The sequence below is a fragment of the Lissotriton helveticus genome, chromosome 7, assembly GCF_964261635.1.
Source record: "Lissotriton helveticus chromosome 7, aLisHel1.1, whole genome shotgun sequence".
Classification (NCBI taxonomy): Eukaryota; Metazoa; Chordata; class Amphibia; order Caudata; family Salamandridae; genus Lissotriton; species Lissotriton helveticus.
The window spans coordinates 1,941,939,270-1,942,083,448 of record NC_136068.1 but is presented as its reverse complement, the minus strand read 5'-3'; the positions used below and the strand labels follow the sequence as shown (position 1 = coordinate 1,942,083,448).

Below are 144,179 nucleotides of genomic sequence, written 5' to 3'. Positions count from 1 at the left end.
AGCTTCAAATCCTACAGGGCTTAAAAAGTACTAAAATTAGAATAAAACTACATAATTGTGACTCTTTGTGTGTTTATTATGCTTACTTCCTGACTACTAAGAGCAACAGGTTTTCCAATCAAATTCTATTATTAAACAATTAATGACATTCACGATACTTTTGGTGTGGTGTTACTTGGAGTGGAAGTACTGGCACAACAATTCAAAACTGGTTTTACAAACCTGTGATTGTAAGAAGTGTGAAAACTCAAATTATACTGTACATACAACTCTTTAGGTATGTTTTTATACAAAATACCAAAATAGGTTTTCTTATAAAAGTTGAAGTTTCACAGTACTCATTGTAGGAGAGTAGGGTCTGTTTCCTATGGTTACCCCCACTTTTTGCTGTGATTCTCTGGTTTTTCGACTTTAGTCTGGCTATGGCCCTGCTAATCAGGACCACAGCCTAGCTGTTCTCTCTCTAAATTGTAACAAGGTACCTTAGGTACATTACCAGGTTGGGTATTGGGTCACCTCTGTAAGTCCCTGTATAGTGTACCATAGGTACCCAGGGCATAGGTGCATCAAAGGCCTACCAGGGGCTGCATCATATATTATGCCACCCTTGGCTGGCCCTCAAACTGACACCACAAGTCTGTTCACACAGCCTGGGTAAGGTGGTGTAATCATTACTAGATATAGTATCCCTATATCTATATCTATATATATATATATAGACACATATACACCTATGAGTCACTCCTATGATAGGCCTCGACAATCCTGGAGGCAGAGTGCTTGGTTTTATGTGAGAGGTTGCCCTAGCATGAGCTGGACCCCTCTGCAGCTTTCAGAACCATGTCCTTATAGCTGTTCTATGATATAGCAATACGATATAATCTTAAATGCATTATAATCCTCGCGGTTAATGCTAACTTTGGTTTGGCTTCATCAAAACATGTTGTGTAAGGTGTCAAACACTTTGAAATACTACCCCCCCCCCCCGCCCCCACCCCGCCAGTCCTGGCAGCGGGGGTAGCATTCCACCATTCTAGAGGGAGAAGACATGTAGTTACTGTTAAACCCGGTTAAAGTTAAACAGAGCGCCAGCATCACAAAATGGATGCTGCTGCCACAGACACAAGTCTGAACTCCTGCTGGGCAAAACTCCGGCAGGGGAGGCTTGGACAATAGGTTTCCTGTTCAGGGAGGTGCTGGCACCTCCCCAGACTGGCTTTAGTGCATTGGGGCAGGGAGGGCTGCATTCAGTGAATGCTTTCCAGACACTGCCTGGGGCACACAAGGTGCTCCATGCATAGCCCAGTTCAAACCAGTTGCTGGGGCCCTCAGCCCCAGCTCTGGCGCGAAACTGGACAAAGGGCAGGGGGTGTAACCACCCCCTGCCCAGGTCCACCCATAGGAGGGACCTTACAGGTAGTCCAGCCCACAAACTTAGTATAAGTGTAGGAGCTGTGTCCCTAGGATTTAAGATTACCCTGGACGAATCTTTGAAAGACAGATCCTGGACCTTCGACATTCCATTTCGATTGGAAGATGGAAGACATCTCCCTTGTGGTCAAGGAGTGACCACTCTGTTAAAACAGGCACCAACAGCAACTTTGCCAGTCTGCATTTTCGAGGCTCCTGCCAGATTCCGAAGAATCTGAGACACAGGACACGGACTTCCAGACATCTCTGACCTGACCTTCGTCCACAGCAAAGCTGAGACACGTGGCGGACACGAGAGACGTGGGACCGGAACTCCTGAACATCCTGCATTTTGCTAGCTGCACTCCCTTCCCGAGGTATCTCGAGGTTGTGCATTGGGGTACTTGAAGCCCCAGCCCCGAGCTGAAGCACAGGCCCCCACACTCCATGAGTGTCCCGTGGGCCCCGCTTTTGCATTTCAGCTCGATGCGTCTTCCCGGTTCCTTGCCCGTTGGCTAGTGAGCCCCCCGAAGACTTTCTTTTACAACAAACTTGCCTTCCTGGTTGCTCCAGGCTTGCTCCAGCTTCCCTTCAAAGGAGAAGCGCCACAGACCTTGCTGGTCTGCAACAGAACCAATCTCGACATCCTGCGTGGGTTGCGGTTGCAAAGGCTTGTTGGGTCCAATCCATATACCGACACCGCAGTCAACTAGATCCTTCATGGGACAGCTCGAATCCAGCGCCTGGTCATCTTCGATGCCTCCTGGACCTCGTGGCTGAAGAGACAAGCTCCACCTATACACCTGAAATCACCCGACATCACCTGGTTCCTTCCTGGTTCCATCCTGGTCACTGGCAAGTGACCCAGACTCTGTCCCCTCTGCTTTCAGGTTCTTCAGATCTTCGATCCACCCTTGGAGCCACCCGGACACTTTTCCTCTGGTCGCCTGCAGCACTTCTTTGCAGCTCTCCTGCAGCACTTCTTTGCAGCTCTCCATTGAAAACGACGACAAAACCCGACACGAAGGGGGCGTGGCTAGTGCGCCAATGGTGGAGGTCGCCTGAGCGTTCGGCTCCGCGATCGAGCCACCATTAATCCTGTTTCCCGGGAGTCAGGGGCTCCCCCAACCCTCGGATAATTGAGCGGAGGGGGCGCTGAGCCGGAGGGCGACGCTGGAGAGCTGCAGCGGGACACGGTCGAGGTGAACTCGGACCGATAAAGTGCCCGCGGACCGAGCGGCGCCGAGCTTAAAATGGCGCCTGCTCCGTCTTGCCGATCCTGAGGCGAACCGGAGACCTGGGTGACCGGAGATCGCGGCGAGACCTTCTTCCCCCCCCCCCCTCGCTGGAGGTACGACGCAGATGCCGGCTGCCTGAGTACCCGACGGCACCTGTGAACTTTCGACGCGGTGCCCGTCGAGACCGCCGCTTGGCTGGGCCCCTGCGTCACTGCGGGGCGAAGAGGGGAGGCGGGGGCTGCTCCAAACCCCGGCAGACTCGGGACGACTCCGGCCCCCGCCACCTCGGACCCAGAGAACGCTGGCACGCGTGCCCACTGGGACCACACTACGGGAGAACCGAACCCAGCGCGGGGGGCTGGAGGCCGAGAACAGAACGTGGATGGACACTGATCGGCCTGCTCGCCGGGCCTTTGTGGATCATTGGCGACGGAGGCAGAGGCCTGCAGGCTGGTACAGAGGTGAGGGAGGCTCGGGAAGATCACGGCCCCTGCCGGCGCACTACGATCTAGGGGTGACTCTTCTCCCCCCCCCCTTTTTGCTCCGAGGGAGTGGGCTGCCGTCCCCCGTTGGGCCCCCCGATCCTGCGCCCTGACAAACGGACAACTAGAGGGTGCCCACGCCACGTGGTGTCTACGGCGGATGCCACTGTTGCCTGCTCCGAACATTCGCGCTGGTTGAACCCCCATCTTCACTGCGAGCAGAAGGACCTGAGTAGGGAAGCTCCTGGTTCTGTGCCCTAGACCGCGGGTGCTTGTGACTCACTCCGCCGCCGTACCGAGGGCTGCCCGGCGGGCCGCGCCGCTGCGAGAGCTGAGACAGGGGGCGTCTGGCTCTCTGATTGCCTCCCCTCATCTAGGCGACCGCTGGATCCACGGCCGGAGTCCACGGTCGCCATGGGGAAGCCAAAGGGAGCTAAGGGTGGTACGCAGGCCACTTCGGATGTGGAAACGTCGGACAGGGGAGACCAGCTGGACCCAGAGACGTCGGGGGACCCACACCTACAGCACCAACTAGATAAGATTCTAGAGGCGATAACTGACACGAGATCGGCACTCCAACAAGACATTGCCCAGGTAGCGTCGAGCCTGGGCTTACTCAGAGCTGATCATGGCAAGCTCTCGGACAGAGTCAAGGAGGTGGAGAGCTCGGTTGGAACCCTGGAGCCGGCGCAAAAAACATTAGCCGCTGCCATGAAGGATGTTTTGACTCGAGTAGACGTGCTGGAGAGGAGGGCGGAGGACGCGGAGGGGCGTAATAGAAGGAACAACATCCGCGTGGTGGGCCTGCCGGAAAAAATCGAAGGTGGAGACATGGTGGCCTACCTTGAGGACTGGCTCAGGACGGCAGTAGCAACTGAGGGACTCTCCTCCTTCTACACCCTGGAACGGGCGCACAGGGTTCCGTCCAGACCACCGCAACAAGGCCGACCCCCGCGCCCGGTGGTGGGGCGGTTGCTGCACTTCCGAGAAAGAGATCTGCTCCTCAATAATGCCAGACTGAACGGACCCTACCAGGTGGACAACAGTAAGGTGAATATCTTTCCAGACTACACCTATGAGACCCAGCGCAAGCGGGCCTCCTTCTTGGCGATCAAACGTGAACTGAGGAGTGAAAGTATCCAGTACTCATTGTTGTTTCCAGCGCGGCTCCGCATCATCCTAGATGGCAAGGCTACATTCTTTGATACCCCGGACGAGGCGTGTGACTGGCTGGAACTCTATAGGGCTGGCAAGGATGGATCTGGGGCTTCTTTCTCGACTTCCTTGGAGGTGGATCTGCGGCGGAGGTCTAAGAGGATCCGGAGTCGCCAAGGTAGACTAGGCCGACCCTCGACTGTAGAGACTACAGCGGAACTGCGAGGTGTGTTGGAGATGGTGTCCAGTATGTCGGGCTCTCAGGGTGGCCCCATAACCGAGGAGTCGGAACCTGGCGGCGGCGAGGACCGCACGGACACGGAGGGCTCCGAGACTGATAGTGTGCCCCTCCCTGTGATCACCCCAGAAACGGCAGAGAGACTACTTGATGGCCAAGAATGACTTCGGGTGAGCCGGTTCCAGCGGGGATGGGTGGGGAGTGAGCCCTCGGGGAACTGTTGGATAATTGGATGTTGGATGGGTTGGGGTCGAGTCCTGGGTTTGCCCTTGGTACTTATGGCTCAATCGCCATTAGGTAGCTTAGACGTGGGGAGGCCCCCCTATCGGTGCTCGACCCCCATCTTGCCCTTAAGTCACGCCTACGGTAGCTACCGTTAGGATAGTTTTTGTTTTTTTGGGTACAGTTTGGATGGGAACTAGATGGCATTCTTTGGGTCCTGTTCTAGGGGGGTGGAGGGGGGGGGGGTACAAGGTTTGGGGTTAAATTGTTGTTGTCAGAGGGTGGGTACGCCATCGGTGCAGGGCACTCACTGTGCATGACCTTACTTGAACACGACTGGGAGAGACATGGCGGGAGGCAATGGGACTATGGCTGAACTGTCCACTTTGAAATGCATTACCTGGAACGTGCGCGGACTGCATTCTATGTCCAGGCGCCACAAGATACATGCTTACTTAGTGCGTAGGGTGGTACAGATTGCGCTTTTACAGGAAACGCACCTCACGAAAGCAGAGGGACTAGCCTTGTAGCGCAGGTGGAGGGGACAGGTATACAACACCACATACTCGGCTTATGCTAGAGGCGCGCTGATTTGGGTCCGGGCTGGGGTCCCCCTGCAGGTGACGAAACATACTGTGGACCCGGAGGGGAGGTTCGTGGCCATAGCGGGTAAATTGGGGGGGAAAGATTTAAATATTTGCAGCATTTATGCACCCAACGTGGACCAGCTGACCTTTTTCGCGGCGCTGTCGGGCTCCCTGGCCCACTATCTTCAACTCGGTGGTGGACGTAGATCTTGATAGATCTCATCCTCCCCTGGCGGACTCGCCAACGTGCCGAGTTGCCAGGGGCAGGCTGGACTGGCAGATTAAATGGGGACTGACGGATATCTGGCGAGCCCAACACCCGTGTACCCGGGACTACTCTCACTTCTCCGGCATGCATGTACTACACGTGCGGCTGGATGGTTTCTCAGGCTCGGCGGAATTAGTGTCCTCGGCTGCGAGATCTGAGTATTTAGCGAGGACTATTTCCGACCACAACCCTCTTCTGACAGACTTCAGATGGTTCCCGGGTACCCCCTGTGTCCCGACTTGGAGGTTGCGCCCTGAGATGCTGGAAGATCTGGTGTTCCGCAGTGAGTTGGCGGATAGGATCACCACCTACTTTGCGGAGAATGAGTGCACGACTGGGGCACGGGCCACGGAGTGGGACGCCTTTAAGGTGGTAGTGAGAGGGTATTGTATTACCAAGAAAGTATGGGTGCGACGTGTTCTGTTAGAGGACCTTGACAAGGCGGATCGAAAGCTTCACGAACTGGAGCTCTTGCGGCCCGGTCGTCCGGAGCTTCACCAACAGACCGCGGCGGCGAGGGAAGCCGTAGCTGGTGAAGTTGAAAGGCTACGCAGTTTTGATTATAAAACTTATTTGACTAGATCACTGGCGGAGGGTGACAAATCGGGGGCGCTCCTGGCTTGGTTAGCCAACCCCACGAGGCGCACCTCTCCCACGGTTGCTATGCGAGACACTGAGGGAGTGGAGGTCTATACCCAGCCCGAAATCCTTGGTTGTTTTATGAACTACTACGAGGATCTATACCGGAGTAGGGTGGCAACGGCCACGGCCCCCATTGATAATTTCTTACGGGACTTGCCCATCCCTACTCTGAAGCCCGAACAGGCGAAAGATTTAGGGAAAGACGTGGAGATTGGGGAGATCCACAGTGCCATAAAACGTATGGCGCTCAACAAAACTCCGGGTCTAGACGGGCTTCCCGTAGAGTTCTATTCCGCCTATGTTGACCTCCTAGCCCCGCGGCTATTGACAATCTACAAGGAGGCGAAACACCTGGGGCGCCTCCCGGGCTCAATGCGTGAGGCCCTTGTGGTCCCTCTACTTAAGTCCGACAGAGAGGGTACCGACCCGGCGTCTTATAGGCCGCTTTCGATGCTCGCGGTGGATTATAAAATATTAAGCAGCATTCTGGCGTCGAGATTACTGGGGCATATGGGCTCCCTAGTGCACAAGGACCAGGCGGGGTTCATCCCCCAGTGAAACACTACAATGAACATCCGTCGCCTGCTCCGCCTATTGGAAGAGGGCCACGACGAGGCTCCCCAACCCATGATCCTCTCGATTGACTTGGAGAAGGCTTTCGATAGCCTAGAGTGGGAATACCTCCGTAGAGTGCTTAGTTGTTTGGGGTGGCGAGAGTACGGTCAGGCCCGCTGATCTCCCAACAATACCCGGTGGAGCGGGGTACGAGGCAGGGCTGCTCGCTATCCCATTATCTTTTGTGCTGGCGGTGGAACCCTTGGCGTTGTCAGTTCGCACCGGGGCCCACTATGAAGGACTGCGGACCCTATCGGGGTAGCAGTTTATTTCCCTGTATGCCGACGATCTGTTGCTTTTCCTGGAAGATGCTGAGGGGGCCTTAGCTGGCGCCGACGCTGTCCTCACTTCTTTCGGCGAAATTTCGGGCCTTAGGGTGAACTGGTCGAAAACTTGCTTGTTTCCGGTTCGCAGGGGGGAACCCCAGCCCGTCACGCCTAGAGCGATCAGATGGGCACCCAGCTGCTTCAAATATTTGGGGGTTTATATTTACCACTGCCCTGCTGCTGTTCTGGAGGGCAACATATACCGTTGCGTCCGGGCACTGAAGGGTAGCATGTCCTTTTGGGCTACCCTGCCACTGTCGGTGGCAGGACGCATAGCGCTACTGAAGATGGTGGCGCTTCCCCGGCTACTCTATTATTTCCGGACGCTTCCGATTTGGATCCCGCCAGCCGTATTCCGGAACCTGAGATCGCTGATCGTGGCATTCCTTTGGGGTCTGGGCTGCCGCAGCGTGGCTCTTAAGACCTTGATGAGGCCTAAGGCTGAGGGTGGGTTGGCGGTCCCCGATTTTGAAATTTACTACTTAGCTGCCAAATTGCAGACCTACACTCAGGAGGTAGCACGAGAGTTTCGGGGTCCGGAAGAGGAACGGGGGTTGGGCATTCCCAGACACGTTCTTTCTTATATCGCACTGCAGCAGAGGCTGGTAGTGAGGGACATTACGCAGGAGGAACGCACTATTAGATCGTGCTGGAATCGCGCACAGCGCAAGTCGGGAATGAACCACCCCTACGCCCCCGAAATCCCATTGGGAATGCTCACGGCGCTACCACATGGTGGAGATTGGTCGCCAATACAAGCTTGGGAGGAAGCGGGCGTACAAGTTGTCGGCGACCTGTATGAGGACGGAGTGCTCTTGCCCTTCCAGGCACTGCTTGACCGTTTTGATATCCCCCGGGGCGATTTCTTACTACACGCGGCGATCACGAGGGCTCTCCAGGCGCATTGGCGAAATGGTTTTGAAGAACCACAGACGTCCATGGCGTGCCAGTATGTTATGATGGCAGCGGGAACGGTTAAAGCTATAACGTGTTTATACTCTAGGATGGTTAATGAGAGGTTGCCTCCATTGGACACGCTAAAGACCAAATGGGAGGCAGACATAGGGAGGGACATCGCGGAGACCGCGTGGGCCCAGCTGATGCTTCAAGCTTGGAAGAGCACGCGCAACGCTTGGTTCCAATTGGTTCACTTTTATATATTACACCGCGCTTACCTGACCCCGGAGAAGATACGAAAGTACTTTCGCCTCTGACACTGCAGCCTGCCCTAGGTGCCGGTCGAATGGAGCAGACCTAGCCCATATGTTATGGTCCTGCCCCGCTTTGTCTTCCTACTGGACGGAGATAGGGGACACCCTCAATGGGGTTACGGGGCGGACCCTGCATTTCGATACCGCAGTGGGGATTTTACATTGATTCCCACATACCCCCAAAACTAAAATTACCAGCAAATTCATTGACATGGGATTGCTTTTGGCGAAACGGGAAATAACACGACACTGGAAGGCACGAGCTGGTCCAACGAGTGCTAAATGGTGCAACGAGTTTCTCAAATGGGCTGTGGGTGAGAGCACCCTGAGATATCAACTAGCGAGGCGACAGCAGGATGAGAGGGCGTTGGAATCAGCGCAGGCATGGGAAGCGTTGGTGCAGGCCTTACGGGATCATAGCACACCTAGCGACACGGATAGTGATGCCGCCGGGCAGCCTGCGTCCCCATAATGTGACAGATTTACTGCATTTGCTCCAGCCTACGCGAAGTTTCCTGCCATATGATCTCTGATAATCTAACTAAGTACCGATGGCGTGGGGGGTAGGGGGGGTGGATAGAGGGAGGAGGGCGCATCTCCAGCTTCCTACTATATTATGGTTCTTTCGAGATTGTTGCTTAGCCACTGGACCTCTGGGTAAGTTTTGTTGGGTTGGGAGGGGGGGAGTTTTCGTTCTTTTAGAAAAGCAGATGTGGAATTTTGAATTAGAACTAGTCGTATTTAGATGACCACAGGACCCACGCTCACAGTTCACTCACAAATTGCCGCCCGACCCCCGGGTTGTGGGCTGAATGGCCGTGTAACAGTATTACTTTACCGTCGATGTAATCATCACTGATTGCCTCATCATTGACTGTGGTACAACTGCTTGTTATATCTGCAATAAAAATATATTTTTAAAAAAAAAAACCCGACACGAAAAGGCACCTATGCACACGGCTTCCCTGGGTGAGGTAACACAAGTTCTCCGGTGCTCCCGTGGGTCTTGACTCTCGAAGTGTCCTAGTTTAACCCCTTCGGGGCTGATGACGAGCTGGGCTCGTCATGGCGTAGCCTCCTCGCACGCTCATGACGAGCCCAGCTCGTCATGAGCCCCACCCTCGGGGGAAGCGCCAGCGCTCCCTCCGAGTCTGCCTGATTTTTTTTGTTTTTGCGGGGATGGCAGGGGAAGACCTTCCCCTGCCTCCCCCCGCCCTCCCCGCCCACGTCATCAATGACGTCAGCGCGCGAGGCGCGCTGACGTCACCGGAGGCTTCCTTTGTTTACAGACGCGCAGGGAAGCCATTTGCTTCCTGCGCGTCGTTGCACAAAGAGGTTCGTTTTGCGGCTGGGGCGGGGGGGATTGTGATGCAACTTGCATCGAGGGAAAGGAAAGGCTTTTCCTTTCCCTCGGTGGCATTTTAGAGGTTTCCTGCTGCACGATCGTGCGATCGTGCAGCAGGAATGTTAGGGATTTTTTTGTTTTTTTGTTTTGTGATCAGTTTCTTAGTTCGGGGAGCGGCCCCTTGGGGAAGGGTCGCTCCCCTTGTTGGGGGAACATTATCTATGAAGTCTTCTCTTGGCTGCAATGTTGTGGAAAGGCCGTTTTTTGTACAAAAATGCTGATGGGGGTCATTTATAAAGTAAAATGATAGTGCTCATTGTAATGAAGGATGCAAGTGCCTCTGTCCTTCATTACTTATACTGATGTGTGTTTCTGAAGTGGCTAAAAAACACACCTGTGCTGCCTAGGCAAAGCTCACTAGTGTTTTTGGCCTGATGAATGTTTTTTTTGTGTGCTGCTTTTCAAACACATGCTTTGTCTCCAGTGACCATGTGTGTGTTACTATGCCATGTGCGAAGGGGTCCCTTGAGTGAGCTGTCCATCATAGTGGGAAGCTCACAAATGTTTTTGGGCTGTTGATTGTTACCTGAATTTGTGCTGCAACTCTAGCGCCATCTTTGTCTCCATTGACCATGTGTGCGTTACTATGCAACTGCACAAATGTGCGCAGGGGTCCCTTGAGTGAGCTGTCCATCATAGTGGGAAGCTCACAAATGTTTTTGTGTTGATGATTGTTTTCCTGAGTTTGTGCCGCAACTCGAGCGCCATCTCCAGTGTCCATGTGTGCGTTACTATGCAATTGCACAGATGTGCGCAGGGGTCCCTTGTGTGAGCTGTCCATCATAGTGCTTGGTGTATGCACGAAACATGTCGACGATAGGAGTTGATAGGTACATCTGGACACATTACGTTTAGGGCAGCCTATCTTTCCACCCCGTTTATTACCACCTAGAGGCAAGAATAAAGTTTATTGTAAACCTACTGGGCAGGTATTTCACACATCACATAGTCCACTCCTCAAATACACATGCACCACACATAGTCTAATAAAGTGCTCCTACGTAACTTTCGCAAGTCGCAGCACGCCCCAGCCCGTAGAGGACTGGGATGGCCCCAATGATGAAGCATGTCACCGTGGGGCAACCCTGGTGAGTGAGGGGACACCTAAAAGAGGAGCATTTCTCCCCTTTTTTGTACACAATACCATATTTTCACAATCGACCCCAGTGTGTGTTGGTTGTTATCTGAATAAACTAGCAAGGCTCTTAGGTATCTGGAAACAGAGACCATTTGTTCATCATAGTGGGAAGTTCACAAATGTTTTTGGGCTGATGATTGCTTTCCTGAGTTTGTGCTGCAACTCGAGCCCCATCTTTGTCTCCAGTGTCCATGTGTGCGTTACTATGCAATTGCACAGATGTGCGCAGGGGTCCCTTGTGTGAGCTGTGAATCATAGTGGGAAGGTCACAAATGTTTTTGGGCTGATGAATGTTTTCCTGAATTTGTGCTGCAACTCGAGCGCTTGCTTTGTCTCCAGTGTCCGTGTGTGTTACTATGCCATCGCACCAATGTGTGCACAGGTCCCTTGAGTGAGCTGTCCATCATAGTGGGTAAATTTAGGAAAGATGGTGCACTCCGCTAGTTGGTGGGCGTTGCCAATAGGGGATCTTCTGTGTGAGTTCACATGCCTCTTATGTGTATAAATGGTCAGAGACTGTTGAGAGCAGCAGATGGGGAGAAAGAAGCTCCTGGTCATAGGAACTGTTTTAGGATTGCGCTTGTGAAAATCAAGGATGCAAGTGCCTCTGTCCAGCATCGCAGTTAACCACAGTAATTCTGTTGTCCCCCTCCCCATGAGAATCCCTGATGATGTCAGCGCGCACAGCACGCGCCAACATCTTCAGGGATTCCCAGGCGGTCGGGAAGCCATTTGCTTCCTGCGCCTGGAGGTGTTAGGTTGGTTTTGAGATATTTGGGGGGGTTTGCAAAGAGGCATCAGGGGAGAGGTAAGTGATTTTCCTCTCTTCTGATGTCTCTTTGCAGGGCATTTCTGGCTCACGGTCGCGCACAGCATTGCGATTGTGCGGTGGAAATGCCCCCACTAGCACCAGGGATTTTATTTTAGATTGTAGGAAGTGACCCATTGTGCAAGGGTCGCTTTCAGGTGGGTCGGATTTTAAATTTAGATTTTCTGGCCTCCCCCCCCCCGGTGGGCAAATCAACCCGTACTTTTGTCCGTTTTGCCCTTTTTGATGGCCCATCTGTGTGGATGTGATTTTGGGGGTAAATTTGTGTATTGTTTATTCATTTGTTATGTTGTTTGTGAAATGTAGTATTAAATTATTTTTTTTCTTCTTTGTTTTTGATCCAGGCTTTTGCTGTTTGTATTGGTGTAGGTTGTGGTTCGGTTAATGCTGGTTTTGCAGCTTGTGTAGTTGCATGTGTTTGGTAAGTAAATGTTTTTTGTACTATTTTTCCTAGATAAATGTGTTGTTATGAAAAGTGAAGTTATTGCTGTTTGTGTGGCTTTGTGTTTCTTGATTGTTAACTTTTTTTTGTATTGCTGCTTGATGTGTACTTTGTCTAATCTATACTTGTTTTTTTTTCTTTCCAGTGGGATTTCCTTTCTTTTTGCTGTGTTTCAGCAGAGTAGGTGCTGGTGAGTCTTCTTATATTTGGTTAGATTTGAATTGTTTTTGAGTGTATTGATTTTTGTGTGAAGACTCTACCTTGTTTACTTCTTCCTTTGCACAGTGTAGGTTGTTGTTCACTTGTGTGTGTAGTCTTCTTGATTTGTAAGGATAATGGCTGCTCGCAGGATTACTGCTAAGCAGGTTGTTAGTTTGCTTTTTGAGTCTTCCTCTGACCATGGTCCAGACACTGACTCCGATTCGGAGCTTGAGTTAGGTGCAGAAGATTCAGGCAGTGAGTTTTCTCTTCGCATGGTATCATCGGATGATGATTCTTCTTCTAGTGCTGATGAAGTGCCTGTGGTAGAGAGGGACATTGATGTGCCGGTAGAGAGGGAAGAGCCATGTGAGCGGCAGCCTAGGTCCTCAAGGTTTCCCTTTTTTTCTCGTCAGGAACAGGCAAGTGTGGTAAAGGCTGCGCCCAAAAGGTTACACATTGCTGTGGTGCGCCAAAGGTTATCTGGTGCTGCTAGTCTTCCTGTTGTTGAGCAGCATGAGGCATCTGGTGCTGCTAGTCTTTCTGTTGTTGTTGAGCAGCAAGTGGCATCTGGGGATGCGAGTTCTTCTGTTGATGTTGAGATGCAAGAGGCAGCTGGGGATGTGAGTTCTTCTGTTGGTGAAGAGATGCAAAATGTATCTGGGGATGCTAGTATTCCTGTTGGTGTAGTGAGGCAAGAGGCATCTGGGGATGCTAGTGTTCCCGTTGATGTAGTGCAGCAAGAGGCATCTGGCCTGCAGGCTAGGGTGGCTTCTTCTCCTCATGTTAGTGATGACGTCTGGGTTGCCCCTGGCATGGTGCAGCCGGAATTGCCAGACTTCACTGGTGTTCCAGGGTGTAGAGTGGATACTGACAATTTTTTGCCAATTCAATATTTTCAATTGTTTTTTGACGATGAGTTTTTGCAGGAGATTGTGGAGCAAACTAATTTGTATGCAGAGCAGTATTTGAGGGACCACAGTGCCAGCCTTAAGCCCCATTCCAGAGCTACCCATTGGTCTCCCACATATGTTGAAGAGATGAAGAAGTTTTTGGGATTAACTTTTTTGATGGGCTTGCTAAGGAAGCCATCAATGTATTCTTATTGGTCCACTAGTCCCTTGATGGCAACATCTATATTTCCAGCAGTTATGACTCGTGATCGATATATGCTTCTTCTTCGCATGATGCATTTTGTTGATAATGATTTAGCGTTGCCACGCGATCACCCTGATTGTGACCGTCTTTTTAAGATTCGGCCTGTCCTTGATCACTTTGTTGATCGTTTTCCTGAGATGTTTGCACCTGGAAGAGAAATAGCTGTGGACGAGTCTTTGGTGTTGTTCAAGGGCCGCTTGGTTTTTAGGCAATACATTCCTAGTAAGAGGGCACGCTATGGCATCAAACTGCATATGCTGTGTGACAGTGAGACTGGATATGTTTATAATTTCAGGGTGTACACCGGTAAGGATTCCAGCATTAACACTTCTGCTTGTCCGTCCACTTTTGGAGTGACTGAGAAAATTGTGTGGGAACTAGGTAGACGATTATTTAACAAAGGCCACCATTTATATGTAGATAACTTCTACACTAGTGTGCGTTTGTTCAAGGAGTTGGCCAAAGTGGGCACTGTTGCATGTGGCACGATGCGCAGTAACCGGAAAGGTTTTCCAATAGAACTTGTTTGCAAAAGGCTTGTGCGGGGACAGTCTACTGCATTGCGATGTGGGAAGCTTCTAGCTGTGAAGTTTTCAGACAGGAGAGATGTTTACATGCTGACTACTATCCATGACGAAAGCACTGAAGCTCTGCCAGTTCGGGGTGAGACTGCTGAAGTGCGTAAACCTGTGTGCATTTTAGACTATAATAGGCACATGGGTGGTGTTGACAGAGTAGATCAGAGGTTGGAACCTTATGCTGCTCTTCGAAAGGCTTACGTTTGGTACAAGAAGTTGGCTATCCATCTTTTCCACTTGGCATCCTTTAATGCTTTTGTTGTTTTCCAGAAATCTTGTCCTGAGTCAAAGATGCCTTTTGTTAAGTTTCAGGAGACTATAATAGGCAGCCTTGTACTAGTGGAACAGGCAAGTGTGCCAAGATTTGGAGTGGTGGAGGAAGTGGCTAGACTGAAAGATCGCCACTTTCCAGAATACATTCCTCCCACAACTGCAAAAGACAATCCCACTAAAAGATGTAGAGTCTGTTGGCGAAGAGAAGTGCGGAGGGAGTCTCGTATGCACTGTCCTGACTGTCCTTCAAATCCTGGATTGTGTGTGCCAGCTTGTTTTAAATCGTACCACACACAAAAGAAGTTTTGGGAGTTTCATTGAGCTTGTAAGTGTACTGTCTGGTTTGTTTTCTGTAATATTTTTTTGTTTGCTTTTAGGTTTGCATTAGTGCAAAGCATTTAGGTTTTGAATTTGTGTTAGCAGATTTGTAGGTTTCTACATTTGATTTGTGGTATTTCTTTAAAAAATTCTAATTTCGATGGTGGTGTGTGCAGGATTGTGCTTGGATTGTTGGTGTGCGTGGACAGGCGCTTGGCTGGTGGTGTGCGTGGTCTGGTGCTTGGCTGGCATAGTGCATGGATTGGAGTTGTGCTGGGGGGGTGCGTGGATTTTTGCTTGGCTGGCGGAGTGTATGGTTAGGTGCTTGGCTGGCGGTGTGAGTGGAGTGGTGCTTGGCTGGCGGTGTGTGTGGAGTGGTGCTTGGCTGGCATAGTGCATGGATTGGAGTTGTGCTGGGGGGGGTGAGTGGATTTTTGCTTGGCTGGCGGAGTGCATGGTTAGGTGCTTGGCTGGTGGTGTGAGTGGATGGCGCTTGGCTGGTGGTGTGCGTGGTCTGGTGCTTGGCTGGCATAGTGCATGGATTGGAGTTGTGCTGGGGGGGTGCGTGGATTTTTGCTTGGCTGGCGGAGTGTATGGTTAGGTGCTTGGCTGGCGGTGTGAGTGGAGTGGTGCTTGGCTGGCGGTGTGTGTGGAGTGGTGCTTGGCTGGCGGCGTGTGTGGAGTGGTGCTTGGATGGTGTTGTGTTTGTGGAGTGGCGCTTGGCTGGTGGTGTGCGTGGAGTGATGCTTGGCTGGTGGTGTGTGTGGAGTGGTAGTTGGCTGTCGGTGTGCGCTGAGTGGTGTTTGGCTGGCAGTGTGCATGGTCTGGTGCTTGGATGGTGGTGTGGGTGGACTGGCGCTCGGCAGGCGGTGTGTGAGTAGTTACTTTCTGTTGGTCACTACACACACTGCTAGTTGAGTGACACTCCACACAGTCCATCATTTTGTGTAGTTGCAGTGTCAGAAATGTGGGCGTGTGAAAGTGATGGGCCCTTGAATGGCGCTGTTTGCTGGTGTGAGTGTTGAAATGTGATGGGTCCGCGGCTGGCGGTGTGAATGTTTTGTATGTGTCACGCGTACGAAAGGTGTATGAATGGCCTGTAAAGAGGTTGGTGCCTTGACGTGGCTTTACAGCTCACGAGCTGCGAGTCAGCGGTTCAGTTTATCATACTTTCAATTATACGCAGTGTATTTCATTTTTGATGAAATTACTTGCGTATCCAATTGTATGTACTGAATCATCACTCACCCTCGTGCCAAATCCAACCAGTATGTGTGTGTGCTTGCGGATTAGATGGGTGTGCAGTAATAATTGTTTTTTTTCTATTTCTGCAGTAGGGTGTACCTTGCCCCTTATTGTGATTGTTGTTATGTGTTGCTTTTCCATTCGGATGGTGTCAATGGTCTGGTTTGTATCAGGTATGAAAGGTGCGTGAATGGCCTGTAAAACGGTTGGTGCCTTGTCGTGGCTTTACAGCTCACGAGTTGCGAGTCACTGGTTCAGTTTGTATGCATTTATTTATTGACAGAGCATTTCATTTTTTTGAAATATCTTGTTAATAAAATTTTATGTACTGAACCATCACTCGCCCTCGTGCCAAATCCAACCTGTATGTGTGTGTCTTTGAGGAATAGATAGCCGTGCTTGAATGTTTGACTTTTGAGTAACTCTGTTAAGGTGTGGTATCCTTTTACTTGGGAGAACAAGGGGAGCGCAGGGTGGTAGGACTTTTTTGCCGGCACGGCGATCCCACGCCAAAATGTTTGGAAAAGTGCTATTTTTACCTATTTTTAAGGTTTGCAAGGAGTTCTGGGTAGGAAAACATTGGTGGACCCACACATGCCATACCTCCCTGGACTCTCCCGGGTGTCTAGTTTTCAGAACTGTTTGGGTTTGCTACTTTCCAAAGAATACCACCCACCCCGGGCCAAAAACTCAGGTGCCTCCCCCCCAAAAAATCAAAGTTATATTGCTTCAGGGTATTTTATATTCACCACTGTTAGATTTGGACCTTTTCCTGTTGCAGCCACTATGGCTACCCACGCAAGTGAGGTACCGTTTTTATCGGGAGACCTGGGGGAATGCTGGGTGGGAGGTAATTTGTGTGAGCCCAGTGATGCCACGCTTTCCCAGACTACAACGTGTGAAAAAATTGATTTTTTTCTGCTAAAATTGAGGTTTGCAAGGGATTCTGGGTAAAGGAACGTTGGCGGATCCACGCAAGCCATACCTCCTTGGAAGCGCCCGGGTGTCTAATTTTCAGAAATGTGTGGGTTTGGTAGGTTTCCATAGATGGCTGTCTCGCACGGGGCCAGAAACCCAGGTAACCCCTAAGTCCACCAGCTTTTGCAAGAGGGGTTACCTGGGTTTTTGGCCCCGTGCGAGACAGCCATCTAGGGAAACCTACCAATCCCACACATTTCTGAAAAGTAGACAACCGGGGGCTTCCAAGGAGGTATGGCTTGCGTGGATCCTCCAACGTTCCTTTACCCAGAATCCCTTGCAAACCTCATTTTTTGCATGGTAAAAAATCAGTTTTTTCACACGTTTTAGTGTGGGAAAGCGTGGCATCACTGGGCACACACAAATTACCTCCCACCCAGCGTTCCCCAAGATCTCCCGATAAAAATGGTACCTCACTTGCGTGGGTAGGCATAGCGGCTGCTTTAGGAAAAGGCCCAATTCATACTGTGGAGACGAAAACATTACCTTTAGCCAAATAATCTTATTTTTTGAGGGGGTCACCTGAGCTTTTGGCCCGGGGCTTGGCAGGCATCTTTGGAAACTACCAAACCCAAACAGTTCTGAGAACTAGACACCCGGGGGAGTCCAGGGTGGTATGGCATGCGTGGGTCCCCCAATGTTTTCCTACCCAGAAACCCCTGCAAACCTGAAATTTTGGTCAAAAAACCCACTTTTCCATACTTTTTTGGGTGGGATCTCGCTGCCGGAACAAATGTCCTACCACCCAGTGTTTCCCTTGTTCTCCCGAGTAAAATGATACCTCACTTGTGTGGGTGGGCCAAAGGCATGTGACTTAGGCTGGGGTGCTTAATTTGTAAAACGTAAATATGAGTAAAAACTACTTTTTTCAAAATTCATTTTTGGCGTATTCTGCTTTGGGGCACCCACACAAGTGAGGTATCCTTTTACTCGGGAGAACAAGGGGAACGCAGGGTGGTATGACTTTTTTGCCGACCCGGCGATCCCACGCCAAAAAGTTTGGAAAAGTGCAATTTTTACCTAATTTTAAGGTTTGCAGAGAGTTCTGGGTAGGAAAACATTGGGGGACCCATGCATGCCATACCTCCCTGGAGTCCCCCGGGTGTCTAGTTTTCAGAACTGTTTGGGTTTGCTACTTTGCAAAGAATACCACCGAGCCCCGGGCCACAAACTCAGATGCCCCCCCCCAAAATCAAGGTAGTTTTGCAATAAGGTAATGTAAATTCACCACCGTACAATTTGAACCGTTTCCTGTTGCAGCCACTATGTTTACCCACGCAAGTGAGGTACCGTTTTTTTCGGGAGACCTGGGGGCACGCTGTGTGGGTGGAAATTTGTTGATCCACGCAGATTCCAGAACTTTCCACCACAGAAATGTGAGGAAAATGTGTTTTTTTGGTCACATTTTTATGTTTGCAAGGGATTCTGGGTAACAAAACCTGGGGGTAGGCAGGCGAGTCACCCCATCCTGAATTTCCCTGGGTGTCTAGTTTTCAAAAATGTATAGGTTTGCTAGGTTTCCCTAGGTGCTGGCAGAGCTACGGCGCAAAAAGAAAAGGTAGTCTTTTTGTCCGAATCGTGCTAAATTTCACTGGGAAATTGAGGTGCGACCATGCTGCGTTTTGCGCTGTTTCATGTCGCAGCCACTATGCCTACCCACGCAAGTGAGGTACCGTTTTTTTCGGGAGACCTGGGGGCACGCTGGGTGGGTGGAAATTTGTTGATCCACGCAGATTCCAGAACTTTCCACCACAGAAATGTGAGGAAAATGTGTTTTTTTGGTCAAATTTTTATGTTTGCAAGGGATTCTGGGTAACAAAACCTGGGGGTAGGCAGGCGAGTCACCCCATCCTGAATTCCCCTGGGTGTCTAGTTTTCAAAAATGTATAGGTTTGCTAGGTTTCCCTAGGTGCTGGCAGAGCAACGGCGCAAAAACAAAAGGTAGTCTTTTTGTCCGAATCGTGCTACATTTCACTGGGAAATTGAGGTGCGACCATGCTGCGTTTTGCGCTGTTTCATGTCGCAGCCACTATGCCTACCCACGCAAGTGAGGTACCGTTTTTTTCCAGAGACCTGGGGGCACGCTGGGTGGGTGGAAATTTGTTGATCCACGCAGATTCCAGAACTTTCCACCACAGAAATGTGAGGAAAATGTGTTTTTTTGGTCAAATTTTTATGTTTGCAAGGGATTCTGGGTAACAAAACCTGGGGGTAGGCAGGCGAGTCACCCCATCCTGAATTCCCCTGGGTGTCTAGTTTTCAAAAATGTATAGGTTTGCTAGGTTTCCCTAGGTGCTGGCAGAGCTACGGCGCAAAAACAAAAGGTAGTCTTTTTGTCCGAATCGTGCTAAATTTCACTGGGAAATTGAGGTGCGACCATGCTGCGTTTTGCGCTGTTTCATGTCGCAGCCACTATGCCTACCCACGCAAGTGAGGTACCGTTTTTTTCGGGAGACCTGGGGGCACGCTGGGTGGGTGGAAATTTGTTGATCCACGCAGATTCCAGAACTTTCCACCACAGAAATGTGAGGAAAATGTGTTTTTTTGGTCAAATTTTTATGTTTGCAAGGGATTCTGGGTAACAAAACCTGGGGGTAGGCAGGCGAGTCACCCCATCCTGAATTTCCCTGGGTGTCTAGTTTTCAAAAATGTATAGGTTTGCTAGGTTTCCCTAGGTGCTGGCAGAGCTACGGCGCAAAAACAAAAGGTAGTCTTTTTGTCCGAATCGTGCTACATTTCACTGGGAAATTGAGGTGCGACCATGCTGCGTTTTGCGCTGTTTCATGTCGCAGCCACTATGCCTACCCACGCAAGTGAGGTACCGTTTTTTTCGGGAGACCTGGGGGCACGCTGGGTGGGTGGAAATTTGTTGATCCACGCAGATTCCAGAACTTTCCACCACAGAAATGTGAGGAAAATGTGTTTTTTTGGTCAAATATTTATGTTTGCAAGGGATTCTGGGTAACAAAACCTGGGGGTAGGCAGGCGAGTCACCCCATCCTGAATTCCCCTGGGTGTCTAGTTTTCAAAAATGTATAGGTTTGCTAGGTTTCCCTAGGTGCTGGCAGAGCTACGGCGCAAAAACAAAAGGTAGTCTTTTTGTCCGAATCGTGCTAAATTTCACTGGGAAATTGAGGTGCGACCATGCTGCGTTTTGCGCTGTTTCATGTCGCAGCCACTATGCCAACCCACGCAAGTGAGGTACCATTTTTTTCGGGAGACCTGGGGGCACGCTGGGTGGGTGGAAATTTGTTGATCCACGCAGATTCCAGAACTTTCCACCACAGAAATGTGAGGAAAATGTGTTTTTTTGGTCAAATTTTTATGTTTGCAAGGGATTGTGGGTAACAAAACCTGGGGGTGGGCAGGCGAGTCACCCCATCCTGAATTCCCCTGGGTGTCTAGTTTTCAAAAATGTATAGGTTTGCTAGGTTTCCCTAGGTGCTGGCAGAGCTACGGCGCAAAAACAAAAGGTAGTCTTTTTGTCCGAATCGTGCTAAATTTCACTGGGAAATTGAGGTGCGACCATGCTGCGTTTTGCGCTGTTTCATGTCGCAGCCACTATGCCTACCCACGCAAGTGAGGTACCATTTTTTTCGGGAGACCTGGGGGCACGCTGGGTGGGTGGAAATTTGTTGATCCACGCAGATTCCAGAACTTTCCACCACAGAAATGTGAGGAAAATGTGTTTTTTTGGTCAAATTTTTATGTTTTCAAGGGATTCTGGGTAACAAAACCTGGGGGTAGGCAGGCGAGTCACCCCATCCTGAATTGCCCTGGGTGTCTAGTTTTCAAAAATGTATAGGTTTGCTAGGTTTCCCTAGGTGCTGGCAGAGTTACGGCGCAAAAACAAAAGGTAGTCTTTTTGTCCGAATCGTGCTAAATTTCACTGGGAAATTGAGGTGCGACCATGCTGCGTTTTGCGCTGTTTCATGTCGCAGCCACTATGCCTACCCACGCAAGTGAGGTACCATTTTTTTCGGGAGACCTGGGGGCACGCTGGGTGGGTGGAAATTTGTTGATCCACGCAGATTCCAGAACTTTCCACCACAGAAATGTGAGGAAAATGTGTTTTTTTGGTCAAATTTTTATGTTTTCAAGGGATTCTGGGTAACAAAACCTGGGGGTAGGCAGGCGAGTCACCCCATCCTGAATTGCCCTGGGTGTCTAGTTTTCAAAAATGTATAGGTTTGCTAGGTTTCCCTAGGTGCTGGCAGAGTTACGGCGCAAAAACAAAAGGTAGTCTTTTTGTCCGAATCGTGCTAAATTTCACTGGGAAATTGAGGTGCGACCATGCTGCGTTTTGCGCTGTTTCATGTCGCAGCCACTATGCCTACCCACGCAAGTGAGGTACCATTTTTTTCGGGAGACCTGGGGGCACGCTGGGTGGGTGGAAATTTGTTGATCCACGCAGATTCCAGAACTTTCCACCACAGAAATGTGAGGAAAATGTGTTTATTTTGTGAAAAACTTAGCTTTGCAAGGGATTCTGGGTAACAAAACCTGGTGGTAGGCAGTCGAGTCACCCCATCCTGAATTCCCCTGGGTGTCTACTTTTCAAAAATGTATAGGTTTGCAAGGTTTCCCTAGGTGCCGGCAGAGCTAGGGTGCAAAAACTACAGGTAGGCACTTTGCCAAAAAAGGGTCAATTTGTAACTGCTAAATTTAGGTGTGACCACGTTGCATTTTCCGCCGTTTCCTGTCGCAGGCACAAGGCCGACCCACACAAGTGAGGTACCGTTTTTATCGGGACACTTGGGGTAATTCAGATTTGTAAATCAACTGTTATTACCAATTGAGCTTTCATGCATTTCTCCCTTTGAATGAAAGACATTGAGTAAAAAAAAAATCTTTATGAAAAATGACCAATAATTCTCATGCTAGTATGAGTATTCCCAACTTTGAAAATGTGCAATTATATACTGTTTCTGAAGTCTATAATTTGTACCCAATTCAGAAATACATAGGTGTCTTTCATACAGATTATTCCATGTATACATTTTCCAAGACAAAGTGCACTATACCCAGTAAATGAAAAAATACCATTGCAAGTTGCTGCTCAGTTTTTGGATCTGGGTTCGTCGGGTTCTTGGTGAAACTACAAGTCCTATATATCCCCACAACCAGGAAGGTCTAACGGATGTAACGGTATATTGCTTTCCAAGAGCTGTCAAAATTAGAAAAAGTTATAGGTGAAAACGTTGAGACAAAAGGCTGTTTTTTTCAACAAAATTTCAAATATTCCAATATCTAACTGTTAGTTTCTATAACGAAACCTTCATGGATTTAGACAAATGACCCCTTTCTGAATTCAGAATTTTGTCTACTTTTCGAAAATGTAAAGCTTTCCAGGATCCATTATTGCTTTCAAACTCATTTCTACCATTAACTGGAAGGAGGTGGAAAGCTCTAAAAATAGCAAAAATAGGCTATGTCCCAGAAAAATGCCAAAACTGAGTGAAAAATTTCGGTTCTCTGACAAAAGTCTGTCATTCCCTGAAAGCTGAGAAAATGGAGATTTCAGCCCCACAAACCTTTTTGTGATACCATTTTCAGGGAAACACCCAGAGGCTTTCATTTGCAGCCCGTTTTTCCCATTTTTCTGAAAAAAAACAAAAAAATCACTATATTTTGCTAAATTTCTGGGCCCCCTCCAAGGGAATCCACAAACCCAGGGCGCCTTTAGAATCCACATGATGTTGGAAGAAAAGGACGCAAATTTGGCGTGGATACCTTATGTGGTCAAAAAGTTACAAGGGCCTAAGCGCGCACTACTCCAAAACGCCAAAAAAAGCCTCAGCACAGGAGGGGAAAAGGCCTAGCAGCGAAGGGGTTAAAAGGGTTCCATCCTAGTCTATCCGGAAGTGTCCTTAAATTGTCCTTTTGTAACTTCTTCGTTTCCCATAGAAAGTCAATGGTAACCTGCGGCTGTGTTCAGACACTGCACACGTCTCCCGTGGGCCTCCTACTTCCTAACCTTTGGTTATTTAGAGTAGCCCCAGCAATTCCACAGGCCCCAGGCCTGCTTTCTATTCCAGACGTGGTTTTTATACCACTATTTTAGTATATGGTTTGTGAGGCCCCTAGGGCATACTGTATATTTGTGCAACTTGTCGTATGCTAATTGAGATTCTTGTAATGTACTTTGACCTCTGACCTCATAAAGAGTGCAGAGGGGTTGTGTTTAGATTAAATAGATATATATTTGATATGTACCTTGTGTGGTGTCCTTTCATTTAGTACTCAAGGGATTATAATTGGTAAAACAACTTCCTTAATACGCTCTCTGAAGTCTTAGCCTGATGACTGCTGGTCCGTGCTACCCCTAGGATAGCTTTCTATAAGGTTGACTTTACAACCACCATCAATAAGGGTTGATTAGACTGGTGCAAGGTGCCCACTAGAAATAATGGACATCATATGCCAGGCTAACTTTTCACACTCATTCCAGATACCGGTATACTCAGAATAAACATCACGCATTGTGACATCTGCATGAACTAAAAACCCTTTGTTAAGTCTTAGGCACAAAATAAAAAAGAGTAGACATATGATTGGTTTTAAACAATAAACCTTCCACCCCATAAAAAGTTCCAGATCTGTACAAACTAGGTTTGTAGCCTTGAATTTTCACCATCTTCAAATGCATTGTCCAAAGAACATACCAGAGGTGGAGACTTATTTGTACCTGCATACAGACACCATGTTTCAAGGACAAAGCAGCCACAGTCAGGACTTCACAAGAAGCGGCTGAACAACAGGAAGCATCTAATGGGGAAGAAGTGGCAACCACTCAAAGGCTGATATGGCTCATGTGGCGCGTTTCTGGCATGATCATTCTTCACAGACCCTGCTACAGGTGACAAATAGGTCAATCCTTTAAGAGCACATATATCCTGTGTAACCTGCCTTTCAAAGCGGACACGCCACAATGTATTTCTTCGACCCTGCAGAGATTATTAAACATCTTCACGCGATACACCTCTCTGAATTCTTGCGCGCGGAGATCCAAATGAGAAAGCAGAAGAAGCAAGGGGAAGAAGTGGCACCTGTTTCACTACACGGACGACATTTGAACATGTCCAAACTTTATGTAATGAAAGCATCTTAAATATTAGATATACTTTGAACATTACTGACATTTTTATTTTTAGACAATGGACCCAATATTCTACAATGTCACACATTCATGTCCCAGGGCCTCCCAAACGACTGACCAACAGCCCTAAGTACTATACCAGCATTTGAGAAACAAACTATACATAGAAATATCTTTTATGCATTAAAAGGTTCCAAGGCAGCAGATGCTGGAAACATCTTTGGGTCTAATCACAGACCTTGGTCAGGCCACTATTTACAAGTGTTTACCGCCATAGAAACAAAATGCAAATGATGATTCAGTACAATGGAAAAACACTTCCAGTCACTGTGAAGATATACATAGACAACTGGCTCTGTTTCGCAAATTTCCAAAACATTATAAAAAATGATTTTAAACAGCACAAACGTGTATAAACCCATTCTATTTCCCACTAGTTAGAAATTTGAAATGCCCTCAATAAATGTATCATATAATATCCATACATCAAAAAAAAAATCTATTCCCTCCTACTGCCCCCATGGTAAAGAGATACACAGTATATTGCTTCATCGACATAACCATAATCATTAGTAAGGCAAGTTAAATATGAAGAAAGCTGTATAAACAGGAGTCCAAAAACAGACTTAATTCAGATAAATCAAGTAAGAACATATGCAAAATACTGTTACTTGTTTCTGTCCATTCGGCGACAGAGCTATCACGCTGGAATAAACAATAGCAACCTGACTGGGGCTTCTGCATGGCAGCATGGGTGATGTTGCTTATTGAATATACAGCATCACTTCCTTGTTTAAGTTAGAGGAGCATTGTGCTGGCACCGAATGGTCATCCCCTTGCTAGAATTCCAGCGCAGCTGATTCCTGTTTACCTTTGCGAAGGATGTGGCGCAGCTCTCTACCAAGATGGGCTCTCCAATCACACTTACACACAGGTAATGGGGAGTTAGACCATCCAACAGGGATTTGGCAGATACACACACCCGGAAAAACTAGGAAAGGGAGTTCTAGGTAGGAGTACAATATAGCACAATACTTAAAAGCACAATGGGTGAATTGTTTATCTTCTTCACCATTCTTGTAATGTTTTTTATATTCTGTTTTCTTCTATTGATTATAGCAGCACACGTCTTCTATACAAGAATCACAATGCTTCAATAAATATTGAAACGCCTTGCTGAGTATTTCTTGTATACCTCTTTGGGCATGCATGAGTAACCAAAGGAAAGGGTTCTAGATCCATTATCACAATTTCCTTGGGGAGTCAGGATTGTCATTTTCTGAGACTGCATAATCCATTTGACACCTTGTCAGGTTTAGTGGTACGGATGGTGCACTGTGAGCTAGCAGGACTATAGGCTAACCTGCACCATCCTGACATTTATGTGGTCCAACACAGGCACAGTTTACTTGGGAAAGTATAAGCCATACAACTGCATAGAAGGGAGTACATTTTCAATTCCTACAGCCAATGATTGATGCGCTATACAATGTACTGTGTTTCTTTTCAATTTTAAGATTGAAATGTCATATACCCAAAGAGAATAATAATTGTCTTTTTATAGTTCAGAACACCCCGTTTTTTCCCTTCGCTTATCTACTGGCATGTTGTGAGATAGCATTAACCCTGTATTAGACCCAAATTTATAATATTGATATATACTACTAACTAATGACCGTTACTTACTGGTCATATTCATTACTCCGAGTATCAGACCTCCCTGTCAAAGTCATAACCATATGCGCAATAGCTCCTCCCCAGAATATCCAAGCAAAAAACTCCCTAGCCCATCCCTACCCTCCAGGTCACTCCCACATCCTATGGCATATAACCCTTGACCCATGTAAGCACATCATGTACCCTCAAGCACAAGAAGCCGAACAGGGAGGGAGGGATGAGAACCCAGACTATGACGGGGATGTCTACGACTCGGAGTAATGAATATTACCGGTAAATAACTGGTCATTACCTCCTCGTCAGACCTCCCTCTCACAGTCATAACCATATGAGGAGATACCAAAGCAAGAATAGGGTTCAACAGAGTGGATTAAACAGACTTTAATAACAACAGCAAAAAGTCACACCACCTGAACAGAACACAGCATCCTCAAAGCCAGCCGACCCTGTCCCACCCACCACCAAACGATAAGGGGACATAAAGTTGTAAGGCGAACTCCAAGTAACTGCCCGGCAGATCTCAACCGTAGATGACCCCTGAAAACAAGCCCAGGAAGCAGATACACCACGAGTCGATCTCCCCTGCACCGACCCAGGCGCCAGTACGGCACAAGTATCATATGCTGCCCCCACAGCCCACCTCAGCCAACGACTGACAGTAGTCCCAGAAGGTTTCAGACCCTGACCAGTCAGTCCAAAGGTCACAAAAAGTTAATCCACCTTACAAAAAGGTTTAATACGCACCAAGTACACCTCAAGAGCCCACTTAACGTCCAAACAGTGCAGCCGCACCTCAACCTCTGTAAGAGGATCCCAACTAAACACGGGTAAAACCAGATCCTTCGAGAAGTCAAACGAGGAAGGTACCTTGAGCACAAAGGAAGGATCAGGCCATAGAACTACCTGATCCAGAAAAAATGCAAAAAGGGCTCTGAACAAAACAAGGAGCCCAACTCCCAACCCTCCGGGCTGAGGTAATAGCGACTAGTCAAATCCATCCTTCAGGAAATCCAGGATACGTACGGGTTCCACCTCCAAAGCAGACCAATGCAGAGCTGCACAACAGCCCTGAAACGACACCCAAAGCCTAGCATAGGGCCTGAGAGTCGAAAGGCGCCGGGACCACTGGATAAACTCAGCCACAGTAGGAGAAACCCCAAAGCCACCAGGTTCAGCCTCTCAACAGCCAACCTGCCAGATGCAAGTGGACACGACAATCCCAGGACAGAGGGGTTAATGACAGGGGACAAGGAACCACTGGCAGTTGCCAGCAAGGACCCACCGCCAACCTCATCAACATTGGGAACTAAGGCCTCCGGGACCAAGCAGGAGCCACGAGGACAACTGCGGCCCAATCCAACTTGACTTTCAGCAGAACCCTCGAAATCAGGGCAATTGGGGGAAAAGCATACATCAGTCCCCCCTCCCACTGGAAGGACAGCGCATCCTCCCTCCAAACAGAGTCCGACCGAACCAGAGAACAAAACTTCTCCTGCAAGGCGTTCCCGGGGCAGCAAACAGATCTACCAACGGGACCCCAAACCTCTCCATCAGGCCCCCAAACTCTTCCTGCGTCAGGCACATGACAGACAGGGAGGAAAATTACCTGTTCAGGCGATCCCCTTCGAATTAAAAACTCCCAGCAGATGAAATGCTCTCAGAACTCTGGCCACTGGAAAATCTGTTGCACTAACAAGTTGAGGGAAGCCACTTTCGCACTCCCCTGGCGGTTGACATAACACACCACCACCGTGTTGTCTGACCGCACCATCACATCCCGCTGTAGGACCCAAGGAAGAAAATGAATCAAGGACAACTGCACTGCCTTCAACTCTTTCCAATTCAAAGACATCTCCACATCCTGAACTGACCCAATTCCTTGCACAGATTCCTGAGCCAACACCGTCCCCCACCCAAGCTTGCTGGCATTGGTCGTTGTTAGACCCGGCCTCGTGGCGTGGTCCTCCCTGATCCATGCACCACACCAGGCCCCTGATTATCACGGCCTACCCGACCATTCCCTTCATGATCCACACCCACGACACTGGACTTCCCCGTCCTCCCCCCTCCATCTTCCCGGTACCGGACGCACCCAAACCCTATAGGCCTCAAAGGCCCCGGTGCCCATTCCCCTGCACCTAAGATGGCCAACCCCTGCCCCAGCACGACCTCTGCCCTAGACACGCCCTACCCGGCTGAGGGGTAGAGCACTCCCCGAGAGGGAGCAGTAGTTCGATCACACCTCCCACCTCCCCTCGAAAGATGGGTTTCGATCGCCCATCCGGCCTCCCTGAGTGCTGGCTCCAAGTCTGCTGCGTGTCTGGGATCCCTCCAGACCCAACTTGAAAGAATGAAAGAGGCCGTGTGGGAGGAACCCCCAACAAGCGGCCCCCAGGTGCCAAGACCTCTGCCTGCGAGGACTCTGGACATCAAAGAGGAGCAGTCATATATCAAGGGGTGCTCTGGGACGATCAAGTTAGTTGAATCCTGGAACTACAAGAGCCCTGCTGACATCGTCGCGGCTCCTACCCGGCAGAGAAGGACTTCTGCCTGAGGCCATCTGAGCCCTGCTGACATCGTCACTGCTCCTACCCGGCAGAGAAGGACTTCTGCCCGAAACCATCTGAGCCCTGCTGACATCGTCGCGGCTCCTACCCGGCAGAGAAGGACTTCTGCCTGAAACCATCTGAGCCCTGCTGACATCATCGCGGCTCCTACCTGGTAGAAAAGGACTTCTGCCCGAATCCATCTGAGCCCTGCAGACGGGGTCGCGGCTCCCTCGCAACCTTGAGAACACCTGAGCCCTGCTGATTTGATCGCGGCTCCCCTTAAGACCGTAAGAACTGCCACATCCTTGCTCGAGCCCTGCGGATGTGGTCCTGGCTCAGAGACTATCCCGGTCCGGCTGGACCCAAGATCTACTCGTATCCCCCAGCTCGAGGATTGAGAGCTGTGCGCCGGAGATGCACCTGCATCTATCTTGAACACTAAGACTGTCCCGCTACCCTAATCCCTACCGAGACTCTTGGAGCCCTTGCTCTACTTGTACATAAGAATCCTGTGGATCATAAAGATCCATTTACTTGAGATATAAAGAATACGTTCTCCTGAAAACCTACAGTGTGGTGTCCCTTTGTCAAGTGGTGCTAGCTCAGCGCGTGCGATCCTAGATTCGAGACTCTCCCCCTGAAGGGTCTCCCGCCAGTGCTCGGTAGTGTTCCTAGGAGAGGGGGGTCACAGGGTGGTCAGGTACATATTCTGGCCTCCCCTGGGATCGCCCTTCTAACATTGGTGGCAAGCGACGGGATACGAGCCCACAATCTAGAGATCGTACAGTGAGCGGCTGACACACTACCAAACAAAGATGGCAGAAGGAAACACCATGAGTCCCACTGAAACTGATGCGAGTACTACGTTCCGTGCAGAACATCTGGAAGAGTACACACACAAAGAATTGAAGGAATTTTGCAAAGAACGGAAGGCCTAAAAACAAAAGAAGATATGCAAAAAGCCCTACAAGCCTGGGTGGAGTCCGGAGCACCACTTCCCCAAACAGGAGGAGAAGCGGAGCAGCCGCCCGAAGCCGGACTCGTCCAAAAGGGAAGCAGCAGCACCCAGGTACGAAGCAACGCACCAGATGGGGGCCTCTCCCCGGAAGAGCTAGCGGTAGAAAAGCTACGAGTGCAAGGGGAGTTGGAGGAGAAGAAACACCAACGAGAACATGAAGGCAAGAGACTTCAGCTAGAGCATGAGTGCGGCTTGAAGGAGATCGAACTGAAGGTAAAAAGCGAAGAAGGCCGGCTCCCGGAGCCAAAAGTCCACATGCCCAAGGATGTGGTGAAAGAATACTATGAAAACGACAATATCCAGCAGTGGTTCAAGGCCTACGAAGTCGCCATGACCTCCCACCGAGTTCCACAGAAGGATTGGGGGCTGGGCTGTGGGGTCGATTCGTGAGCGAGGGGAGAGACACCCTGCTCGACCTGCCGTCCTCAGTGCAGACCTCCTACAGCCACATGAAAGAGGCCCTCCTAACGAGATACGGGCTCACCCCCGAAATGTATCGCCAGCGGTTCCGAGACTGCAAGAAGCTCCCTGGCACCACGTGGGTGGAGTACGTGAACTTTTACAGTCGAGCATTAGAAGGATGGATCAAGGGCAGCAAAGTTACCACCTTTGAAGAACTAACCGACCTCATTGCATGGGAACACTTGTCCTCGAACTGTTTTGTGGAACTACGCCAGCATCTGCTTGACAGCAAGCTTGCAGATCCAAAGAAGCTGGCCGTCGAAGCAGATCACTGGGTGAACACCCGGGTCCCCCGGTGCCCGGTGCCCCGTAGGAGACTACCCCCGAAACAGTCAGGGATCTCCCCGCCAGAGAGGGGGGAAACCAAGGAAGACAGAGGGAATTCCAGTCAGGTCCCCAGCGTAGTCCCCCCAGAAGCCAACCCCCGAACTTTCCAGCACCCCCGCCAGCCAGTTCCGGTCCCCCAGGTAGACACGGGCACCGAGTCACCATCACATGTTTCCGTTGCCAACAGCCCGGGCATTACACCAGTGACCCCCAGTGTCCCATGGCCCAGCGACCCACCACGACAGCTCCCCCAGCCCGACAGATGACCAACGTAGCCCTAGGGGAGGAGATGGAGGACACTGAAGAGTGGGAACCTGCTGCCATGACCCTAGTCTCCCTAGGAGACCGAGAAATGGTTCCCGGAGCCCCTCTCTCCGCTAACACCAAAAAGTACCGGCAGCTAGTGACGGTTAATGGCCAACGAGTGGAGGCCCTTCGTGACACCGGGGCGAGCATCACAGGTGTCCTTAGTCCCCTAATCCAAGAGGACCAAATCATCCCGAATGTCTTGTGCCCCATACTCTCCGCCGACAATACAGAGAGCTTGTGCAAAATGGCCTTGGTACCGTTCGAATGGGGGGGAGTGACAGGCAAGTTATGCTTAGCTGTCCGAACCTCACAACCTGTGGACTGTCTCCTGGGCAACGACCTAGAAAGTTCCCCGTGGGGACAAGTTGAGCTCAAAAAATACCTGAGCATGATGGGCCTACCCGAATGGGTGTGCGCCACCACGCGATCCATGTCTGCCCGACTGCTCCCCCTCGGGGAAGTCGAAGCCGAACCTCCCAGCCACACCCCCGTAGACGAAGACAGGGACGACCGAACCGAGCCCAACGGACTCCCCCCAGGAGGAGAAGCCGACGACGAAATCTTGCATCCCGATCCTGCACAGATCACTGAGCTAGGTGATCTTCCCGAGTTGGCACAATGGCGTCACGAGGGAGGCCCCTCCCGAGAGGAGTTCTGCCGGGAGCGAGCCATCTGCCCTTCCCTGGTCGGACCCCGGCAACAGGCCGAAGCCCAAGCTGCGGGCGACCAGTCCGGAACCCATTTAGTCTATTGGGAGAATGACCTCCTGTACAGCGAGCAGAAGTCTGCCGAGCTAGGGTCAGCCCGAGTGCTGGTGGTACCCCTATGCTTTCGAGACTTCCCCCTGGGCCTGGCCCACGACGTACCCCTGGCGGGATACTTGGGCCAGAACAAGACCTATCACCGCTTAGCTACGCACTTTTATTGGCCAAAGATGCGAGCGAACGTAGAGGCCCACTGCAAGTCCTGTCCCACGTGCGAGGCTAGTGGGAAAAGTGGAGGAACGCGCAAGGCTCCCCTCCAGCCCTTCCCCGTCGCAAGTACCCCCTTCGGGCGAGTCGGGATCGACATTGTGGGGCCCCTAGACCCTAGAACCTCTCAAGGTCACCGATTCATCTTAGTCCTGGTGGATCATGCAACACGATACCCCGAGGCCATTCCCCTCTGCACAGTAACGGCCCCCGTGGTGGGCCGGGCGTTGAAGGGGATCTTTTCACGGGTAGGTTTACCCCGAGAGGTCGTGAGCGACCGCGGCATGAATTTCATCTCCAAATATATGATGCCCTGTGGCAACAATGTGGAGTGTCTTACAACTTCACCACCCCGTACCATCCCCAAGGAAATGGCCTAGTAGAGCGGTTTAACCGGACCCTGAAGGGGATGATCATGGGTCTAGAAGAGCCCCCCCGGCGTAAGTGGGACGTCCTCCTTCCCTGCCTCCTGTTCGCCAACCGGGAAGTCCCCCAAAAATCCCTGGGGTTCAGCCCGTTTGAATTGCTCTACGGACATCCCGTCCGGGGGTCCTCAGCCTGGTCAAGGAAGGGTGGGAGACGGCACCCCTAGAACCACCCCCAGATGTGTTTAGATACATCCTAGCCCTCCGAAACCAGACTCGGAAGTTCCTAGCGCTGGCCAAGGCCAACCTCGAGGCGAGCCAGGAGGATATGAAGCGCTGGTATGACCAGAATGCCACTCTGGTCGAGTTTCAACCGGGCCAGCAGGTCTGGGTGATATCCCCGGTGAAACCCTGCGCCCTCCAAGATAAATGGACAGGGCCTTTCAAAGTCGTGGAGCGGAAGAGCCAGGTGACGTACTTGGTGGACATCCAGTCCCCTCGGAACCCCCTTTGGGTCCTCCACGTGAACCGCCTCAAGCCTCACTCCGTGCAGACGGAGTTGAGTTTGCTCCTGGCCACCGACAACGGGGAGGAAGAGGAAAACTGAGCCTCTCCCTGACCTCCTGTGTGCCAAGGAGAAAGATGGCTCCGTAGAGGGAGTGAGCCTCTCTCCCTCCCTCACTCCCCAGAAACGTGAAGACTGCCGCCAGCTCTTGTGGCAGTTCTCTGATTTATTCTCTCTGGTCCCCAAGGTCACCGACTGGTGTGTCCACAACGTGGACACCGGAGACAGCCCGCCGGTGCGACACAGAGCCTACCGCGTACCCGACCGAGTCCGGACCTGCATCCAGGCCGAAGTCTCAAAGATGCTCACCCTGGGGGTGGTCGAACCTTCCGACAGTCCCTGGGCCAGCCCGGTGGTACTGGTCCCAAAAGCCGCGGCCCCTGGTGTCGCCCCCGAACTAAGGTTCTGTGTGGACTACCGGGGGCTCAACGCAGTCACCCGAGCAGACGCCCACCCTATTCCCCGCGCAGATGAGCTCATTGACCACCTAGGATCTGCTCACTACCTAAGTACCTTCGACCTAACCTGCGGCTACTGGCAAATTGTGCTCACAGAGGGAGCCAAGGAGCGGTCCGCCTTCTCCACCCCGGACGGGCACTATCGCTTCCGAGTGATGCCGTTCGGGATGAAAAATGCCCCGGCCACCTCTGAAAGACTAGTAAATCGAGTCCTGGCCGGGCTGGAAGAGTTCAGCGCCGCATATCTGGACGATATCGCGGTGTCCAGTTCACAATGGAGCGAGCACCTCCGGAGGGTGGTGCTGGCCCTGCGCCAGGCAGGCTTGACAGTGAAGGCTAGCAAGTGCCAGATTGGGCAGGGGTCAGTGGTCTACCTAGGGCACCAGGTCGGAAGCGGGCAGGTCGCCCCTCTCCAGCCTAAGATCGATACCATCTTGGCCTGGGAACCACCCCCACACAAACCGAGGTCCGAGCCTTCGTGGGCCTCACCGGTTACTACCGGAGGTTCATAAAAAGTTATGGCAGCCTACTGGATCCCCTCACAAAATTAATCTCCAAGAAACAGCCCAAGAGAGTGCAGTGGACCCCCTCCTGCCAAGAGGCGTTCAACGCCTTAAAGACCGTCATGTGTACTGCCCCCGTGCTTCAAGGCTCCGACTACTCAAAGGAGTTTGTAGTCCAAACCGACGCTTCTGACCATGGCATTGGGGCCGTACTGTCCCAGCTCAATGAGAAAGGCATAGATCAGCCCATAGCTTTCATTAGCAGAAGGTTACTGCCCCGAGAACAGAGATGGAGCACCATCGAACGAGAGGCGTTCTGTTATCCTTCTAGTCCTCGGAATCAGCGTGATGTAAAATTAAGGCCACCTCCTGATCTATCCAAACCTCGAATGCTGTGAAAGCCAAGGGTTAAGGAAGGATCAGATGAGGGCAATGAAGCCCGCGGGGAAGGAAGGGAACTGTGGGGAGGGAGACCTGAAACGACAAACAATAAAGATTGTTGAACCAGTTCTTTCTCTGGAATATCCACAATATAACCATGTAACATAAACCACTGATCTACCCCCTCACTCACTCTACCTGGAAAGGAAACTAAAGACGCTGTACTGTAGAAGATAACGACTCTTCACCAACATCAAAGCCTGGAAGACTAAGGACAGCGCTACTTCCCACCTGCAACACAGAAAGGAATAACAACCCTTACCCACTGTCCTAGTATGAGCCTAACGAATCTGATATACATACATATATATGTGTATAAGGCTTATACCTACCACCCTTTGCTAAATCTATAGCTCAGTAGGGGAGATCAAGGAGTAGTCCGAAGTTAGTCTAAATATCTAAGAACTTAATCCAGAATGGGTTACTTCACCCAGTAAGTATGGAGAACTGTACAGTACCTTCTGTCAGAAAACACCGAGTCGCCTTAGACTATTCAAGGGACTGGAAGGTACGAGTATTGCTGTAGCGCCAGAAACGATGTTCCACTGCCAGGGCCGCAAGACGCCAACTCCGTACAGGAAGAACCAATTACCAAGCCTGGTAATGAACTTCCGAGGTTTGTAGCGTTTTCGTCCTCCGCATGAGCCTTAGCTTCAGACTCCCCAACGGAGGGCAAATGTAGCAAACAAAAGTCTTTTACAAAGAAATACAAAGGTCGTCCTCCGCATGAGCCGATCCTGGCTCGCCCAACGGAGGGCAATGCGGGATCAGATTAATTCCTTTGTACGCATAAACAACCGTCCTCCGCATGAGTCATTCAGGACTCACCAACGGAGGACCCAGTGGAAACAGAAAATCGGCAGGATAGCCGCTCGTAAGAACCACACGAATGTGAAAGACCAGAAGCTTACAATTCCAAGAACAAGAACCCAAAGTACAGAGTCTGACTAACTCCGCTGCCGGTTGAAAGCAATCTCGAATATCCGACACAGAGGACAGGAAATGACTCCCATATGAAACCTTCCATCGGCTCAATACCGCTAAGAATTCTGGGATCTGTAGTTTTCACGAATGCACCAACTTGATGTTCCCAACGTTATACAGCAGAGGAGGCGCTCTTCTGGGGAACATAACACGTTCGCCGTAGTCTGTGGTCTCAAGAAACTACGACCCTACCTATTCGGAACCCACTTCCGAGTGCAAACAGATCATCGACCCTTACGGTGGCTCATGCAGATGAGAGGAGAGAACCCCAAACTGCTGCGATGGTCAATCTCCCTCCAGGGGATGGACTTCACAGTAGAACATCGCCCTGGTACTGACCTCGCCAACGCTGACGGCCTCTCCAGATCCTTCCGCCTCAGCGAAGAGAACCCCCAAGAGGATGGGTAGTTGTCCCCGACTTTCAGCTGGGGGGACGCGTGTTAGACCCGGCCTCATGGCCTGGTCCTCCCTGACCCATGCACCACACAAGGCCCCTGATTATCACGGCCTACCCGACCATTCCCTGCATGATCCACACCCACGACACTGGACTTCCCCGTCCTCCCCCCTCCATCTTCCCGGGACCGGACGCACCCAAACCCTATAGGCCCCCGGTGCCCATTCCCCTGCACCTAAGATGGCCACCCCCGGCCCCAGCACGACCTCGGCCCTAGACGCGGCATACCCGGCTGGGGGGTAGAGCGCTCCCCGTGAGTGAGAGAGGTAGGAGTAGTTCGATCACACCTCCCCTCGAGAGATGGGTTTCGATCGCCCATCCGGCCTCCCTGAGGGCTGGCTCCAAGCCGGCTGCGTGTCTGTGATCCCTCCAGACCCAACTTGAAAGGATGAAAGAGGCCGCGTGGGAGGAACCCCCAACAAGCGGCCCCCAGGTGCTAAGACCTCTGCCTGCGATGACTCCAGACATCAAAGAGGAGCAGTCATATATCAAGGGGTGCTCTGGGATGATCAAGTTAGTTGAATCCTGGAACTACGAGAGCCCTGCTGACATCGTCACGGCTCCTACCCGGCAGAGAGGGACTTCTGCCCGAGACCATCTGAGTCCTGCTGACTCCGTCGCGGCTCGTACCCAGCAGAGAAGGACTTCTGCCCGAAACCATCTGAACCCTGCTGACATCGTCGCGGCTCCTATCCGGCAGAGAAGGACTTCTGCCCGAAACCATCTGAGCCCTGCTGACATCGTCGCGGCTCCTACCCGGCAGAGAAGGACTTCTGCCCGAATCCATCTGAGCCCTGCAGACATGGTCGCGGCTCCCTCGCAACCTTGAGAACACCTGAGCCCTGCTGATTCGATCGCGGCTCCCCTTAAGACCGTAAGAACTGCCACATCCTTGCTCGAGCCCTGCGGACGTGGTCCCGGCTCAGAGACTATCCCGGTCCGGCTGGACCCAAGATCTACTCGTATCCCCAAGCTCGAGGATTGAGAGCTGTGCGCCGGAGACGCACCTGCATCTATCTTGAACACTAAGACTGCCACGCCACCCTAATCCCTACCGAGACTCTTGGAGCCCTTGCTCTACTTATACATAAGAATCCTGCGGATCATAAAGATCCATTTTCTTGAGATATAAAGAATACGTTCTCCTGAAAACCTACAGTGTGGTGTCCCTTTGTCGAAGTGGTGCTAGCTCAGAGCGTGCGATCCTAGATTTGAGACTCTTCCCCTGAAGGGTCTCCCGCCAGTGCTCGGCAGTGTTCCTAGGAGAGGGGGGTCACAGGGTGGTCAGGTACATATTCTGGCCTCCCCTGGGATCGCCCTTCTAACAGTCGTCTGCACCAACCGCTCCTGGGACACAAAGGAAGAGCCCTGCAAGAGGTTCTGATACTTCAGCCACCAGGACAATTCCTTGGCAATTCCCACACACCCCGGAATCAACTGCTCATAATTCTGAGACCCTAGACTCCAATGCCCCAGAACATGATTCAGCAGGGGGCACAAGTGCAAACGGGCCCAAGGAACAATCATTAGGGTAGCAGAAATCAACCCCTAAACCCATAACCACTGTAGAGCCATGGACGACAGGGCTACCAACATCATCCTCAGCTCACGCACCAGAGTCAGTCTGCGGGGTTCCGACAGGAATACCTTCCCAATTTGGTGTTGAACAGCCCCCCAATAAACAGAAGTTCATGAGTGGGGCACAGAGGTGACTTTTCCAAGTTCAGTATCCACCCGAACTGCTGAAGGAGCCAGTAAACCTCCCGGGTATGTGCCTGAGCCTAAAGGAAAGAAGAGGAAGATATCAACCAGTCATCCAAGTATGGTAACACCTGGATCCCCTGGGCATGCAACAACCCCTCACGGGACATTACAAGCCAGAGAGAGATGGCGCATTACAGCATTTCCAATTAAAGAAGAGAGGTAACATCGTTGCTGTTACAAACAACTGTCTACCATTAATAATTGGAATGAGCATGCAACACCAAACTTTCTTCCAATTTCAAACTAAGATCCTTATTACGAGTAAATCTAGAGGGCTATTTACTATCATGTGATTTAAATAGTGATTACTGATAGTAACTTCAAACTTTTGAATTAATTTGTAAACATTCAGTACTCGATGGAAATAACAGTGAAGGCTTATGTATACATGTGTTTTTTCTAAACAGAGCGGTGCTCCTCATTTACCTGAGCTGCAGCCAGGTGAGGTGAGGCGCGAATCCCACACTAATTGGGTGAGTGTGAATATGTCATTAAATTAGTACTGACAAGTCACATCAATAACACTACGGCTGAGTGTATAGTTATATAATTGCTAATGTCATGTGTGTCTTTTCACTTTCCCTTCTGTTGATGTGATTTTATTTGTAGATTGTGGTGGAGCATCTGCACCTGGAAATCAGGTGATATATTTCCTTTTTATTTTACCTTTGTCACTATTATTACAGCAGTAGCACCAACTAGGTCCTGAAGAATGCATAGGTACTTCCATAGATGCAGAAACATGTTGACCACTCGCTGAGCAGATATTTTGTTAAATCTGCTTTTTACACTTTGGTTTTTAGAGTTAGGAAGCTGAGAGAAACTATTAAAATTCCTTTTTCTACTTAGTCTTATCTAATTTTATATTCTCACTGATCACTTCTTTGCACTGCTTTTTTCAGCTGTCTTATTACACTGGGTCCGCCTAATAGACAATAACTGCAGAGTCTCTCTATTCTCACAGTCCTCTACTACGTCTGTTATGTTATGTTATGTTATAGGTTTGTTGAGCGCGTCAGCTGCCCCAGCAACGGGGCGTCCCGGCGCTAAGAACCATAGCACAACCTGCTGGGGGGAGGGTAGGGAGAAAAGAGATTTACAGACGTGGGAAGAGGTGAGTTTTAATTGCTTTGCGGAAAGCGGCTAGGTTGTCGAGGCGGCGGATGTGGAGGGGCAGGGAGTTCCATAGTTTTGCTGCCAGAAGTCTGAAGGAGAGACCCCCGATGCGGCAGAGCTTTGTGCGGGGGACCACTACTAAATGTTGACCCATGGAGCGAAGATTGCGTTGGGGGGTGTAAGAAGTAAGCAGCGATCGGAGGAGTTCGGGGCCCTCCGTTTTAAGGATTTTGAAAGCAGTGGTGAGGGCCTTAAATTGAATGCGGGCTTCCACAGGGAGCCAGTGGAGTCTCTGTATGGTGGCTCTAACAGAGCACCTTCTGGGAAGGCCTACAATTGCCCTGGCCGCAGAATTCTGAATTCGCTGAAACCTGGTTGTCTCGGCTTTGTTAGCACCTAATAATAGGACACTCGCATAATCCAGTCGGGCCAGGATGGTGGATTGGACAATGAGCTGCCGTGTTTTGGGGTCAAAGAAGCCTAGAATGGGATTAAGGCTTCTCAGCAGCCCAATGCAAGTAGCTGCTACCTTTTTGGTGTGAGTTTGGTAGTTCAGCGCGGAATCTAGCCATACTCCTAAGTTTTTGACCAGAGATTTAGGAGGGGGGGTGGGACCCAGCAAGGGGGGCCACCAGTGGTCATTCCAGCAGCTGGGGTTCTTACCCAGGAGTAACACCTCGGTTTTCCCTGCATTCAGTTGTAGGCAATTTTCAGTCATCCAGTTGGCAACTGCGGCCAGCCCATCCCTAAATTTTTAGGGTTGTGTGACTGCGAGGGCACTAACTCCTGGGTAAGGAGTACCCAAATGATGTGCTAGTGGCGGTACAGTTAGACAACTGATGGGAAAATTTTCACCTAGAGCCTGTGCCTCACGTGCATGTGTTTTGATTGTTTCACGTGATGCGACTGATGAATGTAGTCTCCACCCTTCTCTCATTTTATCATGTCAATGGATGTTTGTGATTTGATTTCACTTTCTTAGACTCCTAGATACCTTTTTGTGTATACTCATGTTCTTGACAGGGGCATGTATCTAGTATGAGTCGGTAAATCAGCCCTTCGACCCCCTTCTAAGTAGTTTGTGAAATCATGCAACAACCCCACCAAGGGTGCCAACACCTTAGTAAACACCCTGGGAGAGGTAGACAGCCCAAATAGCAATACCTGAATTGGTAATGATCGATGCCCACACAGAACTGTATAAACCTCTGAGAAGCCATGTGAACCAGCACCTGAAAGTAGGCATCCCTGAGATCCAGAGAAGCCAGGAAATCCACCACTGGCATGGACGGCAGAATCAGCTGCAGTGACACCATTTTGAAGGACTGATGAGAGATGCACAAATTCACCGCCTTCCGTTCCTGGACAGGATGCAAGTCCCCATTTGGTTTTCGGATCAGAAACAGGATCAAGGAAACCCCCCGACTCTGTTGACTCACAGGCACCCTCACCACAGCCCCTTTGGAACCAGGTCCTGAACACCATCCAACAGACCCCGACACTTGACCTGAGACCTTGGAACAGGGGTAGCTCTGAACACATCTACAGGTGGAACGCCAAATTCGGTCTGATAGCCCAGCTTGAAAATGCGCAGGACCCATTGATCCCAACGAACTCCTCCCACACTGGAAAAAAAGTCTTGCGGCAACCCCCGACCAGCGTCGCTCTCGAACCCCACACATAGTCATGATTAGGATGGCCCTGAAGAAGAGGAGGCACCCTGCTAACCCAAGGACTTGTGGAAGAAAGGGACACCCCGGCCACGTCCCCTTCCACGAAGGGGCTGGGTGGCCATTTTAGAAATCAAAACGCCTGCTCAAAACCCGCTTATAACCAGCAAACTTCCCTTTCTTTGAAGAGCAGACCGGAGCCAACAACGTTTTGTCCTCTGCCGTCTTTTTAATCAAGGACTCCAACGGTTCCTAAACAGCCTAGAACCAATGGAAGGAAGTTTCATGATGTCAGCCTTCTACGCCACCTCTGCTTACCAAGGTTTAAGTTAAGCCATAACTGTCTACTAGCTATCACTGAGGCCCCAGGTGCAGCACTAAGGGAATCGAAGGACAAATCAGCCAGAAAGCATAATTGCTGCTCCAACATTGTCAAAGACTCAGAGGAGTCCTCATCCTGTAATAGTTACCCTGACAGTCCTTCAGAAGGGCCTCAACCAGGTAGCTAGTGTAAGCTGCAGAACAAACTGCAAGGTTAGAGGCTGCAAAGGACCTCTTCAAAGCCCCTTCACCCTCTTGTCTCCAGGATCAGAGGGAACCGCATCCTCAGAAACCACCAGGCTCTGAGATGCTAGTCCCGCCAGCAGGAAATCCATCTTCACCACAGGCGGAAACTCCTATGAGAACCCTTTCAGAAGATATATTTCAGCCAGGCACCTAGGAAAAGTATGATTGTCAATATCCTTCCATTTTCCCTCCAATACATTCCGCTCAGCTTTATGAATGGGAAGGCACTCAGGTTCCAGACGCTGATAATTGGCAAAAAAGTCCTCAGACTCATCACCTTCCGTGGGATCCGGGAACCCTAAGTTGTCCCGCACATGCTGCAGAATACTGTGAAGGTCAGCCCCTTGGACGAAACGACCCTTCACCTCCTTATCTGACTCCTCCTCAGGATCAGGGACAGCCGTGGCGGAGAGGAGTTGGCCTAACGGCTAGGGCGCTCGACCTCGGACCTGGAGGAACTGGGTTCGATCGAGTCTCGGTAACGACGCCAAAACCTCCTGTGATTCTGGGCAAATCACTTAATCTCCCCGTGCCTAAAATGAAAGTAACTGGAAAACGTAAAAATGTAACGTAACTGGAAAAATATGTAAAGCGCTCTGATACCTGATTCGATTCGGGTCTAGTTCGCGCTATATAAAACTCTGCAAAAAAAAATTCTGCCTCTTAGGCGCCTTGGATTCCCTATCCAGAAATGCAGCGCAGCTGCCACAGCAGCTTCAATCATCATCTGCACCTCTGACAAGGAAGGTGCTGTGGAAGGCTCAGCAACCACCATCTCTTGGTCCTGGAGCCCACTCAACTCAGACCGCCTCTCATCCATGATAAACAATGGCCAGAGGAGCACCACAGACTGATATACGCACAATCACCAATCAAATTATTACCCCGTCAGGGCCAATCCCAGGCAGTCCCCAGAGAAAACAGCCAATACCACCAGGCCTGGAGGCCCACCGCAAAAGACATCCAATCATGACCACCGCCATCCAAATAAAACCCTGGACCCGACTTGGCCCCCGGCTCTAATGGTCCAAAGCAGAGCACCATATGCAACCCCTATGCCAAGCAATTTCCGGGGAATCTCACCCCTGAATCAGTACATAACCCCTTTGGGAAGCATAACGATTGTACAGGAAAGTGCGTAAACAGTGTAGAATGCCATACAACCATATTGCAACCATCATTTGGAAAGCACATACCTGTAAGGCTCTGTCTTTCTACCCCTGAAAAAAAACAAAATCTCTGATCACTTAGAGACCATAATCACTGGGAACCTCAGGATACATTCCATGCAAAGGACCACCTGCAGCCAAAGTCAGGCAAAAATTGCCAAAATGCTTAAAGAAGTACTTCCCGTGAGTACTACTGCTTTCTGCGTACCGGCCCTGTGGGTAGGGAGTCATATCCCCCACTCCGGTGCTTTGTAGGTGTCAGCAGCCACCAAAACACACAAGAGAGGGGTCCCACTCTGCCAAAGGGACAGGACGCTGCTTGACACAATGTCTAAAAAAAGAATCCCTTTGAGAATTTTTAGCCCTTGACTCGGATGGGCTAGGGAGTTTTTTGTTTTGAAGTTCTGGAGAGGAGCTTTTGCTCATATGGTTATGACTGTGAAGGGGAGGTAAGACGAGGAGGTAATGTGCATATTGATGGACTTAATTGTCAAAACAGAGTCAGGTAAGTGTTAATCAGTCAGTCATTTGTTAAGAGCACTACATACCGCGAGGGTCTCAAGGCACTGGGGGGGAGGTGGGGGCCGCTACTGATCAAACATCCAGGTCTTTAGTATCCTCCAGAAGGTCAGCAGGTCTTGGGTCTGGGCCATACATTTGGCCCAAAGAGACAAGCAAATGTTTCCCATTTTATGGGTCGATGTCCACATGAGCTGAATACAAGAAAGTAATCAAACTGGATTTTATGCATGGGTTGCCTTGAGTAATATTTTGAATCCCCTCATGAATCAAGATGGGATAAGAAAACTATACGTTGCGATTGTGGTGTCTCAGCCATCTGGGCGCCTGAAACCCACAGTACCTGGTATGGCGCAACGCTTCCCGGCCTCATAAAACGCAACAAGAAATGAGTAGTTGAGGTTTTTGAGTCTCATTCATATTGGGCTGCCTTCCCTTATGCTACTACTGCAGGTCTACATTGGCAATCACCTGTTAAAGGGTTTGCAGCTGCCTTTAAAGTTACTCCACAACTAGTCTCGCCTCTTTTATCCTCGATTTCTGCCTGATTTTCCCAATGCATTATGTTTCCTGACATCTGGTGTATAATATAATTTCCTTTTCCTGTTCTTTGCCTATGTAAGGGCTTCAGTCTGCTTGGAGGGTGCACTGCAACAACGCTGTGTTCCTTTGCTTGGTTCTTCACTCCCTCCTCTTGCTGATACTAATTTTTTTGCTCCAGAAGAATTCCTCTAGTGGATTCTGATTTTCCTCAGTTCTTTGAAGTCTTCAGCAAAGAGGATTTTGCTTGTGCCCAGGGCGGACTGGGAACCAAACCCGGCCCTGCCAAAGTGCTTCGCCGGCCCCCCCAGGAGCTGGAGGTGCGGCCGAGCTGTTTGCCACAGCAGATTTTGTTTCAGCGGCTGATATTGCAGCAATGCTGCAAAAACGGCCCTGTAATAAAATTGGCCCCCAGGGGCCCAAAACCGGCTACCAACCCTGGTGGCCCACGGGGAAGTGCCCGGGGCCCGTTACGGCCAGTCCGGCCCTGCTAGTCCCTTTGGCGTTTTTCTCTTGAGAAGGTGACAGCTTCTCCAGGGCACTTGACTGACACATATTCCAGTTTGTGGTGACATGGTGGATTCCGGAGACAGTGGAAGACTCAGATTGCGGGTGAGCGTCCAGCCCTGGACAAACAGGCCTGCAGACGCGGTTCGTCCATTGGGGCGTGGGGGCGTAGCCCCCCCTGCTCGAAGCCGCCCGCAGCTCCCTCGGCGACAATCATGTCAATGAATCAACATGACGTCAGACCGCCCAGCCCCTTCAGAGTCTGAAGGGGTGGGCGGTCTGGCGTCATGTTGGTTGATTGACATGATTGTACAGGCGGCAACACAAGTGCGCATGCGTGAGGATGGAGGGTGAATTTTTACCCGTGCCCACGCATGTGCACTTGGGTTTTTGCGACGTTGCGGATGCCCATTAGGAGCCCTAATGGGCGTGCTGCGGGCGAGAAGGTACCTGTGCCCCTGGGGCCAGGATTGGGCAGGGGCGCTGTGAGCCTGTGACGTGTGGGGAGCAGAGCCCAGAGGTGGCGCGGACCGGGACCAGCAGCAAGGTAAGAGTGTGTGTTTTTCTTTTATTTGAAAGTGTTTGGTGCGAGCGTGCGTGCATGCATGAATGTTTGGTGGAGAGTGTTGCAAATGGATGTGTTTGTGTGTATGCGTGTGTGAATACATTTCTTTGAGTGTTGTGTATGTGGGTTGGGGGGGGGTGGTCGCCGTCGGCCTGAGTGGCCTGGGGCCCGCACTCGCAAATCAGTTTGCGCCCCCACCACAGTAAAATGTCACCAGCCGCCCCTGCAGGCCTGTTCACAGTCCCTAATCAGACCCCGCATGCTCTTTTACACTATGATGCACAATGAGAACAAGAACCAAGAAGCTCAATTATTTCAAGATGTTGGGTTTTTCCTGGTGGACAGACTTCTTTCTTCCCTGAACACATTTGATAACACACTGCGCCCTTAAATGTAGTATTTGCCCATTAGACCACTTTGGAAGAAATGTGTTTGATTAACTTTAAGACAATGCCCCAACCTTACATTCTGTTTGATGCAATGAGATTGAATGGTACAAAACACAAATCATGACCTTCTTCCCAGTGTCAGCCAGGTGTCTCAACCCCTGATGAGGATCCATTACACAGGTATGAAGACTTGGAACAATCTGCAAAGGTGGGTGTAATGGAGTGCGTTTTTTTGTAAATCCAAACAGAGGGAGAGTGTTGTCCATGGCACTTGTGCACAGCGTCTGCTGTGTCTGTTCCTGTGACAGCCACACTTGTAAACATTGCTCCAATGAAGGCCTGTGATTGGACGAAGGAGCGTCACTGGCAGCACGCAGCTTTAGAACGCGTGGGCGCGATGACATCATACCTGCAGTGTCGTCAATGTGTGCGTGGCCGGTCTCTGAGGTAAACACACACGCGGCTTGACTTCCACACACGCGGCTTGACTTCTTTAGGTGAGACCTGACTTCCGGTCCCACCTGTTGCCTCACTTCCGGTCCCACCTGTTGCCTGACTTCCGCATTATCTACCTTCCTACCCTATGAAGTGTGACTTTCGGTCCCACCTGTTGCTTATCTTCTGCGCCACGTGCTGCATGTCTTCCGTCCACCTGTTGCCTGACTTCCGTCCACCTGTTGCCTCACTTCCGGTGCCACCTGTTGCTTATCTTCTGCGCCACATGCTGCATGTCTTCCGTCCACCTGTTGCCTGACTTCCGTCCACCTGTTGCCTGACTTCCGGTGCCACCTGTTACCTGTCCAAAGTCCACTCTTCTCTTGTCCATGGAGTGTGCCGAGACCAGCGGGCGGTGAGTGCGGACACATATTATAAATATAACTTAAAATCCATAAACACGGAGGGGCCCCTGAAGTGCTGACTCCCAGATAGGGCCCTCTGTGACCCCCAGGATGGGGCCCTCTGTGACCCCCAGGATGGGGTCCACTGTGACCCCCAGGATGGGGCCCTCTGTGACCCCCAGGATGGGGCCCTCTGGGAGGATGTGACCCGACCCCCCCCCCCCCCCCCAGGATGGGGGCCCTCTGTGACCCCCAGGATGGGGCCCTCTGTGACCCCCAGGATGGGGCCCTCTGCTGAGGATGTGACCCCCAGGATGGGGCCCTCTGGGGAGGATGTGACCCCAGGATGGGGCCCTTTGGGGAGGATGTGACCCCCAGGATGGGGCCCTCTGGGGAGGATGTGACCCCCAGGATGGGGCCCTCTGGGAGGATGTGACCCCCAGGATGGGGCCCTCTGGGGAGGATGTGAGCCCCAGGATGGGGCCCTCTGGTGAGGATGTGAGCCCCAGGATGGGGCCCTCTGGTGAGGATGTGACCCCCCAGGATGGGGCCTCTGGTGAGGATGTGACCCCCAAGGATGGGGCCCTCTGGGGAGGATGTGACCCCAAGGATGGGGCCCTCTGCTGAGGATGTGACCCCCCCAGGATGGGGCCCTCTGGGGAGGATGTGACCCCAAGGATGGGGCCCTCTGCTGAGGATGTGACCCCCCCAGGATGGGGCCCTCTGCTGAGGATGTGACCCCCAGGATGGGGCCCTCTGCTGAGGATGTGACCCCCCAGGGATGGGGCCCTCTGCTGAGGATGTGACCCCCCAGGATGGGGCCTCTGCTGAGGATGTGACCCCCCCAGGATGGGGCCCTCTGCTGAGGATGTGACCCCCAGGATGGGGCCCTCTGGGGAGGATGTGACCCCCCAGGATGGGGCCCTCTGCTGAGGATGTGACCCCCCCAGGATGGGGCCCTCTGCTGAGGATGTGACCCCCAGGATGGGGCCCTCTGCTGAGGATGTGACCACCCCAGGATGGGGCCCTCTGCTGAGGATGTGACCCCCCAGGATGGGGCCCTCTGCTGAGGATGTGACCCCCCCAGGATGGGGCCCTCTGCTGAGGATGTGACCCCCCCAGGATGGGGCCCTCTGCTGAGGATGTGACCCCCAGGATGGGGCCCTCTGGTGAGGATGTCATGGGGAAGCAATTATATGTTTTTCGTTTTCAGACCCTTAAAAGCATTGTTTCTAATGCACTGTGCATCACCGCCTCGTGTTTTCTCTTCTCAGGTTTTATGACTTTAGCGCCTCGATTCCTTCTCTTGCATTAAGCAGCACCAGGCACCTCCTGCCTCTTCCTCTCACTCCTGCAGCTTCTTTTGCCATCCCTGCGTCCTGCCTTGTTCTCTTTTTTATATGTTTCTCTTCCTCTCTCTTGCTCTATAGCTGTTGAAGAAGAAGAAAGAAAAGTTCCGGGCTCAAATTAAGCACTAGAGGCATCCAGGGCTCTGCTGTCAGCTGTCAAGAGGGTTCTCCGGGCTCTGAATAAGGCAGGTGAGTAGATACCCATCTATACATCACCCACGTGCTTGTACTGCCTCAGTGCATAGGAGCAGGCTGCTCTGTGTTATGTTTACAATTCAGTGACAGTAGTAGGTATAGCTCGTGAGAAGGATGCTATAGCACCTACATTATATTACGTTTACAGTCACTGACAACAGTTGACATAGGTTGTGATAGGGATGCTATGATACATTTTATTATATTGCAGTAGTGCTGTTGGCGCACTTGGACACACTTGCACTCACCTGCACTTCTTCAACTTGAAAGGGGGAGGTCGGGGAGGAGGAAGAGGTGAGAAACCAAGATGACGGCATAATACAAGAGGGAGGCTTAGGAGGAGAGGACTGAGTGGGAGGGGAGACGAGGGGGAGGAGAGAGCGGAGGGGAGAGAGAAGGAGAGAGAGAGAGAGAGAGAGGGAGAGAGGAGGAGAGAGGAGGAGAGAGGGGAGGAGAGGGAGAGAGAGAGAGAGAGAGAGAGAGAGAGAGAGAGAGAGAGAGGGGGAGAGAGAGAGAGAGAGGGGAGAGAAGGGAGAGAGAGAGAGAGAGGGAGAGAGAGGAGAGAGAGGAGAGAGAGAGAGAGGAGGAGAGCGGAGGGGAGAGAGAAGGAAGGAGGAGAGGAGGGGGCGAGAGGGGAGAGTGAGGAGAGAGAGGGAGAGAGAGAGAGGAGGAGAGAGAGAGAGGGGGAGGAGGAGAGCAGGGAGAGAGGAGAGAGGAGAGAGGGGGGCGAGAGGGGAGAGTGAGGAGAGGGAGAGAGAGAGAGAGGAGGAGAGAGAGAGAGAGGGGGAGGAGGAGAGCGGAGGGAGAGAGAAAGGAGAGGAGAGAGAAGGAGAGGAGAGAGGGGGGCGAGAGGAGAGAGAGAGAGAGAGAGAGAGGGAGAGAGAGAGAGGAGGAGAGAGGAGGCGAGAGAGAGAGGGGGAGGAGGAGAGCGGAGGGGAGAGAGAAGGAGAGGAGAGAGAAGGAGAGGAGAGGGGGGCGAGAGGGGAGGGTGAGGAGAGAGAGAGAGAGGGAGAGAGGGAGAGAGAGGAGGAGAGAGAGAGGGGGAGGAGGAGAGCGGAGGGGAGAGGGAAGGAGAGGAGAGAGAAGGAGAGGAGAGAGAGGGGCGAGAGGGAGAGTGAGGAGAGAGAGAGAGGTAGAGAGAGAGAGAGAGAGGTAGAGAGAGAGAGAGAGAGGAGGAGAGTGGGGAGAGGAGGCGAGAGAGGGGGAGAGAGGGAGAGAGGAGGAGAGAGGAGGAGAGCGAGAGAGAGGGGAGGAGGAGAGCGGAGGGGCGGAGAGAAGGAGAGGAGAGAGGGGCGAGAGGGGAGAGTGAGGAGAGAGGGAGAGAGGGAGAGAGAGAGAGAGAGAGGAGGAGAGAGGAGGAGAGAGAGAGGGGGAGGAGGAGAGCGGAGGGGAGAGGGAAGGAGAGGGAGAGAGAAGGAGAGGAGAGAGAGGGAGAGTGAGGAGAGAGAGAGAGAGACGGGGAGAGAGAGAGAGAGAGAGAGAGGGGGGGAGAGAGGAGGAGAGAGAGGGAGAGAGGGGGAGAGTGAGGAGAGAGAGAGAGAGACGGGGAGAGAGAGAGAGAGAGAGAGAGGGGGGAGAGAGAGGGGGAGAGGGAGAGAGAGAGAGAGGGAGAGAGGAGGAGAGAGGCGAGAGTGGGGAGAGGAGGCGAGAGAGAGGGGAGAGAGGAGGAGAGAGAGAGGAGAGAGAGAGGGGAGAGAGGAAGAGAGAGAGAGGGAGAGAGAAAGAGGCGGAAGGAGGCAAGAGGAGGCGAGAGTGGGGAGAGAAAGAGAGTGCGAGAGAGGGAGAGAGGGGAGAGTGACGAGAGAGGAGGAGGAGAGAGGGGAGAGAGGGGAGAGGGGAGAGAGAGAGGAGGGGAGAGGCGAGGGAGGGGAGAGGAGAGGGGAGAGGAGAGAGAGGAGACAGACTCTAACAAACAAATGCATGGCTATATCATTCACGCCACACCGACCACTTTGCCCACCTTATTATTCACACATAGGTTATCATATGCACTCTGCAAACCACTTGCATGTGGCCGGGGGTTTCTCGTGCACCTACAGACCTCCTTGCCAGACAGAAGATGGTTCTCATCATCAGATGCAGACTACAAACCCCCCGCATGTGTCAGTGGCCCTTCCATTAACATTCATACACAGACCTCCTTGCGGGGTCGAGGCTCTCTCATTATCAAGTGCACACAGACCCCCTTGACCGGGGGGGGGTCGCATTATCTTACTCAGTCCACAGCCCCCCTTGACTGGGGTGGGTGTCATCATATCTACTCTACAGACCCCTTGATGGGGGTGGGTGTCATCATATCTACTCTACAGACCCCGCTGACCGGGGGGGGGTGGGTGTCATCATATCTACTCTACAGACCCCGCTGACCGGGGGGGGGGGGTGTCATCATATCTACTCTACAGACCCTCTTGACCTGGGAAGGGGGGTCTCATTATCTTACTCCGTCCACAGCCCCCCTTGATGGGGGTGGGTGTCATTGTATCTACTCTACAGACCCCCTTGACCGGGGGGGGGGGTCTCATTATCTTACTCCGTCCACAGCCCCCCTTGATGGGGGTGGGTGTCATCATATCTACTCTACAGACCCCCTTGACCGGGGAGGGGGGTCTCATTATCTTACTCCGTCCACAGCCTCCCTTGACCGGGGTGGGTGTCATCATATCTACTCTACAGACCCCCTTGACCGGGGAAGGGGGGGGTCTCATTATCTTACTCTGTCCCCAGGCCCCCCTTGGCCGGGGGTGGGTGTCATCATATCTACTCTACAGACCCCCTTGACCGGGGCAGGGGGGGGTCTCATTATCTTACTCAGTCCCCAGCCCCCCTTGATGGGGGAGGGTGTCATCATATCTACTCTACAGACCCCCTTGACCGGGGGGGGTCTCATTATCTTACTCAGTCCACAGCCCCCCTTGACCGGGTGTGGGTGTCATCATATCTACTCTACAGACCCCCTTGACCGGGGAAGGGGGGGGGTCTCATTGTCTTACTCAGTCCACAGCCCCCCTTGATGGGGGAGGGTGTCAACATACCTACACTACAGACCCCCTTGACCGGGGGGGGGGGGGGGGAGTCTCATTATCTTACTCAGTCCCCAGCCCCCCTTGACCGGGGGTGGGTGTCATCATATCTACTCTACAGACCCCCTTGACCGGGGGTGGGTGTCATCATATCTACTCTACAACAGACCCCGCTGACCGGGGGGGGTGTCATCATATCTACTCTACATACCCCCTTGACCGGGGGTGGGTGTCATCATATCTACTCTACAGACCCCCTTGACCGGGGGGGGGGAGTCTCATTATCTTACTCAGACCACAGCCCCCCTTAATGGGGGTGGGTGTCATCATATCTACTCTACAGACCCCGCTGACCGGGGCGGGGGGGTGTCATCATATCTACTCTACAGACCCCCTTGACCGGGGGGGGGGGTCTCATTATCTTACTCAGTCCACAGCCCCCCTTGATGGGGGAGGGTGTCATCATATCTACTCTACAGACCCCCTTGACCGGGGAAGGGGGGGGTCTCATTATCTTACTCAGTCCACAGCCCCCCTTTGCCATGGGGTGGGTGTCATCATATCTACTCTACAGACCCCCTTGACCGGGGAAGGGGGGGGGTCTCATTATCTTACTCAGTCCACAGCCCCCCTTGACCGGGGGTGGGTGTCATCATATCTACTCTACAGACCCCCTTGACCGGGGACGGGGGGGGGTCTCATTATCTTACTCAGTCCCCAGCCCCCCTTGATGGGGGTGGGTGTCATCATATCTACTCTACAGACCCCCTTGACCGGGGAGGGGGGGTCTCATTATCTTACTCAGTCCACAGCCCCCCTTGATGGGGGTGGGTGTCATCATATCTACTCTACAGACCCCCTTGACCGGGGAAGGGGGGGGTCTCATTATCTTACTCAGTCCACAGCCCCCCTTGATGGGGGTGGGGGCCATCATATCTACTCTACAGACCCCCTTGACCGGGGACGGGGGGTCTCATTATCTTACTCAGTCCACAGCCCCCCTTGACCGGGGGTGGGTGTCATCATATCTACTCTACAGACCCCCTTGACCGGGGAGGGGGGTCTCATTATCTTACTCAGTCCACAGCCCCCCTTGACTGGGGGTGGGTGTCATCATATCTACTCTACAGACCCCCTTGACCGGGGAAGGGGGGGTCTCATTATCTTACTCAGTCCACAGCCCCCCTTGACCGGGGGTGAGTGTCATCATATCTACTCTACAGACCCCCTTGACCCGGGGTGGGTGTCATCATATCTACTCTACAGACCCCCTTCACCGGGGGGGGTCTCATTATCTTACTCAGTCCACAGCCCCCCTTGACTGGGGTGGGTGTCATCATATCTACTCTACAGACCCCCTTGACCCGGGGTGGGTGTCATCATATCTACTCTACAGACCCCCTTCACCGGGGGGGGTCTCATTATCTTACTCAGTCCACAGCCCCCCTTGACCGGGGGTGGGTGTCATCATATCTACTCTACAGACCCCCTTGACCAGGGAAGGGGGGGGTCTCATTATCTTACTCAGTCCACAGCCCCCCTTGACCGGGGGTGGGTGTCATCATATCTACTCTACAGACCCCCTTGACCAGGGAAGGGGGGGGTCTCATTATCTTACTCAGTCCACAGCCCCCCTTGATGGGGGTGGGTGTCATCATATCTACTCTACAGACCCCCTTGACCGGGGAAGGGGGGGGTCTCATTATCTTACTCAGTCCACAGCCCCCCTTGACCGGGGGTGGGTGTCATCATATCTACTCTACAGACCCCCTTGACCGGGGGGGAGTCTCATTATCTTACTCAGTTCCCAGCCCCCCTTGACCGGGGGTGGGTGTCATCATATCTACTCTACAGACCCCCTTGACCGGGGGGGGTCTCTTTATCTTACTCAGTCCACAGCCCCCCTTGATGGGGGAGGGTGTCATTATATCTACTCTACAGACCCCCTTGACCGGGGGGGGGTCTCTTTATCTTACTCCGTCCACAGCCCCCCTTGATGGGGGAGGGTGTCATCATATCTACTCTACAGACCCCCTTGACCGGGGGTGGGTGTCGGCATATCTACTCCACAGACCCCCTTGACGGGGGGGGGGGTCTCATTATCTTACTCCGTCCACAGCCCCCCTTGACCGGGGGTGGGTGTCATCATATCTACTCTACAGACCCCCTTGAGGGGGGGGGGGGTGGAGTCTCATTATCTTACTCCGTCCACAGCCCCCCTTGACCGGGGGTGGGTGTCATCATATCTACTCTACAGACCCCCTTGACCGGGGAAGGGGGGGGTCTCATTATCTTACTCCGTCCACAGCGCCCCTTGACCGGGGTGGGTGTCATCATATCTACTCTACAGACCCCCTTGACCGGGGGGGGGTCTCTTTATCTTACTCAGTCCACAGCCCCCCTTGATGGGGGAGGGTGTCATTATATCTACTCTACAGACCCCCTTGACCGGGGGGGGGTCTCTTTATCTTACTCCGTCCACAGCCCCCCTTGATGGGGGAGGGTGTCATCATATCTACTCTACAGACCCCCTTGACCGGGGGTGGGTGTCGGCATATCTACTCCACAGACCCCCTTGACGGGGGGGGGGGGGTCTCATTATCTTACTCCGTCCACAGCCCCCCTTGACCGGGGGTGGGTGTCATCATATCTACTCTACAGACCCCCTTGAGGGGGGGGGGGGTGGAGTCTCATTATCTTACTCCGTCCACAGCCCCCCTTGACCGGGGGTGGGTGTCATCATATCTACTCTACAGACCCCCTTGACCGAGGGGGGGGGAGTCTCATTATCTTACTCAGTCCACAGCCCCCCTTGATGGGGGAGGGTGTCATCATATCTACTCTACAGCCCCCCTTGACCGGGGGGGGGGGTCTCATTATCTTACTCAGTCCACAGCCCCCCTTGATGGGGGAGGGTGTCATCATATCTACTCTACAGCCCCCCTTGACCGGGGGGGGGTCTCTTTATCTTACTCAGTCCACAGCCCCCCTTGACTGGGGTGGGTGTCATTATATCTACTCTACAGACCCCCTTGACCGAGGGGGGGGGTCTCATTATCTTACTCCGTCCCCAGCCCCCCTTGATGGGGGTGGGTGTCATCATATCTACTCTACAGACCCCCTTGACCGGGGGGGGTCTCATTATCTTACTCCGTCCCCAGCCCCCCTTGATGGGGGAGGGTGTCATCATATCTACTCTACAGACCCCCTTCACCGGGGGGGGTCTCATTATCTTACTCAGTCCACAGCCCCCCTTGACCGGGGGGGTCTCATTATCTTACTCCGTCCACAGCCCCCCTTGATGGGGGAGGGTGTCATCATATCTACTCCACAGACCCCTTGACCAGGGAGGGGGGGGGTCTCATTATCTTACTCAGTCCACAGCCCCCCTTGATGGGGGTGGGTGTCATCATATCTACTCTACAGACCCCCTTGACCGGGGGGGTCTCATTATCTTACTCAGTCCACAGCCCCCCTTGATGGGGGAGGGTGTCATCATATCTACTCCACAGACCCCCTTGACGGGGGGGCTGGAGTCTCATTATCTTACTCCGTCCCCAGCCCCCCTTGACCGGGGGTGGGTGTCATCATATCTACTCTACAGACCCCCTTGACCGGGGGGGGGGTCTCATTATCTTACTCAGTCCACAGCCCCCCTTGATGGGGGAGGGTGTCATCATATCTACTCTACAGACCCCCTTGACCGGGGAAGGGGGGGGGTCTCATTATCTTACTCAGTCCACAGCCCCCTTTGATGTGGGTGGGTGTCATCATATCTACTCTACAGACCCCCTTGACCGGGGAAGGGGGGGGGGTCTCATTATCTTACTCCGTCCACAGCCCCCCTTGATGGGGGTGGGTGTCATCATATCTACTCTACAGACCCCCTTGACCGAGGGGGGGGGTCTCATTATCTTACTCCGTCCCCAGCCCCCCTTGACCGGGGGTGGGTGTCATCATATCTACTCTACAGACCCCCTTGGCCGGGGGTGGGTGTCATCATATCTACTCTACAGACCCCCTTGACCGGGGGGAGTCTCATTATCTTACTCAGTCCACAGCCCCCCTTGATGGGGGAGGGTGTCATCATATCTACTCTACAGACCCCCTTGACCGGGGGTGGAGTCTCATTATCTTACTCAGTTCCCAGCCCCCCTTCACCAGGGGTGGGTGTCATCATATCTACTCTGCAGACCCCCTTGACCGGGGAAGGGGGGGGGGTCTCATTATCTTACTCAGTCCACAGCCCCCCTTGATGGGGGTGGGTGTCATCATATCTACTCTACAGACCCCCTTGACCGGGGAGGGGGGAGTCTCATTATCTTACTCAGTCCACAGCCCCCCTTGACCGGGGGTGGGTGTCATCATATCTACTCTACAGACCCCCTTGACCGGGGGGGGGGGAGGGGGGAGTCTCATTATCTTACTCAGTCCACAGCCCCCCTTCACCAGGGGTGGGTGTCAGCATATCTACTCTACAGACCCCCTTGACCCGGGGGGGGGGTCTCATTATCTTACTCCGTCCTTAGCCCCCCTTGGCCGGGGGTGGGTGTCATCATATCTACTCTACAGACCCCCTTGACCGGGGGGGAGTCTCATTATCTTACTCTGTCCCCAGCCCCCCTTGGCCGGGGGTGGGTGTCATCATATCTACTCTACAGACCCCCTTGACCGGGGGGGGGGGTCTCATTATCTTACTCAGTCCACAGCCCCCCTTGATGGGGGAGGGTGTCATCATATCTACTCTACAGACCCCTTGACCGGGGGTGGAGTCTCATTACCTTACTCAGTTCCCAGCCCCCCTTCACCAGGGGTGGGTGTCATCATATCTACTCTACAGACCCCCTTGACCGGGGGTGGAGTCTCATTATCTTACTCAGCTCCCAGCCCCCCTTCACCAGGGGTGGGTGTCAGCATATCTACTCAATCAATCAATTAATCTTTATTCGGTATTTAACAAATACCATAAAAGTGCATACAACAATTCATTCATTAAAAATACAATTCATAAACCCCTTAATTATACAATTTATCCAAATGTCAACACTGTCCCCTCGAAATCCTCAACCTTACAGCAATCCTAATAAAATTCATTATGCAAAACAGAGTGTGGGAATCACTGGCCCTTTGCAAAAACAACAGTGCCAGCTTAGCACGTTTAAACTTTAACTGTTTTAAAACACCCACTAAAAACTTGCGCCTAGGTACAGAATAAAATGAAGGGTGTCCTGCGGAGACCTGTTGTCGCAGCCGCAGGTACCCTTCTGCTCATCTGTGTGTGTAAGTCAGTCAGTCAAAATACTTTATTGCGATAACTTAATATCATATAAAGACAATGGCAAAATACAAATTACACCAAAATACATATACAAGAAATTCATGCATAAAAACAGTTAAAACAGTTAAAATACGGTTAAAAAACAATAAATATAAGATCCACACTGCATATTTACGATTCATATCAGCGTGGATTATAAAGTGCAAGAATACTAAAAGCTACCGCTACAAAAAAAAAAGGAAATCTCCAGCAGGACTAGCATAACAAAGACCAGATGTGCCCTGATCAAATACCATGAAATAGGACAGAGTGCCTTAATATAGTGCATAGTCAATGCTACTTAAGGGGTTAGCCATATTTTTTAATCTAGTGTTCCTGCTACTAATGGCACTCACCAGGAAACTGGCCACGTAAAACATGATCCTGGGTGTCTGTAAGAGCTGTAAGAAGATGAGTGCAGGTTTAACTTGGATAAAACCCTCCTTCTTAAGAATTGGCACTATGAACTTTCTCCTAGCATCATTGTAGTAACTGCAGAACATTACAAAGTGCATAGTATTTTGTTCGGAGAAATGGTCACAAGAACATGGTGACGCCTTTTCTGGAGTACTCCAAACAGGGTAAAAACCAAGATTAAAATGAATCAAATTCAGGCGAAAGCGAGTTAAGATAAACCTGTGGTAGGGGTGAGTCACCACGTTCAGATAATTTTCTGGATCGTCAGGTATAAGTAACATTAGACTGGTCCTGACACTAACTTTTCTTAACTCACACTCTTCTCTCTCCAGGGATAGAAGCTCACTCATCACACGTTTTGTGAGTGCGATATCTTCAAATGTTATAGATCCAGTTTCAGAGTAAAGCTCTGGCCTACCCAACCTAGAAAAACTTTCCTTGATGTAGGTCAGCCACTTGATGTTATTGGCTTTGTCCAAACACAAACAATCTTTCAATATAATATGGTTTAGGGGAATTTCATCATTGAGCCACAACCTCAGCCATGCTACTAGAGGTGCTGTTTTTATCAAGTCAATGATGTAGCCTTCCCCTACTTCCATATGAACAGTGTAGGACGAGGTTGATTGCGGGAAACCAAGGAGGGATCTAAAAAATTTGTTTTCCATCACTTGTAGGGAATCCAGCCCCCTATATCCCCAGATAGAACTTCCATAGGTTGCCACCGAGATACATTTGGCCTTATAGATTTTCAATATAGCTATGAATGGCCTAGCCCCAAGTTTTTTAGAGAACCCCAGAAGGGTTGCAGAGGTTCTTGCTAGGGCAGTTGTCCTGTTCTTAACCTGGGGACCCCAGTTACCCTTCCCATCAAAAGTGATTCCCAAATAGGGGAAGGTAGTTACTCGGGTAAGCTTCTCCTGCCCACAGACAAAGGTTTTATGACAATTTTATTTATTTATTTATTTATTTATTTATTTATTTATTTATTATAAAGTTTTGTATAGCGCGAACAAGACCCGTGGGTATCAGAGCGCTTAACATGAAATAAGAAAAGGAAAAAGGTTAACATATGTATAAGCAGTTAACAAGCAACCGCAGTGAGGTAGATGACATAAATATTCGTAATAATAAGAATGTGATGCCAGTGGGTCACTGGGACCATCCCCTTGGGAACACTATTCACTCCTCCTAATGACAGAGGATTCCACACAGTTCATTCAGTTTCTACTTTCTTTTATTTATCACTGTTCATATTTTTGTAGATATTCATCAAGATATATTTTGTGTCATATAACTTCATATTATTCATCATTTAGGGCATCATCATGATACATAACATCCTCGTTTGGGGCATCATTATGATATATAGCATCCAATGCATTTCGGGCTGCTTATAGAGCCCTTCATCAGGGAATAACGCTGTAAAGATGAAAATAAAATAAAATGTTGCTACAATATGCGTTACGACGTGTGTTGTTAATACATTCCAATAGCATTTCACTACAGTTCAAGGTATCACATATAACATTTTCCAGAAACGTGACCGATAACTTACATGCCTGTCTGTGTCTTTTGCGAGTTTTTGAAGTTTATATTGACTGATGGATTTCTAAAAGAAAATAGTGCAAATCAAATGGTGGCCAAAAAATTAAACCTGGTGCAACCATTTCTACAAACGAAATAAAGCTGTTGTGGCATAGACTAACCTGTTTTTTGTCAGAGATTCAAGACGCCATGAACGCGGCTTCTGTGTTGCACAATCGTCTTGGATTGCAAGTTTGTAACCGTTACGGTGATCAGACCTGCTAGCGGTCATGTGACCTAATGAAACTGGAAAAAAGACTATAGACCGGCCGGTCTAAGGAGATTTTCATGTAATATTTAAAGCGTCTAAGTTCGATATACTTAGTAAGTACTTAGACCCATCTAATAAAGATGGGTAGCATGGTAAGAAATATTTTGGGAAGTGTTTTGAAAAATAGCGCTGCTTATATCAGTATCGAACCAAAATGTTTAAAAAGACCATTGTTGGTTTAGACAGCGCTGAAGGCGGTCCGCTAGGTGTCAACTAAGTTGGAATGTGTGATAAAACGCATTCAGTATACAAGATGCTGTATAAAGGCAATGTAAACAAAAAATATACAAACAACACAGGGGTTACCAATCTAAAGCACTGAAGCAAATTTACATGTCGTATTTTACAGATAACATGAAAATTCAATTCTTTCGTTAAGTCCAAAAGGTTTTTGGGTACATACATAGTCTGTAAATCCATGAGTTCTCTCTTTGGAGTAGATATTTCGTGTTGTCTCTGCCTTCTATTTTATTGATATTTTCCAAGATCAAGAATTTCAGTTGTGCAATACTGTGTTTGGATTCCATAAAGTGTGTCGCAACTGTGGATTTCACATTTTTCAGGCGTATGTTCGATTTATGTTCTGTAATTCTTGTTTTGATTCGACGCTCCGTCTTCCCAATGTATAATTTGCCGCACGGGCATTTGAGGGCATATATGACATTTGTTGAGTCACATGTAGCATTCACTCTTAATTTTATTTCCTGGCCTTTCATAGGATGGTTTATTTTGCTGCCTCTGATGACGTTGTTGCAATGGCCACAGTTGTGGCAAGGTTTAGTACCATTGTAGATTTTTGTTGTGGAAATTTGTGGTTGAAGCATTTCACCTATATTTTTTGTTCTGGTGAACGCAAATAAAGGAGGATCTTTGAAACAATTGTTAAAGTCAGGTTCCAGAGTGAGCATTGGCCAGTGTTTCAATATGATGTTTTTGAATTTCTGACTTGATGTTGAATATTTCGATATTGCAACTATCCTGGTTTGCTCCTTTGAATGACTGGGTTGTAGTAATGAGTTTCTGTCTCTTAGTGCCAATTTATGTTTTGATTCCTCCAGAATGTGTTCGGGATAACCTCTTTGTTTAAATTTCTTTTCCATCTCAGATATCCTTTTTTGCAACGTGGTGGGTTCAGATGTGATTCTTTTGATTCTTGCCATCTGGGAGAAAGGTAGAAATCTTTTGAGGTTGTGTTCATGAAAGCTACCATAGTGGAGCATGTTGTTGCGATCCGTACTTTTAATGTGCAGGTCAGTTTCCAATCCTTTAGGTGTACGGTTTACTTTGACATCTAGGAAGGTGATAGTGGTATTAGACATTTCCCAAGTTAGCTGAATTCTTTCATCGATTTGATTGAATTTTGTTGACACTTCATGTAGTTGTTCTTTTGAGCTTGACCAGATAATGAAAATATCATCGATGTAGCGAATAAAGAGTTTAAGGTTATCGCTCCATTCTTTTTTGGACAAAATGTGTTTTTCCTCATAGAACTTCATAAAAAGGTTCGCATAGACCGGCGCTGCAGAATTGCCCATGGCAGTGCCAACTAGTTGTAGGTACCAGCTATCCTTGTATCTAAAATAACTTTGATATAAGGAAAAGAGCATTAGCTCCATTAGAAAGGTTTGAAAGTTCACATCCAAGTTGGTATTCAGGAGAGCGCCGGTCTATGCGAACCTTTTTATGAAGTTCTATGAGGAAAAACACATTTTGTCCAAAAAAGAATGGAGCAATAACCTTAAACTCTTTATTCGCTACATCGATGATATTTTCATTATCTGGTCAAGCTCAAAAGAACAACTACATGAAGTGTTAACAAAATTCAATCAAATCGATGAAAGAATTCAGCTAACTTGGGAAATGTCTAATACCACTATCACCTTCCTAGATGTCAAAGTAAACCGTACACCTAAAGGATTGGAAACTGACCTGCACATTAAAAGTACGGATCGCAACAACATGCTCCACTATGGTAGCTTTCATGAACACAACCTCAAAAGATTTCTACCTTTCTCCCAGATGGCAAGAATCAAAAGAATCACATCTGAACCCACCACGTTGCAAAAAAGGATATCTGAGATGGAAAAGAAATTTAAACAAAGAGGTTATCCCGAACACATTCTGGAGGAATCAAAACATAAATTGGCACTAAGAGACAGAAACTCATTACTACAACCCAGTCATTCAAAGGAGCAAACCAGGATAGTTGCAATATCGAAATATTCAACATCAAGTCAGAAATTCAAAAACATCATATTGAAACACTGGCCAATGCTCACTCTGGAACCTGACTTTAACAATTGTTTCAAAGATCCTCCTTTATTTGCGTTCACCAGAACAAAAAATATAGGTGAAATGCTTCAACCACAAATTTCCACAACAGAAATCTACAATGGTACTAAACCTTGCCACAACTGTGGCCATTGCAACAACGTCATCAGAGGCAGCAAAATAAACCATCCTATGAAAGGCCAGGAAATAAAATTAAGAGTGAATGCTACATGTGACTCAACAAATGTCATATATGCCCTCAAATGCCCGTGCGGCAAATTATACATTGGGAAGACGGAGCGTCGAATCAAAACAAGAATTACAGAACATAAATCGAACATACGCCTGAAAAATGTGAAATCCACAGTTGCGACACACTTTATGGAATCCAAACACAGTATTGCACAACTGAAATTCTTGATCTTGGAAAATATCAATAAAATAGAAGGCAGAGACAACACGAAATATCTACTCCAAAGAGAGAACTCATGGATTTACAGACTATGTATGTACCCAAAAACCTTTTGGACTTAACGAAAGAATTGAATTTTCATGTTATCTGTAAAATACGACATGTAAATTTGCTTCAGTGCTTTAGATTGGTAACCCTTGTGTTGTTTGTATATTTTTTGTTTACATTGCCTTTATACAGCATCTTGTATACTGAATGCGTTTTATCACACATTCCAACTTAGTTGACACCTAGCGCACCGCCTTCAGCGCTGTCTAAACCAACAATGGTCTTTTTAAACATTTTGGTTCGATACTGATATAAGCAGCGCTATTTTTCAAAACACTTCCCAAAATATTTCTTACCATGCTACCCATCTTTATTAGATGGGTCTAAGTACTTACTAAGTATATCGAACTTAGACGCTTTAAATATTACATGAAAATCTCCTTAGACCGGCCGGTCTATAGTCTTTTTTCAGTTTCATTAGGTCACATGACCGCTAGCAGGTCTGATCACCGTAACGGTTACAAACTTGCAATCCAAGACGATTGTGCAACACAGAAGCCGCGTTCATGGCGTCTTGAATCTCTGACAAAAAACAGGTTAGTCTATGCCACAACAGCTTTATTTCGTTTGTAGAAATGGTTGCACCAGGTTTAATTTTTTGGCCACCATTTGATTTGCACTATTTTCTTTTAGAAATCCATCAGTCAATATAAACTTCAAAAACTCGCAAAAGACACAGACAGGCATGTAAGTTATCGGTCACGTTTCTGGGAAATGTTATATGTGATACCTTGAACTGTAGTGAAATGCTATTGGAATGTATTAACAACACACGTCGTAACGCATATTGTAGCAACATTTTATTTTATTTTCATCTTTACAGCGTTATTCCCTGATGAAGGGCTCTATAAGCAGCCCGAAATGCATTGGATGCTATATATCATAATGATGCCCCAAACGAGGATGTTATGTATCATGATGATGCCCTAAATGATGAATAATATGAAGTTATATGACACAAAATATATCTTGATGAATATCTACAAAAATATGAACAGTGATAAATAAAAGAAAGTAGAAACTGAATGAACTGTGTGGAATCCTCTGTCATTAGGAGGAGTGAATAGTGTTCCCAAGGGGATGGTCCCAGTGACCCACTGGCATCACATTCTTATTAGTATTAGTAGGCGTTTTACGAGGTATTAACGCCACCCACGGAGAACCTAACAAGGATTAACTAGGATTAAATAGCTGTGCATCCACCCTCAAACCTTTCTGTTTATAAATATTCGTAACACATGTGACGTTAGCGTAAGTAAATATGCTATGATTAATTAATAACAAAACATGTATATATAACAGATATGAGGTAGCACGGTATAGGTTCGTGAAAGATGCTGTTCTCCTGTTCAATCAAATCTCCATTCCTATTAGCCTTTGGGTTGTTCTCATATCATAGGATACGTATTCCATTATAGTATTGTCTGTGCCTCCCATTTTAATGGCGTACATGATCTGTACTAAGGCAGTAGTATAGCAGATCCATGATCAGTGAACTTCACTAAGTAATGTATCTATTCATCAGCAGGCTCTTCACTTCCCGTTTGAATGTTACCAGATTCTGGATCTTCCTGATGTTTGGAGGGAGTGAGTTCCATATTCTGGGGGCCGCTCCTGAGAACGGCCCCCAGAATTAATGGGTAATTTGTTTTTGCTACTCTTCCCATAAGCATAATTTGAGATTTTTTTGTATTTATTTTCAAATCTAGTGAGGTCATGAAAATTTCAAAAGCATCCAAGAGGCGCTGGAGGCCCACCCCAGTGCGCGCAAGGAGGACCGCGTCATCCGCGTAGAGGAGGACAGGAATCCCCTGTTCCCCTGCACGCGGTATATTAGGGGTCACATCCCTGAGGGCCGGCTCCAGAGCATTTACATATAGAGTGAACAACAGGGGAGCCAAAATGCACCCCTGCCTAACACCTCTCTCAGAAGCAAAAGCGTTGGAGCACCTGCCTCTTGTGGTGACTCTAATTTTAGCGGTTAGGCCCGAGTGCAGATCAGCCAACAGGTTAACTATAGTCCTATCCAGACCCATTTCCAGCAATTTTACCCAGAGCTTTGATCTATTGACCAAGTCAAAAGTAGAGGAGAGATCCATGAACCCAAGGTACATGGACCCCTCCTTAGCCCTGGTATATTTTTCAATCAACAAGTGGAGATTAAGGCATTGATCCTGGGTACTTCTTTTTGGTCTAAAGCCATATTGCACATTCGTAAGGATGCTATTTTCTGTAACCCATTCATTTAGTTTCACTAAGATGACTCTACCTAGAATCTTAACTGAGGAGTCAATCAATGAGATTGGTCTATAACATGCAGGGTCCTTCCTATTCCCTTTTTTGAACACAGGGATAATTATAGATGTTTTCCATGATTTAGGTATATTATCATGGCTTCGTGCATTAAAAACCCTGCAAAGTATTCTAGACCAGAAGTTGGGGAAGCATTTGAAGGCATCCGCAGGAACCCCATCGGGTCCTGGGGCCTTTTTTTTTTGTAGTACATTCTATAGTATGTAAAACTTCCGACGTCTCAAAGTGTAAATGAGTCCCAGTATCTTTAAAATCATCCCCCAGAGCCCCCAGAACTCCGCTAGTTTGACTGGAGTATATGTCACTAAAGTGTTTAATCCAACCTTCGTCAGATATATTTGTTTCAAGGGGGGAATTCTCCTCCCCTGTAAGAAGAGGTTGGTTGACAACTTTCCAAAATTTTCCACTGTTTTTCAGTATTGCTGGGTCTAGCAACTGGGTCCAGGCTTCATCTTTAATCTCTTTTTTCCTGTCTGCTATAGCTTTCTTGTACTGGGCTCTGCATGTAGCGATAAGTACACGGTCTTTTGGTACAGCCTTCAAAGCATTTAGTAGTGCAGAATGTGTTTTTGAGCATTTATGATCAAACCATCTTCTAATGGGATCTATCTTAGCTTTGGAAACAATAGACAGACGGTGGTTAATCTTACTACAAATGCTACCAAAGGCAAGTATCACTTCTCTATTTTCAGCCTCACTAGATAGGCACACGCCAACTTCGTCCTCAGCATCAGCGAGTACCTCTTGTACAAAAGGTTCAGGGTTGATGTGATCCCACTTTAATCTGCGTCCCTAGTCTTTAAGTTTAAGAGCATGTGAGCTAATACTGGGGCCATGTTTACGCCTTAGTAGGCCAGTGATTATTATATCCAAGGTGTTGGAAGTGGGATCCCTGGCTGGCCAGGGCTTTCGCCAAAGTCAGTCAGAGACCACCACTCCCAAGTCAGGGCAAGGGAGTTACACGCCAAGATAACCCCAGCTCACCCTCTAGGTAACGTGGCGCGAGCAGCAAGGCTAAACTTGGAGGCGATGTAGGCTAAGTATTTGCGCACGCACCCCAGCAACAACAACCAAAGGCCCACCACAAAGGAAACTCCACACAAGGCTATATAAAAATAGCCTTTGTATTACACCAAAACACATTAGATAAAACACACACTTTACAATGTGCCAGAGGCACGGGCAGAATTTACAGGGGATATGTACAAGACAGGGCCACCTGGACCACTGTCAGGAATCAGAAGTAACACTTTCAGAAATAATACTTTTGCATGTAAAATCACTGTAGCACACAATAAAAATAGAGCCCACAACCAGTCACTACTGGTAACAGGACCTCACTAGCACCACCTGTACTAGGGAGAAAACAACCACCTATGTATTACAATACCTGTAGGGGTGTAAGAGGAAAACACATGATGCAATGCATAACATTCATTCAGAGGTGTAAAGGCACATGACGCATAAACAATACATTCAGAGGTGCATAGAAAGTACAATTGCGCCAAACTCACGTAAGTCACCACCTGTGACTGTCCCTAGGCCCTCTGGCCTTGTTGGGGCTAGGACGCCCTGTGTCCAATGTCCAAGGTCCTAAACGGAGCAGTTGCCCACAAAGTGCTGGGCAACTGGTGCAATTGAGGGGGCCACGTGGGGAGCCTTGTGGGCTCAAGCACACTGGTGGGCAAAAGGAAATGCCCCCTGGAGCCTCCTCTGGACTCTAAACACATATGGCACCCAAAGGGCCTCTCTGGACTCAAAATGAATCAATGCAGCCCCTCTGGGCTGTGGGGGTCCCTCACGGGGGACCCGGAACACTGGGAGTGCCTCAAGCCTCTCTTAGGCTGGAGCACAAATGCGGGCGTGTTGGAGTCCCCCTCCTGGGGACTCGAAGCACAAGGAAATGCCCCCTTTGCCCTCTTAGGGCCTTAAACCACAACTGCCAAGAGCCTCGCAGGCTCTCAATAAACAAATTGAAGGGAGGAGAGGGCCCAGGTCACGGGGGCGGCACCGAAAGCGTGCCCGACACACCCCCCAACCGCCTCACTCAAAGCCCCACTCACCGGTCTGGCAGGCGGCTGCTTCAAGAGAGCTCCCGCTCCTCGGGGCTCTCTGCAGACTTCTGTCCTCCCTCTCCTGGGCTCTCCCTCGCTTTGGGAGCCCGGGGGGGGGGACAAGGGAAGACGCCGGCTTCTCTCTCCTATTCACCGGATCCCGGGGTCGGCTCCCGGCAGCTTCTGGCTTCCTCCTTCCTGTCCCGGGCCGGCAGCCAATCAGAGCGCGGCCCGGGGAATGACGAGTGTCCCGCAGTACCGCCCCCGGCCTGCCTGACTTCCTGGTCGCGGCCGGGCGGCCACGGGGACGATCTCCGCGATAATGCCGGGTGGGCACCGGCCTTAGAGATAAATGAAGCGCTCCCACAGCGCTAGTGGCAGAGTACAGCGCAAGATCCTTGGCAGGGTGGGCACCTGCCAGGGGACTGCAAACTCGGCGTGGGCAGCCGCAAAAAGGAAAAGTAAAGCGCTCTCAGCGCTATGGTGAAGGCAAAGCGCTCCCAAGCGCTACAAGCCAAATAAAGCGCTCTTAAGCGCTATAAGTAAAATAAAGCGCTCCCAGGTGCCCTCAGCAAGCAGGGCAGAGTCTAAGCAGTCCTTGGGCATGCAGGGGGGGCAAGGCTGGGCCCAGAGCCAGCACACTGGGTCTCCAGGCAGGGAGACAGCCCAAGTGGCGGTCCTCTGGCCCAGCAGAAGCAGCAACAGCCCCCTCAGGATCCTGGAAGAGAACAACCTCCGTGGGGACACAGCCCCATTTTTATACAGTGCATTCCTTTGTTCAAGGGTGCAGAGTGGGGGCGGAACCAGTCGCAGCTGGTTCTTGAGTACTCTGTTTACCTCAACCACCCTCTCTATTCACTGGCAGGGCTTGGGTCATTAGACACGCCACAGGGGGGCGGAGCCAGCATTGTGTGGGGAAAGCCCAGCCCATCCAGGACACAGGTACACTCCTCCCACACATCACTCATGCTAATCTCCCACTCACCACCGGGCAGACCCATCCAGACTTCCTGGAGCCTGGCATGCCAGCCAGCTCCAGCCAATCACACGCCAGCACCCTCGCAGCACACGTACAGCCATGTCTAGAAATGGCGCTTCCCTACTAGACACATACATGCTGCATACACCATCTCGCAGCATTCACTCTCACGAGTTCACACATACCAGACTCAAGCCTGTACACCCCACGCATCAGAACTACCAGGTACACATACATTCCCCATGCATTCCTATGGGCGGGCAGGCCTAGCTCAGCACATGCACTCAGAGCGCGCACGCACTTTCCACTGGGACACAGTGAAAGTGCGCAGAATCCCTAAATCACCATCTCCAGGTCACCATTTAAAGCAAAAAGTTTAGGGGTGAACCTGCCCTAAGGGCCCAAGTCCAACACAAGGAGACAGGGTTATGATCGCTGAAGACAGAAACCACAGTTTTGTACATTAAAACCTTATCTAAAAAACACAATGAAATGAAAATATAATTAATAATAGAGCCATTGTCTGTTCCCTTAAATGTAGATAATCTAGCCCCCCCTTCCCCGCACCCAGACTCATATAGATTCCATCTTGCTAAGAAATTTTCTAAACACTCCCCCTGTTTATTGTGTTCAAGATGGATAGGTGTACAGTACTGGGGGGAATCTACTTCATCGCAAACACACATTAATAAACACGGGTGTATGTTAAAATCACCCAGGAAGATAATTTCAAAAGAGTGAACATTTTCACTATAGACTGACAAAAACTGGTCCAATTTATCTAGGCTATATAAGGTACAGTCAGATGCATTGGAATTATAAAAGTTTATAAAAATAATATTGGGAGAATCTGCCGACGAAAGTTCAACTATTAGACATTGTTCGGAACCTGAATCACATTTCTTTAGACGGCCATTAATGTCTGTTTTAAAGAGGCTTATCAGGCCTCCCTTGGCTCTGCCAGCAACGCTAGCTACTGCAGGGATACAGAAATGACTATATCCATCTAAAGCAAAACTGTTATTTATATCCCAGGTTTCCTGCAGGGCAATTATATCATACCTTGTCATCAAATCTATCCATGCCACATTTCCTACTTTGGTCTTAATTCCTGCAATATTCCAGGTAAGTATACTAAATTCTTCTACCTGTTTCTCATCACAACTTAAATGTGCAGGTGAAAGTCAATCATTCTGGTCCAAAAAGGATAGAGGAGCATAGCGGTTTGACAGCAATAAGGGTTGTACAAAGGAATTATGATAAACTGGATGGGGAGGATGATATTCGATGAATCGATGTTGATCTTGGCCCCATCTGTTATTTGTGTCCCTAATATTATTATCCCACCCAAATGCAGGAGTCCTAGGGTAGGTGACATTCTGTTGTTCTCCATAAAAGAATTTTAAAGTTAATGGGACAACAATTCCACTGCCTGCGCTGGGGCAGGAGTAGGTTGGTAAGAATGTTTAGAAAGGACACCAGCATGTGCAAAACTCACTGCCACACAATCCCCTTTGAATTTTTTGGGGCGATTACCCAGCCAAGATACCCTTTTTGCAGTCTTTATATCTTGGGCCAATTGCTGATCCCCTCCCCGGGCTAGTCTCACGTTATTTGAGAGCCATTGCAGTGCCTTGTTTGACAAGGAAGTGGTAGTTTCTACTATGCCTGGTTGCAAGGGGGGGATATTTGCTAATACTAGAACGAATGGTGAGGCTTCAACTATAAATTGTAGCGGATCAGTTGTTTGGTCTTGAGCTATGGGAATATCAACTCTTAAGGAACCATCCCCGTTACCACCTGTATTGTCAACACTTGGTACTAAAGGCTGTATTGGGGGATTATTAAGCAACGGGTCCTCAGTTCCTTCACCAACTTCATCTGTATCTACATGATCCCCAGTATTGTTGACCATATTTCCAACCAGCGTGGTGATATTTTCGACACCCTCCACTAACTTGTACTGTTGCCCTCCTAGCTTTTTAACCTCAGTTTGTAATTTATCTATCTTTGCTACTAGAGGTTTAATGATAGCTCTAATTTTAGTATCAATCAGCACAGCAATTTTTGCAAGCAAGTCATCTTCAACGCTAGATTTTGCTCTCCCCTCTCCCTTTTCCTGTAACTTATCTTTGGGAGTGATTGCCCTCTTCCTCCTTGACCCCGACCTTAGGCCTGATCGTTTTAACTGGGATTTAACACCAGGATGTTCTGTCCGAGGGGCATGGTCGATTAAAGTCTGATCCTCATCAGAGAGACAGGACTGAACCTCCTGCTCCGAGTCACTGACTATATTGTTCACTGGGTCCGCAAAAAGTGCCTCGGGGGCATGCACTATAATTTCAGTTTGATTGCGGCTACCCTCGTTATTGGAAGGGGCTGGACAAGCCTCTGAGTCAGTTTCAAAGGATATAATATCGTCAGTAGGAAGCAATGAGCTAGGCGTCAAGCATTGTAGGTCTGGTGACTGGCTCAATCCCAAGGATTCTCTTCTCTGTGTATTTATTTTCTGCACAGTTTGAACCAGATAGTTTTCCATAGTGTTTGTGGCGGTGACCGCTGCTTTTTTAGGCATCCTGCCCCTACACCCCAGGAACAGTGTCCACAGTCTTGTGTGGGCGTAACAATGCAACAATGCCTTACTTGGTTAGTCCGATTGCCTCGAAGTGCCGACAGCGTTTCTGGCCCTGGTCCTGTCGCCTCCTGCTGCTGAGGGCCGTAGAGGGCCCGCCCTTTGCCCGGGCTTAGCCCCGGGCGTCCCGCGAAGCGGGGGTGTCAGGCAATTTATTCCTCCTTCTGGCGCTCGCGTCCGGCGTCAGGTGTCCGTTGCGCGCCGCCGCGTGGCCTGCCGGGTGTTGTGGTCCCCGGAGCGGTGGCGCGTTATTCAAGTGCAGAGTGACTCTCGGCGGTGGAGGCTCAACGCTCTAGCTGCCCCCTGGACTCTCGGCAGTGGCGGCGGTAAGTGTGTGTAAAGCCTGCTGGGTTTGCCAGGATGTGATGTAAAAGGTTGAGCCTAAAACGCGTCGTATAAAATCTTTCTTGGGCATTATACAAAAGTGCTAAATAGGGTTCCATCCCCACTTCTGTTTTTAGTACTCTATAGGCACGGACTGTAACTTTTGATTCTTCTCTAACCGCCCTGTGTGCAACAGCCTGCTCCCTGAATATATTTTTCACTCTCACTTTGTCAAAGGTAGTAATTTTTTCTGGGTTGACAAAGAGGTTCAGACAGCCCATGCCCTCCAGTGTGGTCTTTACATATCTAAGCCAGGGGATGTTCATTCCCTTTTCCCTTTTCAGGCAATCTGAAATAATGTGCCTGCTAAGAGCTGCCTCCCCATTGATCCAAATCTTCACCCAGGCTAGAAGCGGTCTAATCTTTCTTAAATCTTCAATGAACTCAGCACCTAATTCATCGTGTACGATGAGGGCCGATGTGCTTTGCGGGGTTTTTAATACCTTTCTGAGGTGTTTGTTATCTTCCACTTGTATCTTTCCAGTGTTTACAAACCCCCAGATTTCTTCCCTATAAGTCACTTTGGAGCAAGAGATTGATCTATAGAGATTCATCGCTTGTTCGGGCGACCAACGTCCCAACCTCCACCCATAATTCGTTATCGCCCCTGTTGCAGCCACCAATTTAGAGCAGTGTTTTTCAACTAATAAATTGAAGTTTAATAACCCATCAAACAATAAGCCCAGATAAGTAAAAGACTGAACCCGGCCTATTTTATGGATACCTATCCTATACGTAAAATGTGTGCAGGCTTTGGCCCCTGCTAACATTACGTAGGATTTATCCAGATTTACATATAAATCAAGTGAGGACATGAAACTAACGAACCCATCAATCAGCTTCTGCAGGGCCTTTGGGGTGCGGGCTAACAGCACCGCGTCGTCCGCGTACAGCAGAATGGGAACAGGGCAAGAACCTATCTGAGGGGAGTCCGCTCTTAATTTGCCTAATTCCATATCCAGATTGTTGATATATAAGGAAAATAAAAAGGGGGATAAAATACAACCTTGCCTAACCCCGCTGTTACACGGGAAAGGCAATGTGCAACCTCCTTCTGCACTAAACCGCACTTTGGCTGTTGTATTCCAGTGCAAAGCTTTTAATATATTAATCAGGTCAGGTTCGACCCCTAGCTTTGTCATTAGGGCCCACAATTTTTCTCTATTGACATGATCGAAGATGGCGGATAAATCCATAAACCCCAGGTACACTGCCTCATTACTTGCTATTGTGTACTTGGCAACCAAAAGGTAAAGATTTAGGCATTGATCCGTCGTAGACCTTCCTTCCCTGAACCCATATTGAGTTTCAGTGATAATATTATGTGTGTCAGCCCAGACCTTAAGGTGATTCAGCACCACGCGCCCTAGTACCTTCGCCGTTACATCAATTAAGGATATCGGTCGTTAACATTGAGGATCATCCCTATTCCCTTTTTTGAATATGGGGACTATTACTGCCGTTGACCACGAGCGTGGGAGGCCCGTCACTGCTGCTGCGTTCAAAACCCTTGTTAATATGGGGCCCCATAGTTCCACCTTACTTAGGTATAGGTCGGTGGTATTCCATCTGGGCCTGGGGCCTTGTTTTTAGATAGGCCATGTATTGCCCCTGCAATTTCTTCCAGTGTGTATTCCGGCCTGGCAACCCACTGGGTGCCTGGCTCAGTGACCTCATTAGACGCTTCTGTGGGGTTATACACGTCTTTAAAATGAGTGTACCATTGTTCCGGGAGTATTGTATTACACATCTCGGGGGCGTTTGTGGCCTGAAAACATGGTTTATTAATAATTTTCCAGAATGCTGTAAAATCTCTATTCTCCGCCGCCTCCCTTAAATCCTCCCAGACTTGCGATTGGAGCGATTGTTTCCTAGTATATAATACTTTCTTATTAGTGCTTCTACATTGGGTGATGGGTAGCTTATCCCTCGGGAGTGCTTTCAGGCTGTCTTTCAGGTTCTTGTGGGCCTGTGAGCATGCTTTATCAAACCATCTGGGGGCACTAGCTGGACTTGCCTTTTTGGTGTTCGTTAAAAAGCCATCAACCAGGTGCGCTATTTCCTCAAATGCATTTACCACGGCTGCACCTCCTAGGGAAAGGTCCAGACACACTTTAAAGGCGTCTCCCCCTTTATCCAATAGTGATTTGTAGAACCTTGCCCCGTCTATTTTAGCCCACCTCAGGCGCCGCCCCTGGTCCGTAGCTCTTTCAATATTTTCCATAGCCCGGGGGACCCTTTTGGTAAGGGGGTATAATAGCTCCAGCACTAAGGGATTGTGATCGCTATGTATGTTCCACTCAATGTCCGCTCCCTTCACCCAGGATCTAAACAGTCTTGAAACCACAATAAAATCTATAAAGGAACGCCAGCCTCTACCCTTAAAGGTGGTTGCGATCTCCTTTCCTTCTTCAGCTTTCACTAAATCAATAGTGTGTATCAGGTTTTGGCCTTTAATCAACCTGTCCATTTCCATCCCATCTGTTGTGTGCAGAAAGAGTGGCCCGTTCTCCACTATGTAGCGGGACCAGTCTCTAGTAAAAGGTCTAAGAGATGGACAAATGTGACAATTAAAGTTGCCCGCAATTATCCGGAATGGGGCCACTGCCCTTTTCCCATGAACGGGCTCAGTGTTAGGGAAGTTATCAAGTTCTTTAATTATGGTTCCCTTCCCATTACTCCCCACTGCATTATAAAGAATAATTATAGTGAGGTTTAACCCTTTCATATGTAGCCCAAGGGCCTGCAAGTTATCTGATGGCCAATTGAAGTCCGTCCACACCCCTTCAATCTGCAAATCCACGCAGGTGATCAGGCCTCCCATGGCTCTTCCTGATGGTGACTTCTGGACAGGGGTAATAAAACACTTATAACCTGATAGAAAAAAAGGGTTATAATCAGTCACCCAGGTTTCTTGCAGGCATATTATCTGAAACCTCATAATATAATCCCTCAAGCCCTTGTTGTTAAATTTCACAGCCAGACCCGCTATATTCCATGACAGGAACTTTAGCCCCGTCTTGGTAGAGGACCTACTCATCGGTGGTGTCTGGTTACTATTTTTTTACCATGTTCCCTTCCAGGGCTCCCTTACCCAAAGATATTGAATACTGGGAAGATATACCATTGCTACCCTGACTTTTTATTTGGGGGTCTGCCGGCAGCCCTTCTTGTATCAGCTCTCTAGGTTCGCCCACCCGGACACAGGGGGAGTCTAATAGTACATTTACTGGGCTATATTGGGGACTCTTTTGGACCGAGCTGTTCTTCCCTAGTCAATCTAGTTCTTCCAGAGACATCAGTGGGTCAAATCTATTCATCAGATATACACCTCTTTGATTCCTGACAGGGGCATAGGGTGCAGATCGTCGTGGTCCCACCCTATTCCACTCACTCCTACTTTGCACTGCCGAGTCATAATCTGAGCTAAGCGTACCCCTTGGATAAAAAAAATGTAAGGGCATGGCTCTAATCTTGGTGTATTGTGTGGGTGACTCCCAATGTATGATTTTGTCAACAATACTGGGGTTCCTAAAGTTCACCACCACAGAGTCCCCACTGATGTCTTTACGCCTATTCCCCACCCAGTTCACCCTGCGTACCAACAGAACTTCCCCCTGCTCGTTCTCTTCACGGGGTCTAAACTTATTTAGCCAAAACATGACTTTGTTTTTAAGCTCTTCGTGGGTCTCAGTCTGTTCTGGCGTTAGCTCGGACACCCCTGTAAGGATAATTACATATGGGGCAGCTTGCGGGGGCAGATTTGGACAAGGTAATATGTTCTTGGTTGCCCTGGTCGGGGATCTTTCTGCCAGGTGCCTTGGCGGGGCGTCTAAGGCGGTCTGCCTATGGACTATAGCCTGATGCGTGATCTTAGGCCCCACCCAATTTTCCTCCCTCGCAATGGCAGTATTTTCCTTCACAACCTGGATTATGAGTTGTCCCTGTGGACCAACCGACATGGGTGAGGATGTAGTAGAGGTAACTTGTCCTAATGCAGGGTTACTATCTGTCACCTTCGTCAAATTTGTGGGGATAGTCTCCCTTACTGATATACTATTTGGAGTAGGGTGATTACTCCCAACGCCCGGCCCCTTTGCTTTTACCATGGATACCACCTTGTCCAACCTACTAATAATTAGTTTCATTTGAGTATTAATGACACTTTCTAGGTGGGCCTGAAGGTCTGAAATCATTTGAGCAGCCCACATGATGGGGGACTTGAGTGTGTGGTTGCTCCATGCTCCTTGGGGTTCTCACTCTACCAGGCTAATTACTCCCTGTTATAACTGAGGCACCCTTCATCTGCTTTTTAGTGAGGCTTAACATCTTCTTTGTTTTGCCCTTTTGTGCCAGAGCCCCCCCTTTACAGCCCACCTGTGTTTTTAGCTCCACCTCCTGGTCACAAGGTATATCCACTAAGTCAGGCTCTGGTAAGGTGTATGTATCAGTTAGAGGCTCTTCCAGTTCGCAATCTACTTGTGAGGTTGTGAAATCAATTTGTGGGGTTAATGATAAACACCTCTCTGTTCGCCATATTTCCTCTGATACTACCACAATCGATTTGCGCAACATTTTATCTGTTGCTGTGGGTTTATCAGGTACCATACAGTACACTCCCTTTGATTTGCCAGACGAGCGATGGTCAGGGGGAGTACGTAGGCTCTGCCTAGCCGACCTGGTTTGCACTGTACTGGCCATTTATAATAGAAATGTTCCCAGTTTAATTTTGAGACCGTGACTACCAGATGAACTGGATAGGTTAGCTACCACAAACCCCCTCTCCGCTTATTCCTTTACGCTTTATCAACTTCTGCCCCAAGCCCTCACCCCTTCTCTGGTTGCCCTTTGCTTCAAGTACCTGGCGCTGTCCCGGTCCCACTTTACTGGAAAAGGTCAACAGTACCTTAGTAGATTTAGGGTAAGAATTATTAGAGGGCTGGCCCGGCCCGGCCTCCTCTGGCCCCCGAGGGCCACAGATGGTCCCGCCCAGATGGGCTTCTCCCGGCGTTTCGGCCTTTGTCGCCTCCAGGTGCAGCCTGTGACGTCCCTGGTGCGCCTCTGTCACTGGGGCACCTGGGAACTGTAGTCCGCTGCTGGCGTGTTGGAGCGGCCGTTTCCCTCACAAAGCTGGGTGGTCAGAAGGTGAGCAAATGGACACGTTCAGCGCAGAGCCGTTGCCCTCACGGCAATGCCGATGCCTGCTCCGGTCAAGAAATGCCCCCACAGAGCGCTCGGCGCTCCGGTCTTTATTGGCGCCTCCGGGCGCAGCCTGTGACGTCCCTGGTGGGCCTCTGTCACTGGGGCACCTGGGAAGTGTAGTCCGCTGCTGGCGTGTTGGAGCGGCCGTTTCCCTCACGGCGCTGGGTGGTCAGCAGGTGAGCAAATGGACACGTTCAGCGCAGAGCTGTTGCCCTCACGGCGATGCCGATGCCTGCTCTGGTCAAGAAATATCTACTCTACAGACCCCATTGCCGGGTGGGATGGTGTGTGACTGACAGCGGGGGGGGGTGCACTTACCAACCACCCGCTCCTCTCATCTACTACAGCCCCTCCTGGGTCTCCTCAGGACTGTACGCCCCACTCCACCCGGGGAGGGACGGGAGGTGGGCCATGAGCGGTGCACCCCATGCCTGGAGCAGAGGCTTTAAAAGCCCAGTAAAGAAAGCCAGCCGACCAGAGACAGGCTGTGGGCAGTAGCAAGCGCCTACTGGAGAGGCACCGCGGCGCTTCCTGTTGTTAATCTATCCTCCTACCTTCCGGGTCAGAACATCCAACGGAGGAGGCTGGAAGTAGGAGGACGCGGCTCAACGATACTACCAGGGGGGCTGAACGCTTCCGACAGAGGCTGCAGGTGGAGAAACCAGAGGCAGCATGGCTCAAACATCCTACCACAGAGAACTTATAACGGAGCCGGAAATGAGAGGAACCAGAGGAGGAACGGCTCAAGCATCCTACCTCAGAAAACTTCTAACAGAGCCTGAAATGAGATGAACCGCAGGCAGCATGGCTCAAACATCCTACCTCAGAGAACTTCTAACAGAGCCTAAAATTAGAGGAACCGAAGGAGGCACGGCTCAAACATCCTACCTCAGAGAACTTCTAATGGAGCCTGAAATGAGAAGAACCAGAGAAGGCACGGCTCAAACATCCTACCTCAGAGAACTTCTAACAGAGCCTGAAATGAGAGGAACCGGAGGAGGAACGCCTCAGGCATCCTACCTCAGAGAACTTCGAACAGAGCCTGAAATGAGAGGAACCGGAGGAGGAACGCCTCAGGCATCCTACCTCAGAGAACTTCGAACAGACCCTTGTTAGAATTGGGGGTCTCTGGTTGGCACAGGTAGGTACTTGTGACAAGCAGGGACCCTCTCCTCTAAGTCAGGGCAAGGGAATTACCCCTCAAGAATAACCCCTGCTCACCCTCTAGGTTGGTGGCGCGAGCAGTCAAGGCTAATCTCAGGAGCGCTGTTAGTTAATCATTTATGATTACACACAATAAATCCACTGATTTCCCCCCCCCCCCCCCACCAGGCGGTATTTGTATAAAAATACGTAGACTTTATGTAAAAAATTATATATATGCAGGCAAATTATCACAAGACCTTTTATAACGTTTTAAACTTGGGGCCACAAGGTGAAAAAGTAATGGCAAATGTTCTCTTCAGTTCAAAAATAGCTTAGTTTGCTTCCATAAACAGTCAGCTCAAGGTTTGGTTCTGTTTTAGCAGTGCTTCTACTGCTGGGCGCTTCGTAGCGCTCTAGTACTTCACTAGCGGGGAACAGGGAGCCGTCCTGACGACTCTCACGCCCCGGGCGGACACGTTCGTCCCAGGCACTGCATCTAGGGTGAAGCGTACACCGCTAGAGGCCTAGACTTGAGTGCGCGTCGTACCCCTCACTGCGGGGCGTACTTCAACAGCGAACACGAAGGGCTTCTAACGGCTACGCGCCTCGCGTACGAGGCGGAGAGTGCAGGATGGTTGACACGTACCAGGTTTAAGCCAATAGCGACGTACAGTACTAGCGGGGGAAAGCAGAACGTTGTGGACCCCGAGTCCGTTGATGATCACTGTACCTTGAGTTACTTTATTGTAGCAGGTGCGCTTCAGTCCACATGAAGTACTTGGTGAGGGCGAGACGTACACTCCTCAGTATGTGCCGGCGGGCGAGGCGTACTTCCGGGTCTTGGGTTGTTTATGCTTTCCACCAGGCAGACGCAGCACAGGACCTCCAGTACGGTCCGTACTGGGGGTCGTTCCAGAGTGCGGCGTGGCCTGTTACAGGGGTTCGGAGGGCAACAGCGGGGCGGCCGGGTACGTTGCACATACGGGCGGCCGTCCGAGGCAGATGCTGCGCTTCGAGTCCTGGATTCCGGTGGGAGGGGAGGGTGAGCACACAACACGCTCCTGTTACAGGCGGGGTGGCAGAGGAGTAGGCGTCCCGGCCCAAGGCGGAGAGAGCAACTCATCAGGCAAAAGGTAGCCAAACTCCCGAGTGCCACGGCCCTAGGAGGGGGCGAAGGCACCACAGAACGCAGCTCCGGCGGGAAGTAGCACACAGCTGGGCCAAGACGAGCGAAAGCACAATGAACCCACTGGTCCTGGGGTTCAGTTCAGGGGCAAGCTCAACCAAGCCCTTGGAGATAGTTTAGTATTAAATCTTTTTATTGAGAAAAAGGCTCATATACAATGCAGAAAATATCCAGCTTACAAAGCGTAAACAATGAGTCCCATGCCTACAGCGGTAACGTCCGAACAAAGCTTTTTAAGAGGTCCATAGTGCCAAAAAGACTCCTGATATAGTCGGTGGTGTAGCTGGTTTAAGGTCATTATCGGAAGAGCCAGCAAAAGGAACAACCACATCCCCAACCCCTTCAAACCCCTACCACCCCCCGGCCTACCCACCCCCCATCCCTGTTCCAGATCCTTTCCCCCACACCAAGCATTCGTCCACTCAGTCAACTCAAAATCAGGCATCTGGTTGTGACAGTCGCATCAGCCGCAGGTATCTGGGGCACGTCACTTCCCTGAATTCCGTGGCCAACAGAGACAAGAAGGGCTGGCACAGCTCCGCATACTTGGCCCCTACCCCTGCTTTAACCAAGGATAGGTTTTCCATACCCAGGACGGACCAAAGCCGGCATATCCAACCTTGAAATGTAGGGACCTGTGAGGTACGCCATAAGGCCAGAATGTTCTGGGTGGCAGTGCCCAGCGCTATTGCAATTAGTCGGCCTCTGCGCGCTCTCAAGGGGAAAGTGATAGCGTTGGGGAGCCCTAGGAGGACATAGGCCGGGAATCTTGGAACCTCAGTTTCGAAGTGAGCGTCTATCTCATCGAGGACTAACTTCCAGTAACTTTGAATATGTGTACTATCCCACAGGAGGTGTCAATGTGCCTGTCTCGCCGCAGCCCCGCCAGCAGGACGCGTCCCTAGTGTGGTCCATCTCGTGTAATCGTTCAGGCGTGTAATACCAGTATGTCACCAACTTAGTGAAAGTGTCAGTCAATCCCATATGATAGGCAGAGTGTCTGGCCCGATAGCAAATGTCCTCCCACTCCTTATTGCTCAAACCCCTCTCCCAGTGCTCCGTCCCCACGTTATAGACCCGGGAGTATCGCTCCAATAACATGCGGTAGAGGTCCGAAATGAGTCGCTTGTCCGCTGTCCGCGTGATGAGCCAGTACTCATACCGGCTGAATTTCCGGTCCGCCATCTCCCGAACCTGGGGGTTGAGTGCCCAATGCCATACTTGTAAGTAGCGGAGGCGCTCCGTTTCTGGCAGACCGTGGTCCCGACGCAGGCACTCAAAGGGTGCCACTCCCTCACCGCAGTATATATGGAACAAGCACCTACAACCTGCCGGGTGCCACCGAGCAAACGCCCGCACATCCCTACCGGGTCCAAAGTCGGGATCTTCCAACAGGGGCGTCAATGGAGATGGAAAGGTAGTCAGGTCATGCTGGACGCTAGTCTGATCCCACACCTCCAATGGTACTCTGGTGATATAGGATGCATATAGGTTAGGCGGGCGATGCTGTCTGCGGAAGAAGGGGACTTCCTGTAGCGGGCGGCCTGCCACCGCCTGGTCCTGGAAGAGCCAGTGCCGCTCTGACTCCCACTTACTCCATTCCACCAGAGTCTGAAGCTGCACCGCCTGATAGTATAGCATCAAGTCAGGCAATCCCAGTCCCCCCTTCTTGGGAGGAAGCATTGCCAGCCGCAACTTCAACCTAGGGCGCCTCCCGTCCCAGATAAACTGTGCGAGTTCCGACTGGGTTTGGCGAATCCAGCCTTCGGGGGGTCGAAGCGGAATAGCCCGGAAGTTATACAGGATCTGCGGGAGAATAGTCATCTTCGCCGCCGCCACCCGCCCTAGCCAGGAAAGCGGTAAATGCCGCCATCGTCCCAATTCTGTACGGATGGTGTGGCGGAGATCTGCATAGTTGATATGCACCGTATCCTGCAGAGTTGCTGCCAGTTGTATCCCCAGATAGGGGACTGCCTCCGATGACCAACGGAAGGGAAATCTCTCTTCCAGGGCGGAGCGAGTCTGATAGTCCAGGGAAATATCGAGAGCCAGCGACTTTCACATGTTAACCTTAAAGCCAGATGCCCCCGCGAACGCATCTAGAATCTCGCCACTGGCCGGCAAAGACTCCCTTGGAGCTGCCAGCGAGAGGAGTACATCATCAGCATATAAACTGATTGTATGGACGTACGCTCCAAACTTGATCCCCTTTACTCTGGGGTCCATCCGCAAGGCCTGTGCCAGTGGTTCCATGTAGAGTGTGAAAAGTAAAGGGGAGAGCGGGCACCCCTGCCGGGTCCCGCGCTCTATGGGAAAACGGGGCTACGAGCACCCATTAACACACACCGTAGCCGTGGGGAAGGTGTAACAATTCAGCACCCACGTGCGGAACTTGACCCTTAGGCCCGCCTTTAGCAGCACCTGTTCCAAATACGGCCAGTGGACCCGATCAAATGCCTTTTTGGCGTCGATCCCCAGCATCAGGAATTCACTGGGCAATCTCGTGACCCGTTCAATCAGGTGGAGCGCTCTCTTAGTGTTATCAGCCATTTGCCGTTCCGGAATAAATCCTGCCTGGTCGGGATCGACCAGTCCTGGCATAAGCGGAGCTAACCGGGCCACAAGAATACTGGTGTAGAGTTTGAGATCCACGTTAAGGAGGGATATGGGCCGGTAGGCTCCGCATTGCGTGTAGTCTTTCCCTGGTTTAGGGATAACCGAAATAGTGGCATCCATCAGGTGAACGAGTTAAAAAGGTGATCAAGGGCACCAGCTGGGAGCAAAAGGTTTTATAAAAAATTGTGGTGAAGCCGCCCGGGCCCGGTGCTTTAGCTAATTTGAGGCGTGATATTGCTGAAATCACCTCCTCTGGGCGGATCGCCCCGTCCAGTAGTTCCGACTGTTCCGCCGACAGGGCCCGCAGCATGACAGACTGCAAGAAAGCCATACTGTCCGCGGGATCAAGCCTGTCTCCGGCGTACAACGAGGAGTAGTTATCGCTAAAGGCGGTCGCTATGTCCCTGTCCCCAGTGACCCTGCCTCCCTCCAGCGTGGTTATCTCTTGCACCGCATGTCCTGCCGCCGCTCCCTAATCGCTCGACCCAGCAGGTGCCCGCACCTGTCCCCCCGTGTAATACATGTGGCGCACCCGCAGTGCCGCAAATTCGGCACGGTCTTGATCTAAGGCAGCCAGCTGTTGGCGCGCCTGGCGCCGCTGCCTCCAAACCCTCAGGGCCCCGGTTCGCTGATGGATTCTTTCCAATTCGCGAGTGTGTGCCGTCAATTCCTCCCTCTGGGGTGCCCGCTCTGCGTTTTCCGCCGCCGAAAGCGCTATAAACTCGCCCCGCAGACCGCCTTGAGTGCCGCCCATCTCGTGGCCAGTGAGGTGTCAGTGGGTTGATTATATGCTACTTAGTCCTTCATGGCCTCCCTGATTTTGTCCACATCCTCCTTCCGGTGGAGTAACGTGTTGCGCAATCTACAGCAGCGCGGAGTGCACGTAAGGGGCGGGAAACAAAACACCACTGTGAGCAGCGCATGATCCGAAAGCGCCGTCGCCCCAATCTCTATCTGAGACGCCAGCGCCGTAAGCGAAGTGGATGTCAAGAGGTAGTCCAGTCGTGCGTATGTCTTGCGAGCATTGGAATAGTAACTGTAATCCCTGACCCCGGGATGGAGGCTCCGCCAGAGATCAGTCAGTCCCAACTCAACCTACTGTGCCCTCCCTCTGATAGGGTGCCTGACTGTGAGGAGTGCTGCCCTGATCTGTCCAAAAGGTTATCAAAGACTAAATTGAAGTCGCCCCCCACTACAATGTGTCTGTCTGGAGACGTGGCTATCTCGCTGAGCTTGGTGAAAAAACTTCTCCTGCCCCTCATTAGGTGCATAAACAGAGCTGACTGTGAAAGTGTCATCCCCCAGCGAGAACCTGTAGGAAAGCAACCGCCCCTTAATTTCAGCACCCTTCTGTAGGATTCTACCCTTAAAGTGCTGGGACACCAAAATGGCAACACCTGCAGTCTTTGTGGGGGCAGAAGAGAACAATTGCGTTGGGAAGTGGCGGGATTTCAACCTATGGCAATCTTTGGGCAACAGATGCGTCTCTTGAAGGAGGCAAATATCTGCTTTCAAGTTCTCCAGGAGCGACAGGACCGCCATGCGCTTCACCGGGTTTTTAAGGCCCGCACATTCAAAGTGAGGAGGCGCAATTCAGTCATCGGCATAGGCAATCACCATCCTCCCAAGCTGTGCATCCTTATACAGTACTCAGTTTACTGCCTGTCCCCTCTCCGACCCGGGCCATGCCACCATCGCAGTCCTCTCCCAAGCACCACTACCAATCCCCCTCGGGATCACCTCATCACTCACATCCACCCACACTCGGACTTGGAACCCCCCCCAACACTACCCCTGAAAATACATGTCACCCCCTGCCCCCCAATGCCCCCCCTCCACCCCATACCCTTCCTAACCCCAACCTGAGATCCCCAAGTGATCAAAATAGTCCCGGACCAGTCACTACCTTGTTCAGGCCCATGGTATAAGTCAGTAGAGGGAAACGTGGCACTGGTGACCCCAATGGCCCCCATCCAGCCCCAATCAGCCCCGCATGATAGTAGAGCTTTAAGAGGAAGACCCCCCCCTTTGTGAGGAGGTGCATCATTCCAGTGCTGCCGTGTCCTTGGACACCTCTTGGATGGCTGCCGCCTGCTCCTGCGCCATCGTCGTCGGGTCCGGTCTGAGTGACACCTTAGATGGCCGTCGGCGCCGCATGCGCTGCCATCCATCCCCCGAGGAACAAGGGGATCTCTCTTGTGAGGAACCTCCGGTGTTGTCACTTCTCGGTGAATTCTCGGCCATGTTGATTCCTAGCAAGGCACAAGTGTCTCTCAGTGACCGGAGCTGCTGTAAGGCACCATTCCACTTAAAGACAAGTCGGAAGGGATGACCCCAGGAATATGGGATCCCTCTGTCAGGAAGGAACGTAGTAGCAACTTTGAAGGCCCTCCTCTTTTGTAAGGTGATCGCTGAGAGGTCCTGTTAGAGGGCCACTTGTTGTCCTTGATAGCGGAGGGGCTGTTTCTGACGTGCCTCCTTCATGATGCGTTCCTTCAGGGGGAAGTTGGGCAAGAACGCCAGGATATCTAAGGGTGTGGCAGGCGCTCTGCGCGCCAGGCCTACCCTATGTGCCCTATCAATGCGGATTGAGAAGTCCTCATCCTTCTGGAGGATCTCTCTGAAAAGGCCTTGCAGATAAAGGGTGACACTGTCCCCTTCCGCCCTGGGCGGCACGCCCCGGACCCTTATATTGTTCCGTCGAGAGCGATTTTCAAGGTCTTCCGCGTGGGCCTGTAAGTCCACCTGCTGTTCCTTTAGGCGTAGCACTTCCTGCTGTAGGTGTTCCACTTCCTCACTTCATGTCTGGTCAGCATCTTCGACAGTGGCCACCCGTTCTCCTAATCCGTCCACATCCCGGCGGAGCTCCCGATACTCGCCCGCCATGTCTTGTTTCAAAGTTTGGAAGTCCTCCGGTAAATAATTGAATAGAGATTCCAGGAATGCTTTAGTTATTGGGGCTCCCTCCTCTTCCCGCCCTGCGGCGTCTTTGGCTGCTGCCGGGCCAGATGGGCTCTTCTCCCCCTTAGGGGCCCCTTTCGTCAGCATGTCCGTTATGGTGCGGCCACCTCTGCGTATCCCCGTCGACATGACGAGCCCAGCACTTTTCCCCAGGGGACCCGCTGTGGAACTGCCCCTGAAATGATTGGGCGGGTCACCAGGCCACAGAGACGCCCGACTCACCCCGCCCACAGGCCAGCCACCTCCACAGGTATCACCCAGTTCTGTACCGCTCCAAAGGTGAGAGAACACAATCCTGGTCAACTGGGCCCCTAATCGATCTAGGACCTCGGGGAGGTCCAGCGCTCTCCGGCCCCTACCTTCCGCACTGCTCGGCCATCAAAGAAAACCGGCGTCCGCACCCCACCAATCTCCGCTCCCGGGCCGGGACCCCTCCTCATGGCGTGCTCTCTGGCGGCTCGCGGCAGTGCCCGAGGGCGCCCCGTCGTCTTCCTGAGGCGGGACCCTTACTGGTAGGCCCCGAAGCCCGGGCCTCAAGGCGTGGACGGGCCCCAAGGATGCACTGGGCCCCCTCTTTACTCGATAATGGGTGCTTCAGGGACAACCCTGGTGCCTCCGCTGTGTGACCGTGTCCGCCCCGATGGGCCACTACGGGCGGCAGGAAGCACCCTCGCTGAGCTGTGTGAGGCCCTGAGGCAGCCGGCAACAACCTTGCTCTATTCCTCCAGCTGTAGGCCTCAAAACCCGGGCCTCAATTTCCGATGCTGCCCACCACGCTGCTTCCGCTTCCAGCCAGACTTCACCGGCGCTGGCCACCAAACCAGGGTCACCCTCTTTCGGCTGGCCTCTCTCCCCAGACACCGTCTCTGCTTTGCTCCACACTGACCCCGGTGTATCCAGGAGACCCCTGGGGCAGATGTCTCGGAGATGCAGCTGACCTCCGCGCCGAGCCGACACAGCCTCTTTCGCCTCCGATGTCGTCCGCTGGCCGGGACAGGGGCTGTTTCCCTCGGGTCCGTCTCACCCAGGAGGCGCGGCGTGTAGGCAGCGTCCGCGCCGATGCAGGCTCGGTGTCACGCTTGGCAGCCGCTGCGGTCCCCTCAGCACCGGAGAGCAGGGCCCACTGGTTACCGTACTGGGGGCCTCAAAATGCGTAGTCGGGGCGGGGGGGGGGATTAAAGACTATTTTGAGGCCAAAGCTGGGGCCGGGACCGGGAGCCTCACAGACTTGCGTCCACCGCGGTCGCCATCTTCCTTGGAGATAGTTTAGAGCACAAATCAACAAAGTCTTCTCTGGTCTTTTCCTCTCCTTCCTCAGCAAGGCTCCACTGCAGGTCAGTTCTTCTTTGGTCCTTCTAGTCAGGCAGAGGTTCGTTGTGGTAAAACTGGATCTGATTTCCTAGGAGCAGGGCTCCTACATTTATAGTCAGTTTCTTTTGTCTTTTCAGGCCAGGGGGGCCTTTGAATAGTCCTTTTCAGCACTGGAGCACCTTGTTGTGCAGACTCTGCCTTCTCCTTTCAGTGTGTGAGGCAGGGACAGCAGACGCTCCGCAGGAGGTGGAGCCAGCATTGAGATGACAAGTACAGTCAGGAGCACCTTGTTGACAGTCTTCCCTCTTCCTGGGCTAGGTGTCGGGCAGAGTCATCAGTCGCTCCCCAGGAGGTGGAGCCAGCATTGTGGTGGCAGAGCACAGCCCTATTCAGAGTCAAGGGGCACTCCCACCTCCCACCTTGGTGTAATCCCTCCTTTCACCACCTGTCACCCCCAGCCCTGTCACTCACACAACCCAGACAGCAGATACACATCCTGGCAGAAGCGGGCTGAAATGGTTAGGCAAGCAAATGCTAACTTTCTAAAAGTAGCATTTGCAAACACAGGATATTAAAATAAACTTTACTAAAAGAAGTATTTTATTATTCTGAGTTCAGGCATACTAAACTTGACCTTCCACCATGTTCCCTGAGCCTGCTGGGATTATAGAGTGTAATAATTCCAGCAGCCCATTCTGGCCTATGAGAACAGGTAGCCTTACAATAGTGAAAAACGAAAATGGCTGTAATTCACTATTAGGACATGCCTCACACATCAGGGCTTGTCCTACCTTATGCTTACAATGCACCCTGCCCTAGGGCCTACCGTAGGGGTGACTCACATGAAGGAAAGGGAAGGTTTAGAGGCTGGCAAGTGTGTGCACTTGCCCAGCCAGCATGACAGTACCAGACTGCACTCAGGTTCTGCAATGGCAGACCCTAGACACATTTTAAAAGGCTGCTTCTGTGGGTTCCGCACCCAGCGCTGCAGGCCCACTAGCAGTGTTGGCATTTACACGCCCTGGCACTCCTGGTGCCCTTTACTGGGGACTGACAGTAAACCAAATAAGCCAATCATGGAAATCAATTATAGGTACAGTTTACATTTGGAGCACTTGCACTGCGGCACGGATTGGCCGTGGCGCAGTGCCCTGAGCAGCGAACACCATCAAAACATCTGAGGCACATCAGCAAAAGGTGGAAGGGAGACTCACGCCAAGGTGCCAGGTCTAACAACCCTGAAATGAGAGGAGCCGGAGGAGGCACGGCTCAAGCATCCCACCTCGGAGAACTTCTAACAGAGCCTAAAATGAAAGGAACCAGAGGAGGCACTGCTCAAGCATCCTACCTCAGAGAACTTCGAACAGAGCCTGAAATGAGAGGAACCCGAGGAGGCATGGCTCAAACATCCTACCTCAGAGAACTCCTAACAGAGTGTGAAATGAGAGGAACTGGAGGCAGCATGGCTCAAGCTGCCTACCTCCGTGAAATTCTAACAGAGTCTAAAATGAGAGGAACCGGAGGCAGCATGGCTCAATCATCCTACCTCAGAGAACTTCTAACACAGCCTGAAATGAGAGGAACCGTAGGTAGCTCGGTTCAAGCATCCTCCCTCAGAGAATTTCTACAGAGTTTGAAGGTAGAGGAACTGGAAGCAGCACGGCTCTAGCATCCTACCTCAGAGAACTTCTAACAGAGCCTGAAGGTAGAGGAACCGGAGGAGGTATGGCTCAAACATGCTACCTCCGAAAACTTCTAACAGAGTCTGAAATTAGAGGAACCAGAGACAGCAGGGTTCAAGCATCCTACCTCCTGGGGTCAGAACTTCGAACAGAGTCTGGAGGCAGAGGAACCCGAAGTATCCTACCTCCTGGGGGTAAGATCTTCCAACAGGGTCTGGAGGCAGAGGAATTGGAGGCAGCACAGTTCAAGCATCCTACCTCAGAGAACTTGTAACAGAGTATGAACGGAGAAGAACCAGAGGCAGCACAGTTCAAGCATCCTACCTCCTGGGGTCAGATCTTCCAACAGAGTCTGGAGGTAGAGGAACTGGAGGCAGCACGGTTCAAGCATCCTACTTCCTGTGGGTAAGATCTTCCAACAGAGTCTGGGGGCAGAGGAACCCGCGGCAGCAAGGTTCAAGCAGCCTATCTCCTGGCGGTAAGATCTTGCAACAGAGTCTGGAAGCGGAAGAACCGGAGGCAGCACGGTTCAAGCAGAGGCAGCACAGTTCAAGCATCCTACCTCCTGGGGTCAGAACTTCCGACAGAGACTGGAGGAGGTGCCCTAGGAAGGAGCCCCATGGCCTCCCTCCTTTTATAAAAGAAAAATAAGCCCTGAAAGTGGCCCACCCAGCGGCATATTTTCAAACAAACGTGGCCACTGCGCTTCTTTCCCACACACATGTTTGTGATATTGCGACAAAACATTTATTAAAAAATTTCTTTTAGCCCTGGCAGGGTCCCTATGGGAACACCGGGACAAAGACTAGGTGGTTAGGACATTCATACCCTGCTCCCTTTTCTTTTGTTGTTTTTTGGGTGGGCGACTTGGCTGAAGCAGAGTTCCAAGATGGATGCAAACACTTCCTGGTTTGAGTGTTGCCCCCTAATCAGAGTTCTGCATGAGCTTATCATTATTCGCGAAGGCTTTAGGACCTTAGGTATACACATTTGGATTTCCTTTAATATCTCCAAAACTACTGCAGGGATTTTCACCAAATAACTGGAAGCATGATCTGCGAACCAAACGCCACCTTTCTGCCAAATTTGGTGTAATTCCGTCCAGCGGTTTGGGCTATAGTCGTGTCGAAAGACTCAATTGGAATTAACATGGGAAACTCCCTTTTTGACCCCCCTTTTACTGGGCACCCACTTGACGGACCACCCCGAAACTTTCCATGCGCAACAAACCCCAGCTTCACACTTTTTTGGGGAAAAGTTTGTGAAGATTCGTCAAACAGCTCCAAAGGTATAACCAAGTTGCTTCGCTTTTCTTATGGAAACCTGGTCCTAACTATACCTAATTACTGTCGACCGCCAGAAGGTAATATTTAGCTATTTATTTATTTATTTATTCACTGACAAAAACAAAGGTCACAGAGACCTTCTAGTTAGGAATAGAATTTAAAAAAAAACCCATAGAAATTCACAAAAAAACCAAAGGGCGCAGGGAGCAGTAGCCCAAGGGAGGCATAACATGTTATCGGAGGAGATAACTTAGTCTGTGCCTCAGAGAGATGTCCGGGAGAGGCACGAGACAAGATGAGGACCATGTTTTTAATAAAGGGCAGAGAAGACAGTCCGCTTGCAAGGCAGCAGCCATCATTAGTGAAGCAGGTGCAGCAGCACAGGGGTCCAAGGGTCCGAGGGGCCCCCTATATCACAGATATGACTGTCTTATTTTAAAAAAGGAACATGGAGGAGCATTTTACTTGATGGCATTGGGACTCACCGGCACTATTGCTGCAAAATAGGGAGCAACATGTGGCAGCTCATTGTTTTTCTCCAGAAAGTGCAGAGAGTCGGCTTGAAGACTGAAGTGATGGTGAAGGATAACAAGCATGGGGTGAGAGGCAGGGAACACAGCCTGCTACCTGTAGCTATCATTTGTGCAGCAGAAGCAGAAATATGCAGGTCTCTCAACACCCTTAATATCTGGGGCAGTGTTTTCCTTCAATTTCTGTTTGTTTGACGCATTTACTCTTTTATACGTCTTTCTTTTAGTGTGGATTATGAGCTACAGAAAAGTATCCCTGAAATGATCTCATATGTTCTACGCCTCCCACCCCCCCCAATCCTTGCCATAAAAGTTTGGAGAGGTGGGTCAGACCTCAAAACAATTTGCTTATGAGTACCTGGCGCAAAGAAAGTGACCTCTGCTCTAGAGTAAGGTTCTAGGGGTAGGCCCCTGAGGCACAACTTTGCCATTGTTTGAGGAATGAAAGCATGCCATGTCTGCTTCTAAGGACCTGTCTGTGAGGTCTTGGATTGTATCGCCAATTTCATACATTGCTGCTGTTGTGATATGGTCATTCCCGTCTCTTTGACTCTGTCAGACAACTTTCTCTTTTTGAATTCTAATGCCTGCCTTGTAGACTAAATTGTTTCCAGAATTTTGTCCCATTTGTCTACCTATGTGGATTCTTTTTTAAAAATATCTTTTTATTGAAATCAAAAAATAAATAAAAGAAAAAATGACACATGACGGCAATAATCATCACAGCCAGCGTCGGATCACAAATTACATATCTTATACATAGCAGGACAGTCAACTCCTTGTTATGCCACGTTATTCACCCGTTCCCCCATTTTCAGATCTCAACATTTTCACTATTGTACCTAATCTTCAGTCCCTCCCAAGCTGGGACGTCGTCCAACCAGCTGACAGAGCATCCCTCTACTTTCATTCTAGCCCCCCAAACTTGCATCCATTCGCGTGGGCAACCTCTCCCTTCGTAGACCACCCTCTCCGCCTGCATGCACCAATCCATGTCAGTTTCCCAATCAGGCCCCGCCTCTGCCCTCCATTTTCTATCTGTTACGTTTGGCCACCATGAGGCCTAAGGTGACCCAAAGTCATTGCCCAGGTGATTTGTTGTCTCCCAAATATCTCCCACACATTGTCATCATACGTGTTACATTTGCCTTCCAGTGTGCCTGAATCATTGGACAATTCCACCACAGGTGTAAAAACGTGCCCTCCTGACCACAGTTCCTAGGACATTATGTTGATTCGAGTTTGCCGCCTCCCGGGGGGACGAAAGCGCCTCCATCCACTCCGCATCTCTCAAGTGCCCTAGATCTTTCACCCATTTAGCACGCACTTTCTCCAAGGTGTCGGGGGAATTGTTTAGTATTTTCCGATGGGTTAAAGATATTGCTTTTTCTTTCAGAAACCCTGGTCTCCCCTTGTGCAGCTCTATCTCTGCACCGCTGCCCCAGCACCTCTCTCTGGTAGGTGTTCGAGGCCCCCCTCCATCTACAGGCTCCTGCCTGCACCTCGTCCCTGGTGGTCCAGTGGGAGAGCCTTGCTTCTCTGCAGCCAATGAACTACACCGATGGATCACTAACTGCGCAGACAAGCTTGCCCTCCTCCGCAACTCCAAAAGACAGTGCCCTATGAAAGCCACCTGGCTCAACACCGACCTACAAGAATCCAGACGCACCTGCAGACGTCTGAAGCAATTATGGAGAAACAGCAAAACCCCAGAAGATTGGACCACCTACAAGAACGCCATGACAGAATATAACCACCGCATCAGATCCACAAAAAGGACCTTCATCCAGGACAAAGTCCTCGCCAACTCCAGCAACTTGAAGGCACTCTTCAGCATCATTCAGAAATTCACCAAACCCCCCAGCAAAGCCTCGGACATCACACCTACCTCTGGAACAGACTCAGCTCCTACTTCCACCTCCAAAATCAAGTCCCTCTACGACAACTTCAACAAACTGATACCAAACACCGAAATCACACCTACCTCCAGCAACGCCAGCCAGTCTACCATCTCAGCCTGGATCCCGGTCACCACCAAAGACACTGCCACGACCATGAAGCGCATTCACTAGGGAGCCCCCGCAGACCCCTGCCTGCCGCACATCTTCTACAGAGCCGCTGCCTCCGTAGCACGCAAGCAACGACGCACCAACAATGCCACCTTTGAATCCGGCACATTCCTGGACGACTGGAAACGCGCAGAAGTCAAGCCCCTCCTCAAGAAGCCCTCTGCAGAATCGACGGATCTTAAAAACTACAGACCCATCTCTCTCCTCCCCTTCGTGGCTAAAGTCACTGAGAAGATTGTCAACATCCAGTTAACAAACTTCATCGAAGCCTACTCCATTCTCGACTCTTCCCAATCCGGATTCCGCAGCAACCACAGCACCGAGACCACCCTGTTCGCCGCCACAGACAACATATGCACTCTTCTCAACCAGGGCCACACCGTGGCTCTCATTCTACTAGACCTCAGTGCAGCCTTGGAGACCGTCTCCCACCTCACTCTCACCACCAGACTCCACAACGCTGGCATACAGGGAACCACTCTCGACTGGATCCGCTCTTTCCTCACCGGCGGAACCCAAAGAATCAAACTTCCACCTTTCCTCTCCGAACCCACAGAGATCAACTGCGGAGTACCCCAAGGATCATCCCTCAGCCCCACGCTCTTCAACATCTACATGTCCCCCTCGCCGCCATCATCGGACAGCATGGACTCAGCATAGTATCCTACGCCCACGACACCTAGCTCATCCTCTCCCTCACAAAGGAACCAGACACCACAAGACTCCGCTCCCTGGAAGGAATGAAAGATGTTGCATCCAGGATAAGCAGCAACTGTCTGAAGCTCAACTCTGAGAAGACAGAAGTCATTGTCCGGAACCTCGGCATCATACTCGACTCCTCCCTCGTCATGACCTGACAGATCAATGTAATCTCCTCCACATGCTTCAACACTCTCCGCATCCTTCGCAAGACCTTCAAGTGGATCCCCCTGAATCCAGGAAGACCATCACCCACGCAGTCATTACAAGCAGACTGGACTATGGAAATACCCTCTATGCCGGAATCAACAAAGCCCTGCTCCTTAAACTCCAGACCACCCAGAACACCACTGCCAGACTCTTCTTCGGCATACCACAACATGAACACATCACCCAGCACCTACGAGACCACCATTGACTCCCCGTCAAGAAGAGAGTAACCTTCAAGCTACTCACTCACGCCTACAAATCCCTCTATAACATCGGACCACAATACCTCAACGAAAGAGTCTCCTTCCACGTACCCAAGAGAGACCTCCGCTCCTCCTACCTCGCCGAAACCCTGTGCATCCACAGAGCCAGAGCGGGTGGAAGAGCCTACTCTTACATCGCTTCAAAGACCTGGAACAAGCTCCCTCTCAACATCAGACGTTCCCCCCCCACTCTGCACACCTTCAGGAAGAGCCTCAAGACCTGGCTTTTCGGCTGATTCTGATCAGCATGCCCTCCCTCCCCGCAATGCCTTGAGACCCTCATGGGGGGGAGTAGCACACTTCACAAATCCCTGATTATTTGATTTCAGACAGTTGTCTAGCAACCTATCCTCCAGGGGGGAGGAGACCGGGAGATCAGTACCCTTTGGAATGGCAAGTTGTAGAGCATGCCTTATCTGAATACAGTGTAAGGTTTCGGACGACACTAACTCCTACTCCTTTTGAAAGTCGACAAAGGGCCTAACCTTCCCGTTCACCCACAGGTCACCCACCCTTGAGAGGCCAATAAGGTCCTAGTTATCCAAACCTGGGTAGTTCACCAGAAATCCCAACCACGCTGTGTCACACAACGGAGTGGTTTGGGTAGTTTTCTCTCACCACCCTAGAACCGCTGACGCTGTATGCCATACCTTAACTGTGCTACTGGTGTTCCCCGTTTGACCCCATAGATGGCTCTAAGGTAGCCCCTCGGTCCCAATATTATGTCTGTCCATCCTATAGGCCGGTTCGTAATGTGCGGTATGAACCCAATGATTGATCACTGTAAGTTGCGCCGCCAAGTAATAATATTGAAGAGCCAGAAGAGCAATCCCTCTGTCGTACCAGCTCTTAGTCAGTTTATTTAATGCTATTTGTGGAGTCCCTCCATCCCAAAGGAGTGTCTGTACCTCTGCTTCAACCGCTCGAAAATATGTGGGAGAGCCAAGTAGGGCTTGTTATGCAAAATGTATAAGAAGCTGGGAAGCACCATCATTTTATATAAGGAGGCCTTGCCTAACAGCGACAAGGGCAAAGACTTACAATGTAGTACATCTTCCCGAAGACGACTTAGGGAGGGGCGAAGTTGCTTTCATAAAAGACCACAGAGTCTTTAGTAACATAAATTCCCAGATATTGGAATCCTTCTATTACCACTCTTGCTGTGCAAGTTCTGGGAAGTCTCAGTCTTGGGCCATAGAGGACGTATATCAGCAACATATCCCAATTTATGGTGTATCCGGAGTAATTTTGATACAGGGTAAAGATAGGAAGCACCTTATGTAGGGAGGAGTAGGATTTCACCAAGTAAAGAAGGATGTCGCACATAAAGGGACATCCTATCCTCCCAATCTTCAGTCCATCTGAGTCCCCTAATAAGCTGGTCACCTCGTATCTACACCACTAGTGGCACCAAGACTAATGCGAATATCAAAGGGGAGAGGGGACATCCCTGTCTCCCTCTTTGTAATTTAAAAACCGCCAATCGCCCCCCATTTACCGTAACTTGTGCTAAAGGTTGCGCATATAAACAGTTGGACCCATGCTAAAAACTTCCCAAACCCTTGTCTGTCGAGGACAGCGAGTAGGAAGGGTCATTCTGTCATGTCAAACGTCATCTTAGCATCCAAGGACACCACAACAGCCTCTTCGCGAATGCTGTCTGCTCTTCTCAGTACTCCCTGAAGGTGCTGCAAGTTAAGTGCGGTATTTCTTCCTGGCATAAAGCCTGATTGGTTGGGGTGGATTAACTTATGTAGCATTGGAGCCAATCGGGTTGCCAACACTTTCGCTAAAATCTTAACCTCTGCATTTAGCAGGGATATTGGTCTGTAAGACGCACACTCTCCCGCGGTATTTGCGAGCCTTTGATTTTCCGGTAGTTTTCCGATTCAAAGACTTTCCTGGTACATCTTCACTTAGGACCAGATGTATCAAAGGGCTTTACCCATTCTGTGTCTATGGGAAAATGTGTTCATACATATGGCCCTAAGTAGGGGGCAGTTTTGGACGCTGTCAGTTTATGTAGTTCAATCGGCAAGCCATTCGGCCGATAGCTTTCCCAGCTTTTAATGACAGGAAAGCCTATATTACTTCACTGTTTGTAAGGTCTGATTCTAAACTATCCTTGTCTACTGCCTCCAGTGAGGGCATATCAAGAGTTGCCAATAATTCCATCGCTTTGTTTCGGGTGATGCGAGCCTAAGGCATACACAATTGCCTATAGTAGGCTGCGAAGGTGTCTGCTATTCCCTACAGTTCTCTCAATGACTCCCCCCTATATAGAGTGATCTCAAATACCCATTTGGTAGCTCCTTCTCTCTTGTCCAATCATGGGAGAAGCTTGCCCGCTCTATCCCCCACCTCATATAAATGATGTAGGTTCGCTCGGTGTTTGGCTCTTGCCGCTTCCTCAGCAATATCTCTATACTCATTTGGTTTAATTTACTGCATATGTTGCACATCTGTTTGATCTGGCAGTAGCAGCTCAGAATTTTTGTTTTTCTCCTTCTATTTCTTCCAGCTGTTTCCGCTTCTCTTTTTTTATGTCCAGCAAACAAAAAAACTCCTTGGTCTCTAATTGCCATCTTGTAGGCCTCTCATAAGACCCGGGCCGATTCTACCAATCCCTCGTTTCCTTCAATATAACATATCGTAGCCCTTTGCAGACCAGCTCAGCTAAGCGGTACTTTAAGGTACTATGGAATAAGTGACATCGCCTTATTACTGGATGAGGGTTTTTTGCCAATCTGAGTACAGATCAGCGAATGATCAGAGATTCCTCTCGGGAGGTGATTTGTCTCACCAAGCACTGGAAGTTGTCCAGCCAGCTCAAATATATAGTCTATGCAGGACAGACTTCCATGTACACCAGAGTGGAAAGTATACTGGCAGGTTAATGGATTTTGCATCCGGCACACATCAACATGGCCAATTGCAGACAAAGTCTGCTAGGATCTCCCTGGAGGGATTTTTCTGTCTTACCGGCAAGCAGTCCATTGCCCCATTAGGTGCCATGTGACAGCCCCCTCCAATAAGCAGTTTTCCGTGTGGCCACGTGTGTAGTAGTATGTAGTCTCGCCGGGGGGTGTAAAGGGACATAATATGTAATGGTGGGGCCTCCCAATGTCTCGATAGTGTTACAAAAAGGCCATAGGAATCATGTGTGACTTTTAGTATAGTAAATGGAAAGGATTTTCGCAAGAGGATACCCGCCTCTCTGGAACCTCTAGTATGGCTTGCATGTGCTACTGATTTGTAGCCCCACCTGTTGAGCGCATAAGTGGTCCCCTGTAAGTGGGTTTCCTGTTGCAGGGCTATATCGGGTGAGAGGCGTTTTAAGTATTGCAGCACTACTCCCCTTTTAATTTTATCACCCAGCCCATTCACATTCCAAGAAAGGATTTTAAATATACCGGACACTTGAACCTTATTCAAAGTTTAGCTAGGGGGACTTGGAGGTCTTGGAGGAGATCCCATTTCTATCAAGAAGCAGTTGAGAGCAGCCGGGGAGTGGGAGGGGACCTTTACATAGGCTCTCAGAGCCATCTGAGAGAAGTCCTGTTCAGCTACACTCTGCTGTTTGAGACTTGTGTCCTGTAACAGTTTCACTCTGACCAACATGCTGTGCCATAAAAACATATTAAACCAACTGATATAACAATGTTCCTCCCTCCCTGCATCGTGGACTTAAATCTGCCCACCCCCCCAACCTGGCAGAGCACATGTGTACCCCACCCCTCATTTCCTAATGTCAGGGACCATGTCCCACCCAGCCAGCCAACCACCTGTTACATGTAGAAACGCCAATGTAGAAAAAACGAAAGACGTTGGCGTGTAGACTACTCACCAGAAAGCAAAAATTGTTATCGAGAGTCAATCAGAGAATACAAAACTGAAATCAAAACTGCCCAGACCACTTATTTCTCTAACAAAATCCACCTCGCTAAATCTAAACCCAAAGAAATATTCCACATTGTAAAAAAATTAACCAAACCCCCTCCTAGCTTGCACGATACAAAATCCATAACCCACTGCAACGATATTGCTGAGTTTTTTCATCAAAAAGTTAATAACATTTACTCTACCTTTCCCCCCAGTAATATCACCTCCCTTGCCCAGTCTAACGCAGCTCTAACTACCCTCTTCCCTCAGCCACAACCTACTCTGGATCACTTCCCTCCTTTGGATCTTGCCACTCTAGAAACCATAGTTCGGAAATAAAACTGGCTCACCTGATGATCCAGCCCCGCCAGATATCTTAATGTCAGCATGTCAAATGACACTCCCAATCATCAGGGATGTACTCAATGCATCGATCACCTCCAGCACAGTTCCTTCAGCCTGGAAACGAGCCATGGTCCGCTCACTATTAAAAAAGCCTAATTTAGACCCTTTAGACTTCAGCAACTACCGGCCCATCTCCCTGCTCCCGTGGGTGAGCAAAATCTTAGAAAAATATATCAACCACCATCTGGTAAATTTCTTAGAAGACTCCCAATTGTTAGATGTCACCCAGACGGGCTTTAGACCCAAACACGGGACCGAGACTGCCCTCCTCATGGTCACGGAGGAATCCCGAAAATCCTGGATCAGGGAGGATCAGTGGCAGGGATCCTTGATCTCAGTGCAGCCTTCGACACGGTCAGCCATGACACCTTGCTGCACCATATGTCCAGCATTGGAATTAAGAACAACGCCTGGCTCTGGTTTAAATCTTTCCTGGAGGACAGATCCTTCCGAGTCTTTGACTGTGAGGTGGTGTCCACCAGCAGACCACTGAGGTGCAGAGTCACTCAAGGCTCCTCTTTAAGTCCTGCCCTTTTCAACATCTATATGAGGCCACTTTTATGAAATTGGTTTTTACATGTTTTCATGATGATTACCAGGCTCTTGTAAGATGAATATTTACACACACACTAAAAGCACACAGGGGAGTACATTTATATACATTTTTACTTTTTGTTTTGACACAGGAATTTAGGTGTCACCATAGCCTCACTATTATCATTAGTTTCTCACACTGATGAAATATGTACTCACTTTTGACAACAGTGCGTCAGTAGGTTTTATTTATATCCTGGTTTTTACAGCTAACGCGGTATTTATTTAAGGGTTTGGTATTGCTACACATAGAAGACATGTTGCTAAGGGGGCTGTTTATCGAGGTCCCATTACGTTGGAGACTGGAAAGTGGATAAAGTTTAAGAAAATTTGAATGTTGGAAGCCATCTTTAGTTTACCGGAGGTTGCAGGCTGAACAAGTAGCTGAGTCAGTTTTTTATGTTGGTAGTACTGTCGTTATATGAAGAAGGGGCGTGTACATGCGTTGGACACGTTCGATGTAATTAGGGGGCGTTCAGTTGAGATATTGGCGGTTTGAATAGCGAGGACAGAGGAACGCCGTGGGAAGAGAGTATTCGGAGTATAGAGGCAGTCAACAGGTAGTTAATCTTGTTATTCACTGCAAGTTAGAAACGCTGGCTACTGGATATTAGCGAGTGATTAAATGCCGCATTTACTTTGCAACCTCGAAAGATTAAGGAAATATAGCAGCGGTTATCGCAGGAGTCGTATTCGTGCTGTAGAGAGAGGGGGCTATGGTACATATCTACAGGTGAGCACAGCAACGTATGTTTGACTTTTGAGGTTACATTTAGTAACGGAGTCCGTATCAAATTGAGTTTGCTCTTATCTTTGCACAGTTACTTTTCAATTTGGCAGATACGAGGCACAAGTCTGCAGTGAAGGTGAGACTGTGGGTGATATATAGGCATGCAGTATGTTGCAATTGACACAGGCTTTTTTAACACATGTTTCTTTTAAGCACACGTTCTTTTATGCACATGTTATGTGACACATGTTTTTGACATGGAGTAGTCACTGGAAGATGTTAAGGAATGGTGAGCAGCACTGTTTGAATTTTTAGGTTCATGTTTCATGAGCCTGATAAACAGCATGACCACATATTTGTTGGGACCGGGCAGGTCTATCCCCTTTCTCTTTATTTAAATACTGTATATTATACTTTGAACTACAAGTAAATGTTTTTGTTAATTACAGCATTCCCCCTGATGAAGGTTTTATACCGAAATGCATTGGGTGTTGAACATACCAGGGATTCCGCTACATTGCAATTAATGGATTGCATTTTGTGAATCTGTTTAACTTTTCTTAATATTCATGGATTGAGAAGAATTAAATCAAGAAATGAAGAACTTTGAATGAGTTGACACTTGATGGTGTATGTTAGACCTGGCACCTTGGCGTGAGTTTCCCTTCCACTTTTTGCTGTTGTGCCTCAAATGTTTTGCTGGTGTCTGCTACTCAGGGCACTGCGCCACGGCCAACCCGTGCCGCAGTGCAAGTGCTCCCTACTGTAAAGTGTACATGTGATTGATGTCCATGATTGGTTCATTGGATTTACTGTTAGTCCCTAGTAAAGTGCACTAGGAGTGCCAGGGCTTGTGAATGCCAATACTGCTAGTGGGCCTGCAGCGCTGGTTGCGCCACCCACAGAAGCAGCCTTGAAATGTGTCTAGGGTCTGCCATTGCAGAACCTGCGTGCAGTCTGGTACTGTCACCCTGGCTGGGCAAGTGCACACACTTGCCAGCCCCTAAAACCTTCCCTTAACTTCATATTAGTCACCCCTATGGTAGGCCTGAGGGCAGGGTGCATTGTAAGTGTAAGGTAGGACATGCCCTGATGTGTGAGGCATGTTCTAATAGTGAATTACTGCCAAATTCGTTTTTCACTATTGTAAGGCTACCTGTTCCCTTCTAGGCCAGTTGGGCTGCTGGAATTATTACACTCTATAATCCCAGCAGGCTAAGGGGACATGGTAGAAATTCATGTTTAGTATGCCTGAACTCAGAATAATAAAATACTTCTTTTAGTAAAGTTTATTTTAATATCCTGTGTTTGCAAATGCTACTTTTAGAAAGTTAGCATTTGCTTGCCTAACCATTTCAGCCCGCCTCTGCTTGGATGTGGATCTGACTGTCTGGTGTGTGTGAGTGACAGGTGTGGTATATAAATAAATAATACCGGATCTATTTTTGAATGAATGAATGAATAACAGATAGCTCAATAAATAAGAGTCAAAATTCGAGGTAGTAGGAGTTTTGCAGGTTTATTACAGCATAAGGACAGGAACAGGACAATCTGCACGGAATAGGATGGCAAGCCTGGCAGCGCTGCCGCGGTCAGGGTCTAGAATGGCTCACCAACAGGATCGGAACTGGGAACACTTTTTAATAACAATACATGAGCATATATACATAACGCCAACACATAGCATTACATTGCAATGGGTGGAGCAAGAGGCATGACGCGAAACAGTCGCGAAAGATAAGGGCTAAAGAGGGTTAACTGGGTGTGCACATAGACATGTGATGCAAATGTAACAGAATATGTCATGAATGGGCGGAAACATTGGAGGGGGCTACCTAAGGAGCCGGGACCTCTAACCTGATGGTGCGCGCAAACTGGCAATGACGTGTTACTAGGAGAAGCTGGGGGCTATGAACTCTGTGCTAGGAGCAGAGACTAAAGTCTGGAGGGTCGGAGCGACATGTACCTAAACCCTATCTGGTATCTAATGTTTAGGGAACATGTTGATATAAACTAGAAGTCATGAGGGGAAAAGCTAACAGACTCTAAGGCTAGAGCATGCATTTATTCTACATGTAGTGCGTGATGAAGAATATTAAATGACCATTAAATACAGTATTTCTCTTAACATGGGGCCGAATAGGCTAGACAATGACGGAAACTATTGATGCAGTTCAGTAGCTTGGGAATGCAGAGAAGGAGGACTAAACTGATAGCTGGAATCATAACATAGTCTTGGCAGACTCAGAGGCAGAGCCAAGCTGCACCGGGCACTGCGAGGCAGGAAGTAAGTGAAAGGTCGAGGATACAGGTGGGGGCTGGATCGCTCCTCAGCGAGGGTTCAGGAGACAGGAGCTGAATCTGATGTCCGGGCCCTGTTGAGGCCTAGAAACGGGGACTTCCAATGAATTAACGTGCACACTGAGAAACGTGGCAACATAACTTTACATAGGCCTGACACTCATATTACTCACGAGAACTGGGAAATGACATACCAGAGGTGGACACAACTATAATTGCGTCTTGAATCGGACATGGGGAATACATATGCATATTTAATCATGCACACATAACATATGATGGATGACACGTAGGGACATAGAACATGACAAAATTTACTTTTCCACATTCCCTCCTTGTCACTACGTTTCCATCAGGAAACATCAATATTCATGATGCCATCTATCATTTCATACAGTACCATTTGTTCATCTCGAATTGTCTTGGAACTAGATTTAGAACGGGGCTTGGGACTAGGAATACAAGAGGTAGCACACATGCCGCAAATCGCAGGGCCACATTGTATACAGAGGCAGCAGCTGAATATGATCGCTACTGCGATACCTAGAAAGGACAGGACTTTCCATCCCCATGCAGAAATTATATTCCAGAACCAACCGGACCATGTCCAGGTGCCTGGATCTTGGTGTAACAGATGGGCAATTTTATGAAGTCTGGTTATAGCTGAATAAACAGACGGCGCGTTATTTGGAATGAAAATGCAGCAACTGGATCCGATGAGTCTACAGGCCCCGCCCCTATCGGCCAGTATGACGTCAAGGACGAGACGATTCTGGAGCACAACAATTCTCATAAAGGATTGCTCTTCGGTTAAGTTACCTAGAGCGGAGGCAGTCTCATCTACTACAGCTTCAAGGGTTCTTGTTAACCTACGGATTAGCTTACTATTTACAACTGTACCTAAATAAGGGAAAACACCTTTATCAATATCAATGAATTGCTCTGCAGCAGTTTCAGTATAGTCGACAATCGGGAGATTTCTCTTGTGTCTAGTATGTACTAGGTAGGAATTCCTATGGTAGTCAGGTGGGGCTAGAAAAACAGGTGGCAGTAGGAAGGCAATGTAACAGGTTCCCTCCCAATCGAGGGGCAGACGAACATATGCAGTTTGACCACAAACAAAATAAGAATGACGTGAAGCTTTAAAAATAGATTTCCCACTGTCACTATACTTGACAATAGTAGTACAATCACTATGTCCTACATGTACAGAACCATAATTACGAACACATAATTCGCCTTTGACTGGTAACACTGAAATAGCAGGTGAGTCTGGAGTAGTATCAGACGGAACATTCAGGACCATAAAATTCGACGAATAGTTACCTAAATTGTACACTTCATTTTCTAGATCTAAACCTGTTCTGTGGGGGGGACCATGCTTGTCTGGGAAACATGTGCTGTTAAGAAAAGACATATCTGTTGAGGATGACGTTAACGTGGACCATGCTCCACACGAACCATTATGTGAAAAAGGATAAGGAAAGAGTGGCAGAACTCCCTTTGACGTCTGGAAAGGGGGAGTCGACCACACACCCAACAATTAGTGGCATTGCTGGTCTGGTGTGAATAATGCAACATGCGGATAAAAGTATTGTTACGCATAGCGAGGCGGTATGAATATTCATGAGGAGGCAGATCACTAAACGTGTGCTCTACTGTAACATTAGAATGCTTATTTACATGAGGAACTGGAAAACACAGATAAAATGTGTAACTAGTGCAGGAAGTCAAAAGGCTGAGAAATAATATGAAACTTAGAAAAACGATACATCGGATTGAGTTTTGACTGACTCTCTCACTATGGGGGTCTATTTTATACATGTCAGAAACAGTCTAACCGTTTCACCTAGGGGAGGACTTAGACAATCAAACTGGCTGACTTATTTTACTAGACCGTAGCTTTTGCTTATACTCCTGCTGCGGAGTTTTCTCTAACAGGGGAGGGGTTGTGTCAATGTCATTTGCGGGACAGTCCTTAGGAACAATGTTTTGACAAGTTTTTAAATCCTGGGAAATGTTCTTGGAGACCGGCTTTAATCCGTAGAATTTCTTGACGTGCGAAAGGTGTACCCAGCCGCGGCGTCCTTCCAATTTCACGGCTGTACGGGTGGTGAGGAGGACCTGACGGGGCTCCTTCCAACGTGGCTCCAGCGGACTTGATCTGTCGAAGTTACGTACGAGGACCATTGAACCTGGAACGATTTCATGCGGGGCCACCTCGGTATTGTCTGGAAATGCGGCGGCAACCTGTGAACGACATGAGTTGAGGGCAGACATCAAGGAAGCTAGGTAATCTGTCAGCATATTACATGAAACATCAGTAATACTTCGGGGTCTAGGAGTACCCCACATGTTAGGGGGGCGGCCGAAAACGACCTCATACGGGGACAGACCTGATCTGGAATGTGCGACCATGCGCATATAAAACAAAGCAACTGGCAGAGCTACTAGCCAGTCCACACCTTTCTCTTTACATATTTTGGCAATTCGGATTTTCAGAGTCTGATTATGTCTCTCGACCAGACCAGCTGCTTCAGGATGGCGTACACAATGAAACTTCCACTGGTACCCTAACAACAGGGAAACGTGCTTCATGAGTTCAGATGAGAATGGCTGACCGTTATCAGAATATACGACTCTAGGGAGTCCATATCGAGGGAAAAACTCACGAACCAACTGCTTGGCAGTGGTCGCGGCTGTGTAATCTGGGACTGGATATGCTTCTGTCCATCTGGACAAAGCGCATACAACTACAAGAACATACTTGAAACCTCGACATCGCTCCATCTGAATATAATCCATCTGGAGGACCTCAAAAGGGTGGTCAGGAGGCTGGAATCCCCCTTGTTCCACCGGGACACTTTTACCTGGATTAAACTGACAACATATCATACAGGTACGGACTTTCTGCTTGGCTGCAGCTCGTAAATGCTTGTTGAACCAAATGTTCTGGATACTGTCTAACATTGCTTTTTCTCCTAAATGTGCTGGACTATGTGCGGTATTAATGATAACTTGAACCATAGAGTCGGGGAGAAACCATGTGGTTCTTCCCTTCGTCACCCATCCTTGATCTGTCTGGACCCCTCCTTGTTCAGACCATTTCTTGATTTCATCGGAAGTAGCATGTAACTGGATATCTATGACATCTTGAGTAGGGTCCTTAACTGTCATGCATGTAGTCGGATCTGGAGTATGTGTCTGATTAACTTGAATGTCTGGAGTCTGTGCTGTAAGCTTGGCTGTGCGATCTGCTAGATCGTTACCTTGGGAAATAATGTCAGTAACTTTCGTATGTGCTTTGCATTTCATAATAGCAATGGATGTCGGTAAATGTATTGCATCTAACAGAGCTTGGATAAGGAAACCATGCTGAATTTTGGTTCCATGAGAAGTCATGAAACCTCTCTCCTGCCAGAGCACTCCAAAGTCGTGAACGACTCCAAATGCGTAGCGTGAATCTGTGTAAATATTAACTTTCTTTTCCTTGGCGTGTATACAAGCTTGTGTCAGAGCAACTAGCTCTGCTGCTTGAGCGGACAGAGTGTCAATACGGTGTGTCTTAATAACTTCAGTGTCAGTAGTCACTGCATACGCGGCAACTAAATCTCCTGTACTAGTTCTCATACATGACCCATCCACATAAAGTGTCAGGTCGGGATCTAGTAACGGAATGTCTGTCAGGTCTTGTCTTGGCTTTGTCGTAATGTTGACTACTTCCACACAATTGTGTGCGGCAGAATTTGAACTAGCTGATGGCAACAGTGTAGCAGGGTTCAGGACGTTGCAGCGTCTGATTTCTATGTGTGGCTGGAACAGTGTCAATTCATAACCCGTTAAACGTGCAATTGTCAAGTGCTGTGTTTGTGTTCTATTTAAAAGAACTTCCACGGAGTGTGGAACTTGTACTGTCAGGGAGTGTCCTAAAACTATGGAATCACTTTGTCTGATAGCTAGTGCTGTGGCTGCAACTGACTTGAGGCACGCGGGCAAAGCCTGGGCGACTGGATCTAATGTGCTAGAAAAATAAGCACACGGCTTGTATTGTCCTGCTTGATCTTGTGTGAGAACAGATAATGCTGTACCTTCGCGTTCAGTGACGAAAAGTGTAAAAGGCTTACTGTAGTTCGGTGTAGCTAGAACTGGAGCTTGACATAAAGCTTTCTTTAACTCGTTGAAACTAAGTGTATGTTCAGATGTCCAAGGGAGGACAGTCGGTGCGGCTGCCTCCTGTGTCGTTAACTGTATCAGTGGCTTGGCTAGAAACGCATACTGAGGAATCCATTGTCTGCAGTAAGAAGTAAGGCCAATAAAGGCACGTACCTCCTTCTGGGTCCTGGGCTGAGGAAGACTCGCTATCAACTGGATGCGATCGGGTGTCAACTGCCTACCCCTCTTGGACAGCAAGTGTCCTAAGTAAACCACTTGCTGGACACAGAATTGAAGCTTCGAAGGGGACACCTTGTGCCCCATCTCGGCTAGGAAATACAGAACCGTCAGTGACGCTCGCTCGCAGTCACGTTCAGAACGGGCTGTGATCAATAGATCATCGACATACTGGAGCAGGGCAGTGTCAGTTGGCATGTGAATGTTGTCTAGTTGTCTCTTAAGTGCTTGACTGTAAATACTAGGACTTTCTGTGAAACCTTGAGGAGCTCGTGTAAACATATAGCTCCTTCCATTTAAACAAAATCCGAAAAGAAACTGGCTGTCTGGATGGATGGGAACACTAAAAAATGCATTCTTAAGATCGATTACTGTAAAGAACATGGCTTCGGAATCAATGGCTGTCAATAGGGAAGAGATATCTGGGACAACTGGGTACTGAGGAATAATACATTTGTTAAGTTCTCGTAAATCAATCACTAATCGATATACTGGGGGTGCATTTGGATCAGTACGTTTCATGACTGGAATGATCGGAGAGTTACATACATTGGAGTCAGTTTCTACAACTACTCCTTGAGCCATGAGCTCGTCTATAATTTTGGATAAGGCTGCTACAGCCTCAGGTGGCAATCTATACTGCCTGATTCGTGGTAACACTACACCTGGTTTGAGAGTCACACGATGGGGTGTGATTTGCATGTAACCTACATCAGTTGGACCTTGCGCCCATAAATGCTGCGGGACATTAGACAATCTCGGATCAAAATCTCGTAATACATAGTGACCCTTAAAGTCACGTAGGAACAATCGTATTCCCTCGGGGGAACAACATATAACTGCACCTAACTCTTTCAGTGTTTTAATGCCCAATAGGTTTTCTGGACATGACTTAGTAAGTAACAGATCAGTAGTGCGGGACAATGGACCTACTTCTAGAGTAACTGGCTTTGAAATCTCATTTACGATAGGTTTTCCTGAAAATCCAAGGGAAACATTTCTTGAGCCTGAGAGCGGAGCCCCTGGAACTTCGGCGTGACTAATTGTGGTCCTACTTGCCCCTGTATCAATCAAAAACTTTCTGTCTTTCCCTAATACTTGACTGTGAACATAGGGACCCTCTTGATCTACAGGTATCTCGATGAGAGGCAAGCCTACCTCCCTCTCTAGGCTGTTTCATGAATACTGCTGGTACTCTGGATACTCAGACTGTGCATACTGGTACATCTGCGATGTAACATGCTGTGTTGCAGCGATAGGCTGCGGTACTGTAACTGTCTGTTGTGCATTTTGTGACTGAGGAGTCTGTGAAACTTGCTCTTGTCTAGGCGGACGTGGTCTTTCTTTAGTCTTACCAGTAGCTATGTTATGTTTCAGAACTGTACACTCGTTTATGAAATGACCTGGCTGTTTACAATAATTGCAGTTCCCTTTAACGGGTGCTGCAGGATGACTCGCTTGATTCGGACCCCTCTTCTGACTGTCTTGAGGAACAGATTGTGCAACTAGCACTTTCATTTTCGTGTCTTTCATACGTTTTCTTTCGTGTTCTTGTTCTTCCCTGATTCTATTCTGGTGTTACCGGAGCATCTGGAGCATCTGGGACGGAGTATTAGCTTGCCAGGTACTTTCGACTTTCAGAACTCGGTTTTTAATTGGTGGACTTGAATTCTCGACTAATTTAGTAACGAAAAGGTGAGGGTACGACTCACTACTTGTCTTGAGACCACTGTTGATACTAAAGCACTTTTCAAACCTAGAATAAAAATCACTAATATCTTCATCTTGTTTCTGTTTACAGGCTGAGATTGCATCCCAGTCTTCCTTTTTCGTTGTTAATAATCTGGGTAAAACTTGAATCAATAATTCTGGTAATTCTTTACATTTCTCTCCTAGACCAGTACCTGGTACACGTATCTTATCTTCTGCTTCTAGGACTGCCCAATCTATCTTTTTCTCTCCCACCTCCCATTCTTTCTCTTTGAGCTTTTCATACACCCCTGCGGGCAACAGAACCTTTAACATTTTAATTATATCCGGGTATGTGTATTCTCCCATACGGAGCATGTCTTTTAATTCTCTATGGTACCCTGCTGGATCTTTGTCATGACAGGGAATTAATTTCTTCATCTCTAGAAGTTCCATCTTTGTGATTGGAGTGTATACAAACACTCGCTGCATTTCGCCACCCGCTCCTCTGACTGGGTGGACTTCTCGTAACGGATTCTGTCTGTCTATGTAGAATGATTTACTTTCTGGGGGTGAGACATGAACGAAATGCGGGTTCAAGAACATTCTATATTTATGGCGTTGTTCTAGAATGACACTAATTAAATCGGTACCTAGACCTCTCCATCTGTACTGGAGTAACTCGTTCAGGATATCATGTAACGGGCCTGGATCAGAATGTTGACCCTCATACAGAGTAATGAGGTGCTGAATCATATACATACCCACCAGTCGCTGCTCGGCTGGGGGCATTTTCAGAAACATTTGTGCCACTATTTCGTCTGGAAAAGTGGTAGAATCAGTAATCCATCGGACTGCTGACCGAACTATTTCTTGTTCATGCATAGTACTTAACTCACTATAACCGATTCGTGATTTCAGAATGTGATCGGTAGCTTGGAATACTTGTTCTAGGGAACCTTGTTCTGGTGCTGAATGATGGGAAATTGGCTTGTGTTCTAGACGTAAATGGCGATCTGGAAATCTAGGTTTTCCTACATACGCTATTCTGGCGGTATTCTCATCGTCTTCTTCTTCAGGATCAGAGGTACTTTCTTTCTCGCTTACTTGTGCTGCTTTACGCTGTTCGTGTATCTTTATTATCTCTCTACGGATTTTCTTGTACATACTTTCCATGGCACCAATGGTATTGTGCTTTCCTTCGGCTATATTATCACTCCACTTTGTTAGAGTTTTCATTTCTTCCGGGTCTTTAGACGGATGATCCTGTTCTCTTATTAGACAGTTAATTAAGAACTTTAATATCATGCGCTGAATCTCGGCTTTCCTTTGAGACATGGCATCACTAATACTTTGTGGGTCATCCCCTGTACGGATGAAACAATATATCCTGTCTAGATCTTCTTTCATATTCAGCAGGGTGACTAGATACTCGGTCACTCTCCTTACGCGTACGGAATATAAAACCATATTAAACTCGCCTGGAACTGGGTCATAGACACATTCGCCAAGGGTTTGCCTGATCTCTGCAACAGACTTATTATTTTTAGGAGTACGCTGTGATGCTTGAGCATGTAATTCGAGTGCTGATAAACGCTTGTATGGCGGCGGGGTTTGAGGAAGACCTCCTCCTGCAGCCCCTAAACTAGAATCATCAACTGATGCTTTTCGCCCTGGCAGGGTGGGTAATTGTAACGTGGGCTGGACTTGTATGGCGGGCTGACCCGGGGGGGCTGTTAAGGGCACCCCGGTGTCTGGGGGAGTAGGAATTACCTGATTTACAGGGACTGGCGGAGCGCGGACAGGATTTACATATTCAGGGATTGTGTCGTCCAAATAGGACGAGATGAAAATATCAGCTGCGGTCGGTTTGTGACGTAGCTTGGTCGGAACTAACGGTGGCGGGAAATTACTGGATGCCTCCGGGGTCGCTTTTGGCAAGCCCTCGGCAAGAAGAGGATACATACCCTTAATAAGGGCATGCCTCTGTCTGTCTGATTGCTCAGTTCTAACTCGTTCACCTATCTCGATTAATTCCCTTTCTTGGGCTCGTTCTTGGGATTCTCTACTTAGTTCTGACTTTCTGATTTCTTTTTCGGTTCTTTTATGAGCTTCTTTGCGCCATAGCTCGATGGCATCTTTCTGTGATTGTCTGGCTTTCTTTTTCCATAATGCCTCCTCTACTCTCATGATGCACTCGGCATCCCACGTACCTGATACGGGCCATCTATACTTTTCTTCTAGCTCCTTTGTATACTCTACCCATAAATCTAAATATAATATGGCGCTTATGCCATGTTTCTGATACATAAAGTGACCTGGACTGTCCCTAGGCGGGACGGGAACTGCTGCTTCCAGCAGACCCTTTCTAGTCTTTAACCGACGTAATTTTGAGAAGAGCGGCATGACTGGACTATAATCTGGACATAATACAATACACAATAAACACTATACTTATTCCCCATTCATACCACGACATTAAAATACATGAAGGACATTTAAAATAACAGTTCGAACAGAATACTACCTGGAAATACTGCGAACAGAACACTTGAAATTTCTCGAGAACAGAACTGACTAGAACAGAAACTAGATGCACTGCTGAAACAGTACGAAACTTACCGGTCTCTTAAAGAGACACGTCAGGACCCGTATCCACCGAAGTGAACACTTCGTTTGTGGGACTGTGTACCACCAACCCACAGACCAGAGTCAATTAAATTGACCCTGTCTAGATACCACCCCAGTAACGGTACTCACCGGGCAGCAAGAACGGAAGGCCTCGGACTGGACTGCACTGCTACGACGATGACGACGAACTTCGGACTTCAGTTACGGGTGGACCTCCGGATACCTCGGACCTTGTACTCTTGGCTTGGGCTCTGGTCGGGACTCGCCGCGTTCCTCCACCGTCTCGTTTGGATGCTGGACCGCCTCCTCCGTCTTCTCCGTGGGCCTGAGGGATACTTGAGCAGAAATATCTGCCACTGCGCAGAAGAGTTCCGTCACGACTGCAGAGGGTCAGGGGGTCGGCGTGGCTTCACCGACGCGTGGGGAAAGGGCAAGTCCCTGTTCGGGCGCCATTATGTGGTATATAAATAAATAATACCGGATCTATTTTTGAATGAATGAATGAATAACAGATAGCTCAATAAATAAGAGTCAAAATTCGAGGTAGTAGGAGTTTTGCAGGTTTATTACAGCATAAGGACAGGAACAGGACAATCTGCACGGAATAGGATGGCAAGCCTGGCAGCGCTGCCGCGGTCAGGGTCTAGAATGGCTCACCAACAGGATCGGAACTGGGAACACTTTTTAATAACAATACATGAGCATATATACATAACGCCAACACATAGCATTACATTGCAATGGGCGTAGCAGTGGGTGGAGCAAGAGGCATGACGCGAAACAGTCGCGAAAGATAAGGGCTAAAGAGGGTGTAACTGGGTGTGCACATAGACATGTGATGCAAATGTAACAGAATATGTCATGAATGGGCGGAAACATTGGAGGGGGCTACCTAAGGAGCCGGGACCTCTAACCTGATGGTGCGCGCAAACTGGCAATGACGTGTTACTAGGAGAAGCTGGGGGCTATGAACTCTGTGCTAGGAGCAGAGACTAAAGTCTGGAGGGTCGGAGCGACATGTACCTAAACCCTATCTGGTATCTAATGTTTAGGGAACATGTTGATATAAACTAGAAGTCATGAGGGGAAAAGCTAACAGACTCTAAGGCTAGAGCATGCATTTATTCTACATGTAGTGCGTGATGAAGAATATTAAATGACCATTAAATACAGTATTTCTCTTAACATGGGGCCGAATAGGCTAGACAATGACGGAAACTATTGATGCAGTTCAGTAGCTTGGGAATGCAGAGAAGGAGGACTAAACTGATAGCTGGAATCATAACATAGTCTTGGCAGACTCAGAGGCAGAGCCAAGCTGCACCGGGCACTGCGAGGCAGGAAGTAAGTGAAAGGTCGAGGATACAGGTGGGGGCTGGATCGCTCCTCAGCGAGGGTTCAGGAGACAGGAGCTGAATCTGATGTCCGGGCCCTGTTGAGGCCTAGAAACGGGGACTTCCAATGAATTAACGTGCACACTGAGAAACGTGGCAACATAACTTTACATAGGCCTGACACTCATATTACTCACGAGAACTGGGAAATGACATACCAGAGGTGGACACAACTATAATTGCGTCTTGAATCGGACATGGGGAATACATATGCATATTTAATCATGCACACATAACATATGATGGATGACACGTAGGGACATAGAACATGACAAAATTTACTTTTCCACACAGGGCTGGGAGTTGACAGGTAGTGATTAGCAGGAGGACCCCTTAATGGGTGGTGGGAGTTTCCCCTGAATGATGCATCAGGCTGTGCTCTGCCACCACAATGCTGGCTCCGCCCTCCTGGGGAGCGACTGATGACTCAGCCTGCACCTGGCCCAGGAAGGACCGAAGCTTGTCAACAAAGTGCTCAGGCCACTCCTGCCCTCACAATGCCGGCTCTGCCCCCCTGGGGAGCGGCTGATGTGCCTGCCCTCACACTGAATACAGAAGCCAGAAGTACCCACAACAAGTACTCAGAGACTGGAGCCGTTATGCAGAGGCCCCCCTGGCTTGCTAGAACAAAAGAAACTGGGTATAAAAGAAGGAGCCCTGCTCCTTGTAAATTAGATCCTGTTTGCGCTACAGAAGAAACTCTGCCCGAAGAGAAGGACCTGGAAGGACAAGGAGGAGTGCTGTCTCTGGCCTGTGTCTGGTGCCTTGCTGCAGAAGGAGAGGAAAAGAAGAGACTACAAGAGACTTTTGCTTTTTGAACTTTGTGCCAAACTCTGCTGAAAGATCTCCAAGGGCTTGCCTGTGAACTTGCCCCCTGACCAGCGCCCCAGGAACAGTGGGCGCTACCCTGGAAGAGAAAGCTGCTGTGAGTCGTGCATCTGTCCTGCACCACTACTGAGGAGAAGCGGAGTGCGCCGTAAGAGAATCGCTGTGCCCTCTGAGAGGCCCTTGGCACCCCCGTCCAGCCGAGCACCGCAACTGCTATCTGGCAGGCCCCAGCTGACATCGCCAGGACCAGCCTCGCTGGCCCCAGCACCGTGCCTGTCGCCTGCCTAACTGCGGTCTGCACCGCAAGAACGGACCCTGCCTTGTGCCTGCCTGCTTCCCCAAAGAAGTTGCCCTGAAGCCCCAGCCGCCGCCGTTTGCAAGCTGCAGCGGCGTGGGGAGAGAAGGACTACCCGCTGTGCGCTCAGAGGCTGCGTTCGCGTCTCACACTGCTGCCCGGGGCCCTGCCCCCCCTCTTGCCAGGCCGGGAGCACCTCGCCGAAAGATCTGACCCCCACCGCAACGCCGCCCTCCTGAGCCGAGCCGCCGCTCGGATCGACTGAGAAAGACACCGCGACGTGGGACCTGCGATCAACCCCGGCATCGTCCGCCCCGGACCCCCGCCTTCAAGGACTAAAGGTACTGTTGTTTGCTGAGGTGCGCCGCGTTCTGGACACGGAGTCCGTGAGGCGCGCACCCCTCGTCCCCTGTTGGCCCCCGCTCTGTGCGCTCTGAACTGCGAGACTCCTGGAAGCCGTCCCGCAGCTCAGTTCGAGACGCACTGCCAGCTGAACGCCTCACAGCCTACGAGGTGCACTAACCCCCCAAGGGGAGTCGGTACTTCTGTGCGCCCCATCCCATTCCAGCTGATCAGGCCTGGAGCGCACGCCGAGTATTGTGCGCTTGTGACTGGGAGGCCGGTACGTCTCATCCCGGCCCTCGTAGTGTACGCCGCGCACACCTGCTCACGCGGAAGGCGTGAGGGTTGATAGGGACTTGAAGTAAGAGCCGAACAAAGCGCCCAGAAGCGCTAGAGAGCACTGTACTTTCCTGGAACTGGGTAGAAGACCCCAAAAGATCGCATTCAGGAACTGTGGCACCCTTTTTTAGGGGTAAAGACTATTTTTGATTACAAGCTAAATAAGAACTGTGGCATTATTAAAAGTAACTGGAACCTTGCATTTTCAAAGTAACCAAGCTGTATTTACAAGCCTGCTTGGAACTTCTATAAAGAAGATATATTTTTACAAATAACAGTTTGGTGTCATTGTGTGGTGGGTTGGTTGTGATGGTGTAATATTGCAAATGTTTAACCCTACATGCCCCAGAGATTAGCCTAAGACTGCTTAAGCCACACTACCTAGAGGGTAAGCAGAGGTTGTCTTGGAGGTAACCCTCAGCCCTGACGAGGAAGAGAGAGGCCCTGATTGTCGCCAGTGTTGCACTGCGCCAACCAGAGACTCCCCCTTCCTACATTGGACGCAGCGGTGAGGATTCGCGAATTTACATTTGCAGTGTTTTACCTTAGCTACTGACCATTGCAGAAGTGATTACAGTCCAGTAACTTAGCCACAGACTTTTTGTTTTTCAATTCTGCTAAAGAAGAAGATCCCTAGTGTTGAAATCATGCCTGGCACCAACAGCGTTGATGGGGCGGAATCCATGACCTCTGAGGTGTTGGAGATAGAATGGGACGCCTCAAAGTTGGATGACTATAAGAAGAAAGAATTGTGGAGCTTTATAAAGAAATTTAAGGTTCCACATGCAGGGTGCAGGAACAAGGAGGATTTCCACAGAGCGCTGAAAGCCTGGAGTGAATCAAGGGATGCGCCTGTAGATCTTGTGATACCTGAGCGACCAGACAGCGTCCACAGCTTTGGCAGAGGCCTGTCGCCAGAGGAGCTGGCAGACAGACAAGCAACCAGGGATCATGAGATAACGTTGGCAGAATTGAATTTGAAGGGCCAAATGGAGCTTGAAAGCAAAAGAATGGCTCTGGAAGAAAGAAAACTCCAATTGGAGTATGATGTGAAAATGAGGGAGATGAGTCTAAAAGAGAAAACCTTGGATCATCCTCCCTCTGGTGGCAGCGCAGCGCCGGTGCAGGTAGAGTCAAGAGTGCACATCCCCAAAGATGTAGTTAAAGAGTTCTTTAAGGGGGATGACATAGGACAGTGGTTTAGGGCATATGAGGTAGCCATGTTTTCCCACCGGGTCCCTGAGAAGGATTGGGGAGCGGGGTTATGGGGAAGGTTCCTTAGCGAAGGGCGGGACACCCTGCTAGATTTGCCCACTGAAGACCAGAGATCCTATCCCCATATGAAAGAAGCTTTGATGACCAGGTATGGGCTTACCCCTGAAATGTATAGACAGAAGTTTAGGGGGTGTAATAAGCGGCCTGGGAATACGTATGTGGAGTTTGTGACTTTTTTTTGCAGAGCACTGGATGGTTGGGTGAAGGGTAACAAAGTGAATGATTTTCAAGGTCTCTTTGATTTAATTGCATGGGAGCACTTGTCTGAACAATGTTTTCCTGAGTTACGCCAGCACCTGATTGATAGCAAGCTGTCCAACCCGAGGAAGCTTGCTGAGGAGGCGGACCGCTGGCTCAGCACCAGGGTCCACAAGGGTCCAGTGGGAGACTCCGCCAAGGGTGGGCAGGGTCCCCAGCAGAAGAGTGGGGGGGACAAGGGGAAACAGAAAGGGTTCCAAAAAGGCCCCCAAAGTAATCCCCAAGGGGACCAGCAGAAAGGTTCTCAGCCTCCCCCACCCCCAAAGCAGAATGGGGCCCCGACAGGTAGACCTGTTCCAAAGGGGCCCTTCAATTGTTACAAATGTGGTGACCCGGGGCACATAGCCAGTGACCCCAAGTGTCGCCTGTTTGAAAAACCAGCACCCACTGGTGCTCTGCCCCGACAAGTGACCAGTGTTCACTTAGGAGAAGAAGTGATGGTCCCGGGGGGTGGAGATCCTGTTCAGATGACCCTAGTCTCACTAGGAGACAGTGAGATGGTCCCTACAAACTACCTGCCCTCTAACACTAAAAAATATGGGCAGGTGGTTACCATCAATGGTAAGAAAGCTGAGGCTCTTAGAGACACAGGAGCCAGTGTGACTGCAGTGAGGCATCACCTGGTGTCTCAAGAGCAGGTTGTACCCCATGCCTACTGTAGGGTTGTCAACGCTGACAATTCAGAGAGTCAGTGTCCGATGGCTCAAGTTCCCTTCGAGTGGGGGGGGGGGTCTCTGGTACTCTGCAGGTCTGTGTGAGGAAAGCCATGCCTGTTGACTGTTTGCTAGGGAACGACTTGGAGGACTCCCCTTGGGAAAAGGTGGAGAAAACGACTCACCTGAAGATGGTGGGTCTACCTGACTGGGCGTGCGTGACCACCCGGTCAATGGCAGCCAGTAGGGGTGATCAAGAGGTCCTTGGGCCTGAAGGAGAGGCCCAGGAACCGGCCTTAGGGAGGAGGCGCAGGGTGCGCGGGAAACCGGCCCCTGAAGTTCCCACGGTCCAGGAGGAAGCAGACCTTGAGGGGGATGCCCTGGAGCCTACTGGGGAACAGATTGCCGAACTGGGGGACCTGCCTGAGCTGACCCATTGGCAGCAAGAAGGAGGCCCCTCCAGGGAGGAATTCTGCAGGGAGCAGAAAGAATGCCCTTCTCTCGTGGGTATGCGGCAGCAGGCTGCAGACCAGGCCAATGGTGTTCAGGCCAAAACACATTATGTGTACTGGGAGAATGACCTCCTGTACTCAGAGCCTAAGGCTGCTGAACCTGGGTCAGCCCGTGTGCTGGTGGTACCCCAGAAGTTCAGAGCCTTCCTACTGGGACTGGCTCATGATGTGCCTTTAGCAGGACATTTGGGGATGGACAAGACCTATGACAGGCTTGTCACCCACTTCTACTGGCCCCAAATGCACAAGAGCTCAGATGCTCATTGTAGGACCTGTCCAACTTGCCAGGCAAGTGGGAAGAGCGGAGGGAAGAACAAGGCTCCCCTCCAACCCTTCCCTGTGGTCAGTACTCCATTCCAACGAGTGGGTATTGACATTGTTGGGCCTCTGGACCCCAAGACAGCCATGGGCAACAGGTTCATCCTGGTCTTGGTGGATCATGCCACCCGGTACCCTGAAGCCATCCCTCTGAGGACAGTGACGGCCCCCGTGGTGGGGCGTGCACTGATGGGAATTTTCTCACGAGTGGGATTCCCTCTAGAGGTGGTGAGCGACAGGGGGACCAACTTTATATCTAAGTATATGAAGTCCCTTTGGCAAGAGTGTGGGGTAACCTACAAGTTCACCACACCTTACCATCCCCAAGGAAATGGGTTGGTTGAAAGTTTCAACCGAACCCTGAAGGGCATGATCATGGGCCTGGAAGGTCCAATGAGGCGTAAGTGGGACGTCCTCTTACCATGCCTGCTCTTTGCATACCGCGAGGTGCCACAGAAGTCTCTAGGGTTCAGCCCCTTTGAGCTGCTGTATGGTCACCCCGTGAGAGGACCACTGAGTTTGGTAAAGGAAGGCTGGGAGCAATCTCCCAGGAAACCTCCCCAGAATGTATATAGCTACATGCTGGCCTTCAGAAACCAAACCAGGCGCTTCAGACAACTTGCTGAGGCAAATCTGGAAGCTAGCCAGGAGGAGATGAAGCGGTGGTACGACCAGAATGCCACTCTGGTAGAGCTTCAGCCTGGACAAGAGGTGTATGTCTTGGCCCCAGTGGAACCCTGTGCACTTCAGGATAAGTGGACAGGCCCATTTGAGGTTGTGGAGCGCAAGAGCTCAGTGACATACTTGGTGGACATGAAGACGCCCAGGAATCCTTTAAGGGTCTTACATGTCAACCGCCTCAAGCCCCACTTGAAAAGGTCCGAAGTGGGCATGCTGTTGGCCACCGATGATGGAATGGAAGAGGAGTCTGAGCCTCTTCCTGACCTCTTAGTGGCCTGTGAGAAGGATGGGTCAGTGGATGGAGTTAACCTCTCACCCACCCTGACCCCTGAGCAACAGGAAGACTGCCGCCAATTGCTGGGGCAGTTTCCAGATCTGTTCTCCCTGGTTCCTAGTGTCACAGATTGGTGCGTCCATGATGTGGACACAGGAGACAGCTTACCTGTGAAGCATAAGGCTTACAGAGTGACTGACAGGGTCAGGGCCTGCATCAAGGAGGAGGTCTCCAAGATGCTTGCTCTTAGGGTGGTTGAGTCTTCCAGCAGTCCTTGGTCCAGCCCCGTGGTCTTGGTCCCAAAGGCTGCTGCGCCGGGAGCCACACCTGAACTCCGGTTCTGTGTGGACTACAGAGGACTCAATTCAGTCACCAAGACTGACGCGCACCCTATCCCCAGAGCTGATGAGCTCATTGATCGGCTAGGGGCTGCCCGGTTCCTCAGCACGTTTGACTTAACGCCTGGGTACTGGCAGATCGCCTTGACCGATGGGGCAAAGGAGAGGTCAGCATTCTCCACACCAGATGGGCATTTCCAGTTCCGGGTTATGCCATTTGGGATGAAGAATGCCCCTGCCACCTTTCAGAGGTTGGTCAACCAGGTGTTGGTCGGGCTGGATGAGTTCAGTGCCGCCTACCTGGATGACATCGCAGTGTTCAGTGGCACCTGGCCAGAACACCTGCGGCACCTCTGGGAAGTGTTGATGGCGCTGCGCAAGGCAGGCCTCACAATCAAGGCAAGCAAGTGCCAGATTGGGCAGGGTTCAGTGGTGTACTTGGGACACCAAGTTGGGAGTGGCAAGGTAGCACCCTTGCAACCCAAAATTGCAACCATCCTGGCTTGGGAACCCCCCAAGACCCAGACTGCGGTGAGAGCCTTCCTGGGGCTCACTGGGTATTACAGGAGGTTCGTCAAGGGCTATGGCACTATTGTGACCCCCTTGACAGAGCTGACTTCTAAGAAGCAGCCCAGGAATGTGATTTGGACTGACACCTGTCAGAAGGCTTTTGACACCCTGAAGACTGCCATGTGCACGGCGCCCGTGCTCCTGGCTCCTGATTTCTCCAAGGAATTCATAGTGCAAACAGACGCTTCAGAGCATGGTGTAGGGGCTGTTCTCTCACAGATGACTGAGGAGGGCTGGGACCAACCCGTAGCCTTCATCAGTAGGAGGTTACTTCCACGGGAAAGTAGGTGGAGTGCAATAGAGCGAGAAGCATTTGCTGTGGTCTGGGCGCTGAAGAAGCTAAGACCCTACTTGTTTGGGTCTCACTTCCGGGTTCAGACGGACCACAGGCCCCTCAGATGGTTGATGCAAATGAGGGGTGAAAACCCAAAACTGTTGAGGTGGTCCATCTCCCTACAGGGTATGGACTTCACGGTGGAACACCGCCCTGGCACAGATCACGCCAACGCTGATGGTCTGTCCAGATTCTTCCGCCTTAGTGATGAGGAACTCCCTGGGGAAGGGTAGTTCTCCCCACCTTTCAGCTGGAGGGGACACGTGTTAGACCTGGCACCTTGGCGTGAGTTTCCCTTCCACTTTTTGCTGTTGTGCCTCAAATGTTTTGCTGGTGTCTGCTACTCAGGGCACTGCGCCACGGCCAACCCGTGCCGCAGTGCAAGTGCTCCCTACTGTAAAGTGTACATGTGATTGATGTCCATGATTGGTTCATTGGATTTACTGTTAGTCCCTAGTAAAGTGCACTAGGAGTGCCAGGGCTTGTGAATGCCAATACTGCTAGTGGGCCTGCAGCGCTGGTTGCGCCACCCACAGAAGCAGCCTTGAAATGTGTCTAGGGTCTGCCATTGCAGAACCTGCGTGCAGTCTGGTACTGTCACCCTGGCTGGGCAAGTGCACACACTTGCCAGCCCCTAAAACCTTCCCTTAACTTCATATTAGTCACCCCTATGGTAGGCCTGAGGGCAGGGTGCATTGTAAGTGTAAGGTAGGACATGCCCTGATGTGTGAGGCATGTTCTAATAGTGAATTACTGCCAAATTCGTTTTTCACTATTGTAAGGCTACCTGTTCCCTTCTAGGCCAGTTGGGCTGCTGGAATTATTACACTCTATAATCCCAGCAGGCTCAGGGGACATGGTAGAAATTCATGTTTAGTATGCCTGAACTCAGAATAATAAAATACTTCTTTTAGTAAAGTTTATTTTAATATCCTGTGTTTGCAAATGCTACTTTTAGAAAGTTAGCATTTGCTTGCCTAACCATTTCAGCCCGCCTCTGCTTGGATGTGGATCTGACTGTCTGGTGTGTGTGAGTGACAGGGCTGGGAGTTGACAGGTAGTGATTAGCAGGAGGACCCCTTAATGGGTGGTGGGAGTTTCCCCTGAATGATGCATCAGGCTGTGCTCTGCCACCACAATGCTGGCTCCGCCCTCCTGGGGAGCGACTGATGACTCAGCCTGCACCTGGCCCAGGAAGGACCGAAGCTTGTCAACAAAGTGCTCAGGCCACTCCTGCCCTCACAATGCCGGCTCCGCCCCCCTGGGGAGCGGCTGATGTGCCTGCCCTCACACTGAATACAGAAGCCAGAAGTACCCACAACAAGTACTCAGAGACTGGAGCCGTTATGCAGAGGCCCCCCTGGCTTGCTAGAACAAAAGAAACTGGGTATAAAAGAAGGAGCCCTGCTCCTTGTAAATTAGATCCTGTTTGCGCTACAGAAGAAACTCTGCCCGAAGAGAAGGACCTGGAAGGACAAGGAGGAGTGCTGTCTCTGGCCTGTGTCTGGTGCCTTGCTGCAGAAGGAGAGGAAAAGAAGAGACTACAAGAGACTTTTGCTTTTTGAACTTTGTGCCAAACTCTGCTGAAAGATCTCCAAGGGCTTGCCTGTGAACTTGCCCCCTGACCAGCGCCCCAGGAACAGTGGGCGCTACCCTGGAAGAGAAAGCTGCTGTGAGTCGTGCATCTGTCCTGCACCACTACTGAGGAGAAGCGGAGTGCGCCGTAAGAGAATCGCTGTGCCCTCTGAGAGGCCCTTGGCACCCCCGTCCAGCCGAGCACCGCAACTGCTATCTGGCAGGCCCCAGCTGACATCGCCAGGACCAGCCTCGCTGGCCCCAGCACCGTGCCTGTCGCCTGCCTAACTGCGGTCTGCACCGCAAGAACGGACCCTGCCTTGTGCCTGCCTGCTTCCCCAAAGAAGTTGCCCTGAAGCCCCAGCCGCCGCCGTTTGCAAGCTGCAGCGGCGTGGGGAGAGAAGGACTACCCGCTGTGCGCTCAGAGGCTGCGTTCGCGTCTCACACTGCTGCCCGGGGCCCTGCCCCCCCCTCTTGCCAGGCCGGGAGCACCTCGCCGAAAGATCTGACCCCCACCGCAACGCCGCCCTCCTGAGCCGAGCCGCCGCTCGGATCGACTGAGAAAGACACCGCGACGTGGGACCTGCGATCAACCCCGGCATCGTCCGCCCCGGACCCCCGCCTTCAAGGACTAAAGGTACTGTTGTTTGCTGAGGTGCGCCGCGCTCTGGACACGGAGTCCGTGAGGCGCGCACCCCTCGTCCCCTGTTGGCCCCCGCTCTGTGCGCTCTGAACTGCAAGACTCCGGGAAGCCGTCCCGCAGCTCAGTTCGAGACGCACTGCCAGCTGAACGCCTCACAGCCTACGAGGTGCACTAACCCCCCAAGGGGAGTCGGTACTCTGCCAGCCTTGCCCCATCCTTGAGAGGCAGCTCCTAAAAGATTGCCACACTTGACTGTCCGCTCTTGAGCTTCCTAACCTCTGTGCGCCCCATCCCATTCCAGCTGATCAGGCCTGGAGCGCACGCCGAGTATTGTGCGCTTGTGACTGGGAGGCCGGTACGTCTCATCCCGGCCCTCGTAGTGTACGCCGCGCACACCTGCTCACGCGGAAGGCGTGAGGGTTGATAGGGACTTGAAGTAAGAGCCGAACAAAGCGCCCAGAAGCGCTAGAGAGCACTGTGCTTTCCTGGAACTGGGTAGAAGACCCCAAAAGATCGCATTCAGGAACTGTGGCACCCTTTTTTAGGGGTAAAGACTATTTTTGATTACAAGCTAAATAAGAACTGTGGCATTATTAAAAGTAACTGGAACCTTGCATTTTCAAAGTAACCAAGCTGTATTTACAAGCCTGCTTGGAACTTATATAAAGAAGATATATTTTTACAAATAACAGTTTGGTGTCATTGTGTGGTGGGTTGGTTGTGATGGTGTAATATTGCAAGTGTTTAACCCTACATGCCCCAGAGATTAGCCTAAGACTGCTTAAGCCACACTACCTAGAGGGTAAGCAGAGGTTGTCTTGGAGGTAACCCTCAGCCCTGACGAGGAAGAGAGAGGCCCTGATTGTCGCCAGTGTTGCACTGCGCCAACCAGAGACTCCCCCTTCCTACAGTGTACATGTGGTTACTCATAAGAATTTTGTGTTAACATACAGAACAAACACTCTCAAAGAATTTTGATACATTGAACAAGTATTAATAATGGCACCATAGAGGGCCAGTAAATAGTGCGTCTCAACCAACAGGTTCTATCTCTTTTTGTATGATTTTCCACCTGGCAGGATTTGGGATAGCACCAACACACATCTGATTGAAACGGATTAGGTTTTCAAGAGAAGTTATTCAGTTAGGAGTGCAGGTTATCTCGTTCTAAGAGATTTTTAATAACATCCCCATTCCCCTCACTCAGTCATTCTTCTGTCAGTTGAGATAACACCTTATAAGATTGGTATGGGTAGTAATGGACCACGGGTAAGCTGGCTGACTCTGACTCTTCCTTACAAGACGGGAGGTTTTGGTGTCCCAGATATGTACTTATATTATTTAACGGCACAGTGCAGTTATTCCTTTGAACTGGATTGGTGGTATTATACTAGGATATGGCGCCTCAAGGGAATATACACCTTTCTGATTCCTAGCTCGCTGTTAGTAACGGTGCTACAAGGAGAAGAGAACCACACTTCCTCTTCTAATACGGGCAAGAGCCACTAGACATTCATAAGCTCCTTAGCACTCGTTTTTATATTTTACTACAAGTTATACATATGTGTTTCCACCATACATTAGTCATGCAATCACTAAAAATTGAGATCCTTGTTGTTCAGGGTTGTCGGTAGGTGTTGCTTTATTTCAGAAGACGTCACAGCCAACACGTGTTTCGTCGATAGGGAATGTAACCCTCGACTTTTTCAAGGCTATTTTCTGAAATTTATCTCTTTTTCTTCGTTGAGGTGATAATTCCAACCCTCAAAGGGGTTCTGTTAGGGGACTTTTGTTCGTGATGATATAATCCACAGGTTGTAACCAGAGTATAGGTTATCAGTATGGCAGCTTTCGCTGCAGTTTTGGGGCTTCTCTTTCGCTCCCCGCTGCCGTATGTGTGATGCATAGATGTGTGGATTATATCATCACGAACAAAAGTCCCCTAACGGAACCCCATTGAGGACAGTTATTCCTTTGCTTGGTATCATCCGGACGAACGGATCCCTTACTTCAGACCAGAGGCAGGTTTGGTGCTCCCGCAGACTTTATCCACTGTTCTACCCCAAGGGATCCAGAGGGACCCACTGGACATCCAGACGGTTTTCACCACTAGCTGGGCATGGGTGAAGCTACGGAGATTTTTGGGACTGGACCTATTGTATTCACCGGCTTTGCCGCTCCCGAACCCCTCGTGGCTTCCCATCACTGGAGAAACATTAGTACAACACGCTCTGACTAAGTTTGGGGTCCTAAGGATGGGCGATCTATTTCCGAAGGATCATGTCTTCTTGGTGGCGGAGGATGTACGGTTCCAAGACTGCTCATTCATGGACGCCTTCGTACTGCGGTGTATGCATTCCATACTTAGAGCCACTTTTCCCACATTCCCCATTGCGCCCGAACCTACTGCTCCATTAACATTAGTTATTGAAAGCGAAATGGGCGCTCATTTGATTTCTAAAATGTATAAGATGTGTGTCTTTGCCCGACCATCCGTTGATGCTAAGGCCCCCACTGCATGGGAACATGATTTAGGCCGGCCCATTTCGGACGACTTATGGGAACAGTGTTGCAGATTCACGAAGGAGGTGTCCCTCAATAGTAGGCACAAACTTCTACATTTTAAATTCCTTTGCAGAATGTACCACACACCTGTATGGTCACACAGGATAGACCCACATGGCCACATCATTGCTGGAAATGCTCTGCCTATCATGCAGATTTCGCACATCTGACTTGGACTTGTCCGAGACTACAACTGTATTGGGAACAGGTGCATGCCACACTGAGTGACATGGTCTCCTTGTCTTTGGCCCCAGCCCGGAAATTGCACCTTTGAGCTACATGATTAACTTTCCCAAAAAAGTGAGGAGGTTTGCGGCGCTTGGGTTCCTGTTGGCTAAACGAGAGATAGCATTGATGTGGGGCAAGAAACGGGCACCAACGCTGAATGCTTGGCCTCGAAGCCTAGCATATTGCAATGTGAATTGTGAAGTTTATGCGTCCCTAATTCCCAGTTCCTCACGCCCGAAAGACATCTGGGGCCCTTATAGGGCGTATATTGCTGAGAAAAATAGGGATTCTGATACGCAGGTGGAGAGTGGCATTGTACCGGAAGAGGTGGGCTAAGAGAATGTTAGGTGGGAGTAACGCTCCTGGTGATATTGTATACTGTATTCATATTTATTAACCATGCCTGCCTCCTGGACACCACTGGTTCGGGAGTAATTTGCTTGTGGTTACACTCGTGACTGGGATGGCTCCCGGGTCTGTTGATCCCGAGCCAGGTGCGCTGATTGTTTGTGACTTTGTATTGCCCTGCCATCCGGACTATACCTACTGTTGCAATATGATATGTCATGTATCTCATAATACATCATTATTGTATGATAGAACGCCTGACAATGTACTGCTATAGTATTGCTTTCCTGATCATTGTGTATCAAAATTGAAAAATAAAGTTAAAAAAAAAACTGTGGCACACTTTCTTTTACTGCAAATTTTCATTGAATTCTTCTTGAAGTCTGGAGGCGCTTTAGAAGTGATGAAATCATGCTATGTTCATGTGGAATCTCGATGTTGCGGGACATGGAAGGGTTAAAGAACTTGTTTTCAGAATGGGGAGGGGGAACTCTCAAACAACACTGATTATCACTCCTCATTTAGTAGTTGAAATTTTAATGGTTTAGAATTTTATGTTGGTTAATTAGGGAAATTACAGCCCCTATTTCATTAAACCAGTGAATTGAACTCAAAATTAATTTGCTTTTATACTACTCTTGCGGCTTAATTCCAAATATTTATTCTCACCCACTTAGAAAGTTAGGCACTTAATGACACAAAAAAGATTTCTTAAATGCGTTTTGATATTGTTTCTAATCTGGAAATAAACATGTAAGGTCATAATTAAGTTTTTAAGTTGGTCAAAAATTGTTTTTGGTATGTTTATTTGCTTTTCCTATTTCCTGTCCATGCTTAAGGCAAATCAAGGAACCAGTCAAAATGTGATGCTCAGTACTTTCTGCAAATTGAAAGTAGCAGGTGAATAGGCTTATTTCTTCCTTCTGAGTCGAACGCTCATTGCTACTTGATTTTCTGCACTTTTTGATGATTAAGCGTGTACTACAGCGTCAGTCCAGTTCACAAATGCCTTGGTAACTCTGGTGCCGTTGGGCAATCCTTGTAAAAAGTATAGCCCGTTGCCACTGGAAACATGGGAAATAAATACTACTGCGAGGCCACTGAAGTCATTGTCATAATAATCTCTATTTAGTTTTATGTTAAAACAAAAAAATAACATACATGAAATATCAAACAACTACCATTAAAATCTCAACGTAGGTCTCTTCCTTACAGCACCTTTAAAAAACAAGCATTGGCATAGCCAATAGGTTTTGCCTTTGGGACCTTATAAGTGTTTAGTTATCCAGCACAATAACCTTGGTGCAACAACATCAAGTGTTGCACGGATAAACACTTATATGGTCCCAAAGGCGGGACCTATTGGCTATTCCAATGCTTGTTTCCTCTTGATGTTTTTTGCCTCATCATGCGTCTTCTCATTTCCATTCTCGATTATTCTCATATCCTTAACTTGTGTTATTTTATCTATTGTGTAATTGTTTTGTAAATTTGTGTAACTTGCTTCGATCTGATTCTCTGTAAAGCGCTCCGATACCTCCGGGTCTAGCGAACGCCATATAAAACTCTAAATAAATAAATAGTGCCAAGGTTCCAGGTTTGAATGTTCTAGTTATTGTAGGACCTTGTGCAGGAGGGAAAAGAGCATGGGGAGATTCCCTTCCGCCGCACTGTCTCCGTGGTCGTCACCTCTCCGGTCTCCCTGGCGTGGATTAAGGCCTCACCTTCTGTCTCTCCCTGAAGTGTGGTCTGCTTGCGGCTCTCTTGCTGATTGCGGCCAGACCCAGCCACACCCTGCAGCATGCAGCCGCCCACCTCATCTCAGAAGGCAGAGCCAATGTGCAGCTCCCTCCTCAGCTCCATGTAGGTTCCTGGGTCTTGAGCCCCTTGTCTTTCGCCAACGCAGCGAACGCCTCGATGTCCACGGAGGCATCCTGCATTTCTCCATCGGGTTCACAGCCACAGGGCCCTCCTCCTCACGTTAGGCCACGCTTTGGCTGCCTGAGGCAGTCTCTCGTGTTGGGACCGATTCGGGAGTCGGGAATGCCACAAGGCCGTTCAATGTGGTGCTGGGACCCCCAACACTCTCTAATTGTGTGGCAAATGGATGATAAAGCAGATATTCAGGGATTGCGAAAAGTGTCTACTGGAGCCCGCTTAAGGTGCGGCCATCTTGGTCGGCTTCAAGCCACACCCCTCACCTTTGTAAATTCTTGGGTAAGCTTGGCATCAACTGGTTCCTTCCTTATGATGACTGGTCTGTTTGATCAATTTGTTTCTCTGTTCCTTTATTCCATCCCCTGCTAGATAGTTGTACAATGTGGTCTGAAGGGAGAGGGATGTGGGTGCTTGATGTTCTAGTTTCTGGCACCCTCTGCTTTTGCGTTGGCCTAACAGCTACTCTGTGAAACTTTCTTGTTTTTGGGTTACATTCCTCCTTGTGAAGTCCCTTGTCACAAGTGCCGGATTCAGTTCTGCCTATGTATTTATCCAACCTAGATTTGTTTTGCTTCCCATTGCACTTTCAACTGTGCTTTGTGTGTGGTTTGCCTACGAGACCTTGTTTTGTCCCTTTCCTTCCGGCATCGTGTTTATGTGGGAATCCCTGTTCAACTTTTGGGCGATCCCTGAGCTCCCCACCTCTTTCATATGGCCTTTTTCATTTTATGCTGTTTCTAAGTCCATTCGGCTCTGCCCTATGCCTCTTCTGGTGACATGGACTTCTTGGCAACTAGGCTGCAGCAAAGTAAGTATGTTCATATGCTGGGCGATAACGGATTAAAAGAGTGCTGCCTCTCCTACACCTATAGTTCGGTAGCTGCCTACACTCACCGCTGTGACAGAGACAACGCCGTTTCGCTCTGTGGGAGAATTGCCACCCGCAGGACAGCCACCTCCACACACCACTCTTCTCTACGGGCCTCACACCATCATGTACTTGTCTTTTTATTGGCTTTTCCAATATCGTTGAAGTAGAATTCTTTATAATGTGGCTGCCTCTTACTTTTTAACTGTGCTGGATTTGTCCAATGCCAGACCATAAATAATGATTTCATTAACAGAGCCTTGTATATTGCTGGTCTTGTTATTCATACAGTTGGTCAGTTATTATTGGATGTATGTCAGTACAACGCGATCATTTTGATCACGGTACTTTACAACGCGGTTTTCACAACGCAAGTCGTTACAACAACTTGCGTTGGATGGTGCTGGATTGAGGATTAATTTAATTTTCTATTCCAGCTCCAGCCCTTGTAACTGTAGGGAAGGTGTTGGAATAGAAAATCAAATTATTCCTTAAGCAAGAGCGCCATCCAGCGCAAGTCGTAGTAATGACTTGTGTTGTTATGGCTGCGTTGTAAAGGTCCCGCGGTGTAAACACCGCGTTGTAAAGGATGTTTCCAGTTTTTATCATGAGATCAGTAGTTCTGAAATCTGATTTTAAGCCGCCAGTGCCCTTGAGCGGACAAGATAGAGCAGCTGTGCCGGCATTAACTGTTAATTGCTTAAAGTTCTTATCTATCCTTCACAGACCTTCACCCCTACTGCCCCTATGAGGGAAGTGATTCGTACTGTAATTCTCAGCATGAGCACAGTGTCTTTATAGTGACAAGATGAGATCATTAATGCTATTTGTGTTTTATTGTACATGCAGAAACTAACGGAGCCTCTATTTTAATCAAACAGGTGTTAAAGCGGGAGCAGAAACTGGTACAGTGATGCCTCTGTTAATTCACCTGAAGAATGACACTGTTAAAAATGCAATAAAAAAGCATGTGAAGATGCACCAGAAACCGCGTTAAAAGTGACACATGGTTGAAAGCGAATCAGGAACTGAGAGGTGAAATAGCAGAATGTGAAAATGGTTTGAGTCATCCATCAAACGCGTTGTCTCATCAGGAACCACATCAGAGACGAGACAAATCTACTGGATGCTGAACTCTTTGGAGCTACATATTTTTCCTCCCATTACCAGATTGAATTCCTACTGAAAAACTTGTGTGATTGCTAATGTGCAAAATATCTCAACCAGAAGGTAGTTCTAAATCCGAGAGAAGCATTTGATTGAGAAATTGTCAGTGCACGTAATGTAGAAGATCTTGCTAGCCACAGTCAACTGAACTTACTACGGAGCCCAGAGCTTACTTTCCACAGTTGGCAAAACGCACTAGCCACAACCAACTGACATTACTGTACACAATCAATGGAACTTGCTGTCCAAGTGCGCCGGTGCTTATTATCCACATCTGCCAGAGCCTCAGCATTCCGGGCCTATGAGCCACAGACAATAGAGATTGCTACGTTTCCTAGCGTGCTAGAGCTCTGTTGTCAGAGCGTACCATCCATTGGTGACAGAGCTTACTATCCACAATAGAATGTCTAAGAGTGAGAAAGTGTATCAGTGCTCTGAATGTGACAAAGGGTTCAGGTTTAAACACCTACTTATTGTCCATGAGAAAATACATACAGGTAACAAGCCCTTCAAGTGCTCTGAATGTGGGAAAAAGTTCAGCTACAAAATCCACCTTCGCTACCATGAGAGAATACATACAGGTTACAAGCCCTTCAAGTGCTCTGAATGTGGGAAAAAGTTCAGTACTAAAGTCCACCTTTTATACCATGAGAGAACACATACAGGTTATAAGCCATACCAGTGCTCTGAATGTGGGAAAAGCTTCTGCCAGAAAGGACAGCTTTCAGTCCATGAGAGAACACACACTGGCGAGAAACCATACCAGTGCTCTGAATGCAACAATAGTTTCAGTGCAAAAGGTGGTCTGACTGAACATAAGAAAACACATACAGGGGAAAAATCTCATCAGTGCATTGAGTGCGGGAAAAGGTTCAGCCAGGTGGGAGGTCTTAAAGTTCACATCCGAATCCACACAGGAGAAAAGCCATATCAGTGCACTGAGTGTGAGAAAAAATTCTATTCAAAGAGTTCTCTTACCATACATGAGAGAATCCATACTGGGGAGAAACCCTGTCATTGCACTGAGTGTAATAAAAGCTATCGTTCTAGAGGTGACCTGAAGAAACATTTAAGAACACACAAAGGAGACAAAACATTTCAGGACAATAAATATAGGACAAACAACACTGTTCATAGAAAAACACACATAAGTGAGAAGAAACATGTTTGTTCTGAATGTGGGAAAGGATTTAGGCTTAAGAGGGGTCTTACCATCCATTTAAGAGTGCATACGGGTGAGAAACCTTATCAGTGCTCTGAATGTAAGAAAACCTTTACTCAGAAAGGAGCCCTTACTATCCATGAAAGAAAACACACAGGGGAGAAACCTTATCAGTGCTCAGAATGTAGCAAATGCTTTAGTTCTAGTGTCACGCTGAAAGTTCATGAGAAAATACATACAGGTGAAAAACCGTTTTGGTGCAGTGACTGTGGGAAAAGTTACAGTCAACCTGGAAATCTACTTATACACAAAAGAATACATGCAGGAAGAGAAAAACTACACCAGTGTACAAAATGTGGGAAAAGCTACTTTACCAAAGCCGACCTTACAAAACATGAAAAAACACATACAGATCACAAACCATGTCAGTGCACTGAATGTGGGAAAAGATTCCGAGATAAAATTAGTCTACTCCTTCATGAACGAACACATACTGGTGAGAAACCTTATCAGTGCGGTGAATGTGAGAGAAGTTTTAATAGTGTATCAAATCTTAATGTCCACAAGCGTTGTCATAATGGAGAAAAGCCTTATCAATGCACCGAATGTGGGAAATCTTTCCGTCGTAAGCACCATCTTACTAGTCACGAAAGAACACATACAGGGGAGAAACCGTATCAGTGCACTGAATGTGACAAACGCTTTAGCAAAAAATTCATACTTACTGTGCATCAGAGGACGCACACTGGCGAAAAACCTTACAGATGTACTGTATGTGAAAAAAGATTTAGCCATCTGGGAGATCTTATAAAACATGAGGGAATACATTCTGTAGATAAACGTTATAAGTGTATGGAATGTGGGAAAGGGTTTACCCAGAAAGGAGGTCTTACTTCCCATCAGAGACAACATATAAAAAAGAACCAAAAGACATGACATTCAATAAGCTACAAAATATAGGATGGAAAATGGAAGGTTGAATTTGTTTTATATTCCTCATAATACAGAACGTAAACTATAGTAATAATCAAATGCACAATCACAATCACAAAAACGGGTTACGGTGATGTCAGAAATTATGGTTCCATTTCATTTGGGGGCCCTGAAAGCACTATTGTTTTTTCTTGGTCGGTGTATATATTAATTACAATTTTACAAATCTGATAAAAAGAATTAATGTGAACATAAATTCAGCAAGGCCCTCTTTCTTTCTGACATCACCTTAACCCATTTTTACGATTGCGATTGTGCATTTAATTATTATTATAGATTTGCCTAACTTTCCGCTGGAACAGTTGTTTCTGTTGCACATGACATACCCTGGTTCCTAGTGAGTAGGGTGCCCCTTGTTCTTGTTTTCGTCATAATACAGAACAGCATCTCCAAGAATCAAGTTTGCCTTGTTGTATTTATACAAACCCTTTGACACAGGCTAGGAGACCATACCTCATGTGAAAGAACATTAGCCATGCAGCGAAAAAATCAGAAAAGGCTTCTTATTTACCTCACAATACCCAGGATATGGAATGGAAACCAAAGTCCTAGTAAACATAAAGTCTACACATTTAGAAACTTTGTATGTGTAAACTAAAGTTTGAAGGTAAATTCCCGCTGACTCATACTTCTAACTGCAGATTCCTCACTTAGTGTTTCCTCACTTTGTGAATTCTCCCAAGCACCTGACTGGATCTGGAACCTCATGCAGTAGCTCCTGCCCGGAAGTAAATGATGCCTCCAGATTCCATCACAACTCCATCGCACCTCTGGTCATGTGGACAAAGAGTTGCATAAAGGAATCATTCCTGTGCGTTAAAGGAAGTTTTTTGTTTTCCTCGCCTAAAGACGAGGATCTAAAGCTCCGCTCCTGCTGGTTGAAATTTCTTAGCAAAGTTAAAAAAAAAAAAAAACTAGGACGCTGTTCAAGGATGTCATCCCCAAAGATGATAGATTTCAAGCCGTGCTGTGATCATTGTTATTAACCCTGGGAAAAGCACTATGCTATGCTTGCGTAGTTTGCGAAGTTTGCACTACTTTGCACTACGCGAACTACACGTAGCACAGTGCAAACACGCGTAGAGTAGCGTAGTGCAGTGGTCATTTTCTGCTCGCTCGCGGTCCTCAACTTCAAGTTGGCGACCGCGAGCAATCAAAATGACATCCCGGCGAGACTTTTTCCTCGTTCGCGATCAGCAACATCAAGATGCCGATCGCGAGCGTGGAAAATAAACCTCCTGCCGAGATTCTCAACGCGGGGAGGTCAGGTTTCTCATTGCGAGTGGTCACGAATGCTCGCGACCGCTCGTGATGAGAAACTACCAGTCCGCGTTGAGAAAGCTGCCGCTCGAGTAAAAATCTACTCGAGCGGCAGTAAAAGACAGCTCGCACTGTGCAAGATGCTGTTTTCAATGATTGCACAGTGCGGACAAGCATCCAGCACTGTGCAATCATCGCAAACAGGGTACTACACAGTTCGCGTAGTGCTACGCGTAGCTCGCGAAGTACACATCGCGTAGCTACGCATAGCGCTACTTCGCGAACTACGACCAGGGTTAATTTGTATATACATCATAGATAGGGGTCGTTCTAGTTATATGCTTTTATCTTAATTCATTCACAATGTATGGCTTTAATCATTCACCAGTGAAATACTTGCTCTGAGATATTGTGATAGTAGTGAACGCATGAGTAAGTTATTTTAGGAGATTTTTGAACCCACACTGGTACATTGGCTTTCCAGTTACTTACTTTCAACCATCTGCATGTAAATATTAATAGAAGTATGTAAGAGACAGAAGCACTAGTTGTTGTTTAACATGATTTTATAACACTCTCTGCATATCTATATATATAAAAACGAATGTATGTCTGTCTGTCTGTTTATCCTTTATGCATTACTACACCATTCATCCGATCGCCATGAAACTTTGGGAAGTTGTTGAGTACACTCCCGCGAAGGTCTGTGGCATACATTTTTTTTAAATATCGGCCCCCCAGGGCCTCATAATCTTTCGAATACTGATGTACGCACAATACGGAAAAACAAAAAAGCGTGTATTCACAAGCACTCGAATAAATAAATAGAATTAAAACACCATTCATCCGATCGCCAGTAAACTTTGGGAAGTTGTTGAGTACACTCCTGCGAAGGTTTCTGGCATAACATTTTTTTAAATATCGCCCCCCCAGGGCCCTCATAATCTTTCGAATACTGATGTACGCACCAAACGGAAAAACAACAAATCGTGTATCCACAAGCACTCGAATAAATAAATAGAATTAAAACACCACTCATCAGATCGCCATGAAACTTTGGGAAGTTGTTGAGTACACTCCCGCGAAGGTTTCTTACATAAATTTGTTTTAAATATTGGCCCCCCAGGGCCCTCATAATCTTTCGAATACCATAAGGAAAACCCAAAAATCGTGTATCCACAAGCACTCGAATAAATAAATAGAATTAAAACGACACTTTGAAATGTTTTCCATATTAAAATGAATAAGTTTCAATAAAAATGACAATGTAAATTGAATGTTATCATGACGAGTTTCCTTGAATTTCCTTTCTTCGGAGATCGCAGCAACGCGCAACGGGTAAGCTAGTAAGGTTATAAAAGGTCTGAACACGTATTGTGCCCCGAGAGGGCTTTGGACCAGGCACGAGGAGGTGCTGCTGGGGCAAAGACGAGACCGTGATATCAACATCTTCCCTTTCGAAGGATACTGCTCTGCATATTTCATCGGAGCTTATTAAAAGACGTGGATTGCAACTCTTTCTGCCGCCTTAAACTGAAATATTTTTGTTCTGCCAAGGTATATGGGTGTCTCTTTCAGGCAGGTTCTCTTATATGGCTTTGTAGGATTCCTTCTAGTGCTTAGTTTAGTTTTGACGGATGAAGGAGGGGTTGGGAAACTAACTTATCACATTCTAAAATATGTGCTGGATTTTAACATGTTTGAATACTTCCTTCTATTTCCTGCTATTTGCTTGTAAACATATTGGCTACTTTCCTGGTTGTTTTTTATAGTTAACACTATTCTTGTTGTGTGTACTAGGAAAGGTTTTAAATTTTTTATGCAAGTTTATGAACGCTTACATGGGTATAAATTCCTGAGTGTATTCATCTAGAGGAGAGGTCTTCAAAATCTGGGGCGTGACGCCTGGGGTCCGTGATTCAATTCTGTAAAAGGGACGAATGCCTCAGCTAAGAAGTGTAAATAAAGATCACCTGGAAGTGCGGCCTTCTTTATTTAGCGGGTTTCCAGGCTCTCTTCAATTACCGGCCCTAGGAGTGCTTAAAAAAGTTTGTGTACTGTGACCGGAGTGCCGCGGGTGCTGAGGTCATTGAGTATGGTGGCAGGGTCAAAGAGGTGGCTAAAACAAAATATTCTGTAAGTATTTGGCTTTTGCCTGTACTTGTCTGCATGTACAATAACTTGCACAGTTGGAATAAAAATAAATGCAAGTTAAACAGTTTATAATTCTTTGCAATTAACTACATCTATTTATTTCCAAAAAATGAATGTGACCTTGATTGGTGCTTATGTAAAGTGCTCAAATACTTTCAGGTCAAGTTTGCACTCAACACAAATATAAAAACCATAAATGAATAATTAGTGAGAACTAAGCAATCTCATTAAGTTAATGCACTCCCTGCAGATGTCTGTGTGTGTGAGACCAGAAAGGCACAGAATTGGATCCTTGTTTGTGTAGAGTGGAAGAGAGACATATTTATTTATTGTGCTATGAGGCCCCAGCCTGTGACAGAAATCAGTGTGAATATGTAAGCCATTATTTGAAATACTATTACACACAGCATAAGATAGGATGCTAGGTGGAGTGGTGTGGCTCACTGGTTAGAGGCGGCAGACCCGGACGCTGAGATCAGACTCGGGACCAGGGTTCAATTCCCGACGCGGCAGGGTCTTGAGCCCAAAATGTCCACGGACTCGGTAATTCTTGCCTCGGTGCCTACTCGAATCACGGGTTCACACTCTGCGACTCTGGGCAATAGCTTGCTTAATCTCCACAACGGCCCCTCGCGGCAGGATGCCTGGCTTTCACCCTGCGGATACCCTGCCGGGGTTATCTCACAGGGGAATATCAGGACGGGTTCCCAATGCAAAGCGCTTTGAGACCTTGCAGTGATATTGCGCTATATAAAAACCCATCCATCCATCCATGCTATAATTTGTTTTTTTGTTGCAGTTTTATATAGCGTGGACACAACACGAAGCTATTGGAGTGTTTACATGAACACCAGTTATATTACATAAAATCACAATCATTTGTTTTTTTTGGGGCACAGGAAGATTGTTTTGCCGAGAATCACAGGATGTTGAGCTAAGGCCGGGAGTCAAACCTTGTTCTCCAGTCCCAAAGTTGCCTGCTGTAGCTGTATCTGCACAAGCTGAAGAAGTGTTTGAGATAAAACAAGTGCTTTCAAAATATGTATTTTAGCTACAAGTGATCAGATAGTACACAGAGATCACATTTTAGTAAGTGTCTCATTTAGTTTGGACCCTGGAACTCTGCTAATGACACCCTTATATCACCCCTTGAAAGAATAAATCTCTGTAGCCATCAAGCTTTAATGCACTCCATCCTTTAAAGGCTGGTGGGAAGCCTTTTTCTTCTTTACCTTTTTATACCCCACCACAACCTTTGATTTAGGCAAAGGCACCTCAAGGTCAGCATTAACCGTTCCAGGTCAGCTGTGTTTGTAAGAAGCGTGTCCAGAGGGGTGGCAGGGCAGAGACAGACAGAGCTACATTCAGGGGCAGAGTCCTAATCCTCTGGTCTGCTGGGACGTCACAGGAATGTCAGAGGAGGAACAGGAAGGGGTGAGATGGCTAGTGTAAAAGAGGGGACCCTATGTGTGGGCTCATTGTTTTGTTTACAAAGGAAGAGAAAACTTCATCAGAGAAATTCCCTCTAGGGAGGGGGAGCAGGAGAAACTTGGCTGAGTGCAGAGGGTGGAGCTTATAAGATCATTTCAGTGGTACTTTTTCAGTAGCTCCTTTTCAAACCCTAAATGTGAGATTCATAAAACAGCAAGTGTAGCAAACTAAACCAGTAACTGACCCACAAATCCGGCTCCCTGTAATTAGGGTGTTGTGACCCCTCACACTCCTGGGCCCCAATGCAACTGCACCTGCTGCACTAATGATTTTATAAAGGGCCATCACTGTCATTAGTGCTACAGATACTGGAGCCAAGGGTGTAAGTGACCGCTGTACCCCAAGTATGTCTGCTAACTCCAAAGAATAAGAGCGAGGGCCCATTGTTCTCAGTAGCATTAGAGCCCTGGTCACTCTTGGGTTTTTTGGGGGGTATTTTTTAACTCGAAGGGGCAGAAAGTAGTTGTGCTGTAGGTACAGTGGCTCCGGGGCCCCAAGGTATGAGGAGCCGACTAAACCCCCATCATCGTGGTTTTACTATCCTCGTCTGCTTGCATTATGGCCCAGTGCACGCTTGCTGTGCCAGTGTGGCTTTTAGCCTTGGAGGAATGGCTCAACAGAGGGGAAGGCCAAGATGGGAGCCCTGTTTTTAACAAACGGCAGAGGAGACAGCCCACTTTTCAAGGCAGCAGCTGCCATTAGTGAAGGGACAAGGAGTCTGTTGCAAGTGTGGCGTGACAGTCACGCAAGGTGTGGCAGGTGTGAGAGAGGCAGGGGTGATAGCCTGCTACTCAGGGACTCGGTTATCAACAGTGCAGGAGGTGCGTTTGCATTGGGGCCTGGAGTGCGAGGGGCTCCCAACACCACGATTATGGGGAGCAGTATTTTTAGGTCAATTATTGTGTTTGCTGTATTTGCTGTTTTATAAGCCTCAGATTTAGGGCTTGATGCAGACCTCGGTGGACGGGTTACGCTGTCGCAATGGTGACGGGTATCCCGTCCACTGACATATAAATTCCATAGGATATATTGGGATATATATTTCGGCAGATGGGGTATTCATCATCAATGTGACGGAGTAACCTGTCTGCCGAGAACTAAATCAACCTTACTGGGGACGACTATAAGCTACGGAAACAAGAGCACTGCACTGATCTCATAAACCCCACCCCCATGCTCAGACTCATTTCTCCCACTCCTCCAATCCTTCTCATAAAGTTTTGGATGGGGCCTGACTTCAAAACATCTCATCTAGGGGGCTCAATGCAAAAAGGTTTGAAGACCTCTGATCAAGAGTGAAAGAAGGTTTGCGATCGACGTATATTCTTTGTACCGTTTCAACAATTGAGTGTTACATAACGCATAGCTTACTCATGTAAATGCTTAGTGGGTTGTGCGTTTTTTTGTTGTGTTTTATATAGAGCGAACTAGACCCCAAGGTATCGGAGCGCTTTACATGAGCACCAGTTGCGTTACAGATACATTCATTTTTTTGTAGGCATGGGATGATTAAGTGATTTGCTGAGAATCACAGGATGTTGAGTATCCCTGCCGAGACTCGAACCCAGTTCCCCAGATTTGACGTTGAATGCTCTAGCCGTTTGGCCACATCCTCTTCCCTGTGCGGTGGTGGCAGGTAGGTCAAAGGGCAGGTCCCTTGACATGTTGAAGTAGCTTAAGAAGCAAGCTGGAAGTTCTTTCACACACAGATGCCATGATCCAGGGAGAGGCCACAGAGGAGGTTCTCCTGTCCGCAGACGCCGCCCTCAATGTCCGATCCATTGCCGAACCTGGAACTGATAAGTCTCAAGTTGCTCAGCTATGGGCAGCTGCTGCAAATTGAGGCCTTGTATGAGGACTTGCTGCAGATCTTCAGAGTGGTTCTGGATCCCTCAGATATGCCGGGCCTCTTTTTGAGATTCCCCCTGTGGGTCCTTCCCTACCTCTGACCCTGGATGATGTCATCCCACTCCACATCCCGTGCCGGGCCAGGACTCCACTCTTAACCTCAGGCCCCAACACTCCATCCTCCCTCAACGTTTATCCCTGCTCCAGCGGTGCCGGTTCCAGATCCGCTATTGGGTACAGATTCTGCACCATCTTCAGCAAGAGCCTGTCCAAAGCCCAGATATTGTATCACACAACCTCAGACTGATGAGCGTGTACCTCCAGCACCTTTACCTCAACAGCAATATTTTCAGAGGATGGAAGACTTTTTTGTATCGGCTTCAGAGCATCGAGCATATTGCACATGAGGATGATGAGGCAAAGACCTCGGAAAAACAATGGGAGAGCAAGGATATTAAGGGGGTGCATCCTGGTCCCCTGGAGCTTATGATACGTAAACAATGTGGACGAGCCCACTATGTCTTTGTGAATACTTGTTGTCACTGTTTGTGGCATGAGTTGAGACACATTGGGTGTTTAAAAGACCCCTCACACACCAACCTAGCTGGTGTCATGCCAGCCGGGACCGCGGGGACCAGATGTAGGTTAAGAGGCAGAGGACTCCACTTTTTCAAATCAGATGCAGCTGAGCCTCTCCCCCGAGCCCCGATTCACGCTATAACTCCGTTGGCATGGCATTTTGTTGCTTTATTGACGTGTCAGTAGGTACGCCGACACACTTTTCACACTTTCAACCACATACCTTAGTGAGTGTGTATGAGAAGGTTGACCCCAGAAAGAATCGCAGCGATTTCCCGAATGACTGTGCCTAAGAGCCAGAGAGATGTTCGTGCCTTTTTAGGTATTACGTCCTATTGCAGACAATGGATTCCAAATTTTTCATTGTTGGCGAAAACTTTGATAGCCCTTACGTGCAAGGATGTTCCATCCCCATTGCCTTGGTCTGAAGAGTGTCAGAAAAGTTTTTCTGAATTGCGTGATGCGTTGTGTTCGGCTCCTGTGTTGGGCACTCCTGACTACAGTAAGCCGTTTACGCTATACGTTCACGAGAGGGATGGTTGTGCGTTGAGTGTTCTGACACAACCTTTTGGCGGCAAGCAACGCCCATGCGCCTATTTTTCTTCGACTTTAGACCCAGTAGCTAGAGCCTTGCCGAGTTGTTTGAGGGCAACAGCGGCAGCTGCGGCGTCCATTCGACAGTCCGCAGGTCTAGTCATGGATAATATGCTTACGGTGATGGTTCCGCATGCAGTTGACACTCTATTGAATCGAACGAAAACTCAACATTTGACGAGCGCAAGATTGTCTGGATATGAGTTGACGTTACTGGCCAGTCATATACGGATAAAACGATGTAATGTGTTGAATCCAGCAACATTGCTGCCGATCGACACGGAGTCAAGTGGTGAAGCACTACATGATTGTTATCTCAGAACTGAAGAAGAAACTAAGGGTCGTATTGACCTAAAAGATACTCCATTGGCAGATCCCGATGGTACTTTATATGTGGATGGTTCCTGTTTCAAGTTGCCGAATGGTGATGTGACGACTGCGTATGCTGTAGTAACATTGAGTACGATTGTGGAAAGCGCAAGATTGAGTCAGAATTCGGCTCAGGCTGCTGAGCTGATCGCATTGACGAGAGCGTGTGTATTGTCTAAAGATAAACGGGTGAATGTATTTACAGATAGCCAGTATGCGTTTGGTGTGGCACATAGTTTTGGGCGACTGTGGAGAAAGAGAGGATTCCTTACGTCGCATGGCACGAAGATTCAACATGGTCAGCTTGTATATGATCTTTTAGATGCACTCACATTACCTAAACAGGTGGCCGTAGTCAAATGTAGTGCGCATCAGAAAGTAACGGACGATGTGGGTCGTGGTAATGCGTTTGCGGATGAAACGGCTAAAGAGACAGCTAAAGATTTGACGAACAGAATGTATGTTACGAGCTCAGTGAGATGGCCAACAGAGACTGGTATGTGTGAAGACACAATTGAGAGTGTGAAGGGAATACAGAATGAAGCCACTGAGACGGAAAGGACTAAATGGAAAGAGAGCACGGGAAGATTGGATGGGAATGGATGTTGGGTTGATTTATCAGAGAAGCAGAGATGGATGTTACCGGATGCGTATGTGCTCGCTGTTGTTACAATGGCTCATGGTATGGCGCACATCAACACGAAAGGCATATGCAAGTTGTTGTCTCATGTATGGAAGAATGATGGGATCACTAAGTGTGCAGAGAGAGTGGTTAAAAATTGTATGGTGTGTTTGATGCACAATCCTGGTATGGGCACCCCCACTCCTCCTGGCCATTTTGCCCCTCCTACGTACCCTTTCGAAGTCATCCAGTTGGACTTTATCCACATGGACCGATGTAACAACTTGAAGTACGTTTTGGTTGTGGTGTGTGCATTCTCTAGGTGGATTGAGGCCTACCCCCTTAAGGATAATACGGCCTTATCCACGGCAAAAATTTTGCTCAAAGAGTATTTTCCCCGCTACGGAATGCCTCGGGTCGTATGGTCGGACAACGGAAGTGAGTTTGTTGGGAGTGTGATGAAGAGTGTGTGTCGTGGTTTAGGGATAGTGCAAAAGTTTCATAGTGCAAACCATCCACAATCAGCAGGCTTGGTGGAAGGATATAATGGCACCCTAAAACTAAAATTGGCTAAAATTCAGGCAACAACTGGTCTATCATGGCCCGACGCTCTGCCTCTAGCTCTCCTGTCGACCAGGGCAACTGTACACTCTCGAGTAGGGCTCAGCCCATACGAGATTGTGTTCGGCCGTCCTGCTAATGTATGGGGAGTCCCAAGGCCTAAGGAGTTTGATAGAGTCGAATATCCTATGTTGATTGATTATCTCTATGATCTGACTGCTAAATTGAGTTTGATTCATCAACAGGTCTTTGAGGCTCTGCCGTCACAAACAGAGGGTCCTGGTCATCGGCTCCAACCCGGAGATTGGCTTCTCGTCCGAAACTTCGGACGAAAACGGAATCTTGAACCGAGATTTGTGGGTCCGTTCCAAGTACAGCTAGCTACGAGGACGGCGGTTCGACTGCAGGGACGCAAAAATTGGGTACATGCTACCCACACCAAAAAAGTCCCGCTTCCTTTGCCGTCGGACACCTGGATAAGAAGAGGTTTTTCTTCATGTGAAACAGACACTCCACAACACTTTGTTCCGTTCAGCGAAGCTCAGTCCATAGCTGACACCCCGCGAACAATTTCTTTGCCATCGCCATTGGAGAACTCTGAAAAATTGCCTGAACAATTAAACACTCATTTGCCATCCAATCCACTGTTTGAAGATCAGACTCGCCCTGGGAGCAGCCGATAATTTCTCCGTCCATGTACGAGCCACAAATAAAAAGATTTTTTTTTGTTTTTAGGTTCTACATTTGCTCTGAACATAGTGGACATTGTATATTGTGTATCTTCTTCCTTTTTCGTACAGCCAAGAACATTATTTAGCCAGAACCTACCATCCAGGTGGGCCGTAGGGCCGTGCGGGTACTTCCTTCTGTTTAGCAGCTATCGACACAAGGTCGGTTTCTTTTATCGATTTCTGGGAACTCCTGGGAATTGGTAATCGCTATTCAGAACGAAGTGCGTCAAGAACGTCGCGGACGGTCGTTAGGGGATGGAATCATCATTGTCAGAGCTGTCGAAAAGAGAGGAAATGTTGGCGCAAAGATCTGCATTGCATAAAATGTTTCATACGAAATGGGTTTTCTTACAGGTGATCATACTGTTCCTGACTATATCTATGTTACTGGTAGGGGGAGTATATTATGGGTCCCAATTCTTATTGTCTTCTGCTACACCTACTCTTCCATCTCGTGATCTATATTCGTTTCAACTGTCTCTCCACATTCCTTTTATCTTCTGCCTCAACACGAACAAGTCAGACGTGCGGAATTCAGAAACAACTCTTTTATTCAACTCTTGCATCAGCATCAGTTAGTGGTAAACACCACCAATTGTTGGGTGTGTGGGTTAATGCCACATACCATGGATAAGGGTATTCCGTACTTAGTTCTGCCTTATAGTGCCCAAGGGTCAGCTCGAGCATTGCAAACCATGTTCCGTAGCGCACTAGATTCCTACCCCCATCGAGAACCACGATCAGCAAACTTTGGTCCAGGCCCGTACCACAAGACTCTGGCGAGAGCCATTGCAGACTTAGATAGAGATACAAATACATGGGAGAGATCACTTTCCGTCCTAATGTAAGCTCCACTCCTTCGGGGGAACAATACAATGTTGCATATAGTCGTTTCAACAAATCCAGGCCCAAAAGATTCTCACCACAACCTGTAGATAGAATCAGTGGAGCCGTTAGCTCATGAGGTCCAATCATAAGGGACAAAGGACTAGAGACTGGGTTGCTAACAGGGGCGCCGGAGAATCCAACGGAAACATTTGTTAAGCCAGACGAAGGTGCGCCAGGGAGTTTCGAATGCATGATGGAACTTTTCGTCGCACCAGTGTCTAACAGAAAAGGCTCAACTACGCCCGATGTAGCCACTGCAACGTAAGGTCCACTCTGATCAACCGGAACTGATACTACTCCCTCTCTTTGCCGTTGGCTGTCCTAGTAATGGTCGTTTGCATCAGTCTCATGTTCTATGTAATAATCGTCCACATTATATTGTGCAGATCGAACTGACCCCGCATTTGGCTGGTCAAAGCAATTAATCGCATCCGATTGATTTTGATGGCGATCAATCTGATTTTGGGAAGAACCACGACCTCTACCTCGTGATGCCTGTTGAGGACCACCACCACGGTTTCCTCGTGTTGACACACCATTCAAACGGTCCCGTAAGGCAGGACAATCATATTTTATGTGTCCCTCTCTCCTACAATATGCGCACTGATTATACCCAAGTGAAGGTCTATAATCAAAGTTTTCAGAGCGCGGCTGCATCCTATCGGGCTGTGCCCGTGGTCGATACTGCTGTTGCGAATCATTTTGGTTTGATCGTGGAGGATATGCTTGCTGCAACAAAACCTTCGTTTTGAGCTCCTTTGTTTTCTTTTCTACACGATCACTTTCCTCCTTTTCCCTATTCTCATAATATTGGGCTGTTGCTAATATCTGTGCAGTGGTTGAAACCGCCCACGCACTTTCTGAATTCTTCAATTTGTTGCTTAGCTCAGGCAACAAATTCGACACGAACTTGTCAACAAATAACCGCTGGCCTCCCTCAGCGCCCATGTCCTGGCCGCTGTGGTCGACAAATGCTTCCTCAAACCTTGTGAAGAAATCCGAGACACTCTCGTCTTTCTTTTGCTTACAAGCTGATAACTTATCCCAGTTCACCTTCATCGCTGGCATGAGAGTTTTCATGAGCGTAATGATTTTCTGAGGCAAATCCAAGATCAGCTGTTCAGGCTTAGCCCCTCCAACTTGTAATGCATCAGCCGCTATCAGTGCAGCCCAATCACCCCCTAGCTCAATTGCGTGGTTGGCTTGACGAATTTTCGCCCAAACTGGTTGCGGTACAACATTACCGAACAACATGTCGATGTCGGCAAGGTTCATAACAGAAGCTTCCACCAGTTGGGATAACTCCTTATAATAACCAGCCGGATTTTTACGCGGATCGGGCAAGGATTGCTTCACTTGCAAAACTTCCGATCGTTTCCATGGTAGGTGTATCCACACTCTTCGAAAATGCGGTAAAACCGGAGGGGCAGCACCAGGGTCACCAGGCACCCAAAGTGGCGGAACCTCTCTCATAGGATACTGACCAGTAGCCGCTTTCCAATTCTCAGTGGTATCATCTAATGATACCCGAGAATGCGCTGTGGATCTGACTGCTAACAAGCGTTCCACGGCACGTCGTACATCTTCACCTACGATCATACCGTTCGAAAAGTGACTCTGGAGTTCAATTATGTCGGGCGGTACATTATCCACATCATCGTTATACCATTCTTCCCTCAAAAAGTTACACATCTCTTCAAACACGAATCTCTGCGTAGGCTCATTAAACTGAGAAAACGTGTCAAAGACCACACGAGGAGTGTAGTTAGCAGGATGTCTAATCCACCTATGTGCCATGGTTACTAACGTCTCTTTCTCCCTACCACTAGGGATCTGACTCCGTCTCTGAGGAGTTTCAGATAAATCAGACGGGAATAACGGACCAGAAAGTGGTGAATAAAGGGTAGCAACAGAGTTAGGAACACGCTTACGAACAGAAGGAGAAAGAAAAACAGGGGCAACAACACTGGAGGTGAAGGAAGGCATAGTAGGAACGGACAAGGTAGTCGGAGTAGCAGAAACAACAGTCTGCGAAGGTACAGGTACAGGGGCAGTAGGAACAAGGACAGGTGGTGGAACAAACGTAGGGTTAACAACGGGCTGACCCGCAGCCGCTGGAGCAATAAGTGGAACAACAGGAGGAGGTACAGGGGCAGTAGCACCCTGTACATAAGGAGGTGGTGATTTCATTAAATACGATAACAAGGAATCCTCCTTCGAATCTTCTCCTTTCTTATCCAGACTAGTCGGTAAAACCGGATAACATTTATCTATTTTCATGTGATGCAATCTAGTAGAAATTTCCATTTCCTTTTCTTCTTTTTCCTGTTTACATTCTCGTATAGTTTGCATTATCGGAACGAACCCTTGTTTTTGATCCTTTTTAAGTTGTTTGATTTCTTTCTGCTTGGCCTCTTTACGCCATATCCGAAAGGAATCAAACATAGCTGGCCTAGCTTTCTTTAAAAATAATTTAGCCTCAAGATTGTCTAAAATCGAAAGTTCAAAAGTTCCATGTGGTGGCCATCTAAGGTCACCGTCTTTCTTTGTATAGCGGACCCAGTAATCATTATATATTATAGGACCCACCCCATGTCGACTATAAAGATCATGTATCGGAGTTCCAACTGGAGGTATCGGACACGAGTCCTCCAACCGGGAATCCATTGCGCAACATTTGAAAATACGAAACAAACCACTATGGCTAGGCATCGTGCACACTAACCTAGTATCAAACTTCAAGGATTACCGAAGTAGTTAAACCTCGTGTAAGTCAAAACCCTCGGTTTTTGGCAATTGCAACTGTCAAATAATACTAAGAACCAATACTAAGAACCACAAATGCAATGGAACCATGCAATACAACAAAGCCTTAAGGCTACCACAAAGCTCGGAGAGCTAACAACAAAGCCTGAAGAGGCTATAACAAAGCTCAGTGAGCTATTACAACAAAGCCTTAAAGGCTACAACAAAGCTTTCGAGAAGCTAGAACAACCACTAAGGACTGGGAGCGACCCACAAATACTTAACTCAGAACTTCAATGGCGTCACCAGGAAGGCCCGTCTATCGTCTCGCTTGTACGTAAGGTCTGCGCCGGGCGTCGAAGACAGGTCGACAGTCAGGGCATCGGTCCGTCGCAGCCGTCAGGAGGCGGGAATCTTCGCAGGGAAAATCTTCGGGCCACTTATTTCGACAACAGGATCGATGAAGCGGGGTGCACCTTCCCTCGGAGATTTCACACGAAGTTCCTCACGATCATCAGGCTTTGGACCGGTACCGCTGAAGTCGCCCCACGTTGGGCGCCAACTGAAGGACTGGACTTTTAACAGAACCAGCGGTGCCAGGGAACAACACCTATAACCTTCATGGGATACCTGTTTCGGCGCACAACTACAGAAACACGGGACACTTCCTTCGGCGTCAAAGATCAGCGTTTATTACTGCAGGGAAACAAGAGTCATTAGAAGTACATAGGCATGTAGGTTCTGCGAGTCTGCTTCGAATTGCATATGTAGGTCGCTCTCTTTTATACAAAATGTTGCCATTGCACAACATGTGAACAAAAGGTTACAATTCAGTTCCCACAGTAAAACTTCAAAAGGGTCGCTTTCATGTGTTCAGAATCCCGGAACATAATTACAGTAGCAATGTCGGTTCCCAACTGTAAAAGTACATCTTCCCACCACTAGGCACACCCATGAGAGTTGTAAATGACAAAGAAGAAAAGCCAAGGGCAGCTGCAAGGAAGTCAGACACGTGTAGAGAAAAAAAGTGAGGGTAATATCGGAAGCATGATCGTAGGATCAAAGAGCTGGATCCATCGCCTGCACGGCTGTCACAATAGACCGGTGCAACCAGATCACCCTCAAGCTGGGCCATCTGCCTTCGCTGTGTCATTCCTCCGGCCATAAAGATGCATGAAAGGAATATGCGTCTTCCGCAAGGCTTGGGAACTAGAGGGTCAGGGGGCGAACAGTGACCTGCTCGCTGACTACGTGAGGGCAAGAAACAAAATGGATGCCGTATCTAAAATGGAACCCAAGGGTTCAGATGAAGAACCCGTAATATTAGACGAACCCTGGCAGGTAGTGTAGCGAAAATACACACTCTGGCCGAACTCGCCATTTACGGTTCGTAGATACCAAACTCGTCCATATTCGGTAATGCCCAGAACGCCGTAATAATTTTTACGGAACCTCAGTAGGTACCGCATTGGTTTTATCACCTGGCTCTATTCACTTTCGCCACTCACTAAATCACCTTCTCGGTCCTGAGGAAAGCCCCATTTAACTACACACAGGGGCTGAAACATGTACACCATTACACATAGCCAACTGATAAGTAATTAATCCATACTAGTTGCATCACACAGATTTTAATTCATATCCTGAGCCGCCAATAATAAAAGTTAAGGCAAGGATTCTCAGAGATATTTTTTAACAGTAGAACTTCACATCACATTATCGCACCAACACCCGCTCCGCTGTAATCAGGCGTCGTAGCACAACCGGGGGGCATTCGGGACCCCGATGATGAAGCATGAGACCAACCAGGTTGGTGTGTGAGGGGTCTTTTAAACACCCAATGGTCTCAACTCATGCCACAAACAGTGACAACAAGTATTCACAAACACATAGTGAACTCGTCCACATTGTTTACGAGGCACACACCTCTACAGTGCTCCGCTGCCTTCTGGCTAGGTTTTCATTATAGAAATACCACATTAATAATAACATATATATATATTTCCTATGATTTGTGTCTCGGGAGCCCGTGGAGCTCCCAGAGATGTGGTGTGATGCGAGTTCTGTGTGTGAGGTTGAGGATGAGACTGCATGCTGAGCACTGCATGGTTCGAAGTCTTCTAGTTAGTTGCGTGGTGATCCCAACATACAGAGTCTTCCCACAGTCTAACTTACTGGTGACTAAGGCGTGAGTGATGGTTTTTCTAGGGTTGCTTACGAGCATGTTGAAGACCTTCCTCGGCATTCTCAGCATGCGCAAGTAGGATTCAGTGACGGCATTGCCTTGTTCGGCCATGTCCAGTTTGCTGTTTATGATGATCCTGAGGTTCCTCCCATGGGAGCAGGTCAGAGTTCTGGCAGCAACTAACTGGAGTCCCATGGTGATGTGTTCTTGACGATTATCACCACTTCTGTCTTGTAGGTGTTAAGCTTAAGACAGGTGTTTTTCATCCAGTAAGCGACTTCCCTCATGCAGGCGGTGAGCTTTTTTTGTGTTTGAAGGCTTGTTTTGGAGTGAGAGGGAAAGGGAGTTGCATGTCGTCAGTGTAGGACAGGACGTTGATGTCATGTGCGCAGATGAGTTGGCCAGAGGGATCCTGTTTGCGTTAAAGAGGGTGGAACTGAGTGATTAACCTTGAGGGACTTTGCAGATGAGTTTGCAGGCTTCCGAGGAGTAAGGTGCCAGGCAAACAGCGTGTGTTCTATCCGCAAGGAGGAGAAGAACCAGCAGCAAACAGCCCTCTGCTGCCAGTCTTGTGCAGGCGTCTGATGGGGAAGGGGTGTGAGACTGTATCGAATGCTGCAGAGAGGTCAAGGAGAATGACGGCTGCTGTGTCTCCTCTGTCGATGATCCTTCAGATATTATCTGTGGTGGTCAGGGAGGCATTGGTTAAATAGTTTCTCTAAGACCTTTGCTGGGTTTGGTATTAGGGAGATAGATCTGTGGTTGTAAACTGTGAGTGGGTCGGTGGAGGGTTTCTTGAGCAGGGGAGTGACAGGGACATGTTTCCAGGTGTCCAGGAATGGGGCTGAGTCAATGGAGGCATTGAGGATGGGTGTTAGCCCTTTGCTGATCGGAGGTGTCCATAGGTGAAGGCGGGGTTGGAGCATGGGTCAGATTGGGCCTGAAGGCAAGTTCTTCATGGTAGCAGTGGTTCCGATGGAGGTGATGGCGATCTACAAGGCCAGGGTTTGTTCTTCAGCAGTGATGGGAAGCTGAGTTGGGGTGTGATAGGTCAAAGTTGCTATGTATGGAGGCGACTCTCAATTAGATCCTAACCGGGCTGTTCACAAATGTCAATCATATGTGTAAGTAAATCACCATGCATTATTCTTACACTTTTGAGTAACTTTACTACTTTTGGCTGTTCACAATATTCCAGTGTTGAGTTGCTCAAAAGTGTAGACTTACACCTCTCCACCCCCTGAATAATGGGGTGGAACCATATTTACGTGTATGTTACTACTAAAAAGAAAAAAACAGCAGCATTAAGGCCAGCACAATACATGGTCAACTACTGGTAATGCAAAACCCTCCCACAGGAAATGATTGAGTTAGGAACTTAAAAGTTCTCTTGACATAACCATCATGTGGAGTGGTGTGGCTCACTGGTTAGAGGCGGCAGACCCGGAAGCAGAGAACGGCCCGGGACCAGGGTTCAATTCCCGACGCGGCAGGGTCGTGGACCAGGGTCAGCGGACTCGATAATTCTCGCCTCGGTGCCTACTCTAACCAGGGATCACACTCGGCAACTCTGGGCATTAGCTTGCCTCATCTCTACAACGGCCCCCCACATTCGCCGGGGATGCCTGGTTTCACCTTGGAGATACCCAGTAGGGACCATCTCACAGGGATAGCCAGGACGGGTTCCCCAGCGGTCTACAGCGCCAGGACGCCTCAGGGCAGCAGTGCGCTTTACAAGACACATACATTTACATTTACATTTACATATATATTAAAGTAAATTATTCTGATATATTTAATGTAGAATTACATTAAAAAAGTTACAGAATAAATAACCTACATTTGAACTACATATTTATTTAATGTAAATATAATAAATTCTAGTTATTTAGCTGACGTTTAAATGAAAAAATACATTTCCACTAAAACTAGAACATCAAACATGTTTCCTTCTGCATGATAAAAAGTATGTTGTATATAATAGGATATCTGTACCAGTTATAGATGTATTTTATATTTCCCCACTGTGCAAAATGTAGGTAAAGCAAATGTGCATGCCATCTTTAACTTTTTTTGTTTCCAATCCAAACTGGAAAGATGCCTGCTAGAGGTGCAAAAATACCCACAAGCTTACTGGATGTGGTTCGGAAGGCTGAGTTGTGATACCGCCATTGACTGGATGTGGTTCAGAAGGTTGGGTTGTTATACCGCCATTGACTGGATGTGGTTCGGAAGGTTGGGTTGTTATACCGCCATTGACTGGATGTGGTTAGGAAGGTTGGTTTGTGATACCGCCATTGACTGGATGTGGTTCGGAAGGTTGGGTTGTTATACCGCCATTGACTGGATGTGGTTCGGAAGGTTGGGTTGCGATATC

The 144,179-nt window shown here is 49.1% G+C and overlaps 1 protein-coding gene across 2 annotated transcripts; it reads left to right on the top strand.

Moving 5' to 3' along the window:
* Window positions 1-44,702: 44,702 nt before the first annotated feature.
* LOC144770946 (uncharacterized) lies at window positions 44,703-128,317 on the top strand. Of its 2 annotated transcripts, XR_013599067.1 has the most exons (4): window positions 44,703-44,797; window positions 46,217-46,324; window positions 123,335-127,777; window positions 128,162-128,317. XR_013599067.1 is itself a non-coding variant. In XM_078655784.1 (3 exons), the coding sequence occupies exon 3, from the start codon at window positions 124,024-124,026 to the stop codon at window positions 125,716-125,718; it is 1,695 nt and encodes a 564-aa protein (XP_078511910.1). In that variant the 5' UTR covers window positions 44,703-44,797; window positions 46,217-46,324; window positions 123,335-124,023; the 3' UTR covers window positions 125,719-128,317. The 2 variants fall into 2 exon arrangements, 1 of the variants encoding a protein (XP_078511910.1); XM_078655784.1 differs by having other exon boundaries at window positions 123,335-128,317.
* The last annotated feature ends 15,862 nt before the right edge of the window (window positions 128,318-144,179 follow it).

What these genes read in the sequence shown, in the direction of transcription:
- LOC144770946 (XM_078655784.1), top strand. Translation starts at nt 124,024, where the DNA reads ATGTCTAAGAGTGAGAAAGTGTATCAGTGCTCTGAATGTGACAAAGGG.